Source organism: Nomascus leucogenys, chromosome 16, assembly GCF_006542625.1.
Source record: "Nomascus leucogenys isolate Asia chromosome 16, Asia_NLE_v1, whole genome shotgun sequence".
Lineage (NCBI taxonomy): Eukaryota > Metazoa > Chordata > Mammalia > Primates > Hylobatidae > Nomascus > Nomascus leucogenys.
In genome coordinates this window covers 40,586,982-40,731,160 of record NC_044396.1, presented here as the reverse complement: position 1 = coordinate 40,731,160, position 144,179 = coordinate 40,586,982, and the positions used below count along the sequence as shown (strand labels likewise).

General features: G+C 37.9%; 1 protein-coding gene across 5 annotated transcripts; it reads left to right on the top strand.

Moving 5' to 3' along the window:
- Positions 1-35,401: 35,401 nt before the first annotated feature.
- Positions 35,402-119,944, top strand: PCMTD1 (protein-L-isoaspartate (D-aspartate) O-methyltransferase domain containing 1). 5 transcript variants are annotated; one of them, XM_030795458.1, is made up of 6 exons: positions 35,402-36,315; positions 76,682-77,082; positions 92,232-92,334; positions 104,248-104,419; positions 106,355-106,478; positions 110,550-110,983. In XM_030795458.1, exons 2-6 carry the CDS (start codon positions 76,776-76,778, stop codon positions 110,558-110,560), a joined length of 717 nt encoding a protein of 238 aa, XP_030651318.1. In that variant the 5' UTR covers positions 35,402-36,315; positions 76,682-76,775; the 3' UTR covers positions 110,561-110,983. The 5 variants fall into 5 exon arrangements, with proteins under 5 accessions (XP_030651318.1, XP_003255996.1, XP_012364046.1 ...); XM_003255948.4 differs by lacking the exon at positions 110,550-110,983 and adding an exon at positions 116,819-119,944 and having other exon boundaries at positions 35,404-36,315; XM_012508596.2 differs by lacking the exons at positions 76,682-77,082; positions 110,550-110,983 and adding exons at positions 98,312-98,503; positions 116,819-119,944 and having other exon boundaries at positions 36,210-36,315.
- The last annotated feature ends 24,235 nt before the right edge of the window (positions 119,945-144,179 follow it).

Here is a 144,179-nt window from a genome sequence, read left to right as displayed (position 1 = left end):
TGAAGCTTTTCCATCAGGAGCTTTGGCTGGATTGGCATCACAGTGGTTTGGGTAAATCCCTGTGATGTTACTGAAACAACAAGGACTATCTGCTGTGTGCCAACACTCACACCCTGCTGGGGAGCTGGGTTTATTGGTTAAATTTAATTAAGCATAGGTTTAGATTTCTGTGACCAATCTGTTTATATTCAAGTATAACCAGCCTTCTTGATGTGCTATTTATTTAATGAATAAAGAATTCAGAATTGTAGAGTTATGAAATTTTAAAAATATATTTTTAAGCAGTTTTCCTTTCAGAATACTCAGTCAGAAAATATATCTAATAGATGCCATTAATTTCATTGTAACTAAAATAAATTTCTACAATGCAGTTTCCTTCTATTCAAATATTTGCATGATCTGGAAGCAAGCTAAAATAAATATTCGGTGGGAAGCCAGAGGACAACTGTTTTCTGTTCTTTTGTAGTTCCTTACTTTGCCATATTTGTATTATGCTAAAATTTACAAAAGAAAATTATCTGTTATACGTAGTTATACATTGTGATTCATGAATGACAGTATCATAAAACATTATATATATATTCAAGATATATGTAGGTTTATTATATGAATATATTGTACAATGGTGAGGTTTGGGCTTCTGGTATGCCTGTTGCTCAAATACTGAATATTGTACCCATTAGGTGATATTTTAGCCCTCACCTCCCTATTCTCCCAGTTTTTGGAGCCCCCAGTGTTTGTTATTTTCCTCTGTATGTCTGTGTGTACCCAACAAATATATATTTTAGCAAGGAGATAATTCTTGTTAGTACATGGGCTATCAGCATCTGTTCTTCTTAGTGTAAGTCATTTTATTTTTCACTGTCATTTATAATTTGAAAAATGGCTTAAGAGCATAGACCTAACTGGACAAATTTTGTGATAAATAAGCTTATGGCTTTGATAGGTAGAATGGCATCCTTGCCTCCTGGCTTCAAATTCACACAGCATGCTGCATGGTGTTTGAGAGTTTGCCTGGAGCCTGAGATCTGAATGTGCCGAGACCAGCTCTGTCCAGGAGACCCTAACCCAGCGGCGCTAGAGGAATTAAAGACACACACACAGAAATATAGAGGTATGAAGTGGGAAATCAGGGGTCTCACAGCCTTCAGAGCTGAGAGTCCCAAACAGAGATTCACCCACATATTTATTAACAGCAAACCAGTCATTAGCATTGTTTCTGTAGATATTAAATTAACTAAAAGCATCCCTTAAGGGAAACGAAGGGATGGGCCGAATTAATTGCAGCAGGAACACGCCCTTAAGACACAGATCCCTCATGCTTTTGTTTGTGGCTTAAGAATGCCTTTAAGTGGTTTTCCGCCCTGGGCGGGGCCAGGTGTTCCTTGCCCTCATTCCCGTAAACCCACAACCTTCCAGCTTGGGCGTTAGGGTCATTATGAACATGTTACAGTGCTGCAGAGATTTTATTTATGGCCAGTTTTGGGGCCAGTTTATGGCCGGATTTTGGGGGGCTTGCTCCCAACATGAAAGAAACTTTCCACATTATGAAGAGACAGACACAGAGGCAGAGACACCAGGAGGGGACAGGGTTGGCTGAGGGTTGTCACCTCTCAGCCTTGTCATTTTGGATGTCAGTTGTACTGCCTGGTGTTATATCTTTAAAACAAGCCACAGATTTTTTGTAACACTTGGGAAAGTTATATTGGCTAAAGGAGAAAAAAAATTACAGAATTAACTGAGGTCTACTACAATTTAGTCATCCCTTCAGCCAGGCTCTAGACAAACCACTGGGGTTAACAAAATGCATAGTCAAGTGAGGGTAGCACCTACCCATAGCTCTCCAGGGATCTGTGATCCTGGAGATCTGTGATCTCCAAATTTGCGATCCTGTGGTGCAAGACATCCTAGACTCACCTGCCCTGAGTGGCCCTCATCTCACATCCTAATGCTCTCTCAACCCACTGGCTCTGTGCCCTTCCTCAAACATGCTAAGCACACTTCCTCCCCACCCCCAGGACTATTGCATTGCTGTTTCTGTGGCTAAAAGATTTACCCTCAGATATTCTCCTCACATCGTCCAGGTCTCTGCTCAACTACCAGCTCTTCACTCAGACCTCCTGGCAACAATTCTGTCCTCATCTGGAGACTTCTCATTCTAACACAGGTCATCTGTTGGCCTGCTTCATTTATCTCCATACTACTCACCTTTACTGTATAATTATCAATCTACTTGTTCATGGATGCATTGTTTACCCCTCACTAGAATATAAACTCCATGAGGGCAGGGACTTTGTTTTGTTGATGCTGTGTTCCCATGAATTTATCACAGTGCCTGGAACATAGAGGATAATTGATAAATATTTGTTTGGGGGGAATGAATAAATGAATGAAGATATAATTTCTGTGGGGAGACAGACATGCCATAAAGTATTGCATGGAAGCACAGAGTTCAAGTCTTTCCGGGGAGGAGGTAAGAGGAAAGGCTTCTCAGACAAGTGACGTTTGTGAGGGATCTTGAAGATAAAGAGATTGGTGCTGGGCAGAAAAGGAGGAAAAGGCACCCCATTGCAGGAGGAAACCCCAAGTGCACAAAGACATGAAGTTAAAACACTGTTAGGGTCAAAGAAAGGTAGGAGGTTTGGTGAGCATGGGAACATAAAGTGGGACTGCACTGTAAATGCTTCCTAAGCTATGTGTCAGCAAGTGGAGAAACTATGACTGTCACAGCATCAGGCACCATATCCCTCATAGGAACTCAGGGTCTTGGCACACTCAAGCTGGTTTATTTGAGGAGCATTAACAAGTTATCTGCAAAGGTGGGTCTGAGTTTAAAGATACCAAGAAGGAATAATGTCACCCCCTAGAGAGCCTTTGCCAGCCCTAGGCCTGAAGGAGCAAAGGAAGGAAGATCAGAACCCAGAGAGGGCAACTAGAAGAAACACAGAGCACCCTCGGGACCTGGTGCAGAGCAGGGGCCAGGGGAGGTCCCTGCCACACCTTGCCTTCCCCCAGGCCCATGCCATCTCTTGCTGCTTCCCATTGGCTGAACCTACCTGGAGGCCTAAGATAAGAGGTTTTTGCTGATGCAGTTCCCACCCTTCCTGAACCACAGAGCAGGACAGCAAGAAAATTCTGAGGGACAACAAGAAAATACCCAGCACTGGAGAATTCTCTTTAGTGGGAAGAATGCTTTAGCACCTTGAGATAGATGGTGAGACCCAAAAGTCACGTCCAGGCAGCTGAAAGCATTGCTAAAAGCCTCGCATGCAACAGTGAGAGAAGCTTTGTTTTGCCCCAAAGAAGGAGATGAAGGAAGAATGTGAAGAGAGAGAAGAGAAAAGGGAGGGAGCGAACCACTGTGTCTAGCCTGTACACAGTGTAGCTCCTCCTCAAGAAAGAACCACAGGCATTCAGTGACTCTGTATACCCCGAAGTAGATACATTGTGTGACCATATCACTGATTTATTTTCTTCTGGAAACTGATCAAGAAACTAGGTTTCCAAGGAACCAAAACAACTTGGTGGTACCCAAGGACAGCCTTTGCACAGAAGTGTGGAGGCAGAACAGGCCCTGAAATCCCTATAACTCTTTCAGGGCTATTGGTCTTCCACAGACTGTAAAGTTGCCAGGGTTTGCTCAGTTTTACATAGATCTTACAGTTCCAAAGTATTATGGGTTATTTTTTATTTATTTATTTATTTATTTTTTGAGACGGAGTTTTGCCCTCGTTGCCCAGGCTGGAGTGCAACGGCGTAATCTTGGCTCACTACAACCTCCACCTCCCAGGTTCAAGCAATTCTCCTGCCTCAGCCTCCTCAGTAGCTGGGATTACAGGCATCCATCACCACACCGAGCTAATTTTTTGTCTTTTTAGTAGAGATGGGGTTTCACCATGTTGGCCAGGCTGGTCTCCTCAAACTCCTGACCTCAGGTGATCCACCCACTTGGGCCTCCCAAAGTGCTGGGATTATAGGCGTGAGCCACATGCCCGGCTAGGTTACTATTATTAAGAAATTTGGGATTTGTTCTCCAAGTAATGGTCAAGATATAAAGGCCTTAACGTAGAGGGTTGTCACGGTCATGCGAAAGTTGGGCTGGAGTTGGGAGAGACTGAGAACGGAGTGGTCACTTAAGAGGCTAAGGAAATAGCTCAGGCCGGAAAGACAATGCCCTCACCTATGATGAGGCCGGGGAGTTTACTCTTGAATCTTCTTGATGCACTGTTCCAAATTTAAGTCATAAATATCATCCTTGATAAAATCACTCAGAGCCTGTATGATTTCACCTAGCCTTAGTCCTGATGCTGTTTCATTTAACATCTGCCATTTGTTCAATTGCCGCTAATCACTTCCTGCGTGCATTTTCTGAGTTTCTTTCTCTCTATCTGTTTGTTTGTTTTAAATAGGGTAACAACTTTGCTTTTCTCTCCTGTGCAGTGTGACACTGTAGCTCCTCTACTCCTTACCTTGTTTTTGTAAATTAATCATTTTAACCAGGGAATGATGGTTTCACCTTCCAAGATATAAATCCTTCAAGGTTCTGTTATGTCATGTTGGAAGACAGAAGACACTTTTTTTTTTTTATGGCATTCTTTTTCTTTAAGAGATATTGAAGAAAACAAACGCTGATTTTTCAGTGGTACGCTCCTTTTTATTTTCAACTAAGACTAGCAGGGTGCTGGGCTATAACATAGTAAACTTGAGCATTTTGAAAAGATCAGAGCTTTCATAATACCAAAAACATAACCAGAATTCACTGTAGATAACCCCCACTGTCCCACATGCTTATCTAAAAAGGCGTGACTTAAAAGGAATGTCAAGATTTAAAATGCCATTGTCTTTGGCGTAGACAACTTCCTAGAATTCAACAGTTCTATTTCCTATAATTTTCATCTTGGGGAAAACCATGAATTCTATGAGATGTGATATTTATTTGTGGCTGTGTTTTTTAAAAATTGTCAGACATGAGCCATTTTCCAATACTTATATAAAGACAAAGTTACAAATTAAGCCTTGGATAATATTCACCTGCAAATATTCTCATGTTTATCAACTCAAAAAAAAAAAACCCACACACTTTCATGTACTAAGTACATGCTATGGCTAAAAGAATGCGTATTTTAATAGCAGGATCCATTTTGAATTTTTCCTTGTTTTTGATAAACCTAGTTAAAGCATTGTTGGACTTTTCTTCCATGGTGCATTGCAGGCACACTAAACAAAACCCCTGGGTACAAAATTACACTCATTGCTTAGATGCTGGGCTCACACCTAGACAAATGGTATGCTTTTAAAAATACATGCACCAGAGTTGCTTGAATCTCTCAATTGCTTCTCAGCAGTTTGTAAAACAGTAAAAGAATTAAAGACTCTAATGTGGTTTAATGTCAAGGATTAAATTAGAAATGCTAAATAAAGAAACCTGCTCTTATTCAAAGAACATGCATTTGCATGTAAGATTCCAGCATAACTGTTACTAAGTCTTTTATTTCCTTATCATCTAAAATGACAAAGAATGGAAAAGCTCAGGCAATTTGTCCAATTAAATTATAATATGGAACAGACACGGTGGCTCACGCCTGTAATTCCATTTTGGGAGGCCAAGGTGGGATGATTGCTTGAGGTCAAGAGTTCAAGGCCAGCTTAGGCAACATAGTAAGACCCATCTCTATGCAAAAAAATTTAAAAATTAGCCAAGTGTAGTAGCACATGCCTATAGTCCCAGCTATGCAAGAGGCTGAGGCAAGAGGATTGCCTGAACCCAGGAGGTTGAGACTGTAGTGAGCTATGATCATGCCACTATACTCCAGCCTGGGAGACAGAGTCAGACTCTGTCATAAATAAATAAATAAATAAATAAATAAAATTACAATATATATTCAAAAGTTGTAAGTTTGATTGAAATTTAATAAGGGCGACTTGTGTTTCTCAAAGTGCAATCCTCAGACTGAGATAGAACAGAAGTAGGACATGACTTTTCCTTCATACATTTTTTATTTTTTTCTTTTCTTCACAAAACCCACACCACTACTTCATGGATGGTATACCCACTAACCCTGAGGCTTCTGTCACACAAAGCAAATAGCCATTCTTCTGTGCTCTCATAATGTTCAACCATTCCTTTTACTTAGAGAATTCCAGAAACTGGCCCTAGGAGAGCTAAACATCAAACAAGGCTATGAGTGTCCTTCCTTGGGAAGAAAAACTGAAAAATTGATTACTGCTTCGCTGCCCCCACCAGACCACCAGGTGGTTCATTACTCAAGAGAACCATCACAACCAGGCATGCTGACCTGCATCCCCCACCCTTCACCTGCTTTGCCCAGCCCAGCCTGCATACACTAGTCTTGAAATCAATTCCCATGTTTTGTCTAATTAAAAAAAAAAAAAAAAATCCCTAATGGCGTTTTTTTGGGAGCTAGCCAGAGGATCTTTACACCTCACCATTGCTGTCTCCCCTGCACTTGAGCATAAGCCCCATAATAAAAGTGTTATCTGGAAAATCTGCTTGGCCGTGAGTTAATTTCCATTACACAGGTAGCCAAAGAGCCTGTGGTCTGTAACAAAGCCACCTCTATCAGAATTACCTGAGATGTGTATCAAAAATACCATTTCCTAAATATAGCAAGAAAGCTTTGGCCACTCTTGGATCCCACCGTTTGTGCTCTTGGCTCACTGCCATGTGGCAATGCTTCCTTCACCTCTGCAAAGTTGGCTTTGATAAACTGTCATAAGGAACATCTGGCACTGCTACTCCAGGCTCCAGATAAATGCCAACATGGGAACAGAACAAAAGCATAAGGTGATGATATGGTTTGGATTTGTGTCCACACCCAAATATCATATTGAATTGTAATCCCCAATATTGGGGGAGGGATCTGGTTGGAGATGAATGGATCATAGGGTCAATTTACCCCCCTGTTGTTCTCGTGATAATGAGTTCTCATTAGCTGTGGTTGTTTAAAAGTATGTAGGGCTTCCCCCTTTGCTCTCTCTCTCTCTGTCCTGCTGGCCATGTGAAGATGTGCTTGCTTCCCCTTCACTTTCTGCCATGATTGTAAGCTTCTTGAAGCATCCCCAGCCATGCTTCCTGTACATCCTATGGAACTGTGAGCCAATTAACCCTCTTTTCTTTATAAATTATCCAGTCTCAGGTAGTTCTTTATAGCAATGTGAGAATGGTCTAATACAGATGTTCTTTTTGTTTTTACACCTTGTTCTAGCACTTCTGTATGCTTAAGATTTTGTTATATTTTTGTCACAAAGTGAAGTTCCCCCCTTAGTACCCCTAAATAAGAAAGATGGAGTTGCAATTTAATGCTACTAACAGTTATAAAAGAGAGCAGCAGTTTCCCTTGCCCAGAGCAAAGCAGCCACTACAAAACTTGACCATGGTTTCACCTCACAAACTGATAAATGGCACTCCTTATGTGCCAGGCAGTGACCTGAGTGCTTTACAATCAACGTTGACTTATGAAACCTTCTAGATGAGCCTATGAGGTAGGTACAATTGTTAGCCTCATGATAAATAAGGAAAGAACATTTTTGTAGTCACCTCTCTGTGAGGTTTGAGGCTCAAGTTCTTGGAATTTGGAAACATATCAGCCAGTAACAAAACACTACCAACAAAAAGTTTGCTCCAGTAGAAGATGTGAAGCAACTGGTGCATAAAATACCTTGTTATTTTTAAGTGTTACTCTGGGTGAAAAATAAAAAGACTATCAAAAAACTCTTCTGTTAGGGGTCCCTTGGAGCTCTGAAGTAAATTTAAAACATAATGATTGGAAAGGAGCCTCCTTTCTCACTTGGAAAAGAAGTCCCCAAAACTCTGGGTGCTGTCTGAGACCTTGCAACTACAAATTGCTGGGGGTGGAGCCCAGGACACTAGGGTGGAGGCTGTCACTCCCCACACTACTGGAACTTAGACACTCAGAGCCAGCTTTTGCTCGTCTCTGCAAAGAATACGTAGGAAATAGTTTAATTTTTAATAAAAGAAGAAATGTTTTTCAATGTGGTCATCTGCAGAAACTACAATCCACCTTTATAGTGGTAAAATATAATCATGGTCTTGAGAATTTCCCTAAAAGATTCTGCATGGATTGAAATTTGGGCTTCAAATCAGCAAAGGGAGGACAGGACATAGCTTCTGTGAAAGTTCCTCCAAGGAGGATGCAGCTTCAAACGAGTAACCTGTGATACCTTTTCATTGTGGATGGATAGAAGAGCTTATCTGAAAACAAAACCTAAATTTGTGTGGGACTTTTTTTTAACTCCTTGCAATACCCGGATGGATGGATGGACAGATGGATGGATGGATGGATGGATGGATTCAGACAGGGTCTCCTTCTGTCGCCCAGGCTGGAGTACAGTGGCACAGTCAAGGCTCACTGCAACCTTGACCTCTCAGGCTATGGGGATTTATTGCGAAGCAAGAAGTACGTAATCAAGAAAGGGAAGTAGGGAGTGCAGTTGTACTTGAGAGAGAGTAGCACCCATCGGGATTTGAGGCTTCTACTTCTTTAACCAAGGAATATTCAAACCGATTCCTGGAAAAAGGTGAAGATTCCTTGGAAGTGCGGTACCACCCATTTTTACCCCAAATATAGATGTTCCCAAAACTGTCATGGCACTGGTGGGTAATGGATTTAATGTTTTACTGAGCATATAATGAGGTTCTAGGTAAAACCTAGGTCAAATCCAGCACCATGTTGTATCCAGTTGGTCTCAGTCAGCTTGGTCCACTCCCTGGTTTTCAGGTTTTCTCATCCCCTAGTTCATGCAGCCATTTCAACAGTTTTCTTTGGCTAGCCATGTGAAACTGCTGCCTAGAATTTTCTCCTGTGACCACCCTGTATTATTTCTGTCTCAACCTGAGGAGCTCTTCTGGTGGTCTTCATGTGGCTAAAGCTTGAGATACAACTAGCTGGGTGTAATGGCTCATGCCTATAATCCCAGCACTTTGGGAGCCTGAGGCAGAAGGATCACTTGAGCCCAGAAGTTTGAGACCAGCCTGGGCAACATGGTGAGACACTGTGTCTATAAACAAAATTAAAAAAAAATTTCTTTTAAAAAAAGAATGAATTGTTAGTGCACAGAATAAATCATGGGCTTTGGAATGAGAATTGGGATTAAATCCAAAATTAGGTGACCTTGAGCAACACCTATAAGTTTCTATTCTGTTTCCCCAACTATAAATGGAAATACGATTATTCATTCTTTCATTCTGTAGGGGCTAGTGAAAACTTTCGTTTCACCGTCTGAAGGTTCACTGAAAATCAACCAACAAAGGCAGATTGATAGGAGAAATGGCATACCCATTGATTAGTGTGCAGGGGGCAGGAGAAATCACAGAGTGATTGCTGCATCACGCATGAAGTACAGATGGTTATATACCTTTCTTCTTAGGGGAAAGGACGATGGAAAAGTGTAGGTTATTTTAGGGAGTAGTAAATTATTTTTAGGGGAATTCAATGGGCTTGAAAAACATGCAGTGACCTGGGACAAACTCTGTTTGGGCCCACAGGGCAGACAATGGTTTTTTGCTTCCTGTGATATGAGTTTGAAATAGGCCCAGCTGTCTCATAGAAATGATATATATGGGTTTTTGAATAACACAGAAATGGACCCTCAATCTTAAAATTTAAAACTTATATTTGTCTTAACTGAGTTCCTTCCTCAGGAAACTGACCCTCAGGTAAGGGACTGAAACTCATCAGATCACCGCATCCAGGCAATGAGATGCCAGACCTCATATCCATCATAATTGCTTCCGAGTTTACTCCTCCCTAACTTCTGTTTTCCCCGCCTTCCCCTCTATATAAATGATAGATGCAGGAGGCAGATAAGGGAGGGTACCTGGAGAATCTCCAATCCATCCCACAAGTGTTCCTATCAGATGCTTTTGTGCAGATGGGGAACATGCCCAGGGCCTTGTCTGGACATGCCCACAATGGACTGGGGGCCTGCCTGCACACTGGGAGTATGGGGTGGAGCCACCAGGAATTAGCACCTTATGCAGTAGGGAGGAGCCTGGACTCTTCAGCTTGTGTGTGTGGTGCCCTGGTATTCAATCTGTGAGGTGGGAGCCTGTTGTCAGGACCCCCTTTTTTTTCACTGAGAGCTTTCTTTTAATAAACTCTGCTCTCCTCACCTTTCAATATTTCCACATGCCTAATTTTTCCTGGTCATGTAACAAGAACCAGGATTTTAGGTGAACTAAGGAGCAAAAAATCCTGCATGATAAACATCCCAGTTTTGGTCAGTTGGAGAGAAAGATTTGAGACTGACCTCCCATTCTCCTCCACAGAGCATCCAATAAAGCCTTCTTCCCTGGCAGTACTCATTGAGTCAGTGATTGGCATTCTGTACATGTAGCAGCAAGTCCTAGACAGAATCCCTGGTGTTTCAGTAAAAAGTTCAGTTAATGAAAACTTAGGGAAGAAATCAGAGATAACTGTTTTTTTTCTCTTTGATAGGTCTGGACTTTGGGCAGACAAGGGAACTTCAGAGAACAACTGTAGCCTGTGTTTTGGGAGAGACAGAGGATTGAGATACTAGAAAGAGGGGAGAGTCAGAGAGACCTTGAGGCTCCTTCAGTTCAGCATATCAAACTACCATATCTTGGAGTATCGGTTTCTAAGCCCTAACATTTTGTTCAACAAATACTTATTTAAGACCTACTTTATTAGGGTAAAAAGCTAAGCTACTGAGGACTAAACTCTGATTTTTTTTTATCTTGCCCAAATTCCTATCTAAGGTGTCTAGGGAGTCATGCCCTACAAACCATAGATTCTCATCAGACAGGTTTTATTTAACCCTATATATTGTGACTTATTTTCCAAACCTGATTCTGGCATAACTGTAAATTAAAGAAAGAGGAAAGAAACATGAAAAGTGGCTCCACAGTCAAAGACATGTTTATTTTGGAGAATAAACCTGAGAGGGGCTTCTGGCCGATTTTGTTCAGGAATGCTATCTCTTACAGACTAAGAGAATTTATTGGTTTTAGGGTGAGAGAGCTTATCACAAGCTTGGAATGTTTCCATGTAGGGGAGAAGTTTATGGCGGGGTTGGAATGTCTTTGCTCAGAGGGGAGGTTATCTTGGGGCTGACATGTCTCCGGCAGGAGGGGGGTTATCTCAGGGCTGACATCTCTCCAGCCGGAGGGGAGGTAATCTCGGGGCTGGCATGTCTCTGGTCAGGGACAGGTTTACCTTATGGTTGGAATGTTTCTGGTCAGAAATGTCATTTGTGATTTATGATCATGCTGACTTCAGCCATTAGGTTGATGCCCTTCGGATTTAGGCAGTTTTTGATCAAGATGAACTTTAAAATGGCGGTGCTTGTCCAAGACGGCGATGCTCCTGTTCTGTCAGTAACATTATGAGACAAGGGAGAAAATAAAAATATTTTACCCGCAAAACATGTTTTTTGTCACATTTTGAAATAGCTCTGCAAGCCATCCTTTGTTGGGGAAAATTCGTATCTGTAAGGAATCCCTATTAACACAGCTAGACCTTTTCCTTCCAGGCCCCTCCAATTCTAAATAGATTAACTGAGAGTCTAGCACCTTTAAAGGGTCTGAATAGGAAACATTTGTCATCTATTGTTTCTAAGGGGAGCTGATATGAGACTTCAAAAGAACTTTGGTTTACACAATCTTTTATCTTTGTAAGGTCAGCCGAGAGAAAGGATAAGAGAGAGAGACCCAAGTTCAGGCAAACCTTTATTCAACCTGCCGGCTGCTCCATTACAGACAGAGGAGGCAGCCCTGAGCTTAAAAAATGAGGGGTTTATATGGGGCAGAGAGACCCTGGGGTTGTTTGCTGGTTAATTCTGCCACATACCACCTTGTGATGTTTATGATACATGGGGGTGTAGGTAAAGTTTGCTTATGCTTCCCACAACCTCCCACTGTGTGGTCTGGATGGTTTGTAATTGGGGTTTGCTCATGGCAGCAAGGTCTGATAAGTGGTCTGCTGGCTCCACCACAGTGCCTAGATAAGGGCTTAGAAATGTAAAAAGCCTTAGGGGAAGAGGAGGGGTAGCCCAGAGAAGTTTGGGGGGGCGGGGTTGTTGGCAGTACCAAGAAGCTTTTTCAGGGCGATTTGTCCCTAACAATCTTAACCTGATTGTTTGCCTTCTATGATCCCAGGTCCTTAGACAAAAACTCAATCAACTGTCAACCAGAAATGTTTAAATTTACCTATAGCTTGGAAGCTCTGCCCCCTTCAAGTTGACCTGCCTTTCTGGAACAAACCAATGTATTCCTTAAATGTATTTGATTGATAGATTATGCTTCCCTAAAATTTGTAAAACCAACCTGCAGCCCAAACACCTTGGGCACATGTTCTCAGGACCTCCTGAGGGCTGTGTCATGGGCCATGGTCACTCATATTTGGTTCAGAATAAATATCTTTAAATATTTTACAGAGTTTGACTTTTCGTTGACACTACCATTACAAAGCGCCTCAACAATACAAAGACTCAAACAAAAAACCTACTTCTTTTCACAGTCGCAAGCTGCAAGCCGTCTTTTTGGTGGGGCAGCTCTACTTTAGGAATCGATTCATATTCAGGAACCTCATTCTTTCCCTTAGGGCATTGGTTACATCTGCCTGGCTGAAGCTGGATCATTGGGAGAAAGGGAAGGAGACCCTGGAGAATGCAGACACTGTCATAAGGCATTAAGTCTCCAAGGGCACAAATCACCACTGCTCACATTTCATTCATGAACATTTAGTCATTTGGCCAAACCACTGCGCAGCTTGCTGGGAAACATAGCCTGGTTCTGTACCAGGAAGTAGATAGATTTTGTCCCTTCTAACAGTCTTCACTAAGCCACTCCCTACTGGTCACTGTTGGCTTTCAGGATACAGCACTGAGAGGGAAAAAGGAACAAAGTACCTGCTAGCACAGAACTCACACACTAGTGGAGTGAGACTCACAAACACACATATGGCATCACTGCACATAGCTTTAAGAGCTATGATGAAAACAAAAAGGGACCTGGGATGGAGAGTGACTGGGGCTGGGACAAGAAGGAAAACTTCTCTGAGGAGCTGACGTTTCAGATGAGATAAAGAGAGAATAAAGGATAGTAAAATATAAACTACATAGTATGTAACAGGCTGTATGTCTACCAGAATTCTAAGTATTAAAATTCAGGCGAGCATATACACACACCCTTCTTAGATTATATAAAACCAAAATCAAGTATTTTATCCACCTTTTGTGGAAGAAAGACATTCTTAGAAATCAAATGGAAGCTATTAATAGAAATTGAAATCTGGAGCCATTAGAGGTGCAGAGACTGAAAACTGCTTTAAGTAAGCACTTGAGATTGATGCTATAATTTCCTCCTAAGGGAGCATAGTATATTGCATTCTGCCGTCAAGATATGTGAAACAATTGTACCCAACACTAGGTCAAAGGATGTTTGAGTAACAAAGTCCACCTTGTCCACTGACATAGATTCCTTGCTTGGCCAAAGTTTAGTCAGGCTTCTGAATCTTCTGCTAGGCCCATCTGTGTGCTTTCTTATAAAATCCAGTTTTACCAAAGTGTACTGCTTAGGTAGTTTAACAAGAAGCTCCCATTCTCAATATTGGATCATCCTCAATATCTTGATCAGGTTCCTCATCCCCACCAGCCACCAGGTAATGCCTGATCACCCTGCCTGCCTTCAGCAAGAATCCTGTAGGTCAGTTTAGCCAGAATTCCCCTTTCCCTTAGGCTATCTCTTACTAATTTTCTATTCATTGACCCCAATCCTACTCCTTGGCTATCAACTCCCACTTGCCCATGATGTATTTGGAGTTAAGCCCAATCTCTCTCCCCATTGCATTGCAAGACCTTGTTACAATGGTCCCTATACCTATTGAGATCGTCCTGAATACAGTCTTCCTTAACTGTACTTTAACAAGCGTCATTGAATAACTTTTTCTTTTCTTTTCCTTTTTCTTTTTTTTTAGAGACAGAGTTTCTCTCTGTCACCCAGGCTGGAGTGCAGTGGCACAATCACAGCCCATTGCAGCCTCAAACTCCTGGGCCCAAGTGATCCTCCTGCCTCAGCCTCCTGAGTAACTGGGACCACAGGTGTGAGCCACCATGCCCAGCTAATGTTTTTAAAAATTTTTTGTCGAGACAGGGTTTCTCTGTGTGGCTCAGGCTGGTTTCTAACTCCTGGGTTCAAGCAATCCTCCAGCCTCAGACTCCCACAGTGTTGGGATTACAGGCATGAGCCACCATGCCCAGATAGAATTTTTTTCTTTAACAAGATTCAGCTCCAAGTAAGCAGCAAGCATTTCGTGCAGATACATAGTAGGCAAAAACTGCACAGGGTTGACGGAACTCAAGCAACAAGAAAAGAGGGAAAATATACAATAGATAAAGCTAGCTGGCTAAAGTTTTTATCAGTTTTAAATGAAGACAGAGTGAAAGCTAGTCTAAGAATACCATTTAAGCATATTAATATATGTTAGGCATCATTGTTGCATAAAATTATGCTACTTAAACTGCAAACTATAAGATTCTCATTCCATAGTGAGCTTTATCATTAAATCCTTTTTATTGTCTATATTCGTAAAGTCCCAGGTTGAAGAACACTTATAATTTAATTATAATTATAATTTTATTATAAATAATAAAAACAACATCGACCTTGAGCACTGGCACAGATTGGAAGGTGGGGCAGGAAGAAGAGGTAAAGAGAAAGTGTGGAAGTGAATGTCATCCTCTTATAGAGTAGGGACTCAAGAGACTGCCTGTGCTCAATGGAATAGGAAATTTAGGCTTATGTAGATTTTTTTAAAGACGTAAGATATAGTCAAAGAAATAAAAAATAGGAGAGCAGCAACGAGCGTACTAAGTTAAGAATCTCTGCAACCATCATTGCAAGAGGATGACAATGTCTGAAAATAAGTATTAAACAGCACTTAACATAATTTTGATTAAAGAAATGAACACCTCAACAAAATTAAAAAGGAATGATTAAAAGTGGGTTTCCTGGGGATAGGTGGGCCAAGGGTGAGGAAGGATGGGGTGAAGGAACTGTTGATTTTGTTGTAAGTCCAGCAGCAATATATGATTTATATTAACCAGGACATACATGTTACTTTGTTCTAATTTAAAAATATAAATTTAATACTTTTAATTGTTAATTTCCAGATATCATTACAAATAAATATGTGAATCAGGTAGAACCTCAGGTGAACTGTAAGCACTGTTGTGATGCTTAGAGTGCTTACAACTGGCAAACAATGATGACAATAGTTATCTCTACGCTGCCTGTGCCCATGAGGCCTGCATCAGCATCCCCTAAGGCATATGTCACAAACTACAACTCCTGGGCCCAACACAGAACTGACTCTGATTCTAAGAGAGAATGGTGAGAATTCACATTTTTAACACAAAAAGGCTCAAGTCTTCAAGTTGGAGAGTTAGGAGACTAAAGAGCATTTGAATAATATAGTCTATAAAAGTCTGAGCTCTCAAGGCCACCTCTGTTTGAAATACAATGATACCTCTTAAACCAACAAATGTTTTAAAACATAGGGGATAGAGTTAATGCCTGAATCCATATGCAGTAGAATGAATGTTTGCATCACCCTAAACTTCCTATGTCACAATCCTACTTCCCAGCGTGATGATATTAGGAGGTGGGGGTCTTTGGGAGGTGATTAGGTCATGAGGTGGAGCTCTCATGAATGAGGTTAGTGCCCTTATAAAAGAGACCCCAGAGAGCTCCTTTGTCCCTTCTACCATATGAAGACAAAATGAGAATACAGCTGTCTATGAACTAGGAAGCAGGCCCTCACCAGTTGCCAAATCTACCAGTGCCTTGGTTTCGGACTTTGCAGTCTCCAGAACTGTGAGAAATAAATTTCTATTGATTTTAAGTCATGCAGTGTGTGGTATTCTGTAACAGCTGCCTGAATGGACTAAGACACTGTAGCTATTAGACATCTGACTGGATCCATAGCTACCAGAGCCCGTGGGTTGGCAGTGAAATGGGAAGCATGGACACTCGGGATGACATGGACAGTGACAGGGAGAAGTGACACATCCCTAATCTGCAAGACCCAGAGAAGCTGCAGCAGTTAAGGTCAAGACAGCAGAACAGAGCATGGCCCCAGGGCTGCAGCAGGTAGACACGGGAGGCACCCATCCCTGCACATTTCCAAGGGAAGGAATGCATTTGGAAATGAGGTAGCACCTCCACTTATTAAACTGGTAGGGTCTGAGACTAAGAACTATTTCTCTTACTGCAGTCATTTTTCTTCATACCTTTTGGTTACCCTTACTGGGGTTGCTGGTGCCTGAGAAAGAAAATGATGTTGCAAACAGAAAGCAAAAGATTGTGAGTGTTTGTTTCTCTTTAGACTAAGACCCAGAAACCATTTTTAATTGACGTATTTTTAGCAAGCACTTACTACACATAGTTTGTGGTTCACTTAACATCTCTTGACTATGGGTCTGACATTGTGCTATAAAAGGTGAGTAAGAGAAAGTGTTTGCCCTCAAAGAGTCAATTCAGTTGAGAAGGCAAACAAATATGCAATTATAAAAGTGGTAAAGAGGTTGTATGTTTCTCCCTGGAAGAGTCGATAAAGGTAGAATACCTTGCATTGAAAGCTCAAAGACAGTAACAAATGCAGGAGCAGACTCCACGGCAACAAGCTATTTGATATAACTAGAGGTACAGTGGCAATAAATTACAGTGGGGAAGGAGGCAGTGACTTCAGTGGTTCTTACCTAGGTTCCTCACTAGAGTCAGCCGAGGAACCTTTAAAGAAATAATAAGCGATCAGCAAAAATGGCAGAGTATACAGCTTCAAGCACCCTGTCCTCCACAGAAACAACACACAAATCATGCAGGAACTCTCAGAATTTGCTTTGCCAGAACACAAAAACAACACAAAAAATCAAGCAGAAACTCTCAGAATTAGCTTTGCCAGAAATGTGGGAAACAGAATCAAAGTGAACACTGAATAAAGGAAAAGCCAACTTACATATTGCTGAATTCTCTTTACTATTACTTTGTTAAGAATGTCTGCATATTTATTCAAGAAAGATGTTGGTCTGTAGTTTTCTTTTTTCTGATGTCTTTGGTTTTATTATTAGGGTAACATTTACCTCATAGAATGATTTACAATGTGTTTCTTCCTCTTCTAATTTCTGGAAGAGATTATGTATAATTGGTGTTACATCTTTAAACCAATGTTTGGTTTGTATATCTTCTATTGGTTTTGAAGATCTCTGACTGACACAATGAACAAATTAAACCCAAAGTTAACAGAAGAAAAGAAATAATAAAAATAGCAACAATAAATGAAATTAAAAAACAAAATAACAAAACCAAAAGTTGGTACTTCGAAAAGATCAACATAATTGACAAAGTTTTTGCATCTTCTTGCTTTTTTTTTTTAAAAAAATCAATCTAGTTTAGCTGATATTTTTAAAAAGCAAGAAGACGCAAATACCTAAAATCAGAAATAAAATTGGCGACCTTCCAATGAACTTACAGAAATAAAAAAAAGTATAAGATGATACTATGAACAATTGTAACCCAATAAATTAGATAACCTAGTTGAAATGGACAATTTTCTAGAAATATGCAAATTACTCAAGAAGAAATTGACTCAAGAAGAAATAAAAAATTTTACTAAACCCATAACAAGTAAAGTGATTGAATCAGTAAAGAGAAATCTCCCAACAAAGAAAAGCCAAATAGTAAACAGCTTCACTGTTGAATTCTACCAAATATTTTAAGAGTTAACACCAACCCTTCTCAAAGTCTTCCAAAAAAATAGAAGATAAGCAGACAATTCCTAACTTATTTTCTGAGGCTCATTATTACACTGATATCAAAGCCAGGCAGGGAGACCACACTACATGAAAATAAAACTACCAACAAATACTCCTTATAAATATAAATGTAAAAATCCTCAACAAAAAATTAGCAAACAAAATTCAGCAGCATATTATAATGAGAATATCTTCAGTTTTATAAAGAACATCTACAAAAACACCCTATAAATAACATATACTCATTTATGAAAGGCTGGTAATTCCTCATAAGATCAGAAACAAGGAAGGATATGCCCTCTAACCATGTGTAATCAAAACAGTGCTAGAAGTTTTAGGCAGCACAAAAAGACATGAAAAGGAAATAAAGACATACAGATTGGAAAGAAAGAAATAAACTGTCTCTATTTGCAGATGACGTGATAACTGACATAGAAAACCCTAAGAAACATGCTGACATAGACACAAAAAACTTCTGGAAATACTGAGTTTAGCAAGGTGGCAGGATACAAGATGAACATACAAACATCAATTGCATTTCGATATTCTAGCAATAAACATATGGAAATTGAAATTAAAAATTCAGTACCACTTACAATTTCTTAAGAAAGGTGAAATACTCAGATGTAAATCTAATAACATATGTACAGGACTTATATGGTGAAACCCATAAAACACAGACAAAAGAATCAATGATACTATAAACTGAGAGATATTCTGTGGTCATGAATGGGAAAACACAACATAGTATACCAATTCTCTCCGAATTGAGGTACAAATTTAACACAATTTCCAAGCTAAACCATCATATACCCCGTGACCTGCATGTATACATCCAGATGGCCTGAAGCAACTGAAAATCCACAAAATAAGTGAAAATAGCCTTAACTGATGACATCCCACCATTGTGATTTGTTTCTGCCCCACCCTAAGTGATCAATGTACTTTGTAATCTCCCCCACCCTTAAGTAGGTTCTTTGTAATCTCTCCCACCCTTAAGAAGGTTCTTTGTAATTCTCCCCACCCTTGATAATGTACTTTGTGAGATCCACCCCCTGCCCGCAAAACATTGCTCCTAACTCCACCCCCATCCCCAAACCTATAAGAACTAGTGATAATCCCACCACCCTTTGCTGACTCTCTTTTCGGACTCAGCCCACCTGCACCCAGGTGAAATAGACAGCCTTGTTGCTCACACAAAGCCTGTTTGATGGTCTCTTCACATGGATGTGCGTGACACTATTAAAATCCCAGACTATTATTTCTGTAGATATAGATCATTCTAAAATTTATATATGGAAAGGCAAAATAATTAGAACAGCTAAAACAATTCTGAGAACAACAAAGTAGACAAAATCTCTATTAATTTTCAAAACTTTTAGCTAGATAACAAAGATTGGGTGGCACTGGCGTAGGGATAAATTCATAAATCAATGGAACACAATAAAGACCCCAAAATAACTCCACATATGGACTGCCACTGATTATTGACAAAATAATAGCAAACCAGCTAAAATAGCAACAGCTATGTAATAGAGGAAGAATACTCTTTTCAATGAATGGTCCTGGGGCAATTAGATATTATAGGAAAAAAATGAAATCCAACCTAAACTTCAAATCCTATATAAAACATTAATTTAAAATGAATCATACAGATTTAAATATAAAACTTTAAAACTTTTAGAAGATAATAGAAAACTCCTGGGACTTCAAGTTTTGTGAATTCTTAGACATGACCCCAAAATATCAATTCATAAAAGATAAAAATGATAAACTGAACTGCATCAAAATTAAAAACTTTTACTCTATGAAAACCCCTGTTAAAAGATAAAAAGACAAGTACAGACATGGAAAAAGTATTTGCAAACCACATATTTGACAAAGGATCTAGAAAATATAAAGAACTCTTGTTGGACGTGGTGGCTCATGCCTGCACTTTGGGAGGCTGAGTAGGGAGGACTGCTTGAGCCCAGGAGTTGGAGACCAGCCTGAGCAACATAGTGGGACCTCATCACTACAAAACAACAACAGAAAGTTAGTTGGACATGGGAGTGCATGCCTGTGGTCCCAGCTACTTGGGGAGGTTGAGGTGGGGAATTGCTGGAGCCCGGAAGGTCAAGATGGCAGTGAGCTGTGATTGCACCACTGCACTCCAGACTGGGCTATAGAGTGAGATCCTGTCTCAAAACAAACAAACAAACACTTTCCAAAAATGTAAATTTGGGAAATATTAAATATATCAAAAAAGTTCAATTAGAAAATCAGAGAAAGACCCAAAGTAACATTTCACTGAAGGGGATATACCAATGGCAACTAAGCACATGAAAAGATATTCAACGTCCTTACTTATTAGAATAATTAATGTAAAAAGTAGTGAACTTAAGAGTGGTAAAGCTGTGGAGAAGTTAGATCTCTTAGACATTGCTGGTGAGAATGTCAAATGGTACGGCTATTCTGGAAAGTATTTTTTTGCACATCCTTAAAAAACCTAAACATATGCTTACCATAGGACCCAGCAATTGCACTTCTGTGTATTTATCCCAGTGAAAGAAACACTGTCTGCAGAAAAACCTGTACACAAATATTCACAGCAGCTTTATTTGTTATAGCCCAACATAGAAAAAAACAGCCTAAGTGTACCTCAATAGGTAAATGGTTCGATTAACTCTGGTACATCCATACCAGGTGTATCAGTTCATTTTCACAATGCTGTAAAGATACTACCTGAGACTGGGTAATTTATAAACAAAAGAGTTTTAATTGACACACAGTTTTGCAGGGAAGGGAAGGGAAGGAAGAGGGGGAGGGGAAGGGGAACAGGAAGGGGAAGGGGAAGGGAATCACCTACTATTTGGTCCCTCCTTGGACACATGGGGATCACAATTTGAGATGAGATTTGGGTGGGGACACAGAGCCAGACCATATCATCAGGGAATACTGTTTAACAATAAAAGAGGTATTATTGATATATGCAACAGCTTCAATGAATCTAAATGGCAGTATTCTCAGTGAAAAGAAAAAAGGCAATCTCAAGAGGTCATATGCTGTGATTCTATTTTTAAACCATTCTTACCAGAAAAGAAATATAGAGATGGAAAACAGATTAGTAGTTCCCAAGGGTTAGGGATAGTGGTGGTGAGGAGTGGATATGATTATAAAGGGGTACTAGAAGGGACAGCTTTGTGGTGACAGTTCTATCTTGATTATGATGGCAATTACAGAAATCTACATATGATAAAATTACATAAAATTATATACATATTGCACCAATATCAAGTTGTTGGTTTTGATATTGTTCTATAATTATGTAAGATATAGCTACTGGGAGAAATTGAATGATGGGTACATGGAAATTCTGTACTATCTTTACAACTTCCTGTGAGTATATAATTATTTAAAGATAAAAAGTAAAAGCAGAAAAAAAATTGAAATTGATTCAAATAGGCCAGGCGCGGCGGCTCACGCCTGTAATCCTAGCACTTTGGGAGGCCGAGGTGGGCGGATCACGAGGTCAGGAGATGGAGATCATCCTGGCTAACATGGTGAAACCCTGTCTCTATTAAAAATACAAAAAAATTAGCCGGGCATGGTGGCGGGCACCTGTAGTCCCAGCTACTAGGGAGGCTGAGGCAGGAGAATGGCGTGAACCTGGGAGGCAGAGCTTGCAGTGAGCTGAGATTGCACCACTGCACTCCAGCCTGGTCAACAGAGCAAGACTCCATCTCAAAAAAAGAAATTTATTCAAATAAAAGAATGAGTACGAATTTTGAAGATAACAGAAATACGTTGAAGAAAAAAAAATTTTTAATAACAAGGAAAACAAAAGCAGTTTCTAAAAGAAAAAAACAAAAATCTGTGAGAAAGCAAAATGAAAACATGGCATGATTTTAAGAAAATGGTAGGCTCTAGGAAAGGAATATCAATTTGAATATTTCTTCTAAAATGGTACATTGTTTCTGAAGAAAACAGTATTTACATAGCTCTAGTAATGAGGGAACTGGGCTGGGCACAGTGGTGGCTCACACCTGTAATTCCAACACTTTGGGAGGCCAGGGCAGAAGGACTGCTTGAAGCCAGGAGTTAGAGACAAGCCTGGGCAACACAGTGAGACCCTGTCTCTACAAATAATAATAATAATAATAAATTAGCTAGGTGTGGGGGCTTGTACCTGTAGTTCCAGTTACTCAGGGAGGCAGAGGTAGAGGATGACTTGATCCCAGGAGTTTGAGGGTGCAGTGAGCTATGATCGTGCCACTGCACTCCAGTCTGGGTGACAGAGCAAGATCTCATCTCCACAAAAAAAAAAAAAAAAAAAAAAAAAAAATTAACTTACATAGTAAGATGGCAGAGAGCTATGGTTGCAGAACAGAACATAATCATGATCAACTCTGATACACAAAAGCAAAAACACAGCTTATAGAAGTTGAGAGATGGAAAGACAGAATAGAGGTGGAAGGAGGATCAAAGGAATACATTTCCATTTTTCTTTTTTTTTTTTTTTTTGAGATGGAATTTTGCTCTGTCTCCCAAGCTGGAATGCAGTGGCACGATCTTGGCTCACTTTAACCTCCACCTCCTGGGTTCAAGTGGTTCTCGTGCCTCAGCCTCCCGAGTAGCTGAGACTACAGGAAATCGCCACCATGCTTGGCTAATTTTTATATTTTTAGTAGAGGCGGGTTTCACCATATCGGTCAGGCTGGTCTTGAACTGCTGACCTTGACCTCATGATCAGCCCACCGCGGCCTCCCAAAGTGCTGGGATTACAGGCATGAGCCACCGTGCCCGGTCCATTTCTTCAGTTGCAGAGTAGGGACAGTCTATCTTTGTAAACGGAACATGATATGATTTTGAGTTACAATGGTAAATGCCAAAGTTACAAAGGTAAAAAAGAAAAAAACAAAAAAACAAATGCTGATAAAACCGTATGGGGGCATTAAATCTAAATTCTCATAATAGCCTAAAGTTGATAAAAATTAATGAACCAAGTTGGTAAATTAAGCAATAATGGCATAATCACCTTATTTAAAGAAGTAATAGAGACATAGAAGTATAGGACTAAAAGCAGAAATAATTAAAACTTGTTGATTCTGGGGAGTGAATATAAGGGTGGGGTGGATTCAAACAAGGGGCTATTGTATTTCATTTTAAGTCCCATTCTATATGCTTGAGATACTACAGTGAAAAAAAGATGAATGTTTCCAATTCATTTGTACAGCTCTGTATCAATTTTTGACTGCTGAATATTTAAGCTTTGGAAGTAGGGTAAGCAGACTCCAGTTACCCATCTCTCATAATAAGGAATGTCTGCATGTTGTTGATCCTCCCTGACAGGGGTGAGCCATTGCCTCCTCTGTTTCCCCCAAATGAATAATCAATGATCTCCGATGTAGGCTTAAGTATTTCAAAAATTAAATTAAGTGTATCTAAGCACTGGAAGATCAGGACCTACGATTTTATTTAGCTTTTGTTTTCTTGTTGCATGTAAGGGGCACAAAACTGTACCATGTCAGACAAAAGGATGGTCTTTTATTCTCTGGTTGTAAAACATCTCCAAAATCCTCTAGTATTATTCTTGCAATCTAGACCTTTTTTTTTTTCATAAACAGGCACCACACACTCCACCATTTCATATCCCAGTTTTATTTATTTGGGAACATTTACTCTTGTGGATAACAGAATACCAGTCACAAGATCCTTCTTCTGTATTACAAATTCTGCCACTTTGTTTTAGAACTGGGTATCAGGATTCCTCCTCTGCCCAGGTTTCTGCTGTCCCCCAAAAAGAAAGACATGTAGCTGGGAATGGTGGTGCACATCTGTGGTCCCAGCTACTCAGGAGGCTGAGGCAGGAGGATTGCTTGAGCCCAGGTGTTTAAGGTTGCAGTGGGCTGTGAATGCTTTACTTCACTCCAGCCTGAGCAACAGAGCAAGACCCTGTCTCAAAAAAGAAAAAAGAAAAAAAAAAAGAAAAGAAAAAGAAAGACTTATCTTTCTTTGGACAGGGGAAAAAGATGGTGGGCTCTTCAACCCCAGGTTGAGTACTCCATAAATATAATACTGTCTGTGGCAAGATTTCTTCAGAATTTCCTTGTCACTGTGAATATTAATCTCCTTCTAAGTTCAGCTAGTCTGGTTTTACATGATTAACATGACTCTGCCCATATTAATTATAATTAATCCTGGCTTAGAAGAGGCACTCACCTCTTTAACTTCGGTTTTCATTACAAAAAGCATCTGCTGGGTAGTATGAGATAAATGATGCCACCATTCTAAAACAACTTCTTTGGCTCCCCATACTTTTCTTAATAGTGAGGTAGAAAATATTGAAATCCTTTGATACACCAATAAGATTTTGTTATGTTATTTTGCTTTACCATATACAGATGGAAAGATTTTATACATGTATTTTCAGGCACTCTTAAGTGCATTTGAGGTTAAGGCCTTTGTCTTATATACGTCCTTGACTTCTTCCTAGCACCAAATACTACCCCAACACTCAATAACTATTTGGTATAAGAGTTAGCTAGATTATTTTTTCTTTTGTTGCATCATAGCAGACGGCCAGTGACATCTAGTTAGGCAATAGTTTTCACATCTAGTGGGAAATACTTTTCACTGAGGAGTTTTCATATCATAGGTACGTTACAATTTCAAGCATGCTGAATTTCATACCAGAGTAAAAAAGCTTCATATTTTTTACATACTAATATCTTAGGCAAGTCTTTCATAAGCCAAGAAATGGTTAATTTTTACAAAAGATGCTAATAGACCATGCAAATATTTGTATTAGCTTATGGTTTTTATTGCTAGCTACCGTTTTTAATTTTTTTAATAAAAAAAATTTTTTTTTGGAGACAGGGTCTCACTCTGTTGCCCAGGCTGAAATGCAGTGATGTGAACATAGCTCACTGTAGCCTTGAACCTCTGGGCTCAAGCAATCATCTTGCCTCCACCTCCTGAGTAGCTGAGACTACATGCGTGTGCCATCACATTCAGCTAATTTTAAATTTTTAGTAGAGATCGGGTCTTGCTATGTTGCCTAGGCTAGTCTCAAATTCCTGGCCTCAAGTGATCCTCCTGCCTCAGCCTCCCAATGTGCTGGGATTACAGGTGTGAGCCATCATGCCTGGCTCTGGCTACTGTTTAAGTTCAGGATTATCAAAGAAAAAAATGTGCCAGACAAGTTAAACAGGCAAGGTAGACTTTATTCAAGACAACTGTAATAGGGAGAGAGACTGAACTCAACTCTAGATACCTGGGGATTTATAGCCAGTGGGCAAGGTGAGGTGTTAGCGGATGAAAAATTACTAAGGGGAACTTGATTTATTGTTATGGTGTGAATGTCTGTGTCCTCCCTCCCCACCCAAATTCATTTGTTGAAGCCCTAATTCCCACTGTGGCTATATATGGAGTAAATAAATAATTAAAATTAAAATTAAAATTAAAATGAGGTCATAAGAATATGGCCCTGGTTCACTAGGATTAGTGTCCTTATGAGAAGAGATATACTCTCTCTCCCTGCTGGTGCACAGAAAAGAGGCCATGTGAGAACACAGTGAGGAGGCAACCATCTGAATTCAAAAAGAGAGCTCTCACCAGAAACCATCCATGCCGGCAAACTGTCCTTGGTCTCCAGAACCATGTAAAAACATCTGTTGTTTAAGCCACCCAGTCTATGGTATTTTGCCATAAGGCAGCCTGAGCAGACTAATACAAATACCAAGGGTGTGGGGATTCTTGCAAAACCAGGCCCAGCAGGTCAAACATGAGGCCTAGCCAAGAAGAGGGATGAGAGTAGTGGGACAAAAGTTTGGTCGGGCAGGGTGCAGTGGCTCACACCTATAAACCCAATGCTTTGGGAGACTGAGGCAGGAGGATCACTTAAAGCCAGGAGTTTGAGACCAGCCTGGGCAACAAAGTGAGACCCCCATCTGTATATTTAAAAAAAAAAAAATTAGCCAGGTTCAGTGGAGTATGCCTGTAGTCACAGCTACTCAGGAGACTGAGGTGGGAGGACCTCTTGAATCCACAAGTTTGAGGCTGCAGTGAGCTGACTGTACCACCACACTCCAGCCTGGGTGACAAAGTGAGACCTTGTCCCAAAACACACATACATACGCACACATACACACACACACACACACACACACACACACACACACACACAAATAAAGTTCGGTCAGTCTTTTCTCTTGTTCAAGGAAAGAACAGACATTTTTCTTTCCTCTAAACAGTAAGTCCATTTCTAAGTTGGCTGCCTTTTGTTCATTAAGGAAAAGCTAAACTATTCTCTTGAGACTTGCAGTAAAGACTTTTTGTTAGATGGCAAGAGCATTTAATGAAGGGTATTCCTATGAAAATAAAAGAAAAACAAAAATTAATTGTTGGAGCAGACTATGAACCTAGCGGGTGATTCTATATTTTAGGCATAAAGCACCTGTAGAAGATGGAATAAGGATGACAGTGGCAATCCAACTGCCACTGCAAACCAATTTCTGGTTTGCAGTTTGAACATTTTGGCAATGACGCAGACCTCAGGGAGGTTTTGGTGAGATTGTCACAATCATGGTTATTTCCTGCAGCAGGGTGTGGCAGAGGCGGGAGTTGCAGTGAACTTCCTGAGTGGCCTCCACAGCAGTAGCTCTGGGCATGAAGGATGCCCTAACATGATCTTTTGTGATGATGAGCACTTGGAAATTTATCTTGCAGGATTTCTGCAGATCTAGGGGAAAAGCCTGGCTACAAGACAACCTAGAGTCCCAATAAGGATCTGGATAGGCAGGTTTTAGTTAAGTCAGGAAGGTAGAAGTAAATCAGAAACATTTGGAGAGTTGTAGCCAGATATTAAAGAAAACTAGAAGAATTGAAAATTTGATAAAGACTGACACTATGTGTGAAAGAGCAGAGTCCAGTACCATTTACGAGTAGGCAACAAAACTATGTAGGGTTACAAAGAGGTGAAAAATAGCTCAAAGTCAATGTACAGGACTAGAATCTGGTAACCCACAAGGGGGTGTTATAATTTTCTACTGAAACAAAGAACTTGTCTCTACAGTCAGAAAGTTAATTTTCCCAATAGATCTATAATAGACTATTAATGCATGTACATGAATTAACTTACAGTTTTTGGCCAGGCGCAGTGGCTCACACCTGTAATCCCAGCACTTTGGGAGGCCAAGGTGAGTGGATCACCTGAGGTCAGGAGTTTGAGACCAGCCTGACCAACATGGCGAAACCACATCTCTACTAAAAATACAAAAGTTAGCTGGGCGTGGTGGTGGGGTTCTGAAATTAAAGCTACTCAGAAGGCTGAGGCAGGAGAATTGCTTGAACCCAGGAGGCAGAGGTTGCAGTGAGCCAAGATTGCGCCACTGCACTCCAGCTTGAGACTCTGTCCCAAAAATAAATAAATAAATAAATAACCTTACGGTTTTTTATTCCTGAGTACTATTTAAGTTAGGGGACTATAAAATGCACATATTTGTGAAGTATGCATTTCTGTTTTACAACTTTTATTTTTTATTATTCCTGTTATCTAAAAGGATCTTGAATCATGTTTTGGATTTTGTTTTCTTCTTTGCTACTGCTCCTCTTGCTTACTGACAAAACTTTAAAAACTCTATCTCGACCATAAGAACTGTTTTAAGTTAGTGTCCTCAAAGACTTATCATTACCAAGATTGTGACTAAGGTAGTGGCAAAGGAACTTATCTGCCCATATAAGAATACATTTTTCATTATTAAAATAAATAATCTCGTGGTATGTGGCTTCTTGTTTGAATATGTAACACTGGGACTTTTCATACTCATATTCTGTTCTTCTTGGAAAATGGAAAAGTACCTGTCCCTCTGCAGGTAGTCTGAGCCATATGAATGTGGGCAGAAGTGATGTGTGCCATTTTCAGGCAGGATCACTTATTTGCTGGCATAAGACACTGCAAGAACTCTCTTTCCATCATAACAACAGAAAGCACATGTCAATATGATGGTGTCAGGAGTACTGAGCCAACTCATGGAGGACAGCTGCCCTGGAATACTGTCTGATATAGAAACTTTTGCCATGATAGGCCACTGCAATTTTGTGTCATTTATTAGAGCAGCATAATCTAGCCTATCCAGGCTGATACAGTTAAGTGAGTTCTGTATTAGCAGTGTCCAGGTCTGGATGATAAATTATATATCTCTCTCCATATAATTTATATAGATATACATATATATTATATATATAATATCTCTATATAAGATATACAGATATAATATATATAAATTATAATTTTAATATATAAGTTATATATAGGGATATATAAGTAATTTTTAATGACAAAAATTATAACTACATAATTTATATAGATATAAATATATTATAGATTATAAATTATATCTCTATATATGATATTATATATATACAATTTTTATATATAAATTATATGCAGAGAGAGATACATATATGTAATTTATCATCCAAACCTGGACGCTTCTGAGAGTGACATGGGACATCATTAGTAATTCCATCGGGATAACAGTTATAAACTGGGACTGACTTGAGCAAACCAGGCTGTGTGGTCATCTGAAGTATGTGGCAAGCAAAAGTAGAGGTGTTGAGAACACCTGACCACCAGACAGCAGCTTTCTAAGGATATTTTCTGATGACATGTTGGAATGTCATTAAACAACCACAAGAGATTGTTTAAGTTTTAGATCATAAGGTAATATAGCCTAGTCAAAGAGAATAGCTCAGTTTAGAAAATCTGGTAAGCCAAGTATATTCTAATTATTTAAATTTTTTTCTATAATAAATTAATTTTGACTTTGAGCTCATAGTTTTTGAAACAAACGAGAAATTTTTCTTTGAGTTATACTCTCAGGTCTCCTATCTACAGGATGATTAAAATATTCTAGAATCTCACATATGGTCAAATCATTGAGGAGGCTCTGTGGGTCATAAGCCATTGGTTGTGAGAGGCTTGTTGTCCTAGCTGGGATGGACCCTTCAGTTGTGGAAGTTCTGCAGATTCGATTGTATATGTGGGGCATGAGGAAATGAGACAAAGGTGGAAACCCCAAGTGGAAAACTCCTGCCTCCCTATGTGTAGCATGCATCCATTTCCCCTGAGGTTTTGCCACCTGCTATGATGGTGTTTGGTAAGCAGATTTTGGCTTGTTTTACTGCTCAATGGATCCATATTCCCCTTTTCCATTTATAGTGTGGGGAGGAAATTGGGGTCATTGCTGTACAAGAAAAGTCTGCTTTTTGCCCTGCCAAAAACTTCATTACGTCACCAAGACAAGGAATCGCACAATTGGCGATCTGCTAAAATACATTAGGGGAAAAGAAAAAGGTGTAAAATAAAAATACAGTTGCCCCTCAGTATCCATAGGGCATTGGTTCCAGGGCTTCCCACCCTTGGATACCAAAATTTGGATGCTCAAATCCCTGATATAAAATAGGGTAGTATTTGCACATAACCTATACACATCCTCCCATATATGATAATGTCTAGATTACTAATAATATCTAATACAACGTAAATGTTATACAAAGTCTTCCTTTCCTGTTTACCTTGTCTGGTGCTTTTTTTTTCTTTTTCTTTTTTTTGGGGGGGGCATGGAGTGTCACTCTGTCGCCCAGGCTGGAGTGCAGTGGTGCAATCTTGGCTCACTGCAAGCTCCGCCTCCCAGGTTCACGCCATTCTCCTACCTCAGTCTCTCGAGTAGCTGGGACTACAGGCACCCACAACCATGCCCAGCTAATTTTTTGTATTTTTAGTAGAGACGGGGGTGGGGATTTCACCATGTTAGCCACGATGGTCTTGATCTCCTGACCTCGTGATCTGCCTGCCTTGGCCTCCCAAAGTGCCGGGATTACAGGTGTGAGCCACCATGCCCAGCCATCTGGTGCTTTTTTTCTTTGATATTCTTGAACTTAAACAGTAGCTAAAGCCAGGCACGATGGCTGACACTAGTAATCCTAGCACTTTGGGAGGCTGAGGCAAGAGGATCACTTGAGGCCAGGAGTTCGAGACCAGCCTGGGCAACATTATGAGACTTCCATCTCTACTAAGAATTTAAAAATTGGCTCCACGATGTGGCACATGCATGTAGTTTCAGCTGCTTAGGAGGCAGAGGCAGGAGGATTGCTTAAACCCAGGAGTTCAAGACTGTAGTGAGCTACGATCACATCGCTGCATTCCAGCCTGGGCAACAGAGTGAGACTCTGTCTCCAAAAAATACAACAACAGAAAAACGGTAGCTAGGAACAAAAACTGTAAGCTAATTCATGCACTGGCATTAATGGTCTATTAACATATATTTTGTGAAAATTAACCATTTCTTGGTTTATTAAAGTCTTGCCTAAGATATAAGTATATAAAAAATATGACTGAAGGTTTTGTCTCTGGTAGGAAATTCAGCATGTATTGTTTAGGGAATAATGACCAAACAAAAGTCTACACGTTTAGTACAGATGCAACCATCCATTTCTGGTGGGAATATTTTCCATCTGTGGTTGGTTGACTCTATGGTGTGGAACCCATGGATATGGAAGGCCAACTATATAAACTAATATGTCGGAGATGTATCTCATTTTTCAACCTTTTAATTAGAAACCGAGGGAAGCTAAGAACACAAAAAGTCCTCCTGCCTAAAACAACCTAGCTATAGCTTACTCCTGAGGCCTCAAATTCCCTATAAGTAATAGAACATCATTATTTAATTCCTTTGTAAAAATTGTAGATTGAGTTTTTAAGAACTGTTTAAATAAAAATATTCCCAGAGGGAAATAAAGCTGATTTCATATATTAAGTATCTTGTCATTAACTTTTTTTTTATCACATGGTCTTTTTAACATGGTTCTAGCTGAGTCCTGGGTCCAGCAGGACACATTGCAGATAAGGAGAAGAAAGGTGGGGTCAAAGGACAGCACTGATGGAGAAGGCATGGATGACACCACAGAGGGGGCACCCGCACAGCTGCAGGCCGCTTGAGGGCATTGCTTACTGAGGTTACGGAAAAGAAAGGAGGGAGGATAGCTGCAATACATGCTGCTCATGTTACACACTGATTTATAGCTAGTCCTGGCAGCAGGGGCAGTGGAAGCAGTATGATCCAACCACCTGTGTTTTTGAGACTACAATTATCACTTAGCCATGACCTTCAAGTTGGGTAACACTGAACACTTTTCCAGGGACTTTGGTGTGGATCACTCTCTGTAAATATCTCCTTGAAGGAACATAGAATTGGAATAAATTTTGACGTATTTTTGCTTAAAAAAAAAAAAAGTTCATTATCTAGGCTAGCTTTTGTTTTAGGATTTTTCATTTCAAAGTCTCTGTTCTGCCCTAATAACGAATTTGTTGTCACAGCTCCTATTTTTACTATTATTTTTAGCAAACTATTCTATTTAGTGGAATTAAAAAAAAAAGATCAGTTGGTTCTAGTCAACTCTTCATAATTGCTGTGTTCATTAACCTAGAGCCAAGAAGAATCCACACGTATGAATTATCATTTCAGTGCCTGGACTTACTACTGTGGTTCAGTATCTGACCAAGAAAGATAGGTATACTGACCAAAGCCTTTTTCATCTTCATTTCAGAATTCAAATGTCATACTTAAAAAAACACATACATACATATAATATGTACACACACACATAAACACAGTAACTTCATTTATACTATGAATCACTAAAGCAGACTCTCAAACGGTTTTACCTAACTACAGTAATAGTTATATACAGCATAATTTTTAGTTCTAATATAAGGTACTTGAGTCAGCTACATTTACATAAAAGTGAACACTTAAGTTTTGGCTCCTTGCTGCCTGTTGCATCCAATCTAATGACCACCAAAATCTGGCTGCAGTCTATCTTTCTAGGCTTAGCTCCTATTATCCTTTTTGCATTCTATGTTCTCGCTAAATCCGATTAATCTCTGCTCTTTGAAAACAAATGATCTATGTAAGCGTTATTCTTTTATATTCCATGTCCCTAAAATAACTGTTCTCTTTATCTCCATAATTCAAAAATTCTATTCAAATTTCAAAGCTTGATTCAAATTTGACTACGGCCATGGAACACTACTATGGAGCAACAGTATTTAATTTGTACCCTTACTATTATGTCAAGGGTCACTTTCCTCCTTCTATTATTTGAATGTAAGTTTATTAAGACATGAGCTATATCATATATTATTGCAATATCCTCAGCATCTATCATAGAGTCAGAAAATGTTTATTAAACTTTAATAGATTCTTTAAAAAATATTAAATTTTACATATACATTAAAAAGATGTTTATCCACAGTTTTGGTGCACTTAGTTTACAAGCAGAAGTTTTCCTCTTTCTCCACTCCATGATTCTGTTTTTTAAGAAGCAGAATTTTTAATAAAGGAAAGGTATCTATACATATTAAGCACCATATGAGAGTAATTTTAACTTGTGAGTTAAAGTCACTTTTTGTTTACTGTGGACAATAAATTATAAATGCTTATTTTTCTAAAAGAAATTCATTTTATTGATAACTTACATTTCCTTTTATTGGAAGATTATCCTAGCATTGAAATCCATGTAATTGAGGGATTATATGTGCAATTTAAAATAAAATTATGCTTTCCCAAAGTCATTTAATCCTATTATTTGTCAAGTGAATATTTCAGAAATTACTGACCTTTTTAATACTGAAAATGAAATCTGCCTGTGCAGACTACATCCAATTAGAAACTAACTCCTGGGCTCAAGTAATCCTCCCATCTCAGCTTCTGGAATGGCTGGGACTACAGGCATCCATCACCACACTCAGGTAATTTTTAAATTTTTTGTAGAGATGAGGTCTCACTACGTTGCTCAGGCTGATCTTGAAATCTTGCAACTTCTGAACTCAAATGATTCTCCCACCTCTGCTTCCTATAGGGCTGGGACTATAGTGGTGAGCCACTGTGCCTGGCCAACGACAATTCTCTTTAAGAGAAAATACTTCTGTTTTTGCTTTTTTTTTTTGCAGGGGGAGGGGGATGGTGAGGTGGGGGAGGTGATTAATTTACTGTACTGAAAATGGTACAAGGAAATCAAACTGCAGAAAAAACATTTCCTTATTTAGTCAGATTTTAGTTTTGGGTTTTCCCCAGACATTGGAGGCCAAATTACAGATGAGGAAATCCTTTCAGTCCTCACAGACCAGACTTGGCTCTATAAAACATAATCAAGTCCCATTATACAACCTAGTGTTAGGAAGCAACTAGAGTTTTCAAGGTAGATCTGGGCAACACGCAGACACCTCCATTTCTGAGGCTGAAGGAAACATGCACACCAGTGCTAACTGCCACGCATATGAAAAATGTGAACTCCTAGCATGGTGAGAGTAGCTGTATGCTGAATACCATTTAGTTTAATAAGCATTTGTTTGTTGAATACCTTATGCATTCAAATAACAGAGCACTTCTGATACAACAATGCTTCAGCCTACACAGTATTCTGAAAGGAGTCCCAAATAGCTCAATTTTACTTTGGGTATTTTCTGCTCAATAATAAAAGTGAAGCAACCTCATATGAAGAATTAAGTTATTATAGTAACTGTTATTGCAGTTGCCAGGACCAAACTTACTGCAACAATGTATCAAGAACTCTAGGAATAAATTGTGTGTGGGCTATCTAAATTTATCAAAGTCTAAATAAATCTCTAAATGATTCTAGATGATAATTTAACATTTAAATTACTCATGCAACAAATGCAGAGTATCAATGTTGTAGCAGCCACTTTATCAGGCCCTGCAGAGAAATAGTGAGCATACTGGGTATGTGCCCAACTCTCATGATTACAAATTAGTAGGAAGTCACACCCAAGAAGTGAATTATAGCCAGATGTGGTGGCTCATGCCTGTAATCCCAACACATTGGGAGGCCGAGGTGGGTGGATCACTTGAGATTGGAGTTTGAGGCCAGCCTGGCCAACATGGGGAAACCCCACCTCTACTAAAAATACAAAAATCAGCAGGGCGTGGTGGTGCGCTCCTGTGATCCTACTTACTTGGGAGGCTGAGGCAGGAGAACTGCTTGAACCCAGGAGAACTGCTTGAATTGCAACCTGCTTGGAGGTTGCAGTGAACAGAGATCACGCCACTGCACTCCAGCCTGGGCAAAAGAGCAAAAGACTCTGTTGCCCACCTTCCCCCCCCCTCAAAAAAAAATGAATTATATGTGTAAGATATGGAGGCATAATCAGAAATGATGTGAAGGTGGAGATGGGGTGTGCCTACCACAGGAAAATTACAGAGGTGATAGAGTGCTTTACTTGCTGTTTAACTACTCACCCACAAGACTAGCATTTGGTGTTGTTTAAGAAGGTATTTACTAGTAGTCTTATTTAAAAAATGACCTGTGTTTAACTTTACAGCTGCAGAAGAGAAAAAAGGTCTAGAACCCTGAAAAATTCCCATAGCATTAGGAAGAAAGTAAAGGAAAATATGTTTTTAAAAAATGGAGAGAAAACAGGGGAAAACGCTTAAGAGTTTTTTAATGATTTTAGCTATTTTCCTTAGATTGCCATTTGTACTTTTTTTGTTTGTTTATGGTAAGATAGTTTTCATGTGCCAAAATTTCTGCTTGGACTAACAGAAAATTCATCCTGTAAGACTGTTATATGATCCCACAACGGTTAGGAGTGCCCTGGGTCCAGGCAGAAATCCAAAGATGGAGCTAATACATGTGACCCGCAGCTCTACTCCAGAATGCAGATGAATAGAGATTTTGAACAGTTCGGAGCTTAATGTCCACTGAATATGCACTCATACTTTAAACCTAAACAAAGTGAAGCTTTTGAGTTAAATGGCAGGGCGCCTCAGCAGCAATTTTGCTCTTGTTTTCAAGTTCTTATTTCGTGATTTGAAGCTTTTGACCTTGCTAGCAAGTTCTTTCTGAACGCTTTTGCAGATGGTTGGTTATGGTGGGGAGTAGCAACCCTAGCATAAAGACGTTCTAATTCTAACTTACCTTAGGTAATCTATAAGGGTAGCTTACGCTCACTCTCATACTTGAAAATCAAAACCGAACAGAATTCACACGATGGAAGCAAATCATGCTACAACCTACTATTAGAGACTGGAGGGAAACGCACAAAGATTAATGAACAACAAACACTTCAAAAATTACAGTATTTGGAAAAGACATGCCTTTATATACACTAAAACTAATTGAAAAAAATTAAATGCAGTTTGCTAGGAGTTTTACAAATATTAAAATGTTCACTGCTTAGGATCCTTAGCAGCAGTATTTTCCCGGCTCGCCTACCCCCATGTCTCATTTCCTCTTCTCGACTTTTTTTTTTGAGATGCAGTTTCGCTCTCGTCGCCCAGGCTGGAGTGCAATGGTGCCATCTCAGCACTGCAACCTCCGACTCCCGGGTTCAAGCGATTCTCCTGCCTCAGCCTCCCGAGTTGCTGGGACTACAGGCGCAGGGCACCACACCCGGCTAATTTTTGTATTTTTAGTAGAGACGGGGTTTCACCATGTAGGCCAAGCTGGTCTCTAACTGCTGACCTCAGGTGATCCGCCTGTCTCGGCCTCCCGAAGTGCTGGGATGACAGGCGTGAGCCACTCCACCCGGCCCTCTTCTCGACTTTCTATCCCTCCTCCTCAACACCCCTTCCTTCTTGAAATGGGCTTTGGGGTGGTTAACCAAGCCCAGGGAAATTTGCGTGGCCCAGCATCTTCCGCCCGCTGCAGGAGGAGCACACGCCCCCGCCCCCGGTCAGCAAGACGCGAGAAGGCGGCCAAGCCAGGCGTCCGGGAGCTGAGGCGGGAGAGCGCCTGGCAGGCAGGGCGGGGCCCAGGCAGCGGGAGTGCTTACGACGGGCGCTCGGGGGAACTTCTGGACGCCAAGGGGCCACTATAAAGCGGCAGTCTTGAGCCTTCGCTCTTCACCTAAACCAGTGAGCGCCCTTCGCAAAGCCTCTGTGGAGGTAACCATTGGGGGTTCGCCTCCAAACCCAGGAATGCACCTCAAAAATGCTCCCACACCGTAAGACCTTGTCCTTTAATGCAAATGGCACTGTGCGGCGAGGCCCAGACAATCCGTAACCCTGAGACCACTGAAAGCCGGCACCCCAGCGCCGGTGCGCGAACGTGGAGATGGGGGTGGGGAAGAGAGGTGGAGGCCATGCTCTCGCGTGATCTCCCCTACCGCCGTCGTCGTCTGGCCTGTCAAGGCCTCGCGTTGTTTGGGCTTGGGGGCGGAGCGAGCCCTGAAGGGGGCGGGTCCAGATGGGGGCGTCTCCCGGCCTTGTTGACTTTGGCGTCCGCGGGGAGCTGCCCCCGTGCCCGTGGCTCTCTGCGCATGCCCGGACCCCGGCGGCTCCGGAGTCTGGGAAGCTCTGGCTGCTCCAGTCCCGGGTCCGGGCCCCGCCTCTCCCCTCAGTGGTGGCGTCCGTGTTGTTATTGTGGTGGTGGCGGCGTCTGGCTGCTGCGGACCCCGCCGAGTCCTAGCGCCTGGCCTGCGCGCCGCTGCCCGCGCCACAGGTAACGCCGCCGCCAGTGGGGGCTCGGAGTCGTGGGGTGTGCGGGTCCCGCGTGCTGGGGCCGGGCGGGCGACTGGGATGCTCTTGGAGGCCAGAGAGCCAGGGGGATGGCAGCCGAGAGTCAGGGTCAGGGGGACTTAAGGGCGGGCAGGTCGGGGGCCGGGAAACTGAGGCGCTGCGGGGCAGGTTGGGGGAAGGACGGGCCGGGGGCGGAGGACTCGGGAGGTCGGGGAGTCGAAAGGGGCCCAGCGAAGCCTGGAGGTCGGGAGCCGGGGTTCTTGGGACCGGGGAGGTCGGGGGTCCGAGGGAGGCCGGGGCGCGGCATCCTCGGCCCGTCCTTCGGCTCTGACCTGGGCTTGGGGACCGGAGTCCCGAGGCTGGCGTCTTGAGATGCCCGCGGGCCCCTTAGGGCCGTTTTGGATCCGCCCAGTGACTTCTGTTGTTTTGGTTTTGGAGGAAGAGAATCCAGTCTACGTAGGCTCGGGGAAGCCTCGGGGGCTGGGAGGGGACTGAGAGGTTATAGCAGGCGCCCAGGGCTCTTTTTGTGGTTTTGAGCGTCTACTACCGTTCAGGGGAAGTGCAGTGCCCGCGTTTTGCTTGGGGAATTTCAGACACCGGCGTGGAGAGGACCCACGGGCAGAACCCGAGGGAGTAATTTTGTAAATCCAAGATTTTTTGGAACTTCTATAATTTTGTTTTCGTGTGTCCTCTTTTTAGAATCGAGAAACCAGAGCTATATTTTTAACATTACAAATCAGAAGAATTTGCTACGGAGGAAAGAAGTATGCTTTTAGCAGTGTTTTTCCCCTATTTGTTTATTTATTTTTAATTACAAAAGTACTGCGTGCTCCTTGAGAAAAAAATGAAGCAGCCAAACAATGAGGAAACCTGCCCTCTCTCGCGCCCTTCCCCCCGTATTTCTCTTTCTTACTTCCCAGGGTAGCCAGTCTCCAAGTGTGGTGGGTAGTTATTCAGGATTTTTTTTTCTGTGCATTTAATGAGTGTGCTTTAGAAACAAGTCTGGGATCATATATAGTACAGTATATCTTTTTATTAGCTAACAGTGCATCATGGATATTTCTCCATTTTATTACACACCTCATTTTTAAAAACATTATTACTATGTATTAGAGAATCCAATCTACGTAGGCTCGGGGAAGCGTTTTTATTGTTAAACATGGTCGCCAAGTTTTCAATAATCAGTAGCTTTGAAAAGGGCTACAAGCCAATATTTTGAAACAATGTGGCAAAACTTTCAGAATGTCTGAGGCCAGACATTACTTTCATATTAAGCAGATTGAGTAATATGTTTACGTATTGCTTAATGGTAGTTTCTATGAGGCTAGATGACTCCATAAAACATAAAACAAAGTTGTTGAATTAGTTTACTTTTTGTTTTTTATTATTTTTTTCTAAGTAAATTTTAATTCCATATGGTCAGTTGAACACTTGTAATTCCTTTAACATGAAGTAGCTAATATGTGAAGGAAAGGTAAGGTAGGAAAGGTAGAAAGCTAGTGGCCCTAGCCTTAGACAAGAAAAAAGAAAGCAACAGGGATTAAATATTTTGGTTAAGTAAGCCATAGGGAGTAAACTGGAAGTGGAAGGGTGATACTACACTGCCTACTCTTAAGTAAGACAGAAAGCTAGGAAATTCCCATTGCATACTGTATTTCTGTGTGCAGAAGAGCTGGAGGCTTTGTTGATTTAATCACTAGCTTTTATTTATTAAAAATGTACTGTGTGTTCATCTTGGTGCTAGCTTCCAGGGAAAGAAAAACTGAGGAAGATAATCACGAACAACGTCTGGTTCTAAACATGCATAGCCTGAAATTTTAAGCCAAATTGTGTAGTATTTTATTATTTGGAAACTGTGCTTGAAAGGAATAAAAAATATCCATGACATTTTAGTTATTTTTGGTAATAATATGCTCATATATTTCTCATAACAAATAAGTGACATTCTTCTCATTGTATAGAGTAATAAACAGAGGCTTTGAGAAAAAGAACTGCTCAAGATGCCATTGCTTTTTTTTTTTTTTTTTTTTTTTTTTTTTGGTAATAGTGCGTGTTTATATTCAGGAGTGCTTAATCCAAGAACCTGTGTTTTCTGCTCTTGTTTTACCTCGTATGAATGAAAAATTGTTTCTCTCATGGTTTTTTCTGCTTTCTTTGAAATGTTCCTTACAGAATAACTACATGAATATAATCACATGCATTTAAAATAGTCTAGAGAATATAGTGTGAAACTATAATGGTATTTTTTTAGATGAGGTTTCTGGTGGCATATTACTAAAATTTTAAACTCCTTGATCTTAAGCTGTTAACCAAGAAGATGGGGGTTTGTGTTACTTTAGACACTGCTAGGTGCCATGGTAAATTGGGATATTATTGTAAATTGTAGCTCTCACAGCTGCATATTCCTTACAAACTCGGAAGGATAGTCTCATATCAGTAAACATTTTTATGAACGTAGTTGAACTTTTGTGTAAACTAATGTGCTGGAAAGAATACCAAAAGGGCCCTAAAAAAGTCTAAAAAGATTAAAATTTACTTATATAATATTACTGGTATTTTAAAATACTTGGTAGTCCCTTAAAATGCATAATGAGAGACAATAGGGTGTCATAATATGGTTTATTAATCTTTTTTCATTTTCCACTAGATGTGGCAACTACGTAGTTGGAAGAAATGTGGCGGCTGGGGGCAGTGGCTTACGCCTGTAATCCTAGCACTTTGGGAGGCTGAGGCAGGTGGATTACCTGAGATCAGGAGTTCGAGTCCAGCCTGGCCAACATGGCGAAACCCTGTCTCTACTAAAAATACAAAAACTAGCCGAGCATGGTGGTGGGCACCTGTAATCCCAGCTACTTGGGAGGCTGAGGCAGGAGAGTCGCTTGAACCTGGAAATCAGAGGTTGCAGTGAGCCAAGATTGCTCCACTTCACTCCAGCCTGGGCAAAAGAGTGAGACTCTGTCTCAAAAAAAAAAAAAAAAAAAAAGAAGTGAGACAAATACTAAAATTAATAAAGTATGGTCAGTTGTAATCTGTATTTGAGAAGAAACCAAAAATATAGGAAAAGCTTTGACATTTTACTGGCAATTGTTCAGGATGATAATTGGATTCATACCTAAATGGTGTATCTGCCATTGATTATCTCTCAGTCAACTTAACATTGGATGTTGGATGTGAGTGGGTTTTATAGTTAGGTGACACAGAAATATTTCAGCCCCCTAAAGACGCTTTTAGAATATGGTAAGATTTTTTCAGCTGTTGAAGTGGGGAAGGATTGGGAATCAAACACTATGTGTATGTATACTCTCAGAAATTAATGAGAGATACTGCTTATGGGAAGACATAGCATATTTTCCAATTTAACCTGAAAATCCTTTTTGGAACATATGTGCATGGGTAGCCAGAAATAAATCAGCTTTATGTTTGATGCAAGACATGCATCAGGTATGATTTCTAGAGCTTAAAATATTCTTGGAGTTTAAAAACTAATTTGCATAAAACACTCTTCTGTGTTTTCTACTGAGCACTCTTCAGTAACTTGAAGGCTCTTAAAAACCTTTTATAATAATCATGTTATCAATTGATGAAGTCAGTTCAGTTTATAATCTAAAGTTACAATGAGCATTGAAAGAGCTGTAGAATGTGAAATGCTGTGAAGGTCTGTCTTGGTGACTTTCACAAATTGGCACCTTCAACTCTCCCTTCTTGGGGCCTTTGTTTGTTTTTCTCTCTCACTTCCTGAAGTATAGATAGTTGTTGCCTTTAGGTGTTACCTTAGGTTTAGTTCTTTTCCTTTTTAGAGTTTGTTCTCTTCTTTGGCAATCCTACACAGATCCGTGTTTTCAACTGCTCATTCCCCTCACCCTCTTTGCTCAGGCTTCCAATTCTGTATCATCAGTCTTATTTTCATTCGTAAGCTTCAGATTTGCCAATGTTGTTCTCCCCGATCAACTCAGTAGCTGTCATTTTGTAATCTGGAATCAGTAGATTCAGAATTAAACTTTTTTTGCAAGCCTGATTCTTCCTGGCTTGTTTATATTAATGACCTTTGCATTTTCTAGTCATCTAGACTCAAAATCATAGGTCATCCTTGGTTCTTCTCTCTCTCCTTTTCTTAGAATTTTTTCTTTTTGTCATCTTACTGCATTGTGGTTCCTGATTTCTTCTATCTTTCTTCAATTCTTCCAGCAGCCATATACACAGCAAGAGACATTAATCACTAGGTTTGTCATTCATTGTGAATATTGCTTATTAATTGTCCTAAATGTAGTCCTGATCATGTTCCCTGCCTGATGACAAGCAAACAAAACAAACCCACTTGGGTGTTTATGTCAATCAGTGTGCTGAATCCTTTGTTCTCATGTGGTCGTTATAATTTATATTATCCCCATTCTACAGGTGAAGAAATTGGAACTTCATGATCTTGGAGGAGTTGTTAGTAGGTAGAAGAGCTGGGATTTGAATCCCAACCATGTCTTCTTGCAAGTCTGTGTTCTTGACCACTATGCCTCTGCTGAGTGGCTCCTGATCCACTCTGGAAGAAAGCCCGAGTTCCTCAGTGTTGCCTTTCAAAACTGCATTATTTGACTTCAGTACCCCTTTCAAAACTTACTTCTTGTTTTAGTTTAAAATATTAAGTTATATTCTTTCTGTCCCAGCAGCTGTTCCAAAAAGAATGTAAACTTCAGTTTTACTTTACTTTTTTGGTTTCTCATGCATTTCCATTTCTTGGAAGTTTTTTCTTTCTCCCATCTCTGCCTTTAGGAGTCCTCCATGTAAAAGTCTAGTTTATACAGCATACGCCGTATTTCCCTGGAGCCCCCACCTCCCAGTCTGTGTAGTATAGTAGTAAAATCTCCTGCACATGCATACAGCTGTTTAACCTATGATGATACTTTGTACTCTAGATTTGTTTTGAGTACTCTAACAGTTGTAATTGGATTATATAAGATGCTTGAAGCACAAACTATGTCTTAGGGTTCCTTGTGTCTTCCAATGGGTGCTCAGGAAGTATGGGTAAATAAGTATGAAAATGATCACTGGTAAACTACGCTTTTCATTGGTATTTAAGCAGTATATTTGATTTTAGTTTCTCTCTCTGTGTCACACACACTAGCTTGTTTGTTTTTAATTGTGTGTGTCCATAACAGAACTAAATTTCTTGTTGTAGGGTATCATGATGAATTCTTTGTTTTCTGATTATAAGGTAATTATGTTGTTTATTTAAGACATCAGTTTTGTCTTTCCATGTACACATATCCTTTCTTGGTACTGTATATAAATTTTTTAAAAAATTAATGATTTAGCATTTGAATTATTTTCCATGCTGTTGAGTCAGACAAGTTTTCTAATGAGCTGCAGTATTCTCATAAACTCTCTGATCTTACAGTTTCTTTAAGCTTACATAGATGTGAAAGATGGAGTACAACTCTGTCTATATTTTAGTATTGTTTTCTTCCTTTTGGTGATAGCAGGAAGCTCCAGCTGTACAATCAGCTGAAATGCCCTCACACAGATTATACATAATTCTTACATTGCTGAAGAGTTCATATGAAATTTCAGACTTTCTTAAAATAATCTATCAATGTTAATGGTTATCATGCAGAAGTTACAGTTTTTTCTTATATCTGCCATTGTGCCCTGTATTGTTTATAGTTTAGCTAACTAATAAGAATTAATTCTTGCTTTATAAAGTAAAAATATAATTCTGTTAAGAATTTTGAATGTAGGATACCTTGGTGATGGGAAAAGATGTTTTCTTTTTGGAATGTTAAAATGCATGCTCATAAAGGAATGAGACTGATTCTCAAACTAATCCATTTGTAGTCTACCTGCCCTTAGCTTTATAAAATATTAAAGTAATCATAAATACTTCTTTGAAGATACAAGTTGTGAGCTTAAAATAATTCACTGACTTTAAAAATAGTTAATATATCACATGTTGCAAATTTTAAGTGATATAAAAAATATATAAACTGAAAATGTGTCTTCCTCAGCCTCCCATTTTCCCCCCTGGGAAGTAGTCACTTATCTCTGGAATGATATAATGGAAACTTATTCTTTTATTTGTATGTACAAGGAAATATAAGTAAATTTATTTTTCTTTCCACTTACATAAAGATGAGGTACACTGCTGTTTTTTCACTTGGATTTTCACATGGCAATATATCTCTATGAGGAGATAAAGAACTACTTCATTCTTAAAAAAAAATTTCAGCCTCAGAGTATATTATATATAGCTACAGCTATAGATTGTATTTCAATTATAATTGATTTAACTATATTCCCTACTAATGAGCATTTAGTTTCTAACTATTACAACCATTGTGACAACACTTTGAAGGAAGAAAAGTAAAAAGTAGGTGGTCTTTCCTTGTAGGGGAAAATAAAGTTTGAAAGCTGAAATGGGCTTTTTGGTTCCTTTTCTGACCTGATGATTAGTGTGTAAGTGAATGGAGAAAACTATGGGGTTATGTGAAGACATTTGCTAGAATCCATAGTTGACAATCGAGTTGGAAGAGTTGGGATGGTAGTGGTGATGGGTAGCAGCTGCCATGACCAATGATCCACTCTGGGCAAGGGTCAGCCCTGCATGTGTTAGCAGTTCAGTGTTTAGAAATGGTACGTGGTATCTGGAGTTTGGTGTCTGGATCTATGGCCTATGCTAGTATATTTAACATAGGAAACCTATTCAGGGGATGAATTTAGATCCCTTTGTGTCATCTAGAAGGAAATATTGTGGCCTGCAATATTTTATGTGGTCATTAATCTTTTTATTGAAAAATTATTGTATATTCAGAAATAAGATTTAAATTACTAAATTAAATGAAGTTAAACAAGCAGGCCCCCATCATCCGTGTCTGCTCCTCATGGTTTGCTGGGGTAATGGTTTTTTAACAGTTTGGTATGAATGCTTTCAGACTTATGTATAAGCAGAAACAATATATTCGTGTATATTAAAAATGTCAGTCAGAATTCTGTTGAATAACAAGTACATGGAATGAATGGTAAAAGTCAGAATCTTTAACAGGAGAAGAAGGTGATGGTGGGATACCAGGTAATTATATAGTGAATGTTCTTTGATTCCTTTAGATCCAAGGGGGCTGTAAATACACACTGTTATTGTGTAAACTGTACTACGTATTTAGCCTCTGTAGCTAGTTTATCAGGTTATTTCTACAGATCATTTAAGATTTCTCAAGCTATATATATATGTGTGTGTGTGTGTATATATTTTTTAACTAGTGGCATATAATTTACTGAATAATGATATATTCTCTTTATTTTCCAGGCATTCTATGCTAAATTTGGGATTTGAGTGTTTTTGTTTTCTTTTTTTTTGAGACAGGGTCTTTCTGTGTCGCCCAGCCTGGAGTGCAGTAGTGCAATCTCGGCTCACTGCATCTTCCACCTCCTGACCTCGAGCAATCCAACCTCAACCTCCCCAGTAGCTGGGATTACAGGCATGTGCCACGATGCCTGGCTAATTGTTTTTTTCTTTCATTTTTTGTAGAGGTAGGTGTCTCAGTATGTTGCCCAGGCTTGTCTCAAACTCGTGGGCTGAAGCCATCCTCCTGCCTTGTCCTCCCAAAGTGGATTAGAGGAGTAAGCCACCTTGCCTGGCCTCATGTCATTTATTTTTAGGGTGGTATGTGTATGCTGCCTAGGTTCATATGGTTTAGATTTATTTTTAACAGTGGTTCATTTGCACTGACCCATTTCTGAGCTTCTGTGATTCTCTTTGGTCAATTAATTATACTTTCCTAGATACTGTGAACATAATAAGTAAAAGCTCATGTATTTGATTTTGCTTTTTTCCCTGTATAACAGCAGTAGAAATTTATTGTGGAAAGACTAGAAAATATGGATGAAGAAAAGAAGAAACAGGTTAACAGGGATGTTATCACCTAAGACTTGTATAGTTTTTAATTCTGAGGGACCTCTGTATTAATGAAAACACCACTAGAAATGTCCAGCTTTGTAAGTCTTGCTGCCATATAATCCTATGGCAGATGTATTTGGTGATAGAAGTATAGAAAATGTGAGTGCTTGCATTTTCTCTGACCTGGATGCATCTGTGCTAGGAAGTGGTGCTTTAAGTAACCAAGGTTGTGGTAAGGCCTTGACTTAACGTTATTAGGGGATTTCTACATTTATACAGCCAGGCACATGGGTGTTTAGCTATTGGTTATGGGAGCCACAGGTGTGCTGGTGGGTGGATCAGTCAGTGCTTCTCTGTTGCTGCTACTGCGTAAGTAGTGCAGAGGTTTTGTTCTGATTATGTATCATTATATCTTTGTAGTCCATATTTAAAATACTGGGTCTTAAGTGGAAGGAACTATTTATAAATGTCATAGCTGAAAAAGCAAATGCAAAACAGTCTTTGTTTTAGAGGGATGGTTTATCCCTGTTACTCCTGTAAGTCTTGGTGTTCTAAATTTTCATGTTTTCATTGTAGTCTCTTGGTGGCTAGAGTGGATTTTAAATTTTCTGGTCAGTCTTCATACTCAGCTGGATAAGAACAAATTTTGGAATATGCAAAGGCAGTCACTCTAATTTTAGTTTCAAGGAAAAGCCTAGCAGTGATCTATACTGATTTACCATGCATTGTAAATCCCATTGTGAAAGAATTATTTTAATTACATCTAAACCATTTTAATAGGCTTGACTTTTCCCTGTAAATAGAGTAATTTGAACCTTTATTCTTTTATGAACCAGAGAAATTAGAAATAGATGTAGGCATTTCTACAATGATCTATATAAATATCTGTGAATTATAACCATTCATGCAGTTGATTTGGCTTTAAAGAAAAGGGAGGTAATCACCATGGACTTAAAGTAGTTTAATTACCTCATTATTTATGACAAAAAGGCTTTATGTAAGCTTTTTTTTTCTTTTTTTGTTAAGGACTTGTTCGGTTATCACTGTTTAGTAATCACTGGTTTTATTGTATCTAGGCAGCACAATAAAATTAATTCACTTCACACTAATATATATTTTTGTGTGTACACACACACACACACACACACATATACTTACATATGGCCATCTGTGGTGCACAGCTCAGGAGACACTATTAACATAGAATCTAATATAAATGGCATTCCCTGTACTGCTTCAGGAAAACTGACACTTTCTGTGGGAATAGTGCTTCCTGGCATTGTGTAGTCAGCATGAGACCCTGTTAAATTTGATACTTTTCACATTTTCACATTTTCGTATAACTGCATCTTGTCAAAGAGGTAGGAAAGTATTGTTATTCCCATTTTATAGATGGATGAACTGACTCAGAGTGACTTCAGTTTCCTCAATCTGCTTTATTTTCTATAAAATGATGATATCAGACTCAGCAATCAACAGTGTTGAGGGACACAGGGTTTGGTGTCAGATAGATCTAGAACTCAACCTTAGTTTTGCCTCCTACTAGCTGTAAAAGCTTAAGGAAGTTATTTAATCCCATTCCTTCGTTTCCCATCCCTAAAAATAATGCTGTTACATGAAATTTTATGAAGACTTAAATGAGTTAATATACTTAAAACACCTCAAAGCTTTATGCTGTAAGTGCTCAAGTAATGATAGTTGCATTAATAATCAATAATAAAGGTTATATTATTTTGTGAGTCATATACTACTTTTCAGAGATTATGAGATCAGTTAACACTTGATAGAAAGTGACAGACCTAACCTAGAAGCAATACCCATTTTAAGTAGAGGCCAAACGTGGACTGATAACCTCATGCTCTCTTACCGATATTGTAGGCAGTGAGTGAGGAGTTAACAATAACAACAAAAGGCCTCGGAACAGCAAGGAGAATGTGTCCTATATAGTCAGGGACGGACTGTGGAGTCACGTTAGACCCAACATAGTTGTATGTAAAATAAAGCAGATTTGAATCATCTAGTCACACAAAAAAAGAAACGAGAAGTTACTGCAGTGAGAGAGCAAAGCAGTTCCAGATGGTGGAATGCTTTTACTGTGTGTGTTGGTCTCTGAGGTCCTCCTAACATACCATTATCATAATATTCCTCATAATGACCCTGAGCCACTACGAAATGGTTGAGTTATGCTGGATAATTTGCTAAGACTGTAGAACTAATACACTATATAAAGACTTCCATTACTTTGTTTTTAATCTTTGCAACCTAAAGGAGTATTTTTCAGTTACCAGTAACGTTAATTTGTTTTACTGGGTGCTAGATAAAAATTACTAAATTTGAATATGCACATTATTTCATTTGATTCTTAAAACTAAAGTAGGTCATAGAAAGGTTAATGGCCAATGGTTAAATAAAGGCTATGAGTTCAGACTTTCATATATTTGAATATATTTGATTCTGGGTCTCTTTCTCATTGTTAACCCAAAGCTTATTTTTAAAGGTCAGGGCCTGCTTGTTTGTTTTCATACCCTTTAGTGCCTTCTACAGTGGGAGCATTACGAAAATCAGGTCCTGCTCCTAAATGTCATAATATTTTGTTATCTAGTGTATCTTCCCATTCATTTTTTTGTGATACACAAAAGTCATTTACCTGAAGCGGAATCTATTTTTAAAAGGATGCTCCCTCTTGAGGCCAACCTGGAATCCTCCTGCATTGAATTGACAATTTTGAATCTGCTACTATATCCTGTTGGATGCCAACAGCTAAGGAAAGGTATGGACCATCATATACAGGGTCTTATTCTATTGAACTGAACTTCTGTAAGCACTCAGAATGAATCTATATGGTAGCTTTCTACTATCCTAAAAGTAAGGTCAGGAATTAGGAATGAACTCTAAACAGTTTTAAACTTGAAGTTTATATTTAGGCACAGTTTCTTCTAATAGAGTAAGGTATTAGAAATGTGAAAACTTGGCCGGGCACAGTGGCTTATGCCTGTAATCTCAGCACTTTGGGAGGCCGAGGTGGGCGGATCACGAGGTCAAGAGATTGAGACCATCCTGGCCAACATAGTGAAACTCCGTCTCTACTAAAAATACAAAAAAATTAGCTGAGTGTGGTGGCACGCGCCTGTAATCCCAGCTACTTGAGAGGCTGAGGCAGGAGAATCACTTGAACCCGGGAGGCAGAGGTTGCAGTGAGCTGAGATTGTGCCACTGCACTCCAGCCTGGTGACAGAGCAAGACTCTGTCTCAAAAAAAAAAAAAAAATTATGAAAAGTTTTTGTGAAACTGTTCTCAAATGTTGGGACTGAGCGTACTCTTTTTTTTTTTTTTTTAATTTATTTTAAACAAGAGGAAAATGATTGCATGGCTTGATGATTACCATACCAAATGATTGATAGTTTTATTTGTTTGCAGTTTCTAGTTGCTACTTAAAATTGAGTTTCAGGGTGTTCAGTTAGTTTATACATAGTTATTGCTTTAGTTAGAGGATTTTAGACTATCTTAAGAATATAATCTTGCATTATTTACCTGTAAGAGAAAATAAATTCCAAGTCTCTCAAGGAATAATAAGCATATTTCTGCTGCTGATCCTTTCTGCCATATTGTTTCTTCACCTGTATGCTGGATGAGAAATGGGAGAAGAAGGGATGGATTTGGGCTGCCGGTATACGTTTTAAGATGGATTGTATCTGATTCCCTGTGGAACAGCATTACCCTAAAGAGTAGGAGTCAAAGTTTGGGTAGTGTGATAGGCAAATAGTAGCCCCACAAAGAGGTCCATGTTCTAATCCCTGGAACCTGCGAATATGTGACCTTATATGGCAAAGGGGAATTAAGGTTGCAGATGAATTAAAGTTGGTAATCAGTTTAAGATAGGAAGATTGTCCTGGATTATCCCGATGAGCCCAGTGTAATCATAAGGGTCCTTAAAAATGGAAGGTGGAGGCAGAGCGAGAGAACCAGAGAGGCAGCAGAAAAGGAATCAGCGTCATGTTTCTTGCTTTGAAGATGGAAGAAAGAAAGGGCCATGAGGCAAGAGAGAAAAAAAAAAAAAAAAAGGCAGATGGACACTAGACACTGATGCAAGGGAACAGATTTCTCACAAAGAACCTTCAGAAAGGAACAGTCTCCCCAACACCTTGATCTTAACCCAGTGAGACTTGTATCATGAAACCTGTGTCAGACTTCTGACCTCCAGAACTATCAGATAATAAACTTGTGTGGTTTTAAGCCATTAGGTTTATGCTAATTTGCTATGACAGTGATAGAAAACTAATACAGGTAAATGCACTGTGGCCATTTGATTCCTTATAGAAATGATTTCTAAACAGCCTCTCCCCAACAAAAGATTAAGATGACATTTATAAAACTGATAACACTAGTGCAGCTGTGTGTAAGTGGGGGTGGCATTGAGTCCTGCCAGGTGAGGTGAGATTTCTTCGATTTTCGTAGAATCTTGGGGGCACCTCTGGATTTTTGGAGCTTCTTTCTTTCTTTATTGATAAAAGTTGTATACTGGGCAGATGAATCAACATGGCATATAGGATGCCATTGAAATTGGGATAACGACAGGTATGATCATCTTGAAGTTCATTGCAGTAATCTAGCAAAAATTGATAGGGATATTGACAAAAGGGCTTTTCACTAATGGGAATGGGAGTAATTGAAGAGTAGCTGGTCTGAAAGGTGAGGGGCTGTAGTTTTAGATATTCTAAATTTGAAATGATAGAACTTCCCTCCCCAGTGAAATTAATCTAGAAACTTACTGAATGCACTGGAAAATTTCTGCTATAGAGGATGATGATTTTGAATAAGTTGAACAGGGGAAAGGAATAATAGCGGTTCTGAAGTCTCTTTGGCAGTATGTTGGAGGAAGGGACGAAATTAACAGCTATTTAAATTGCAGAAAAGGAGACAGAAGTTGAGGTCCTTGTGAATTTGCTGCAAGGATTCTTACCAGTTTGGAGGAAAGAGCCTTGTGCTTTAAGAAACTGTACATAGTCTTTGTTCTTAGTAGGCAAGAATATCCCTGTGCATTCACTGTAAGTACACATTTAAAAATGCATTTCCACCCTAGGCTCACTAGTTGTTAAAGGAGAAATTATAGTAATGTCATTGGATAACACAAATTACAAAAAATTGCTATCTTTGAAAGTGTTTTTGTTTTTCCAAAACACGTATAACCTTCTAACCCAGCACAAACAACGTATGCCCCGTAGAGACATAAGGCTGTCTATCCGACGGTTATCACTCTTATGTGGTGTTCAATATATTGCATTTTAATACAGTGGCAAAGTATGTGATTTATTTAGTGTCATTTACTGTTGCTTTATTGTAAAATTGTTGTTCTGCAAATAGCTCCTTTGTGAATTTGTATTTTTAGCCTGCCTACCCATGCCTACGTGAAATTTAAGGAGTTTTTCAGTGGTTTTAGTTTGTCATTTCCCATGTGTGTTAATAATCACGTAAGTTTATAGGTGAGAAGTAAAGGCACCAGAGAGAACATGTGCTTCAGTTAACAAGCTCTTTTCAAGCCGACTGCAGTAGATGAAGCCACTAGGGCATCCTCCCGTCTAAAAGTTTGTATGATATATTGTCCTAGGCAGGAACTTGAAGATGGCAGAATTGGTAACTGCCACCCTCAGTACTCTTAGTCAGGGCTGGCGTCTAACTTCCCCTCTCTGATCAGCAAGACAGCTCTCTCAACACAGAAAATGTGGTGACAAGTGTTTAAAATTTTGCCAAGAAGCAAAGATATCCTCCCTGCCCCCCAATACTTAGAAGTTAAAATAAAAAGGATGAGAGCATGTTTGTGGGATATAGTAATTTAAGTTAAATTGAGAAGGTTGTGGATGCTTTGGCCAAGTATCAGTATCTGTTGTATTTTAGTTACTTTTATTGCTTAACTGCTGTCTTTATTTCAGTGGCTTGTGTGTAGTCTTTCTGGTTTTCAGGATTGTATAAATCTGGGTCCAGTCAGGAAAGAGAAATCATGCAGTAATTTGAGCAGAGAATGTTTAGTGTAAAGGATTATTTACTGTAACAGAGCCAGTAGGAAGTACAGAGAGTGCTACAGAATAATAGAAATAGATGTAAGGAACAGCCACTACTTATAGAACTACAATTGAGCACCCAAAGAAGAGGCCCATCCCAGGCTGAGATCAGGTCTTGTTGGAGAGGGTACATCAATGGCTTATTGGATGGCAGAGAAGTTGATGGAATTTGCCAGAAATCTATCCTCTAGGATACCATAAAAGATGTTCATAGAGAGGTATTTTGCTAGAGGCTGTGTTCTACAAACTGTCCAAAAGAGAGTGCTGGGGAAAGCTGTCTGTTGTCATGCACTGCGGCATCCTAGTGCTGGGGAAGCCTGCCAAGCAGTGCACCAGGCCTGGAAGCAAAGTCCTTTCCCCTTGCAGTGTTTTCTCCAATGCTGTCTGCTGAACATTACCTGTCAGTTGGGATTGAGACAGTGGGTATTAAAAAGAATATTTCTTTGTGCCTAATCCCTGGTGGGATCAGGGCAGTATATTACTACACTAGGATTTTCTTGAAGAACATACTTGTTACTTTATTCCCTTTTGCCATTCGGAAACTTTTCTTCTGGGTAAAATGATGGTACACTCCTTTTGACTTAGAGGCCAATTCCTGCTTTTGTGTTTGGTTGTTCCCAGTCAGCTGATAGTGGCTATTTCCTGCTTGCTTCCTGTATTCTCTCATACTGAAATATAAAAATGGAGCCATAGTCCTGGACCAAATATTTAGGCACTGCTTGTTTTTACTACACTGACTCAGATCAGTGGCTCTGTCTATAGCTTTAAGAGGTACACCTGGTTTATTTTAACAATATAAGGCTTTAACACTGTCTCTACCTCAACTGATAGGTGATGTTCAGCAGACAGCAACAGACCCAAAGAAGGCATTTTATCTCAGAAAATGTCACATTTTATAGCTTTTATTTTAGGATGTATTGAAAAGAAACTCAAGACACGGAGCCACAAATTCTGTCAATATGCCCTTGAACGAGTAGTTTTGTCTGATGAATGACAGAGTGAACTAGATAATTTTATGATTTTCTTTATAATTATTTCTCTTGACCTGCTTTTCACAAATATCAAAGTGCCTATTTTGTTTGGGTGTATTTGCGCAAGAATATTTATGAACTATGTCTTTGTTTTTGTGAAAGCAAATGGTTTTAAAGTTCTGGAATGAGGTTTTTAAATGTCAACAATATAATACGAATGATTTTTACTTGGCCTCATTTTGTTGCTTTTGTCACAGTAATTCAACTGCAGAGAATTCAGATGCCAAAAAAAAGCTCTTGTAACCTTATGCTAGCTAGGTCTGTACATCAAGGGAATGATTTAGAAAGTACACATACCTAGGTTGTTTTCAGTTTGACTTTCTGAACACGTTTTAAAAATATCTTGGGCATTTGCCAACCTTTGTGTACCTCCTTATACTTAATAATATTTATAAAACTGTTTGAAATATTTGCTCTTTTGTGAGATTTACTGTGGTTTAATATTGCATTAATAATTAAGAAGAAAATCTGTTGAATTTCTTTCCTCTCCCTGTGTTTTTGTGTGTGTCCCTCTCTTAGTATCTATCTATGCATATATATACATTTTACTCTTAATAACAATCTCCCCACTTGCTAGCCTTAGGACACTGAAGTATCAACTCTTTCACCTTTAATGGGAACTGTGGCATCTGTACTACAGTCTTTGCTACTTAATTTAATTCAGGCCATGGAAGATTACAAGTTTAAATACTTTATAATCTGATGATAATACTTTTGGTTTCATAGGTTTTATTCCATCTAGCTATTATATTCCTTGTTGATTTGCTCTCATTTTGAACTCTGAAGCATTTACCTTACCTTTTTTGTCTGTTCTTTTTTTTTTTGAGATGGAGTCTCGCTCTGTTGCCCAGGCTGGAGTCCAGTGGCGCGATCTCAGCTCACTGCAAGCTCTGCCTCCTGGGTTCACGCCATTCTCCCGCCTCAGCTTCCTGAGTAGCTGGGACTACAGGTGCCCGCCACCACACCTGGCTAATTTTTTTTTTTTTTTTTTTGTATTTTTAGTAAAGACGGGGTTTCACCGTGTTAGCCAATATGGTCTCTATCTCCTGACCTCGTGATCCGCCTGCCTTGGCCTCCCAAAGTGCTGGGATTATAGGTGTGAGCCACTGCGCCCGGCCATTTTTTATTTATTTATTTTAAGTATGATATTCATAACTAAATTGTAAGCTTTTAAAAACTTGCATTTTCTCTCCAATGAAATATAATACCCCAAACAGGCTATGTTAATGTCCAGTGGAGTGTATAATTTGTCAAGTACATAGATATATGTCTTCTGTTCTTTTTATGATCTTAAGTAACTGAGAAACTACACTCAGTTACTCATTAGCAGGGGTCTTGAATAATATCTTTGTTATAAGGCATTCAACTAAGTGTCAGAAGTAAACAAGTGACTAACATAATAGACCCTTACTTTGAAGAGGCCACAGTCAAGTGGGTGGGAAACAGGATAATCACTTTGTGGAGAGATGATACAGAGATACATAGGCTCAGGGTGTTTGAGAGCTTTTGAAACAAGGTACAGTTGTGAATTGAATGTTCATGTCCCCCTAAAAGTCATGTGTTGAAACCCTGACCGCCCCCTACCCCATGCCCAATGCAGCTGTACTTGAATATGGGGCTTCCGAGGAAGTAATTAAGATCATAACGGTGAGGCCCTGATCCAATAGCATCATTTTAAAAAGTGACACCAGAGAGCTCCCTCATGCTTTTTTGTGTGTACAAAGAAGAGGTCATGTGAGAACACAGCAAGATGGTGACCATCTGCAAGCCAGGAAGAGAGGCCTAGAGGCCTTACCAGAAAGTGATTCTGCTGGCGCTTTGATCTTGTACTTCTAGCTTGGGAAAATAAATTTGGGTTGTTTAAGCCACCCAGTCTATGGTACTTTGTTATGACAGCCTGAAAAGACTAAGGCTTATAAGTGTTTTGGGGTTGGACTTAGAGATTTCTGAGAGGAAGGGGACTCATTAGTGGCATCTTAGTGAACAGGGAGGACTTTCTAGGTAGAGACTTAATGCATATGCAAAAACATGGATGCTTGAAGAAGTGTATTGTGGTTAAGGGAACTTCAGCAAAGGCTGTGGGAGGAGAGATGGCTGGAGGTGCCCCTGAAATAGTATTCAGGGCTCAGATTAGATAATGCACTTTTGAAATAGAAAAAAATGGAGCCCAGATATGAGCGAAGTTCTGTGACTTTTGACTTACACCAAGGTTTTAAGCCCAGCTCTAGATTTTTTTCTTTGTAAAATGGGTATAATAAAACCTACCTTGAAGGTTTTCTTTGAAGAATAATTAAAAGACAATTCTAAAACAGTTGGTTGAATGCCAGGCAACTACCAAGTGTAGTAATTATTAATTAAGGTGGACAAAATCAGATCTGTTGGGCTCCAAATGAAGGTTGAACTTACTACACTCTGCCTGTCTGTAGATGTAAATATAGATGCTATCGTATTTGTAATGTTCTTGTCAAATGGGATGGGATTAGGATGACAGTCTGGCAAATTGAGGCGTTTTGTCTTATGACCTGTTTTTCTGTGGAGGACGAAGAAGGACCCTTGTGGAGCCTGGTCTTGAGGGGTTGTTGGCTGTAGTAGTGGTAATGAATTTGCTGTGCGGATGGGAGCCAGAGGTGAATACACGCAGAGATATTGCTGGGCATTGTTGAAAATCCAGTTAAGCTTGAAGAACATAAATTTTTAGTGGCACCAATACAGGCACTGGATTTCTTTAAGTAACACTTCACAGTATAGAACAGTCCTTGGAGAAGAGAGATTATTGGCTTGTTCCACGATCAGAAGTTTGCAAGATGAGTGAAGCAGAAAGTTAGAATGAAGGATTGAGAGTAATGATGACTCTAGTAAGTGAAGCAGTGTTCTTGGGGTTGGTTTGGGAAGAAGGTGAGAGTAGGTGTTAGCCGGTTGTAGCCCATGGGCCAAACTTGGACTACTGTCTTTTTTTGTGTGGTCTGCAAACTAGGAATGGTGTTTACTTTCAAATGGTTGGAAGAATATTTTATGACATGAAAATGATATGACATTCCAATTGTAGTGTCCAGAAATAAAATTGTATTGGAACAAAGCCATACTCTTTCACTTTTAAGTTGTCTGTAGCTACTTTTGCCCTACAACAGTGGTGTTCAGTAGTTGGGACAGAAACTATTGCCTGCAAATCCTAAAATGTTTATTATCTGGCCTTTTCAGAAAAAGTTTGCTGATCCTTGGGGTAGTGTACTAGTGACATTGACTGTAGTGGCAGACAGCAAGCAAAGTAGACATAAAATCAGGTCAGAGAAAAAAGTAAAGATTCAGGTTGGACAATTGGGTGATGTAAGTCCTCAGTTAAAGGTGTCATAGTTGTTCCTTTGGAGATTGAAAAGGTTGTTCATGTACATTGAGGATGCCCCTGATTATCGTATGAGTTGGGGAGTAGAGAAGACTACAGTAGAGATGCTAGAGTTCCCAGTAAAGGTGGAAGAGTTGATATTTCCTAAGGATAGGAAGTGGGGGATTATTATTAATATATAAGAAAACAGAAATAAAAGTACAAAACATGTTTTCCTACACTTTTTTCAGTAAGTTTGTTTTAAAAACATCATTATGAATCTTATAGGCCTAAAGTTGTCTTTCTAATTTTACATTTTAATTGCCACTGAGGTTGGGCATAATTTCATATTTACTAGTGGTTTAGTAATTCTTCTGGCAAATACCTGTTGTCTCCTCTGCCCCCCTCCCCCCCTTTTTTTTTTATTAAAAGGAGACAGGATCTTGCTGTGTTGCCCAGGCTGGAGTGCAGTGGTGTTATTGTAGCTCACTGTAACCTCAAACTCCTGGTCCCAAGGGATCCTCCTGCCTCAACCTCCTGAGTAGCTGGGACTTCAGGTACATGCCACCACTTTGCCTGGCAATTTTTTTTTTTTTAAACATCTTTTTTTTTTTTGTTAGAGATGATGGTCTCCCTGTGTTGCCTAGATTGGTCTCTAACTCCTGGCCTCAAGCAATCCTCCAGCCTTGGCATTCCAAGGTTCTGGGATTATAGGCATGAGCCACTGCACCTGGCCTTCGCCCTTTTATTAAAAAAATTAAAAATGTTTCTTTGTAAATAATTCTTATAAATTTGGATATCAACCCTTTGCCACATGTTGCAATGTTTTCCCCCAGTTTGTTTTTTGTATTTTGATGTTTTACTGTGTGCTTTGCCAGATAGAATACATCATTTTTATCGTTTTTACGTTTTGCCTGTGGCTTTTTAATTTAGAATGTCTTCTCTACCTGAAATGAGATACATAGTTGTCTCTCTTTTTTATTGGTTATTTTATTTTGCTTTGGTTGCTCAGAGGCAGGTGTGTGACTGAACTTTAATTGAGTAGAATCTGTTGACTTGTAAATTGTAAGCACTCAGTTTTCATATAGTTTCATTTTCCTATTAATCTTTGTTTTCCTCGACCTGATTTATATATGAATTCCTGTACCCCACCTCAGATTCTTAAATGATGGTTTGATGGGACAATCATGAACACGAATATGCTGACTTTAGTTTTAATTTACCATTTTCTTTAAAGCTTTGTTGATTTGTTATAGTTTGTTCCTATGATTTGGTTTTGGCTCTTATAAGTTTCCTGTTACATTTCCAACTTTATTTTAGTCATGCCACTGTTTTCCAACTTAAACTGAGAATAACAATATGACATTAATTCCTAAGATGATTTTTCTTTTTTTTTTTTCCCCCTCAAGTGACAGATCTAGGAGTGAGCTTTAGGAAATATATACTGTGAAGGAATTATCTTTGCTGATTGCTCAGTTCTTGCTTTTTTTCTTTTTTCTTTTTTCTTTTGAGACACAGGGTCTTGCTCTGTCTCGCAGGCCAGACTACAGTGGCATGACCACGGCTCGCTGCAGCCTCGACCTCCCAGGCTCAAGCGATCTTCCCACCTCAGAGTTCAAGTCATTGGGATCACAGGTGCACATTACCACACCTGGCTAATATTTTAAATGTTTTATAGAAATAGGGTCTCACTATTTTGCCAGGGCTGGTCTCAAACTCCTGGGCTCAAGCAGTCCTCACACCTTGGCCTCCCAAAGTGCTGGGATTGTAGGCATGAGCCTTACTCATAGTTTTGAAAGTCAAATTGTCTTTCATCCGTTTCCTGTCTGCACAAAATAGCCTTCTTTTCATTAATCTGCATATTCCCCTTAGGCTTTATTTATTTGTTTTTGAGACAGGGTTTCACTCTGTCACCCAGGCTGGAGTTTAGTGGTGTGATCACAGCTTGCTGCAGCCTTCACCTCTTGGGCTCAAGGGATCATCCTACTTCCATTTCTTGAGTAGCTGGGACTATAGTTAACGAGCCACCATGCCTGGCTAATTTTTAAAATTTTTTGTAGAGATGAGGGTCTCACTATGTTGCCCAGGCTGTTCTCAAACTCCTGGGCTCAAACAGTCCTCCTGCCACAGCCTCCCAAAGTGCTGGGATTACAGGCATGAAGATCTTGCCTGCATTTTAACTCATAATTCATGTATTTATATAACTTCATTTTGAAATAGTTTCAAACTTACAGAAAAATTGTGAGAAATAGCACAAGAAACTTCTTCCTGTACACCAGGGATGTCCAATCTTTTGGCTTCCCCGGGCCACATTGGAAAAAGATTGTCATGGGCCACACATACAGTACACTAATGCTATGGATAGCCGATGAGCTAAAAAAAAAAAAAAAACAAAAAACCAAAAAAACACCAAAAACTCAAAAAAAGTCTCATAATATTTTAAGAAAGTTTACGAATTTGTGTTTGGCTGCATTCAAAGCCATCCTGGGCTGCATGTGACCCATGGGCTGTGGGTTGGACAATCTTGCTATACACCCTTTGCTTAGATTCACAATGGCTTACATTTATGTATCTTTTTATTTTGATAGAATTTCAAGCTTGTAGAAGAACTGGCACAACAGTACAAGGAACTCCATTATACCCTCTGCTTAGATTCATTAGTTGCTTGCACTTTGATGCATTTGCTTTATTACACACACACAGACACACACTGTTTTCTGCACCGTTTGGAGTAGTTTGGAGTAGAATTTTTTTTTTTTTTAACTTTAGTACATATTTTCCAAGAACAAGGATGTTTTCTTAGAGAAGCACAGTATAGTTATTAAAATCAGGAACTTTAATAATGATAAAATGCCATTTATATATAACCTGTATTTGTATTCTGCCACTTGTTTTCAATAATGTGTCCTGTAGGTTCTTTTTCCCCCTTAGTTTATGATCTAGTCCAGGAATAATATCACTGATGTGATGAGTATCCATCTCAGGGCATGTATCAGTAGGTGCATTGGTTTGGCCTGTAAAAAGTAAAGGTTCCTTTTCAAAGACTTTCTTCCCCATCTAATTAGGAATAAATAGTAACTTCTCTTAAAAGCAAAATTAATTCAAAGACCTATACTAACATTCTGAAATATCTGCTAGCTGTAATAAAAAAATTAATGTACTTTATGTTCTTAGCTCCCACAGTGTAGCCTAAATATTTGTCCTGGCATGCTTATACTGAGTCCAAGCAAACATTAAGTCATAGCCTGTTCCTCTTCTTTATTTAAAACTGTTTTTACCTTTCTCAGCATTCTGCAGGTTACTTCCTCCTTCCTTTGTTCTCCTCTACCTTTGCCTCTTTTAAAAAGTTCTAAGTTACTATCCAATCAGGACAAATACAAAATGTAAGGTCCTGTTCCAGCCAGTGAAAACCGGACAGAGCAGTAAAGTGACCACATCAGGTTATAAATGACCCTGTCTCCTTTGTTTGGTGTACTCTCATGGCAAAACTGCTGGCGAGTATACCCTCGCCACAAAAAGTAAAAAAATGACCTTGCTAAAAAAATTAAATTTATATTCAAATACTATTTCTTTATGGCACCAAGAAGCAAGTATTTCAAACAGGCCCAGTGTTGGTGAAGTTAGTTTTGACTACTTCAGATGGCGTTCATTGGGTGTCTTCATTGTGAAGTTACTGTTTTGTCCCTTTATTAACTGGTAATTTGTGGAGAGATACTTTGAGATTATGCAGATAATCCTGTTCCTCACCAAATTTTCACACACTGGTTTTAGCATCCATTGGTGTTTTTCTAACACCATTATTTCTTCTACATTTATTAGCTGCCATTCTACTGTGAGAGCTTTTCCTTCTCCCCCAACTTATTTGTTCATTCATCATTTAGGTATGGACTCTTTGATTCTCATTTTATTTTATGACTATTATCATCAATCTCTATTATTTAGATTCCCAAAATGTATTCAGTTTGGCCAACAGAAGACTCTTCAAGCTGGCTTCTTTATCTTTGACATCTCATTTTTTGAAGACTTCCATATTTTGTCTTAAGAAGGTGTTTCAGACTCATATTTTCCCTGCCTGAATTTAAGAGTCAGTCATTTTACCAAGGAACCCTAGTTTGTTTTCTTTGCCTAGGAGAACAGTATTTAGAAACCCAGCTCTGGGTGCTAGATTTTCTTATGGTTACTGGTGTATTTCTTACATCTGCCTGTGTATTCTAGGCCTTCATAAGCAAGGAAAAATATGTATATGTGTGTATTTCTGCAGTTTTCTATTTTGTGTGTGTGTGTGTGTTTATGTATATTTTAAAACTCAAACTGTTGACTTCTCACTGACTCCTCCATTTCCATCCAACATCATAGGATGTAGTCTAGGCTATACCCAATCTTTCTATGCTTTGTTTTCCCTCAGAAACACCATGAAGCTGCTGAGATCTTGTTGAAAATTGGCACCTAAAATCAAAAGTATTTTATGTGTATTTAGTAACTGTACAAAAATCTCCCGGTTTTATCAACTCGACTAATGTTTCTTGAAATGGGAATATGTTTGTTTATGGAAGGATTAATTAGTTTCTGTATTAAGTAATAGAAGCAACACCTATTGAGCATGTGGTAGGCATCAGGGACTATTGTAGACAGTTTATATGTGTTGCATCAGTAATGATATAATACTGATAACACATACAGACACACACACACACACACACACACACACACACACACACGTTTTTGAGATGGCCTTGCTCTGTTACCCATGTTGGAGTGCAGTGGTGCAATCATAGCTTACTGCAGCCTTGAACTCCTGGGCACAAGTGATCCTTCTGTCTCGGCCTTCCAAGTAGCTGGGACTACAGGTATGTGCCACTATGCCTGGCTGATTTTTAAATTTTTTTTTGTAAAGATGAGGTCTCTCCATGTTGCCCACATTGGTCTCAAACTCCAATTGTCCTCCCTCCTTGGCCTCCCAGAGCGCTGAGATTATAGGCATGAGCCACTGGTCCAAACACCCACACTATATGATCCGTTACTTACGTGTAATTTTTATTTATGTTGAAAAGAGCACTTTCTGTTAGACTATGACTCATAATGAACATACAACTTGATATGAAATTATGATTTGATATACTGATATTCATTCTACAAATGATCTAAGGAGTAGCAAGTGAGTTAAGTAAAATTAAATTATATTCCTACTGATACAAATCCTGTTGAATTGTGACCAGTAGAATTTTACGTTTCTTGAGTGTTATGACTTACCACCATAACCTGTGTGGATTTAGTCTAGATAATACTTACTAAATTGAATTATATAATATGTGTTTGGAGGTTGAAAATAATTCATGAAGTTTTTCTGTGAAGAGAGTGAATCCTTTAAGAATAAAAATAATAGGAAAACCTGACTTTGTTTTCTATAGTGGTTCACTTTTTGGTATTGTTTTCCTTGAAATGTTCTGCAAGCTGTCATAAGTTTCTGTCATATCAGTTACTGTAAGTAACTGGAATATTGAAATAAATTCTTTTTAAAAGAAGCATTATGTTTACTTAGTTTTAAGAAATACAAGCAAATGAATACATTAGATCTTTTTGGCCTTGTATTCCTATGTTCTAATATTTGAAGTAGGTTTTCTCTTCTGAGAATATATAACTTGCGTCGTCTTGAACAAGGCAACTGCTGAGGCTCAATTTCTTAATGAAATGGAGTGATCTCTTCTGCAGTTCTTACCTCATAAGAGAGCTCTTTAAGTTGAGTTTAGCTTCTGGAGTATGGTCCCTGAATCGTCATACTTATTATAGTTCCTGAGGCATAAACAAGTGATCAGTTTTTGTTTATTGAATGAGGAAATCATCACATGAAATATTTTTTTATAAAACACTTAAAAATTTAAATATCCAAATGCTAGGTAATGCTGTTGAGTAATTTTTTATTGAAAGCATTTTAAAGAGCGTTTGAGAGCCCTTGTTGAATTTAAAATATGAAGTGTATTTTGAAATACATTGTTAATAAAGGTAATTTTACTTACACTGTTTGGCTGCTATTTACAGTTTGAAGACCAATTAATATGAAATAATTCTTTACGATTTTAAAGGTCTTTAGTTTTATGAATTTATTATAACTGAGTTGAAAGTAATTTTTAAACAGTTTATTGAAAATACAGTAACCATTTAAGAGACTGGTTTTCTGGAGCAAAGACTATCTCTGGGACCTGAAACCATTCTTTGAAATTCTTTCCCTGGTGTGCCTGTGTCTGTCTTAACTTGCTGGTTCCATGTTGAAGAAGTTGTTAAACGCAGCCCCAGGGGCGGGGGGTGGGTGGGGGGGGGGGGGGGGGGGGTGGGTGGGGTGGCGGGGGAAGTTCTGAACTGTAGCTTAAAAAGCTTTCACAAACATTTTGGTTACTCAGTTTGGATGGTGTTCTTTAAGTGAGTTTTATAGACTCGTGGAATCATTCATGACAGATTAATAATTTAAGGTTCAAGTCTGGCATTGCTATAAAGAAATACCTGAGCATTTGGCAGGCCAAGGTGGGCGGATCAGGAGGTGAGGAGATCAAGACCATCTTGGCCAACATGGTGAAACCCCATCTCTACTAAAATACAAAAAATTAGCCGGGCGTGGTGGTGCATGCATGCTACTTGGAAGGCTACTTGGGAGGCTGAGGCAGGTGAATCGCTTGAATCCGGGAGGCGGAACTTGCAGTGAGCTGAGATTGTGCCACTGCACTCCACCCTGGTGACAGAGCAAGAGTCTGTCTCAAGAAAAAAAAAAAAAAAAAAAGAAATACCTGAGCCTGGGTAATTTTTAAAGAAAATAGGCTTGTTTGGCTCATGGTTCTGCAGGCTTTACAGGAAGTGGGGTACTGACATCTCTTTGGCTTCTGGCGAGGCCTCAGGAAGCTTTTACTCATGCTGGAAGGTGAAGTGGGAACAAGCAGGTTACATGGCCAAAGCAGGAGCCAGAGAGTAGGGGGAGGTGCCGTATACTTTTAAAATACCGGATCTCAAGAGAACTCACTCATTAATATGAGGACAGCACCAAGACAGGAGAGATCCGCTCCCACGATCCAATCACTGCCTACAATTGGGGATTACAGTTCAACATGGGATTTGGGATGTGACAATATTAAAACTATATCAATGACCCTCCCAGCACTTTAGAGCCTATACCATTACTATGATTTGATGATGACAGTACATTTTCAAGAATTGATTAAACTTTCTCTGTCTCATTCAGAAAAGTAGGGATAGAATAATTTGCTCCAATAAATGAAATTAAACTACAGTTATCATTTTTTTTAATTAATTTATTTTTTTATTATACTTTAGGTTTTAGGGTACATGTGCACAATGTGCAGGTTTGTTACATATGTATCCATGTGCCATGTTGATTTCCTGCACCCATTAACTCGTCATTTAGCATTAGGTATATCTCCTAATGCTGTCCCTCCCCCCTCCCCCAACCCCACAACAGTCCCCAGAGTGTGATGTTCCCCTTCCTGTGTCCATGAGTTCTCATTGTTCAATTCCCACCTATGAGTGAGAACATGTGGTGTTTGGTTTTTTGTCCTTGCGATAGTTTACTGAGAATGATGATTTCCAGTTTCATCCATGTCCCTACAAAGGACACGAACTCATCATTTTTTATGGCCGCATAGTATTCCATGGTGTATATGTGCCACATTTTCTTAATCCAGTCTATCGTTGTTGGACATTTGGGTTGGTTCCAACTCTTTGCTATTGTGAATAGTGCCGCAATAAACTTATATGTGCATGTGTCTTTATAGCAGCATGATTTATAGTCCTTTGGGTATATACCCAGTAATGGGATGGCTGGGTCAAATGGTATTTCTAGTTCTAGATCCCTGAGGAATCGCCACACTGACTTCCACAATGGTTGAACTAGTTTACAGTCCCACCAACAGTGTAAAAGTGTTCCTATTTCTCCACATCCTCTCCGGCACCTGTTGTTTCCTGATTTTTTAATGATGGCCATTCTAACTGGTGTGAGATGGTATCTCACTGTGGTTTTGATTTGCATTTCTCTGATGGCCAGTGATGATGAGCATTTCTTCATGTGTTTTTTGGCTGCATAAATGTCTTCTTTTGAGAAGTGTCTGTTCATGTCCTTTGCCCACTTTTTGATGGGGTTGTTTGTTTTTTTCTTGTAAATTTGTTTGAGTTCATTGTAGATTCTGGATATTAGCCCTTTGTCAGATGAGTAGGTTGCAAAAATTTTCTCCCATTCTGTAGGTTGCCTGTTCACTCTGATGGTAGTTTCTTTTGCTGTGCAGAAGCTCGTTAGTTTAATTAGATCCCATTTGTCAGTTTTGGCTTTTGTTGCCATTGCTTTTGGTGTTTTAGACATGAAGTCCTTGGCCACGCCTATGTCCTGAATGGTATTGCCTAGGTTTTCTTGTAGGATTTTAACGGTTTTAGGTCTAACATTTAAATCTTTAATCCATCTTGAATTAATTTTTGTATAAGGTGTAAGGAAGGGATCCAGTTTCAGCTTTCTACATATGGCTAGCCAGTTTTCCCAGCACCATTTATTAAATAGGGACTCCTTTCCCCCTTTCTTGTTTTTGTCAGGTTTGTCAAAGATCAGATAGTTGTAGATATGCGTCATCATTTCTGAGGACTCTGTTCTGTTCCATTGATCTATGTCTCTGTTGTGGTACCAGTACCATGCTGTTTTGGTTACTGTAGCCTTGTAGTATAGTTTGAAGTCAGGTAGCGTGATGCCTCCAGCTTTGTTCTTTTGGCTTAGGATTGACTTGGCGATGCGGGCTCTTTTTTGGTTCCATATGAACTTTAAAGTAGTTTTTTCCAATTCTGTGAAGAAAGTCATTGGTAGCTTGATGGGGATAGCATTGAATCTATAAATTACCTTGGGCAGTATGGCCATTTTCACGATATTGATTCTTCCTACCCATGAGCATGGAATGTTCTTCCATTTGTTTGTATCCTCTTTTATTTCATTGAGCAGTTGTTTGTAGTTCTCCTTGAAGAGGTCCTTCACATCCCTTGTAAGTTGGGTTCCTAGGTATTTTATTCTCTTTGAAGCAATTGTGAATGGGAGTTCGAAGTTGAATCTCTGAATAGACCAATAACAGGTTCTGAAATTGTGGCAATAATCAATAGCTTACCAACCAAAAAGAGTCCTGGACCTGATGGATTCACAGCCGAATTCTACCAGAGGTACAAGGAGGAACTGGTACCACTCCTTCTGAAACTATTCCAATCGATAGAAAAAGAGGGAATCCCCCCTAACACATTTTGTGAAGCCAGCATCATCCTGATACCAAAGCCTGGCAAAAAAGAGAATTTCAGACCAATATCCTTGATGAACATTGATGCAAAAATCCTCAATAAAATACTGGCAAACCGAATCCAGCAGCACATCAAAAAGCTTATCCACCATAATCAAGTGGGCTTCATCCCTGGGATGCAAGGCTGGTTCAACATACGCAAATCAATAAATGTAATCCAGCATATAAACAGAACCAAAGACAAAAACCACATGATTATCTCAATAGATGCAGAAAAGGCCTTTGACAAAATTCAACAACACTCCATGCTAAAAACTCTCAATAAATTAGGTATTGATGGGACGTATCTCAAAATAATAAGAGCTATCTATGACAGACCCACAGCCAATATCATACTGAATGGGCAAAAACTGGAAGCATTCCCTCTGAAAACTGGCACAAGACAGGGATGCCCTCTCTCACCGCTCCTATTCAACATAGTGCTGGAAGTTCTGGCCAGAGCAATCAGGCAGGAGAAGGAAATAAAGGGTATTCAATTAGGAAAAGAGGAAGTCAAATTGTCCCTGTTTGCAGATGACATGATTGTATATCTAGAAAACCCCATTGTCTCAGCCCAAAATCTCCTTAAGCTGATTAGCAACTTCAGCAAAGTCTCAGGATACAAAATCAATGTACAAAAATCACAAGCATTCTTGTACACCAATCACAGACAAACAGTTATCATTTTTTAAGCGTGCATTTCTCAGGGGTCTCAGACTTTTTTTGTTGTGGTTTCTTACAATATTTTTAGTAGTGCATAAGATTTATGAATAAGATTGAAATATCCCTTTATTGTATGGGAAATCCAGAACAAGTAATTTACTCTTTCTCAGTCTGTTTTTATTTTTATGGTGCAGGTAATACTTTGCATCCTGCCTCTATTCCTATGGTACTTAAGAAATTGTATGAATTGATGTTAAAGTGCTTTGAAAACTTATGGATAATACTTTAGCTATTTTGTTTTATATAGCTTTTACTTGTGTTCATCTGTAGATAAAATTAGCATTTTGGACTTTGGAAAGGCGCCATTTTATAAGTCCAAAAACTTTGTAGTTAACTTATATATGTCTTTGTAAATAAGTAAATATGCTTAGATTTTTTGAAAGTTCTTAAAGGAGTCATTGAGGTAATTTGAATTAATGACTTTATTTTGCAGGTGAAAAAACCAAAGCCAGAAAAGATAATGACTTAAAATCATATAGTGTGACAAGGCCAGTTTTGCATTCCACAGTACATTAATATATGGAAAGAGTATATTTGATATGAGCTCATGTTTTGGTTTATTTTATGGTATATTCATGGAAGGGAACAGATACAGATCATCTGAAGTGATGAATAGTCCCCAGTTCTGCATTTTTGCTTTGGAATATTCTTATATTCGAATATTGTTCTTTATAAATTCATAGCTTTTCAATAAGCCCTGCTGTGAAATCCTGACCCAGGAGGAGCTGAAAATGTGTGTTTTTTCTTTTTTTCAGTCATGCTTCCATGTTGATCTTAGTACATCCGAAGAACTGTTGCCAGTTAATGAACATATTTTTGTTTATAGACTTTTCCTGAGTTAGAGGAGGTGAACAACTTGTTTCAAAGGTTTTTCTAGGCTGCAGCTCCCATAAGGATATATATTTAAAAAAGTGTTAAGGATGGTTAGTGTAGCACTTCTGTTTCTTGAAAAATCCAGATAATACTAAGAAGTAATCCTTAAATCTGAGGCCATTATTCCCTGAGGATTAATTTTGTTAGCTGAAAGATATGTGGATCGCAAATGTAGAGGGTGTTGGTAATAGGCAGTTGTGTTTAAGGAGGTAATGTGCAGTAATAATAGGTTTGAAAAGGTCTTGTGTTGCGTAAAAGGGAGAGGAGGAAAGGCTTTGGGGATCCATAAAGTCCTATAACTTTCAAAATAATAAAATTTCAGCTAGATGAGCCTCATATCTTGTCCTTTAAAGTTTTATATATTACTTTATCACTTCAAATATTATACGCTAAAACTGTCATAGAACTACCATCTACTGTTTCTTTATCTTGGAGTTCACACTGTTTCCAAGCCAAGTGGAATATGAAAATTAAAAGGATGTGGAGGAAGTTGGAAGCTACATCTGTGAATATAGGCATCTTAAAACTCACCATGTATCAAAATATGTAATGTGGATGTTTCCAAGAGAGCTTCCTTTTAAGAAATCATTTGTAGTATTGAATTGGAGGGGTAGGGGAAGAAAGATAGTCAAGAGAATATAGAAGAAAACATACGCTTCATGTACTTTGACTTTGCTGTAGCCGTTGGGAACACTGAAATTTGAAAGGACTTTCCAAAGTAGAACACTGTAACTTTCACGTGTTTTACACTTAGTCAACAGTTGTTTCTTAGATGTTCGCTAAGACCATGTAACTGTGATAAATATATTAAATATAAGATGTTATTTTTCTCTTCAGTGAGTTTACACTCTGGACAGAAAAGATAGGTAGAACCAAAGAAAACTTTACAAGACAATTTTTGCTAAATTATGTAACAAATGCTCTATTAGAGGAAAAAGTATTAGCCAGGGCAAAACTTAGCTAGTGAGATGGAATTAAACCAAAGAGTTTTGGTATCTGACTGCTGTCTTAGCCCAGGTAAGCTCATCCTTCCTTCTGAGACTCCCTGTTAACACGGAAGGGCAGCTACTCTTAATTTAAGCCCTTCAGCACAGTTGATGGCCCAGAGCATGGCAGAAGATAACTGTGTTGTCTTTTCTTCGCTTTAACTTCTCTGTTTGCAGTCAACTTATGTGTGAATGTAAGTATTCTTCCACAGACTTCTGTATGTACTGTCCTTGGCTGTTTTTCTTTTACACATCTCTCACTTCAGGATTTCCATTTCCATTCTTTAGTTCCTCTTTAAGGAGGTCAGTAGGCGATAGCTTTGCTAGATTTGTGAAGCAGTGTTTTTTTGTTTTCCCTTTCCAGTCTTCTGTGCTTAAAAATGAAAGTTTAGAATGTGCCCTTTCTGTCACAGAAATGAAAGTTGGTATTATTGGACCAGCTATATGTTAGGAACTTTATATTCAGTGTACTATTTAATCATCACAAATTTATGATGTAATTATTTTCATTTTATAGATAAGGAAACTGGAGATCACATTAAGTAATTTGCCCGAGGCTGCACGACCAATAAATGACATCAGATGCTCACCCCGGCCCGCCCCCAGCTGCTTCATTCTTCCTTTGAAGCTGAGAGTACTAAAAGGAAAAAGAAAAAAAATGGGAGATTGTAAGAGACAGCTGAGTTGAACATCTTTTCAGCTAAAAGTTAATGAAAAGTTTAGTTTTGAATTATGTGTCAGGAGCCTCTGAGCAAATTGTTCTGTTTCAGAGGGGTTCATAGCTTCACAGACTGGATTTGAGTTGTGTTTCAGTTAATTCAAGGGCTGTGAGCTTCTCATATGATCTTGTGACTCTTCATAGAAGTATGGTAAAGAACTAGAGCACAGTGCTAGGTATGTAGTAGGCACATAGGAAATTGCTGCTATGTGTTATCACTACTTAAACAAAATTTAAGATTTGTATTCATCATTGAATATAAAGTGGATGTTCTTTGCAGTTTTTGGCAAGTGAGTAGTGAACCTTAGTTTAGCCATTTATTTTCTTGAATAATTCTTTATTTATATTTCATCATATCTCTTTATCAGCCCCATCACTGAGAAAAATTTTTTCCCTGTGTAGTTGCCTCTGCACTTAAAGCAGGCTTGGTCCATGAATCCCATGACAAGAGCTTTGAGGACATGAGGAGCATTCTTTGTTCATGGCCACAATTAGTGTGTTTTCTTTTGGATCAGTGGTGAGTAAGCTTCCCTCTAGAGCTGGGTGAGCTTAGTCCTCAGTTTTGCAGAGAAAGGAGCAGCAAGGAGCAGTTGACTGCTTCCCTCTGGGTAGCAGGAAAGGAAAGTGAGTCAGCATTCATTTTGTTCTCCTCCTACCTTGCAACATCTGTCTGCCATTGGTCTGCTTCCTACCTCCTTTAACTTGTCAGTGCTTAATCCTCCATAAGGCATCCTTAAACTGCTTAAGAGACACCATAATATTGTATGGGGCCTTTGATAGTTCTTTCCTAAATAGATTTAAGTCACAATTCTAAATTTTGGAATAATAGCAAGAAACATTTGGAACACTTTGCAAATAGTTTCGGGTGTGCATATGTGAATGTACCCTTTATTTTCTGTGCAGCCCTTACCCAACACACAGCAGAGAGAAAAATACCAAGGAGTGAAATTGTGTTTTATGAGTAAACATGATGACTTCCTTCTCAAACAGACGTAACTGTGTAACTGCTTAAGTTGTTCAGCCTTTTATTCTGTTCTTACACTTGATCTTTTTCCATATTTACCTTTTTTGTCTTTCTCTCAAATTCCTTATTTTGCTTTTATTGTTTAGTGCAGGACTTGAACACTCCTAAAATTGTTTCTTCTTTGTGGAAAAGAAAATGGCAGGAGTGAGGCAGTAAAAATTGTGACCGAAGTAACAGAAATGCCAAGGCATGGACAGCAGCCATTACTAGATAACTAAAACTTGATTATATTGAATTACAGATTTGACCAATGCTGAAATAGCATGGAAATTAGAGCTTTGAGGGACCTTAGGAGCTGCAGAATATAGCCTCTTTATTTCACAGGTGAGGAAACGACATTTTGGGGATTTGGCTGGATCAATACAGCAAAGTTATCTGTGGAACCATGGCTACACTTTGGTCTCTTGACTTGTATTTGACTTTTCCATAATTGAAATGAGATTATCTTAGAAGTAACAAATGGCAAACACTGATGACCTAATGCTACACTGGGTTTTTATTAGTGTTTATTTTACTTTCATAAAAAAATTGTACATTTCAAGTTAGGATTATTATTGAATTATCACAGTATTCACTACAGACTTTGATTTATGAGCTTCTCAAGTGTACATCAATTATCAATTCTAATATTGATTATATTGATTATTCATAGTCTAACATTGGGGGAATTGGTTACATCCTGCTGTATCCATGTGGTAGAATATCATACTTCTGGATTTGGAAAGAATGTCTCATGGTATTAGGAAATGCTTAAGTTTTATTAAGTGAAAGTCCTGAACAATATATACAGTATAATACCAGTCATATTTTTAAAAAAACAAAGTATATGGTTGCTTAAAAGTTAATAATGACAGTGGTTCTTTGAATGCTAGCATTATGAAAATTTTAATTTTACTTTATTTTCATGTTTTCTGCGAAGGCACATTATCATCAAATCAGTGAGTATAATAAAAATGTAATTTATAATTCAGTTTCCACATTCAGCAATAATGTATGTGGTAAGAAGAGCTATATCTGTGAAACTCTTTGGTGTGGTTTAAGTTATTATTTATGTAATAATCTTCTCTTTCTGTATCTTTATTTTTCTGCCCTAGACTGTCTTATTAAATGTATTTTTATTCCTTAGGAAATTCTCCATATGGCTTTATTATACTTCATCTGTGATCTCTCTATAACCCCTTTAATTTTACCTTTACTTGCCAATTTTGTTCAAATAATACATGTAACGCAATTTGTAAAGATACCGCAAGCCTTGGTGCCAAAGCATAGCAGTCCCTGGCTTCACCTGCTTTCACCCCCAGGTTCACATTCCAGAAGGAACTTAACACATATAGCCGTTTTGTAGGGTATTTAACGTACATGTTGCTAACTAAGATGCTGCTTTTCCTTTTTATTCATTACTTTTGGACAGATTTACTTTCTGTCATCATAGATGAGGTTTTAGTTCCCATGCCCCTCTTTTCCTCTTCTCTCTCACTCAGTGTGGTTAAACGAGTATTAAAACTAAATAAGGAATTATGTTTATAATATTTTGACTGTGTAAACAGTGTGTCATTTTCCCACACCCCCCACACCAAGTAATACAATTCTCTTTATTTTATAGTTGTGGTTTTTCCTTAAAATCCTATTTAATCTTTAGCAAAGAATAATTGTATGTTTATGGGGTGCAATATATGTTTACAGTGTGGAATGATTAAATCAGGCCAGTTAAAAAATTTGCCTCACAAAGCTATCATTTTTTATGATGAAAACATCTACAGTTTACAGTTTCAGCAATTTTGAGATAACAGTGCATTATGATTTATTATAGTCACCATTCTGTAAAGATTACTAAAGCGTATTTCTCCTGTCTGGCAGAAACTTTGTGCCCTTTGATCAGCATTTCTCCTTTCCCCCATCTACCCTCCTGCCCCAGCCTCTGGTAATGATCATTCTATGCTCTACTTTTATAAGTTCAACCATTTTAGGTTCCACATGAGTGAGATCCTGTAGTGTTTGTCTTTCCATGCCTGTCTTATGTCTTAGTATGTCTTATGACTTAGTATGTCTTCCAGGTTCATACATGTTATTGCAAATGACAGAATTACCCTTCTTTTAAAGGCTGAATAGTAATCCATTTATATATATATAAATGGATTTTAAATATATAATGTAAATCTGTATTCACCTTTTTCTTTTCTCTCAAATTCCTACACACACACACACACACACACACACACACCATTTTCTTTACCCATTCCTCTGATGATGGACACCTAGCCTTCTTACATATCTTGGCTATTGTGAATAATGCTGCAGTGAACATGGGCATGCAGATAGACCTTTGACATACTAATTTCAATCTTTTTGGATATAGACTCAGAAGCGGGATTACTGACTGGATCATAAGATAATTCTGATTTTAGTTTTCTGAGGAGCCATACTGTTTTTCATAAAGCTGTATTAATTTTCATTTCCATCAACAGTTCACAAGGGTTCTCTTTTCTCTACAACCTTGCCAATACTTGTTATCTTTTGTTTTTTTAATAATAGCCATTCTGACAGGTGTAAAGTGATAACTCATTGTGGGTTTTAATTTGCATTTCTGTGATGACCATTTTTTTCATATGTGTTGGCTGTTTATATGTCTTCTTTTGATAATTGTTTATTAGGTCTTTTGTTTGTTTTTTGATTGGCATATTTGTTTTCTTGCTATTCAGTTGAGTTCATTTTATATTTTGGATCTTAATCCCTTATCAGACGTATGGTTTGCAATCCCTTATCAGATGTATTGGTTGCAGTCCTTTATCGGATGTATGGATGTATGGTTTGCAGTTTTTTTTTTTTTTTTTTTTTTTTTTTACAATATGTGTTATCACTTCACTTTACTGCTTGTAAACAATTAGTAAAGCTTTACTCTACAGAAGCTTTCTAGTTTGATACAGTCCCATTTGTTTATTTTTGCTTTTGTTGCCTGTGCTTTTGGGATCATATCCAAGAAATCTTTGCCCAGACTAATGTAATGTAGCATTTCCCCTATGTTTTCTTCTAGTAGTTACACAGTTTCAGGTCTTATATTTAAATCTTTAATCTGTTTTGAGTTGATTTTTGTATATGGTGTGAGATAAGGATTCAATTTCATTCTTCTGCTTGTGGATATCCAGTTTTCCCAGCAGCACTTATTGAAGAGACTGTGCTTTCTTAATTGTGTGTTCTTGGTATCCTTGTTGAAAATTAATTGACCACAAATATGTGAAGTTTATTTCTGGTCTCTCCATCTACTTTGATTGGTCATTTTGTCTGTTTTTATGTCAGTACCGTGCTGCTTTGATTACTATAGCTTTGTAATAGATTTTGAAGTCAGATAATTTAAGGCCTCTAGTTTTCTTCTTTTTGCCTGTATGATTCCTTACAAATTTTAGGATTGTTTCCTTTTTTGTGAAAAATGTCATTGGAATTTTAATACAGATTATGTTGAATCTGTAAACCACTGTTGGTAGTAGAGACATTTTAACTATTATTTCTGTGAGTCCATGAATATAGAATACCTTTCCATTTATTTGTGTTGTCTACAATTTTTTTCAATATTTAATAGTGTTTAGTATACAAATCTTTCACCTCCTGGGTTAAAGTTTACTTTTAGGTATTTTTTTTTTATGTTGTTGTGAATGGGATTGATTTCTTAATTATTTTTTCAGATCATTTGTTGTTAGTGTAAAGAAATGCTACTGACTTTTGTGTCTTGATTTTGTACCCTACAACTTTACTGATTTGTTTAGCAGTTCTAATAGTTTTTTGGTGGGTCTTTACAATTTTCCGTATATAAGATTATGTTATCAGTTAACAGAGGTATTTTCAATTCTTGCTTTCCTACTTAGATGCCCTTTATTTTTTTTTCTTGTCTAATTGTTCCAGCTAGAATTTTGTTCTGTGTTGAATAGAAGTAGTAAGAATAGAAATCCTTATTCCTGATCGTGGAAAACCTTTCAACTTTTCATCATTGAGTATGTTTGTTGTGGGATTTTCATACATAGCCTTTATTATGTTGAGGTATCTTCCCTCTGTGTCCAATTTATTGAGAGTTTTTATTATGAAAGGATATTGAATTTTTGTTAACTGCTTTTTCTGCATCTATTGAAATGATCATAGGGTTTTTGTCCTCATTCTGTTAATATGGTACATCCATTACATTATTGATTTGTGTATATTCAACAATCCTTGTATTTCAGGGATCAGTCTCACTTGGTGGTGAGTGATCCTTTTAATGTTCTGTTGAATTTGGTTTGCTAGTATTTTGTTAAGGATTTTTGCAGATATGTCATCAGGCATATTAGCCGTTATTTTCTTTTCTTGTAGTGTCCTTGTCTAGCTTTGGTGTCAGAGCAATACTGGCCTCGTAAGTGGAGTTTGTAGGTATTCTCTTCACTTTGATTTTTTGGAAAGATTTGAGAAGGAATTGGTATTAGTTCTTTAAATGTTTGGCCTAATTCCACCTTGAGGCATCTGGTGCTGAGCTTTTCTTTGATGGGAGATTTCTTAATTATTGATTCAGTCTTCTTGTTTGTTATTGGTCTGTTCAGATTTTCTGTTCCTTCTTGATTCAACTTGGGTAGGTTGTACATTTCCAGGAATTTATTCTAGGTTATCCAATTTGTTGGTGGATAATTGTTCATAGTCTCTTATCTTCTGAGTTGTGATATCTCCTCTTTCATTTCTGACTTTATTGTTAGAGCCTTCTTTTTTTCTTAGTTTGCTAAAGGTTTTTTTATTTTGTTTATCTTTTTAAAGAACCAACTCTTAGTTTCACTGATCTTTCCTGTTTTCTTTCTGTTCTCTATTTTATCTACTTCTGTTCTGAATCTTGTCTCATTCTTTCTGCTAATTGGGGTTTAACTGGTTCTTTTTTCTCTAGTTTCTTGAATTTATTTGAAATCTTTACTTTCTTTTGATACAGGCATTTATTGCTGTAAACTTCCCTTTTAGAACTGCTTTTGATGCGTCTCATAAGTTATGGTATGTTATGTTTCCATTTTCATTTGTCTCAAGATATCTTTTTTTTTCTTTTTAAATTTCTTTGACCAATTGGTTTTTCAGGAGCATATTGTTTATTTCTGTGTGTTTGTGAATGTCCCAAAAGTCCTCCTGTTACTGGTTTCTGGTTTCATTCCATTACGAGTAGAAAAGATATTTGGTATAATTTCAGTCTTAAATTCATAGACACTTATTTTGTAGACAAACATGTAATATATCCTGGGGAATACTCATTTCAGTTGCTGTTGGATAGAATGTTTTATATGTCTTTTAGGTCCATTTGGTCTAAAGCGTTGTTCAAGTCCACTGTTTCTGTCTGGATGATATGTCCGTTGTTGAACGTGGAGTTTGAAGTCCTCTGCCATTATTGTATTTCAGTCGATCTCATCCTTCAGATCTATTAATATTTGCTTTATATATTTAGGTGCTCCAATATTGACTGTATATATATTTAAAATTGTTCTCTTCTCTTGAACAGAACATGAAATAATGTCCTTCTTTGCTTGTCTCTTTTTACAGTTTTTGACCTAAAGTCTATTTTGTCTGATGGAAGTACAGTCATCCCTGCTCTCTTTTGGTTATCATTTTTCATAACTTTATTCTCAGTCTGTGTGTGTCCTAAGGCTAAAGTGAGTCTTTTATAGGCAGCATATTGTTGGATCTTGCTTTTCTAATCCATTCAGTCATTGTTTTTAAAAATCTATGCAGTCATTTGATTGGATAATTTTTTTTTTTTTTTTTTTTTTTTTTGAGAGGGTATCTCACTGTCGCCCAGACTGGAGTGCAGTGGTGCAAACTCAGCTCACTGCAATCTCTGCCTCCCAAGTTCAAGCAATTCTCCTGGCTCAGCTTCCCAAGTAGCTGGGACTACAGCTGTGTGCCACCACACCCAGCTAAATTTTTTTTTGTATTTTTAGTGGAGACAGGGTTTCACCATGTTGGCCAAGCTGATCTTGAACTCCTGACCTCAAGTGATCTGCCCGCCTCGACCTCGCAAAGTGCTGGGATTACAGGTGTGAGCCACCGCATCTGGCTAAGTTTTGTATTTTTAATAGAGGCAGGATTTCGCCATGCTGGCCAGGCTGGTCTTGAACTCCTGGCCTCAGGTGATCCACCCACCCACCTTGACTTCCCAAAGTGCTGGCATTACAGGCGTGAGCCACCGCGCCTGGCCTGGCTTATAGTAATTTTTAGTGAGCTGCAAATACACTGAGTACAGTGTCTGTCAGTAAATGGTGGTAGTTCTTATTTATTTCATTATTCTTCTTGCCTTTTTCTCACCAAAAATGTGAGCTGTGTAGTAAAGACCATATTTGATTGATTGTTTTGCTATGATAATTGTTTTGCTATGATAATTTTGAATTGAATGGAATTCAGAAGGACCTAAGGAGGGTCAGATCCTTCTTCTTAAGCCCTAGAGCCCACTCAAAGGGAATAATTTTTTAGTAAATTTTGGCATTTATGGTACAGCAATTTGCCAAATATCTTTGTAGTCAGAATTATGCTTATGAAATCCTTAGGCAAATGCCACACTGGGTACTGACAGAGACTGTCTCCTAGTGTAATATAACCATTTTTTCTTTCACCTTAGGAAGAGATTCACTCTGAGTGCTAGATGAAAAAGTTGATTTGTGCTTAAAGGCCATGTTATTAAAAAAAAAAAAAAAGTATTGAAATGCTACAATTGGACTCAGCAAGTTGAGATGCCACAGCTAAGACCTGTTGAAGGAATAGTGAATTGACATCTCCTATTGCGCCACATTCTACAAAATATATTCATTGAGGAGAAGGGTGCTGTAAGCCTTTGTACTTATATGTATTTTTGAGGACTGAAGGTGCTAGAGCCAGGCAACTTTTTGTAAGTGAGTTTGAATGAATTAAATGTGAATTCACAGTATTTCCTCTACTCCAAAAGTTCTTAAGGCAATTGTAGGAAAGGACAAAGTGGACACAGACAAAGACAATATGATAGGCTCTGTTAGGGGAGCTGCCCCAGTGGTGCCAGGGGCCTGAGGACCTTGGGGATACTTGAGACCCTAATTGGTATACTTCTGTATGGTCAAGAGTTGGAGTACAGCCTTGCCAGAGTTAACTGTCATAACTCTTGTTACTGGCCATGGGTATTTCATTTCATACTTTCTCCTCTACTGATTTATTAATTCAGAAATTGATATATTAACTTACTAGCTATAGTTGAATAAAGCTTAAATTGTATATTCAGTATTACGTTTTGAAATTTTTTTAGTTTTCTCAAATTGCACTTACATTTCCATTCAGATGCTGAGTTAAATCTGTTAAAGAAGTTCAGTGTGTGTGTGTGTGTGTGTGTGTGTGTGTATGTGTGTATGTGTATAAAACATGTTCTAGTGCTTGGACTATTGAAGTTATTAATAAAATTTGTGGTTTCTGTCACAACAAGGTTTACTAAACAAAACAGTCAGCACACAAGCGCATTAATAAACATGAGTGGGGTTTATTTTGCATTTTATGTTCAGTGTTTCGAGTAGTATGTTATTCTGTGTGTTAACATTTTAAATTTATGTAGTGCATTTTTGAATTGTGGTTTTTAAGTTCAGGAATTTAAAATCAACTAATTTTTAAAATTTATACTGTACTGTACTGTACTGTACTATAAAGAAGCCAGTGTGGCTCAGTGATTAAGAGCATGGAGGTCGGGCACAGTGGTTCACGCCTGTTATCCCAGCACTTTGTGAGGCCAAGGCAGACGGATCTCTTGAGCTCAGGAGTTTGAGACTAGTTTGGGCAACATGGTGAAACCCTGTCTCTACCAAAAAAATACAAAAATTAGCTGAGCGTGGTGGCATGCACCTGTAATCCTAGCTACTTGGGAGGCTGAGGTGGGAGGATTACTTGAGCCCGGGAGGGGATGATCCAAGATCATGCCACTGTACTCCAGCCTGGGTGACAGAGTGAGACCCTATCTTAAAAAAAACAAAACAAAACATGGTTTCTGACTCTAAAGACCTAAGACCAATCTTGACAGTGTCACTTTGCAGAGCAGCACTGTCCAGTATGGTAGCCACTCGCTGCAAGTAGCTATTAAACACTTAAAATACAGGTAGGTTGACTAATGGAATTTTAAATTGTATTTAAGTTTTATCAATTTAGATCTTAGGTAGCCATGTGTGACTAGTGGCAACCGTAATGGGCTTCACGGTACTAGGTGACTTACTTCACTTCCTTGTGTTCCAGTTTTCCCATCTGTACAGATGAAATCATATAAGTTACTTTTTGTGGTTACTATATGAATTAAATAAAATAATATAGTTAAGAAGGAGTTCAACACTATGCTGGAGCAGAATATTTCCATGAGAAATGGTAGTTAATTATAATGACATACATTTAATAAACAAGTTATTTTGCTTTTGAGCATTAATTTAAACCTGTTTATTTTTGTTCTTCCCTTCCAGGATTAATTTATTTTGGAAATCAAGTGCAATATTGGAAGCCATTTCTACTAATTTTATTTCATTTTTAAATTTATGATTTGATTTGAATACTATCATGGGAGGAGCTGTGAGTGCTGGGGAAGATAATGATGACTTAATTGATAATTTAAAAGAAGCTCAGTATATTCGTACTGAAAGAGTGGAGCAAGCCTTCAGAGCGATTGATCGTGGAGATTACTATTTGGAAGGCTACAGAGACAATGCTTACAAAGACTTAGCCTGGAAGCATGGAAACATCCACTTGTCAGCACCTTGCATTTATTCTGAAGTTATGGAAGCATTGAAACTTCAACCAGGATTGTCTTTTCTTAACCTGGGAAGTGGAACCGGATATTTAAGTACAATGGTGGGCTTAATTTTAGGTAATTTTATTTTTGTAAAATTCTATTTTAAAAAATAAGCCATTTTGTATTATGGTTTATGATTTATAGGAGTTGTAACTTTGTGTACAGTATGTTTGAATGTGTATACTCAGTGTAGGTATCTTCCTTACTTAGATGTGAAAACACAAAGTAGTAGTAATCTTTTTTCATTCCCAGTCCTTACCTCAACTTACAGTAGCTCTGGGAACTAACTGTTCTCTGTTAGTCATTGTCTGTACTTAAAGTCAAGCGCTGGTAGGCAGGAAACTCAGGAGTAGTATTTAATCTATTTCAGGTAGAGTGTTCTGTCTTCTGGCATATAAAGTTTGATGGTTATTTAAGAGCATTGTGCCAGGTTTTTGTTAGAGAGACAGGAGAATGTGGGATATATAAGATGTGTCACTGTTAGGGTAAAGCAAGGGGTTGGAGAAAAATAGAGAAGAAAGAAGTATATGTTCATTAAGCTTTCAGCATACTTAATGAATGTTTGCTCTGCCAAGCATTGTTCCTGGCATGTGCATATGCCAATGATCAAAAGGGACTAAGATTTCTGCCCTCAAAGAGCTTACTGGGTGTTAAATGCTAGGTATTGTTTAAAGCAGTGTGTGTGTATTAACTCATTCAGTGTTCCTAATACTCCTTTGAAGTACAGACTATTATTAATCCTTTTATATGGGCAAGTAAACGAAGGCACAGGGAGGTTAAATAACTTGCCTGAAAGTCACATATCTAGGAAGTGACAACTGGATAATACGGAATATAGGTGGAAGACACATGGGTGGAGGAAAATCTGCGGTAAGACATTATGTTGGATGGAGGATGACCAACCGTGAAGTTTACCAAGCCATTTAGTTCAGCTGCCATATTCACCGGCCGCTACTGTGTGGCATACGTTAAAATAGAGCATTATTTAGGGGGGTGGGGTGTGAGAAGACATAAGAAAATCAACAGCCTTCATCTAGTCTGATAGGTACTATAGTTGAGGTATATCCCTAAGTTAATAAGGATGAGAATGTGGTGTAAAATTCATTCTAAAGTGATGGGGAATCATTGAAGAATTTTAAATAGAGAATGACATATCCTCTAGTAGGGTGACTCTACGTTCCAGTGTGCTGGGACAGTTCTACTTTATCTCTGTTATCCTAGTGTCAGTATTAATAATGTCCTTTCATTCCTCGAAGTGTCTCAGTTTGGACAATAAATTATGTGGTCACATTATGACTTTTAAGGTATAGTCAGGTCTGAAATTTCCTCCCTACACACTAGCTAGTTCCTTACTCTATTAGTCATGGGACCTCCCATCTGTTTCGTTTAAAAGAGTGGGGATGGAAGCCTTTCATTCCGCAACTGGGTTAGTTCCTAATGTATAAGAACTTGTTCAAAAGTGATAGGAAATTATTAATTTTCATCGATAAAGATAAATTTAGAAGCTTACATTTAAATTTGACGCTCCTCCCTGTCCTGAGACAGGAATTTCTTAACAGGTTGGAACTTCCAGATATCTGTCACTTCTATCACCAGTTTCATTGAAAAAGGAATCTCTAGGGTTTGAGACAGTCTGCAAAATCCAGAGGTGAGAGTAGGGAGAGCTGCTTCTTTTAAAAAAAAAAAAAAAAAAGGGAATTGCTGTCCTTGAACATTTCTTAACCAGCTCTGGCAACTCTGGGCTGGAGTCCAAGCCTTATACCATGTTTGGCCAGCCTGAAAGTGCGTGTTTATTCTGTCTTCCCCTTCTCTAGTATGTGCCAACTGGCTCATGCTGAGGAAGGTCAGTCTAGCCAAACTTGGGATGGTGGAGGTATGCATCATAATTTGCAATCTTGCCAGCAGTGAGGTTGCCTTCTTAGACTCATTGCCTTAGTCCCAGGCTCCAAGAGATTAGAACTCTGTGGCCAGATGGCACTGTAGGCAGATGTCAAACTTACTGTATCATGAATGTCTTTTAATCATGACATGGGCAATGTGGGGAAAGAGACCATTGTGTAAATGGTCTACAATGCACTAGATAGTTTCCTCCTGTTACAAAGCTCTAGGGAGTCATGGATCTTTAGTTACATATATGGCAATGGCTCCTGGATACTATTCCAGTATTTATCTTTGTGTGATCCTGCTAAGTTAAGACCAAGATATAGTTGTTCTCGTTTTGATTAGGAATACTCCTTTGGTGAGAAAGATACAGAAGGAGAAGCAGAAACAACAGTCTGTAAAACTATGATTACAGCTAATAAGTCTTAAATTCACCAGCCTTCTGAGGAAGCTTTATCTTTTTTTACCCTGCTCTCTGTTTTTAGTTTGTTTTAGTTTGTGTTTTGTGTGTGTTTTATGTCATGGAGGGGAAGGTATACATCCATAAAAATCACTTAGAACTGGATCCAGAGGAGGATGCTCACATGCTCCCTGTGATTATTGAGTATGGTGAATCAAATTTGGCTCCACTGTTTCACAGCCACCTTATTAACAGAAGTTCTTTCTTTATTAAAAACAAAAAACTATAACACTATGGCTCATCCATTTTTCTTTTCCGCTCACAAGATAGGGATAACAGGTGCTCCCCATAGACAGTGGGTCCTATGGGTACTACATATTTAGTAGTAAACTCTGGAGGAGTCCCGGCCAAAGCAGGGAGAGCGGGGTATCTGTGATTTGGTAACATAGTTAAGGAAGATACCCCTTGGGGAATTTCCACTTTACTCCAGAAACACAAATCCAGAAACACAAATTCAGTGAGAGTGGGGCATCTGTGATTTGGTAACACAGTTAAAGAAGATACTCCTTGGGGAATTTCCACTTCACTCCAGAATCACAAATCCAGAAACACAAATTTAGTGGGAGTAAGTTAGGTTTTTCTTTTATTATTATTATTAATTTATTCATTTATTTTTAGGTAGAGTCTCACTCTCTTGCCCAGGCTGGAGTGTCGTGACACGGTCTTGGCTCACTGCAGCTTTGATCTACTGGGCTCAAGTGATTCTCCCGCCTCAGCCTCCTGAGTAGCTGGTAGTACCAACACCCATGGTTAATTTTTGTATTGGGTTTTCTTCAGAAAATTTCTTAGGATTAAAGCACACTTCAGGGAATTATTCATAAATTTACTTTTATCGAAGACAGTGGAGAATAGATCACTCCAACTCCTGAGATGTCTCATTGAGACACGTTTTTGAATTTCAAATTGAAGATAATTCTTCATGTCCTGTTTGCTTCTCCTTAAATATTTTCCTTGAACTAAGGGTTTTCGTAAAGATTTAGTGCTTAGTTGATTCTCCTCTCAGTACTGTCGTTTCATTCTCAGGGAATTCCATTGAAAAACAGGATGCAAATAAAGCAGCCTCCCACGTCCTGTGTTTTACCTCTGCTTTCCATAACTGAATTGAGTATCAGAACCACGAAGGCAAGTTTCTGATAAACTCTTTGTGATTCAGGTAGGGATTCTGAATCCTTATCCTTTTTACTTAGGGATTCATTTTCATTTTCTTGTATAACCCATAATATAAAAATTCTAGGTATCTTATAAAACATATACAGATTCATCCCACCTAATGACTTCCTCTTTGTCTCTTGCCTAGTTCCCTAGTTAATAGGAGTGACTCTGGGGAGACTGCCAGTGCCATCCAGCACTGTGGATGCCACTATCTTGCTGCTACAACATTCATTCCTAAAGATGAAACAGTTGATAATCAGGAAACTTACTGCAGTTGCCATATTGTTCAGAAGCATTAGTTAAGCTATCTGCTGCCGTCATGTTTGACTTCTACACTCTTTCTCTCTTTGTCATGGGACGTTAAATGGTCCTTATTCAGCTAACCTATATTGCCTTTGACCTCAGTGCTCGTGGTTTCTCTCTTTTGCCTGCGTGCTTATGCATGTTCTCTCTTGCTCACTCTGCCTCTAATGAGGTGTGATTGACATACCATCAAGTTTACTCATTTAAGAGTACAATTCAATGATTTTCAATCCAGTTTGAGGATACTTCCAACGTGCTAAAAAGATTATTCCCCATGCCTAGTTGCATCCACTCCCAGTACTCAGCTAGTCCCTGACAACCAGTTACCTACTTTCTGTCTCTATAGGTTTGTCCTTTCTGGAAATTTCATATAAATGAAATCATACAATATATGGTTTTCTGAATCCAGCTTCTTTCACTTAGCATTAATTTTCAGGGTTCATCCATGCTGTAGCATGTCTGAGTACTTTATTCCTTTTTATGGCTGAATGCTGTTTCATCATATAGGTATACACTACATTTTGTTTATCCATTCACCAGTTAATGGACATTTGAGTTACTAGTTTTTGACCATTATGCATAATGCCATTATGAGCATTTAGGTACAAATCTTTGTGTGGATATACATTTTCATTCTTAGGTAGATTCTTAAAGAGTAGAATTGCTGACCTGTATGGTAAATTTATGTTTTTAAGAGACCAACAAAGTGTTTACCAGAGTGGCTGCACCATTTTCCATTCCCACCAACATTATATGAGGTTCTAGTTTATTCACATCCTCACTAATACTTGTTACTTTGTTTTTTAAAAAGCCGTATTAGTGGATATAAAGTAGTATTTCATTGTGGTTTTAATTTGCTCTTCCCTAATGACTAATGATATGGAACAGCTGTTCATGTGCTTATGGGCCATTTGTATATTTTTTTGGTGACATGACTAGTCAAATTTTTTCGTGTTTTTTAATTGAGTTGTTGATTATTGAGTTGTTAGTATTCTTTATATATTTTGGATATAAGTCTTTGTCACAAATATAATTTTCAGATGTTTTCTCATGCTCTTTTAAGTGCCTCTTAAAGAATGTTCTTTAGTAGCTTACTTTAGGCCAAAAGATTAGGGAGATCCAGGGTGGTCAGTTCCCCCGTCCCTCACCTCTCATTCTTCTTGGTAAGATAAAACACATTCTGGGCCAGGTGCGGTGGCTTAGTCTGTAATCCGAGCACTTTGGGAGGCCGAGGCAGGTGGATTACAAGGTCAGGAGATTGAGACCATCCTGGCTAACACGGTGAAACCCCATCTCTACTAATAATACACACACACAAAAAAATTAGCCAGGCATTGTGGCGGGCGCCTGTAGTGGCAGCTGCTCGGGAGGCTGTGGCAGGAGAATGGTGTGAACCCGGGAGGCGGAGCTTGCAGTGAGCCGTGCCACTGTACTCCAGCCTGGGCAACAGGGCGAGACTCCATCTCAAAAACAAACAAAAAACACATTCTGCAGGTATCAAGGTTTCTGTATAAGATATACTCTGTTTTATGCATCAAACCAAACCTCAGTTTCTTCTCTATACTCTGTTACACTTTTTTTTTTAAAGGAATTTTTTTTTTTTTTTTTTTTTTTGAGACATAGTCTCACCCTGTTGCCCAGGCTGGAGTGCAGTGACACGATCTCAGCTCACTGCAGCCTGTGCCTCCCAGGTTCAGTTGATTCTCCTGCCTCAGCCTCCTGAGTAGCTAGAACTAAATGTGTGCGTCACCACGCTTGGCTAATTTTTTTTTTTTTTTGTATTAAAGACGGGGTTTTGCCATGTTGGCCAGGCTGGTTTTGAATTCCTGACCTCAAGTGTTCTGCCCACTTTGGCCTCCCAGAGTGCTGGGATTACAGGTGTGAGCCACCATGCCTCGCTCTGTTTTTTTTTTTTTTTTTCTTTTTAGGAATTATAAAGTATATTTTTTTTGTTTTTTTTTTTGAGATGGAGTTTCACTCTTGTTGCCCAGGCTGGAGTGCGATGGCGTGATCTCGGCTCACCGCAACCTCTGCCTCCCACGTTCAAGCTATTCTGCCTCAGCCTCCCTAGTAGCTGGGATTACAGACATGTGTCACCACGACTGGCTAATTTGTATTTTTAGTAGAGACAGGGTTTCTCCATGTTGGTCAGGCTGGTCTCGAACTCCCGACTTCGGGTGATCCACTCTCCTCAGCCTCTCAAAGTGCTTGGATTATAGGCGTGAGCCACCGGGCCTGGCCTTTTTTTTTTTTTTTTTTTTTTGAGACAAGTCTTGCTCTGTCAGAGCCCAGGCTGGAGTGCAGTGGTGCCATCTCCACTCACTGCAACCTCTGCCTCCCAAGTTCAAGCAATTCTCCTACCTCATCCTCCTAAGTAGCTGGGATTGCAGGCATGTGCCACCATGCCCAGCTAATTTTTGTATTTTTAGTAGAGATGGGGTTTCACCATGTTGGGCAAGATGGTCTCGATCTCCTTACCTTGTGATCTGCCCGCCTTGGGCTCCCAAAGTGCTGGGATTACAGGCGTGAGCCACTGCGCCTGGCCCATCTGTTCTTGATATGTGATTTATTTGGGGCTCTGCGAGCAAATCTGTTTTGAAAACAACCTTTTATTTTAGGCTAATCACATTCTCTGAAATTCATGAAACTCTTAACTATTTGAACTATTACTTCTTAGTCCTAGTTAGGCTTCTGGGCATCTTTTTTCTGCCCTTGTGCTCTATATGGAGTTGCCACCACTGTTCTGTTTCTTAGATTTTTTTTTTTTTTTCCCCTCTCACTTACACTGGTTGTGGAGTAGAAGTCATTACTGACAACCACCTCTTTCATTGATGCTAACTCTTAAAATCAACATCCAGGTGATTTTGTGTTTATGGATAATATTACTGCTGATTACAGGGTAATAGTAAATAATAAAAATAATAAATATTAGGAAGCAATACAGGTTTTACAGAGTTTTCATAGTAATTTCTTCTGGTTATATTTTTTCATACTATTCTTAGAAGTTAGGAAGAAATTTCTCCAGTGATGTGAAGTGGCTTAGGTGGTTCTCTGAGCATTTTGAGTTTTATCTTTGTGATTAACTGTTTCCCAACCAAGATTGTCTATGTAGCAAATACAGCCAATCCTTACTATTTGCAAATTTTGTCTCGAGAATTCACCTACTTACTAATACTTACTTGAACCGCCCAAATCAAAACTCACACTGCTTTTATGATCACTAGCGAGCTTGCAGAGAGGAACAAAAAATTTGAGTCTTCTGCTTTGCATCTTCCTAGCTAAGGTGGGATAAAGTGAAGTTCTCTCTGCCTTGTCTCTGGTCATACAGAGATGACCAAAGGCATGTCACAAGCTCCCAGTCTGCACTGGGGTCTGTTGATGGCTTGAATCCCAATTCTGGCAACAGTTCGTGGGGTGGCCTCAGGCAAGTCACTAACACTTAAGTTTATTTTTTCTTTTGTAAAATAAATAATATAGTCTTTACAGGATGAGTTCTCAGGATTTAATGTTATAATCTATTTGATATATTTATGTACATATCTTCCTAAGGAGCAGTAGTTCATCTTTGGCTAATTCATTGTTTGCTGTATTTTTTTTAGAACATAACTAGTATACAGTAAGTAATGAGAATTGACTGCGTGTTACTTTGAGAAAAGTACTAAACCTTTCTGTATTTGTTTCCTTAAGTGTAAAATTTGTGAATCTCTATCTCCCTATGTAAGAGCTGGCACCTATGGAATTGTCTTTGTTTCTCTGTGACAAAGTCTTCCCTAGGCTGAGTTGGATGTTGGACCGAATGCGTCAGGTTAGAGCCAGAGGTTAACTGGAGTTGGCAGGGCTGCTTGGTCTGCTGCAGTTCTTGGTCTCGTCTGGAACCCGCCGTCACGATCTCTCTGGGTTTGGCTCTTGCAGGGTCAGTCCGTCTACCCTCCTACACCCTTGCCAAAAATTGTTTCCTTGGATTTCACATCTCTATGTGTTATGTTTATAAATAGTTTGACCTTTTTTGGGAATGAACAACTTTGGCTTTATCCTGTAGTGAAGGGTGAATCTTTCTTCTTTCTTCAAGTAACATCCACATGCAAAGGATTCATAGATTTCTGCCTCCAAGGTCTGGCACCTGAGCTCTGGACACTCTTGATCTTCCAAGCTGCACTCCCAAGCTGGGTTCTTAAACATGTGGTGCCTGCATCCTGTTTCTTCTCCAGTGTACAAAAGATTCCAGAAGTGAGGCCTGTCCCCAACTATTTTTTTCCTGCCCTCTTCCACACGTGACAAAAAGTTTAACAAATTCTCTTCTTTCTCCTCTGTTTCCTTTCTTAGTGAAGAGCACTTTTTTCTTCTAAATTACATAATGCAGAAACCTGAGTACCAGTCTCTCCTCTTTAATTTTATTTTGTGGAGTAGGTAACATAATCACAGGGCTGAAAATTCAAAAGTATCAAAAGGCACACTTTGAAATATTTTCCTTCTCTTCCTCTCCTATATTTTACCTAGTTGCCTCCCCACTTTGACGATAACTTTATAGAGCTCTGAGGACACTGCGATTTTTGCACGTACATAATGCTTTATAGGGATGATAGTTGGCTTGGAGTCAGAAGCAGATTTATTTAGAAACAGAAGGAAGATATTTGTTGAATTTTGACAGATTTCTATCAAGCAACTAAAATTAATAAGAAATTAATTTTGAATGGAATGTACTTAATAACATTTACTTCTGTGGCATGCATCATTCCCTGCCATCAGATAATATAGATTTAACATATTTTTTTGGTCAGGCACTATTTTAAAATCAAGACATGAAAAATATTTTTATGCTTTGTGGATATCATTTGTTTCAGTCTTCGTTGTGAACCTTTTAAATTTGAGACCGTAGCTACATTTGTGTACTTTGTCATTCTTTAAAGAAGTATTATGTTAGACCCTGTGCCAGCTGCTGAGGATACAGAAGTGTTCAAGACACATCTCCTACCCTTGAAATTGTGCATGATGCTTCTGAACTAGCAAAGAAAGTGTGGTGTTAATCTTATTGGCTGTTCTTCATTTAGTCTAGTAAATATTTATTGAGTATTTATGTGAATCTATCACCATGTTGGTCCCAGGTATCTTCATGTACTTCACAAATAGATGTGCAGTGGAATGAAAGAGCTGATGAAAATGTCTTCCAGGGAAAATGATTGCATTAAGAAAAATTTGAGGCTGGGCGCGGTGTCTCATGCCTGTAATCCCAGCTCTTTGGGAGGCCAAGGCGGGCGGATCACCTGAGGTCAGGACTTCGAGACCAGCCTGACCAACATGGAGAAACCCCGTGCCTACTAAAAATACGAGACTAGCCGGGTGTGGTGGCTCATGCCTGTAAGCTACTTGGGAGGCTGAGGCAGGAGAATCACTTGAACCCGGGAGGCGGAGGTTGTGGTGAGCCAAGGTCGTGCCATTGCACTCCAGCCTGGGCAATAAGAGCAAAACTCCCATCTCAAAAAAAAAAAAAAAACAGAATTTGAGTCAAAATCTGAAGCTGTTTAAATTAGCTTTTTAAACTATTCTGTAATATACCTTAACAGATTTTTTTCTCAGCTTATTGAATTTGCTTTGTTAGAAATTTAATCTCTATTTTAATATTCCATTGCACACAATGAGGTATAGTCATAGGTTGTTCTTGACCTGTTAGTCTTGAATATTAGCACATTGTATAGAAATATGTAAATGAACTAATTGTGACATCTGTTCTTGATATTTCGACATTTTAGAGATATGGTTTACTTAGGGCCTTGGTTCCGTTCTTTGTAACTGTGAAACCAACAAACCAACACTTTGAGATCTTATGTAAACATATTTCTAAGATTCATCTGTGATAAAATAGAGTAGCATATACATAGCCATAGACTGAGAGGAGCCTGAGGGACTAGAACTTGTTTCTGGTAAATTCCAGGACTTGTTTCATGATGCCTTCTTCAGAACTGGAGAGCAAAGAACAAGGTCTAATCTTATTAGCTTCAGAGTGGTTCAGCTAACATGGCAAGACTCAGGACAAATTTGATAGTGTTTGATGTTTTCCCCAATGTGATATAGTTGGATGGGAGAAATAAGAAATTAAATAATTAAATATATCTTAATAAGTGTTTGGAATATGTTAGAACAGCTTCTCTTAATCGTCTGGGCAATGATTACTTCGCCTTTCGCTGATTGCTTTCTTCCTTTTTCCTTTATTCACCTTTGGTCTGTTTTATTTTTGTGCATTATACCACAGGATATTTGGGAAAAGAAAGAGTGAAACCTATTCCTGTCGACTTTTTACCCGTTACTCTCCCTGAATACTTACAAAGTTGTTTATAAATCTTTATAAAGATACCTTATTTTATCTAACTAAAATTAGTAATAAAATATCATTGTAATTTATTGAAAGATCCTTTTATATTTATATTTTAATTCTCATTGACTTTATATTAGTTTCATAGAAACCTAATGACTGATCCACCTACTCCCCCTTGTGGTGAATATTTAGTTTTAGCCAAAATACTCTTATTGGTAGCTATTAACTCTTGATGTTACTTTACTATAATGAGAACAAAGATTTGGATAGTCCGAAACAGATTTTAAAAAATAATTCAGATGGGGCTTTATCATAATTAGGAGGAGTGGCTAGTACTGCTCAGCCCCAGTTGCACGTTAGGATTATCTGCAGACCCTGGGTCACACCCTGAGAGATTCCATTTTATGTGTTTGTGGTAGGACCCAGGCATTTACAGTTTAAATCAAATTTAGTTTAATCTGCTTTTAAAAATTAAAAATTCCCAGGTTATTCTAGTAGGCAGTCAAGGTTGAGAACCCCTTATGTAGGTTATAATTATGCTTCTATAACTATTTCTGTATATGGGGAGAGAGCACATCATAATTTTTAACAACAGTTTTATCTGTCTTACATTATAGTGTGCAAAGTACTTTTACACAATTTAGTGCTTTTTCCCAGGGACGACTATTATACAGTGGGAACTGGTCTTATAGTGACTGGTCTTAGATTATACAACAGTTACGAGGAACTGGGATTGGAAACCAAGACATCTGACCTTTAATCTACTACCTTTCTCACCACACCAGTATTTTGACCTCAGAGTCCTCAATTGAAATGATGGATCTTGAATTATTTCATCTTCAGAACTTTATGTATTGTGAAGTACTTGTTGCCTGTGGCTATGTTCTGTAAGTTAGCTTTACACAAAATACTAAAGGCACAGTGAACTTCATTCAAATGCAGTGTGGAACTCGCAGGTTTCCTTGGTCTGCCTCAGTCTTCTACTCATCAGCACCACACTGTCAAAATGTTGGACATTACAAGGGGTGAACATAGACATAAATAAAAAAATATTGGTATTGCATAGACACTTGATGCCTAAACCTAATAATTATTTACTTTTATGTGCAAGCTTGGGTTCTTGACTAATTGGTAAATGATAAATGAACTAGATTAGATCCAATTATTAGAAAAGCACTCTTAAGAGTGCAATGAATGTGATTTGAAAACTTGAAAGCAGCCTAGATTTTATTATATTTGTTGTTGTTATCAATGGGGGTTTGTCAACCTTAAAAATTATTTCTTATGTAAAGATACCTAGGAATTTCTAATAACTGTATTTGTTTTAATAAACTTTGACTTCGCTGTATGTTTCTATGTTCTCTTTAATATTTAGCTATTAAAGGTCAACATTTTCTTTTTTAAAAAATATATGTTACAAAAATTATGCCCTTGTTTCATAGAAAAATCTTTACATTGGTGAATACAAAATAATATTGGAATTCAGAGTCAAATTCATGCCTCAGTTGGCCTGTTAATATCATCATCTTTTGGATACCATTTCACTTTTTTCCATTGACAACTTGTACCTTTCTATTAGCTATATATTACTTGTTTGTTTATTTGAACATTTATGTTCTTTTTTTAAATCTTTCAGTAGCCCATTGTTTTTTGATTGAAAAAGTTATACATGCAAATGGTTAAAACAAATTTTATACAAGAGCATATAATGATAAAAATGTTTCCTTACCACCCTAGATCTCTTAGTCCCCTTTCTCAGAAGCAGCTATGTATGCTTTTTCAATTTTCTGTTTTATTTTCCTGTTGTTCTATTTAATGCAGATACCAAATGTGAGTTGTAATAATCAGCATTGCATTACATTTTTATACACTTAATGCATTCAAGGTGTATATCACATTCTAAATAAATGAGATATTGGTGACATTGCTATTTAAATTCTGCCTTTTATTAATGCATTTTTCTTTTTAATTTACTTTGAACATGTTAGTTACCATTCACATTGTTAAGTAGTGATCATTAAAGATGTGCCTCCATGTCATTGAAAATTAAACAGTTTCATCTATAACAAATCATAAATGGTGTTTACAATTCAATATTAATGCATAGCATATTTTACATGTGTATGTTGTTTGTCAAATCCTTTACATATTAATGAATTGTCTTTATCTTTCATTATTAAATATCTTGTGTCAAGGTAGTATGAAAAACAAGTTATGTGAAAAAAAATTAAATTTTCTTTAAGCTTATTTGCAAAAGTTGACACTTTGCTTTTAGATAATAAGCAGAAAGCAGGAAAAATAAAACGAAAAAGAGACCAGTGGCGTCTTTAACTGAGAGCCTAGAACTTTGAAATTCAGGTTCTTTCTGTTAATAATGCAGTTTGAACTATGGATTAGAAGCCTTGATTACAGATTCTTAACACCTTTGTTATTATATTTATACATTCTGTCTTATAGGAAACATGGAGTGCCAGCAGTATTGACCTTTTTAATTGATCTCGTATCTATGCAGCCCTGGTTTTTCTTTTTTCATTACAATGTAACTAGTTTTTATTTTGTCTCTCTTTTTTTTTTTTTTTTTCGTTTTAAAGACACGGTCTCACTCTGTTGCCCAGCCCAGATTGCAGTGGCAGGAACATAGAGTCTTATAGGAAACATAAAAGTGCCAGCAATATTAACCTTTTTAATTGAACTCCTATCTATGCAGCCCTGGCTTTTCTTTTTTTATAAACATGTAACTAGATTTTTTTCTTTCTCTTTTTTCTTTCTTTCTTCTTTTTTTAAAACAAACAAAACCACGGTCTCTCTCTCTTGCCCAGCCCAGAGTGCAATGGCAGGAACACGACTAACTCACTGCAGCTTCTACCTCCTGGTCTCAAGCAATCCTCCTGCCTCAGCCTCTCTAGTAGCTGGGATTACAGGCATGTACCACTAAGCCCGGCTACTTTTTTGTTTAGTTTATTGTAGAGACGAAGCCTTGCCATGTTGCCTAGGCTGGTCTCGAAGTCCTAGGCTCAAGCAATCCTCCCACCTCGGCCTCCCAAAGTGCTGGGATTATAGGTATGAGTCACCATGCCTGGCCCTAGGTTCTTAATGGGTAATGAGAATGTAAACATCTCATGTTTTATAGTCAATGGATCACCCTAAAAGGAAGAAAGGGAAATTAGGTTTATGTCATAGGATAGTATTTTTCTTACTATGTACATAATGTTAAGTAAGTGTAGTTTTATTTTTTTTTCTTTGTTTGAGACAGAGTCTTGCTCTGTCACCCATGCTGGAGTGCAATGGCAAGATCTTGGCTCAATGCAACCTCCGTCTTCCGAGTTGAAGCAATTCTCATGCCTCAGCCTCCCAAGAAACTAGGATTACAGGTGTGCACCACCACACCTGGCTAATTTTTGTATTTTTAGTAGAGACAGGGTTTTGCTATGTTGGCCAGGATGGTCTCGAACTCCTGGGCTCAAGCCATCTGCCCGCCTTGGCCTCCCAAAGTGCTGGGATTACTGGCATGAGCCACCACATCCTGCCTGTGTTTGAACTATTTTAAATGAGGAAAACCATTTGGTTTTTTAAAACATTTTATGTGTTGACACCTATGGAAATTCAAATTCTCAGAATATTCACATTTAATATATTGAAAAGTGACTTCACTGTGTGCTTGTCTAATTTTAATTTTTTGGCTGCTTTATTATTTTGAATATAAAAGATTTTAGTTTTACTCAGTTTATCTGGAGTAATAGGAATTACAAGAAGTCATAAATGATTTTGGGCAGATGTTCCAGTTTTCATTTGAAGGCTAAGAGTTCATAAGGAAGGAAACAAGCAAAAAGTTTGACGTTGCTTTAATCAGGACAATTTATAAAATGTAAAAACATTGCAAAGGAAGTTAATTCTGTTGTGGTTTGATGAATCAAGCACCTTTTTATTTAATTTTCCTATTGGAACACATTTTTTCAAGTAAAAGCAATGTTTTTATAAAAGTATAGTAGGGGAAGGCATTATCCTTATCTGATTTTGGTTTGAAGATTATATCTGAACATTTTGGTTAAATTTTTATAGTTTGGATATTTCCTAGACGGCAAACCATATTTTACATGTACTGTTTGAACATTCAAACATGACAATTTATGATTGTGATTTTTTGGTTAAAAGTACCTAATGGTCAGTAGAAACAATCCAAATATGCACTGTCGTTTTAGACATTTGGTAGAGGGCACATCCAGTTAAGTATTTCCTAAAGATACTGAAAATAATACACCTTCAAGGACCAATGTCAAAGTAAAACAAAAATGTTGAGTGGAAAACCTGGTTGGCCCAATTTCAGAAGTTGAGAAGGGACTAACTGTGTGTTCTCATGTGGGTCACGGGGCAAGTTAGTATGTACAGTAGCCTTAGGAGACACTGCGTCCTTGTATTTTCAGCGTGAGTCGGTAGTAGGGTGAGGGAAAAGTGCCAGCCCAATAACATCTCTGGGGGCTGGGAAAACTCTCCTCTATTCATTCCCCTTTTCCTGGGAGGTAGTCCATCCATGGGCATATGTAAAGAGAAATCCTAAGTGAGAAGTGTAAAAGATGCTGGAGCATGAGAGTCAAGTCCAGCATGCTGCCCGACGGCCACATTCTGCTAGGCACTGGGAGCTCCAAAAGGCATGGAATGGGGTGGGAATTTAGCCTCTACTGGCTGGGGGTAGCGATTCCCTGAGACATTTATGTAATATCTGTGTCAGCCCATGGTTTTAGGTATTTTGAATTACCAATTGTTTTAGCAAATGATAAAATAATAGCGAGTAACTTAAACTTCACTTAGAAATACTATTCTTTTGGCAGTTTTGTCCTGCCAGATAAGCTACTCTCTTGGGAGAACTCTGTAGGTTTCAACCTTATGCCTGGTAGTAGTTTTTGATTGAAAACTCAGGCAGCTTTTTTTTTTTTTCCCTTTTTTTACATTAAAGCAATGTACGTGGATTTCCATTCAACTTTTAAGTCTGTGGCTAGGAAGTATTTACGTATTTCAAGCCATCTTTAAATACTCCTGTGATGTATAAATGAGCAGAACTTAAAAGAGCTCTGTAAGGGTGTATTATTAATATTTTTTATAAAAATGCTGCTACGATTGCAGGTCCTTTTGGAATAAATCATGGGATTGAGCTTCATTCAGATGTGGTGGAATATGCCAAGGAAAAACTGGAGAGCTTCATCAAAAATAGTGATAGCTTTGATAAGTAAGTATTCATATCTATAGTTTTGGTTTGAAATCACTTAATAAATAGATACATGCAACATGTCTATTCTTGAACACTATTGATCCTGACTGGCTCAATTGAATGCAGCAAAAATCAGTGCACCATAAAATGAGAAAAAGTTAAGATTATTCTGTGCTATAACTTTTACTATATATAATTCTATAGTAAATTGTAAACAATCTAGTGATTTTTTGCTACTACCACTTTATTAGTAATGTTGAATTCATTAAACATTCAGGTATCTTTTCTGGAGATACAGTGTAATAATGCTGTGATTGCAATATTTGTCTGGAACTGGTTTTTTACCTTTTCGATAGTAATTTAGTAGTTCTTTCCTCTTCAGTTGTAACGTAAGAGGTGGTACCTGTCAGTATACAAAGGACTTTAACATATTCAGCTACTTTGTAATATATCCAGAAGAAATGATCATAGAAATACATCGATATATCTTGTGATAGGATTGTTTATAAGAAATTGGTTTATAAAACCATTGTTTTGAACCCACAATATAACTCCTCTTAGAAGAAACATTGCACAGGTTTTGGTCCTTGGGCTGGCAGGAAAAGTCCATTTGTTGTGTAATCCTAAAATTCTGCATTGCTATAGAGCAAGAGCACTTATGCTGAAATCCATGAGCTCTTTGAAATTGTGTAAAATTTGGAGAGCTTTTACATCTCTCATTTCACTGTGTATCTGATTTTCAAAGAGAAAAAGTGTTAAAAAGGATAGAAAACACAAGCCTAGAATAGTCACTTTAAAGAACAAAGTTTTAGGCAAAAACACTGAGAATTTCAACTTGGCTTGTTGGGAGTGGGCCCTCATTTATCTCCAGCCCTTGGCTATGACCATCAACAACTTGAGTGGGGGGCTACATCAGAACTGAGGGCTTTTCTCTAGAAAGATCTAGATTGAAGGACAGTACCAGAGAGAAGAAGCCAAAAAACCTTGTGAATATCTTCAGAGGAATGTTTATTTTCCCCCTCCTGCCTTTGCCCTTCCTCCCCTTCCTCTTGTACTTTTGTTTCATTCCCCTTTGCAATCCCAGTTTGTATTTATCATCTGGCAAGTGGCATTTGATTGGTTGAAGAACAGAAACCTGATGTAATGGAGCAAAATCCTCAGTTCTTACAGTGAAGGCAAGATCTTGTGTCTACCTAGGTGTGATTGTAACCGTGTTAAAGATTGCAGGCAGGCATGGGGCAGTTGCGAAATGCTCAGGTTTTTTTACTGTAGTTCAATGAATTTAAGCAAGCCACTTTAATTTTCTGCATTAATTTACTGAGCACCATCCTGTATCTTATTTATGCTTGTCTTTATAAACGACACGTAATGCACATTTTGATTCGTTTTTCAAGGCTTACTGTGTTGGTTCATATCCTAGTTCCAAGAAAAGCACGTTTGGCAGAAATAAAAGTTTTTAGTCCAAATTATTTGATAAGAAATTTGGATTCAATTTTAGCATCCTTTTGTGTCTTTATCGTTTCTCTCTGTCTTAAGGATTATGGTGGCATGGTAAATGCTTAGGATGTAGTCATGAATGTATTTTTATACAGTTATTAGAACTATAGAATTTTGTTCATTTTATTTAATTGCTAGTATTTGTTTTGATCTTGAAACAATGTACACAGAAGGGCTTTTTGAGTACATTTGAATTTAGAAAATATAAAAGTATTAGTAAAAGCAAATTTTTAAGGTCTATTTTAAGCTCTGTTGTATGTTAGTTATTAATAGATTTCACCTGTTAATACATGAAGACACAGATAATTCCATTTTGGGTCATTAATTGAGCAGAACAGACTCAAGGAAGACTCTTGAATCAGTGAAGCAACTCTGTGCAAATGTCTGTGGAGCTCAAGCTTATTGCTGGCAAGAGGGTATAGTCCTGGGAAACAGTAAAATATGTTGTGATTTGAAGCGTTTCTATGTTGATGTAATTTAAATAATCACAACACAGATAAGTTTGAAGACCACTTGTATAAGTATCTCAATTTTTAAAAATTCTCTAAAATTGTTACTTTTTTTTTGTAACTGTAAAATACTCAAATTTCCCTGGCTTGTATTTCTTTAGTTTTATTTTCGTTACTGTGTTACACAGGTTTGTTATTCATAAATTGATGAATCATAAAATACAGTGATATGACTGGTATAAATGTTTCTCTAACTTTTAATGGTCTTGTTTTAGTTACTATATGTAGTTGTTTCTAAAGTGTTTGTTACAGCTTATTTTTGAAACAGATTCTTACAATCATGAACTAGTCTTGAAGAAGACAGTTCTGAAAATTTTATTATCCTAATCTTTTCAGTGTACTAAAACATTACTGTTATGTATTTCAGATTATAAAGTAGCTTATATACAAGGAGTAGTAGGTACTAGGGAAATGTTTCATTTTGCATAATGTAATGAGTGGCTGGATTCAATGGTTTTTTTTTTGTTCCTTTTATTTTATACAGTTTGGTTTCAGTGACAAATTATAAAAATGATATTGTTCTTACGTGTGTTTTCATTATTTTCAATTTGTCTTGATGTTTGTGGATAATATTTAAACTAATTTAAAGTTGAAAATATTTTACAAACTTGCTGTGCAAAGTGGTTTTAAAAATCTCATTTCTAAGCAGTTTTATTTAATTATGTATGGTTCATCAAAATATATGTTTTAGTTAACAAAATATAAGATAACTGAGGAAAATTAATTGCCATTTATATATTCCTTAGTACCAGATTACCCTTGATTATGTGTAATGGAGAGAGAATAAATAGCTGAAACCTAATATTCTTCCAGTTTTTTTTATCCTGTCGGTTTGGATCATTTTTTAATCAGTCCCCTTTTCAAAAGTATTATCATGTCATGATTTGAATTGCATTTTTAAGGTTTTCTTATATACATGTATTTAAGATCATAGTAAACTTCCAAATACAGTAGAGGGGGTAAAATCCATATGCTAATCAGCATTAGAATATATAATGTTAGATGACCTTTTTAAGAATACAAATAGGCTCACACTATAATCCTAGCACTTTGGGAGGCCAAAGCAGGCGGATTGCTTGAGCCCGGGAGTTTGAGACCAGTCTGGGCAAAGATGGCAAAACCCTGTCTCTACAAAAAAAAAAAAAATTTACAAAAATTAGCTGGGTATGGTTGCACATACCTGTATTCCTAACTACTTGGGAGGCTGAGGTGGGAGGATCGCTTGAGCATGGGATGCAGAGGTTGCAGTAAGCCAAGATTGCACTCCAGCCTGGGCGACAGAGTGAGGCCCTGTCTCCAAATAAAATACAAACATGTTTTTATGTTGTATAAAGCTTGATTCCTGTGTCTTGAAAGTAGTATTCTTTCTTTAAAAAAAGTATTGTAAGTACTTTTAAACTTTGTATGTCTTAGTCTTATATCATCAAATGAAATAATGTGGAGAGTACATAGCGCTGATTTACTGTACTGGAGATGGGAGGGAAGGGGGAAGTTTCATGTCTGATGTATTCCTTTGATACATATGGTATTTTAAAATTCACTGAAATTCTCTTATAAAAATGATGTGATTTCAAGGGTCCTCTGAAACATTGGCAAGTTTTTCCCACAAATCCCAGTTATTAAATCTTTTAGGCTTGCTAAGCTAGATGGTCTCTGTTGCCACCACCTGACTCTGCCTTTGCAGTATAAAACTGGATGCAAATGCCATGAAGATGAATGGGCTTGACGGTGTTCCAGTAACACTTTATTTACAAAGACACTCTGTTTACGAGCTGTAGTCTGGACTTGGCCTGCTGTCCGTAGTTTGCTGACTCCTATTGTACTTTTATACATGCTCTCCTAAACATCCTGTTTTTAGCTAGACAAGTAAAGGCCTTTAGATATCTGGCTTTTGAGAGGAAAGGAGGATATTGGGAAAGTCAAATCATGGGTCAGTATTTGCTCATGTACAGTTAAAAAATATCTCCAGCTTTATTAGAAGAGTATGTTAAAGGAGCCTGAATTATAAACTTTTTACCATGTAAATACTTTGAAAATGAATTACCAGTATAGCATTTATTTATAGCCACACATATGTAATGCATATACATGTATGTATTTGATTTGGCTCCCTAGAATGCATGCTTTGGAGAGGGCCATTTTCTCGTAAAGCATTAATTAGGCCAATAGATCCTATATTCCTCCCCTTTTAGGTGACTTGTAGCTGTGACTTTGAAAGTATGACTGTGTCAGTAGCCAAATGAGTATAATGTAGTTTGAATTATTGGAGATTTTCATTCCATATGAATGGAAGACCATTGTCTCTGTATAGTTTGCCATATAAATGAGTCATGATATGAGTAATGAAAACAATAATGAGATGATAAAAAATAATAGCACCTAATATGCGTTGTCTGTTCATTTTAACCATTCTAAATGTTTTATCCACAGTTCTAGAGACAATATTAATTGGTGTTCACATTTCCCAGATGAGAAAACTGAGGGTTAGAAAAAGAGGCTATAACCGGAGCCTGGGAGTCTTTACTTAGTTCTGTTTGGCTCTTATGATGTAAACGTTGATTTATTCTAATATTTCTTTCCAGCAAGGTACTGCCATCAATGAATTACAGCCTAGCAACTTGGATAGGAAAGTTTCCTGGATAGGAAAGTTGAAAGAGTACTTTTATTTTCATCATTTACTTTTTTCACATTAGAATTAAGGAATGCTGTTAATGCATTTAATTCACTATAGCATTTATATTAAAGAGCATAGCTTGTTCATTAATGAGACTTGCCTATGGCATGAATTTTTATTGGGGTCAGGGATGGGTGGGGGAGGCAATTCATTATTCAAATTTAGTTGAGGTATAAGTTTTATATGTAGAGTTAGAGTAGACTTTTGTACTTTAGAAGATTTAGTTGATATGGTCATATCTACTATCCTAATTTTATTTTAAATTATATGTTCATTTTTCATATATGATTTGCATTTGAAAATTAGATGCTTCTGTATTCTGTCATCTTTTATTCACTTCATCTCTATGAGAATTACACTTATTTAAAGGAGTTTTCCTATATATAATTCATTATATATTCAATATTCCAAAATATTTCTCAAATATGTGAACATTTTGATATTTTAATATATGTTTAGAAGTAGTTTTATAATTGTTAGAGATTGTAAATATACTTTAAAGTTATGACAGATATGTAAATACATTTTAAAATTATGACAGACATTCAGATGTTGAGACAGAGAAATCCTTGAAAATAGTCATCAGGACTATTGGTTGTATGTTTTAACCTGTTAGAAATGGCATGGGGAAAAATTTCATGGCTTCAAACACATTTTTAGGAGAAGACATTGTTGAAATACAATTTCAGCAATAAAAGCCTCACCTTTATATGACTTACCTGTCACATTTCCTGTAAAATGTTTGGAGATTGTTTTTGTAACTATGAATTTCTCTGCTTTCTTTAATGAACAGTAACTGTATTTACTTGCAACACATTGCTTGGAATAATGCTTGAACTATTCTGAGATGAGTTTGATTCATTTGAAACGGAAAACACTTGAAAATGTAAAGTTTTGTTTTTCGAAAAGTTGTAATTAAATAGCTTAATTATTGATTGTAAGAGTCTTTGAATGGTATCAGTGTATCTGGAGATCAAGAGTTTAACATTTCCCTTGGTTTTCTTCACAATGGAAAAGTCTGAAGTTTTATTTTGTATTAATAAAGCAGTCATGGCTCTTAAAACTCAAAATGTGTATTTTGACAAAGTATTTCAAGAAAAAGAAGTTTTTTGATTTATTTGGCAGGTTGTTTTGGATGAGGTGTGAGAACAAGGTAGGATTCTTTTCCACGTCCTTGAAATTTCTTTATTCCACTGGAATAATTGTCTAAAATTTCAGTAACAGCATCCTGTGGCACATGATAAACTAGGTGTGCAAATTGTCAGCCCCACTTCAACAGTGTATTGAAGGGGAATGTTGTTTTTTCTACTCTCAGTCAGCTCCTAGACCTAGACTATCCGTCTAAGAGGGAAGCTACAGGGCAAGGCTAGGTCACCCTGATCTCCTAGCAGCTTATCAAAAGAATTATATGGGCAAGTTGGCAAGGTCCCTGCTGTGAACGAAATCATCTGTCCATCTCAAGATGAAGATATTCCAGCGTGCACCTATAAAGAAAACCACTGCTAAGGTAAGTGATTAGAATCCTGGTGTTATTTTGGGCAAGTGTTCATGTTCTAAACCAAGATATCTGTGTGCTCTATATTTTTTCATAAATGATTTTCAGGGTACATTTGATTAAGAGTATGTCAATTACTTTTCCTTATCTGCATAAGAGAATCTGAGAATATTCATTGGATTTTCAGGTTTAAATCAATAAATGATTATAAGCTTAGAATGAATGATTTTGTGGTTATTATACACATTTCAGGACTGTTGATTTTTTTTTCTTCTGTATGCATATAACATATTTTTGGTAGTGTAATTTAGGAGTGTGGGTCATCTCTATCTTGGAAATTTTGTTTTGAACATTTTTTTCAAAGAATAAAAATGATTGCTACTTTTTCTTTTACTTACAAACAAAATTTTAATGAACTCCTAAATCAAGTATAACAATTAGGGAAGGAACACACCAACCACTCTTTTACAAGTAATTATAAACACATAGTAAGTATCATTTTAGTAGACTTTTTGCCATTTTTTTCCTTCTCAGATTTCATTTATTGTGTCATTGATGTAAAAAGGTAGAATTCAGATTTTCTCTTTCACCGTTTTTAACCTAATGTGTGTAATTTTATAAATAGTGTAGTAGTATTTTGTAATAAACTGAGAACTTTCATTGAGTTTATTGTTCAGTCTTAGAGATTATACAGCAATTGTATTTGTAGTTTAAAATATGTCCTTTACCTCTATAGGTTTATGGAAACTTAGGTAAGACACAGCTTTCAGAAGATAGTCAAAGCCTAAGGAGGAAAAATGTTTATTTTCTTCTCTACTTTGGAAGAATCAATAGGAGTTGTAATTTACTCCGTTAGATAACATGGTAGCCACCATCTGTGTCTTGAATCAATCATCTAGTTATTCACATATATAAATATATATATGAATATCAGTAAACATTTACCTGAATTCTTTTTTTTCTTTGAGACAGGGTCTTGCTGTGCCATGGTCATAGCTCACCGTAGTTTCCAGCTTGTGGGCTCAAGCGATCCTCCCACCTTGGCCTTTGGAGTAGCTGGGACTATAGGCGCGTGCTACCATGCCTAACTGATTTAAAAAAAAAAAAAATTGTAGAGACAGGGTCTTGCCACATTGCCCAGACTGGTCTGGAACTCCTGGGCTCAAGTGGTATTCCTGCCTTGGCCTCTGAAAATGCTGGGATTACAGGAGTGAAGAACCACACCTGGCCTACCTGAAAAATTGTAATCATAGACTTTTGGAAAAAATATTAACTGAAATTTTGGCCGCTCTATAACCTGATTGGTATGAATTTGTTTACATGAAATGCTGTATAAAAATAAGTTATGGGTCGGGTGTGGTGGCTCACCCCTGTAATTCTAGCACTTTGGGAGGCCCAGGCAGGTAGATTGCCGGAGTTCAGGAGTTCAGAACCAGCCTGGGCAACATCTCTACTAGTACAGCCCCATCTCTACTAAAATACAAAAAATTAGCTGATTATGGTGGTCCACCTCTGTAGTCCCAGCTACTCGGGAGGCTGAGGCACAAGAATTGCTTGAACCCGACAGGTGGAGGTTGCAGTGAGCTAAGATCGCACCACTGCACTCCAGCCTGGGCAACAAAGCAAGACCCCCTCTCAAAATAAAAGTAAATAAATAGATAAATAAGTCGTGATATTAGTATCAGAATAGAAAACGTCTAAGATTCTTAACAGTGTGCCCAGTCAGAAAAGCCTAAGTTCATATTATAAGTACTTTATTGGAAAGTTATCCATAATCACTTTACAGATTGAAAAAAAGTAAGAATATGCAGTTTGAGAGCTTTTTTCTTTAACTGATTGTGAAGTTCCATGTATTATGGCTTGAAAAGGTTAAGCCGTACTTAAATAATAGTCCCTAGATAGGACACTAAAATTGGTAGTGTTACAGTTTTCTTTGTAGTGTGTTTGGCAGATGAGTTCTCTAATATGTTCTAGATTTTTTAGTGGCAACATTTAAAGATATCCTTTTTTGTCCAATTTTATTTATATCTTTCAATTTTTATTTTTAAATTTAGTAATAGTATATCCTTTTTTGAATATTGTCTTAAATTCAAGGAAACTTTCAAATTTGAGTATTCTGGTAAAGGAAATCAATTTAAACATGTTAAATGAAAGTATGAAGACCCCATTTGTGTTTCCTAGAAGTAGAGTTGCAATTACTAGAAATTTATTAATGTAGAGATTTGATTTTTCTCTGCAGTTATCCTTTGTATTAATAATTTCCCTTAGAAGTAGATATACTTGTTCTGCTTTACATTAGAGGGAAAAACATTCATGTTGTTTACTAGAATAATAAGGATGGTTGATTTGAGATCTTCAGAAAGGCCACCCTGGCCCAAGAAAAACCTGTCTTTTAGTTATAGGAGAGTTGATTATTCATTAGCGGTAAGAGTTTGTTTTGTTTTTCCTTTTTTGGCCTGTTAGGAAAAAAACTGTATTCTGTAACATGAAGCTCCAGTTATCATAGTAACCTTTTTAACAAAACATAAACCATTATATTACTACAGAGAAGTACCATAGGTGGCCGGTGGCAGTGGCTCACGCCTGTAATCCCAGCATTTTGGGAGGCTGGAGTGGGAGGATCACTTGAGGCCAGGAGTGTGAGAGCAGCCTGGGCAACATAGCAACACTCTGTGTCTATATTTTAAAACTTAAAACAATTAGAAGAAGTACCATAAGCATATGCTTTTTCTGTAACTTTATTTCTAGAAAAGCTTCTCTTCTACTCCTGAGATTTTTGTGATTAGCATATTTAATTTGTCAAATTTGGGTTCATATTCAACGTTGGTAGGTAGAAAAGTTAAAACATTTATGTTTCTTTTTTAAATTTAGTTCATTTATTTAATAAATGTATTTTGAGGACTAATAGGTGATGGAGATACAATTAAATTCAGAAGAAATATTCAAAGACAGCAGGAAAATAAATTTTAAAAATGTTTCAAAGGGAAGATTGTGTTAAGAAAGTATTAGAAGCAACTCTTTATTAAGTAAAAGGATAGTTATTTAGTATTTTCATTTTAGGTGACTATTAAGTATGTATATTTTAATATACAAATATAAAGAATTAGATATTTTACATTGTTCTAAAAAGTCTCTGAAAACCCATGTGCATTACAGATTATCTAAACTTGAACTAGCCACATTTTAAGGGTTTACTCGCCACAGTGGTTGGTGGCTTTCATTTTGATAGTGCAGCTCTAGATTGTCCTGTCTCATCTTTCAGATCCCAGCTTGCCATTTCTCAGGGAGCCCTTCTCTGATCCCCATGCCTGTCAGTTTCCCTTTAGAGCATTTATCACAGTTGTAATTTATATTTCAATTAATGGAATTGTTCAATGTTTGTCTCTTCCATTCGACATAGACACGAGTGTCTCCCATTGTATTCTCAGTCATTGCACGAAGCTAGTGCTCAATAAATAGTATTTGACTGAAGGAAGTGTGCAATTAGTGGTATAAGGTAACTTGCCCAGTGTCACACATTTAATTTTAGAATCACACACTAAATTATTTCTAATTTATTTTGCTGTGATGAACATGTATATAATACCACGAATTAATGAAAAGGGGTTTTAATTGTAAGTTGTCATTACCTGTAATGGTGATTTCCTTGGCAATAGTTCTGTAAGCTACCACATATTTTTAACTAGTAGGAAGCTTTTAAAACTGTAAGCATATTTTTTAGTTGATTTAACATATTTGATAAAGTGGTTTAATAATTCAAAAATTTTTAATTATTTAAATTCCCTAGTCACATTCATCCTGAAAATTATGAGGTTGAAATAAATTATGATAAAATTAAAGCATTTAAAATGAATTTCTATAAGATTTTTAGATAGACCTTACTGAAATAGTCCAACTTATTTTTAAAGAATGCTTACTGTGAATTTGATAAGGTGATTAAACCATGTGATATACTGTATCTAATTACTTAAAAGCCAAAAATTATATTTTGCCTGTATTTTAAACAATCCGAGATTATGGCATAGTTTTGAGTATAAAAGAGAAGTTAAATATGATTCTCTAACCTAGGTAAATTCACATTTTGTGTGTGCTGTGCAAGCAGAAAAGATGAGATACTATTAAAGAATTGAGTAAGATTTCATTGCAAAGCTGGTATTTCAACTATGTCTTGAAGGGATATCAGGCATTTATTAAGGGTAGAAGGAGAGGGGGAGGATATTTTAAGTTAAGGGAACAGCACAAACACAGATGCAGGATTTCAAAACACTGTGATGGTTCCTGTAAGGAATTAGAAGCAAGTAATTCAATCTACCTGCAGAGTAGTATGTTGAGGCTGGGGCAGAGACAGGAAAGGAGTCTAGTAGAACGACTTGATGGTAGACTCATAAAGATTCCCCCACGTAGCACTCCTAGGAGCTTGAACTTATCCTACGCAGTAGAGAGCAAAGGGATGGAAGAGAGCCCTGAAAAATGTGATCAGTGAGGTGACAGTTAAAGAAATAATGGGGCATGGACTGCCTTAGCGTGGGGGCATGAAGACAATAGTACAGGGACACCCTTGACCCTTCCCACCCCACCTTTTATCCCCTTCCACCAAAAAGACAAAAAATGAAAGACAGGGCATATATTCTGGTAAATTTTCTTCTTTGGGAAATAGATGTTTATAATGTGTCTGTGTTTTAGTGACTCTGAATGGAAACTTATTGTGTAGTAAGTCTATTAATTACTAAAGGACAGGATATATTTTACAGAGTAAAAATGATTGTGATTCAAATCAGTGTTATTTTTCACTGCATGCCAAACCTTTTAATATAAATTATTTCATCCTCAAATAATAGTGTGCTTTTGCTCTATGATCATATTAACTTTATTCAACTTAAAAGTAAAAGGGTACGAATTAATTTTAAAAAGATTGCCTGTTTTATTAGTGCATTGGGGTTTTAATTACGTTTATATTAGAGCCTGTTTTCAGTTTTGTTTATCAAAATTTAAGAAATAAAGTAGAAGTCCAAATAGGATAGTTTGTAAAAGCATAACTCTGTGTACCATGAACCAACACTGTTATCAGGAACAAGCAGCCCGGATAAAATACCTTTGAAATCATATCTCTTGTTGCTTAGGGAGATCATCGGGGCCAAAGCAGCAACATGAAAAAAATAGTATTAATTCTGGTCTTTGTCCCATTCAGTAATGTTCCTCAGCCAAAATTTATTAGAAACTCTTCCTAACCTTACTGGTTGCAGGGGTATGTGGTCAGGACAGTCGTATCTTTTTCTGATAAAGCTCTCCCACTTTTACCTTCAGCAAAAATGTCAAACTGAGATGAATTCTATACAAACCCTTCTCATTTCTGCTGGCCCCTCACCTTTTTTGGAAAGGACAATGCAAAGTGAAGCATTTTCTCATTTATTGATCCTTATGATTCTCATTGTTATATTATTTTGGGGGTGTCACAATATTGAGGTTGTGATGGGCTTTTCATTATATTTATTTCTGAAGACCTAAGTGAGGTTTCAGTGTGGCCAAAAATGTTAATGTTTTGAAAACACATGTCCGTCCTATGTCATTGATAATAAAACAATATATTTGATGAGTGCTAAACTTAATAAATATTATATTTAAATAAAGTTTACAATCATTTTATCCTTATAATTAATTTTGGTGACTTCATTATTTCAAAGGACTGGATTATGGTAAATTTTTTAGATCTAATGTTTTGCTTAAATGAATTAAAATATGTTTGTTTTTCAATGCAGATTTGAGTTCTGTGAACCTGCATTTGTTGTTGGTAATTGCCTCCAGATAGCATCTGACAGTCATCAGTATGATCGAATTTATTGTGGAGCTGGAGTCCAGAAAGACCATGAAAACTACATGAAAATATTACTAAAAGTTGGAGGCATATTAGTCATGCCTATAGAGGATCAGGTAACTTCCACTCCTTTTCTTTAGTGGCCTAGGAAGCAAGCACATTTGTTTAAGGTTAAGAAATTTTATTCAGTGAAAGGTATATTGTAACTTTTAAAGAAAAAATTACTTTTCACCAGGTCTATCTTATTTGTTAAGAAAAAACTTGAAACATCTTAATTATTTAAACAAAGGAGATAGAGAAAAGATCTCTACTATGACTAGAGGTAACTTGGGCTTTCAACTCAGCTCAGCTACTCCCTGTGCCTGGTGTTCAGCAAGCTGCTTCCTCCTTTGTTTTGCTTACCCAAAAGCTGAATGTGATGTAGTTGCTCAGTTTCCCATATTCTTCAGTTCTTTGAACATATTGAAAGGAAATCCTAGCCAGGCATGGTGGTGCACGCCTGTAATCTCAGTGCTTTGGGAGGCTGAGGCAGGCAGATAGCTTGAGCCCAGGAGTTCAAGACCAGTCTGGGCAACATGGTGAAACCCCATCTCTACAAACAGATACAAAAATTATCCAGGCGTGGTGATGGACCTGTAGTCTCAGCTACTCAGAAGGCTGAGGTGGGAGGATCACTTGAGCCCGGGAGGTTGAGGCTGCAGTGTGCCATGATCGTGCCTCTGTATCCAGCCTGGGTGACAAAGTGAGACCCTGTCTCAGAAAAGAAAAGAAATCCTGTTTGTGGTTTGATTTTGAACTACTTAACTTCGTTAATAAAACAAGTGAACTAAAAAAACTTCATTAGTACTGAATAGACTCATTTGAAAATATTCTGCAGCTATTTATGAACATTTTTAAATTTATTTTTTTAGCCTTGGTTTGGAATTATTAGGTATAATGTATAAAATACTAATTTACTCAGAAAATGGGTATACCTTTCAAAAGCAAATTACTTTAAAAAGTTAATAAAAACACATTTAAAAAATATCTCTAATATTCACATTAACTGAAATCTGAAATGTTTAAAATAACCTTGTAGTTGTGTAGTAGAGGTGGAGTATCTAAGATGACTGGGACCTAGCATGATAGTTGTGGAGTTTATACATCTTGGGGGTCCCTTAACATCACCATGTGTCGTTGGCAGCTCAGTGGATCTCACTATCACCATGTACTGTGCTGTGTAGCAAGTCATTTGTCAGATATTAAAAAGGCAGAGTATGTAAATATTCATTTTTAAAAGTTCATGGAAAAATGTTATTAGAATGCTTCCAGGGCTTAAACTCCCAGTTAAACAATTTGTTTTTTGTTTTGTTTTCCTTTAACGATACATTTTCAAATACGTAAAATGTGACTTCCTCATCAATATTTTGTTAAACATTTACTCTATACTATTTTACAAACATCAAATGTAATAACGAGCTTCTTTTTGTGATAGAAGTTGAATATACTAATTAAACTTGAACAAGATGTGTATTGAGCTAATATTTTTTTCCTGTGACCAGTGATGGGCGTTTGCTGAAATGATAAAACTCCTAGTCTCTTTGTAATTACATTTATTTGTGAAATATCAAGTTGGGGGTCGAATTAGAATCTGTATTCCATTAATATCATGGAAGAGCATGAAGTCAACATGTAGTCAAAATATGGTCTTATTAATATAATGCCTTAACCAAATTACTGAACCTGTCTCAGACATGTATTTTGAAAGGCAATGGCATGTATAGATGGTAGTGCTTCTCCTAGACACTGTCAGACCACAGATCTAACATTGCAGACTCACTTGGCCATATTTGAGTATCCCATTTGCATTAAAATATCTGTATTAACAGCAAATATTTTCATTCCTTTTATATCTTATAGTAAATATTTAAATGGAATTAATTTGGTCACATTTAAATATAAGTGATTGTGTAGCTCTAACTGGCAGTTAAAACAAAGTTTTGACTGTAAGGTGACCACATTGTTGGGATTAAGCTGTTCACTTTCTTTCTTTCTTTTTTTTCTCTAAATAGTTAACACAAATTATGCGGACTGGACAGAACACTTGGGAAAGTAAAAATATCCTTGCTGTTTCATTTGCTCCACTTGTGCAACCAAGTAAGAATGATAATGGCAAACCAGATTCTGTAGGACTCCGTAAGTAGCTCTTCATATTTTCTGATTGAATTATGACTTACGGTGTTTGGCTTTTATGCTTGGGATTTAAGACTATGTAATTATGAAGAATTAAATACTTATGCAGTAAGATATTTGGTGGATTTATTCAACTTTTTTTTTTTTTTTTTTTTGGAGACAGAGTCTTGTTCTGTTGCCCAGGCTCGAGTGCAGTGGTGCCATGTCGGCTCACAGCAACGTCTGCCTCCTGGGTTCAAGCGATTCTTGTGCCTCAGACACCCAAGTAGGTGGGATTATAGGTGTGCACCACCACACCTGGCTAATTTTTGTATTTTTAGAAGAGACGCTGTTTCACCATGTTGGCCAGGCTGGTCTCAAACACCTGATCCACCCATCTCAGCCTCCCAAAGTGCTGGGATTATAGGCGTGAGCCACCCACGCTGGGCCTCAATTTTTTTTTTTTTTCTTTTGGTAAAATAAAGCCCTCACCTTACACCAGACACTGTTAGCTACCTTCATGGAAACATAAGAAGAAGGGGCAGGTCAAACCAAAACCAAAGTTATTAATTATAGTTTGTGATGTGGTGGCAAGTTACTAGTTGTGGGAAGGGCATCTACTATAGGTATGGTGGTAAGGAAGAACTTTCTGCCAAGGCAACATCTAAATTATGACCAGAATGATATAAAAGAACTTGCCACATCAAGATTTAGTGGCAGCATTTTTTCATACAGAGAGACAAATACAAAAGGCTTTAGGCTGAAGAGAACTTTGGTCGTTCCCAGATCAGGCATAAGGTCCAGAGTGGTGGAAGCTCATTGGCTGGCTGGCTGTGGAGGGTGGATTATCATAGGGAAAAAAGGCAGGCAGGCCAGTCAGGTGGCTTTTCTTACACCCACAGGAGAGTGGGTGTTGGTGTGGATAGTGTTGTCTAAAGGCAGAAGAATAGCTGACTCGGGAGTGTGGGTGGAGGGAAAAGAGGAATTTGTTTTCCCTTGAGGCTAGCTGAGTGCTGGCATTATTTACTGTTGCTAGGAAGACTGGAAGTGGCATAATTTGGAAATAGGTATAGAAAGATCTGACATTTTCCTTTCACCGTGTTTGAGTTGTCTGTTAACCATACAGACAAATGTCAGGTGGCACAAACCTGCTTCATGAGCAAGTTATAAATGGAGACCCCTCAACGTGAACATGGCATTTTAGGCTAGGGTTAGATAGAAATGGATGAGATCACTTAGCGGAGAGTGGAGATAAAGAGGAGATATTGGAGTTGGACCTGAGGTCCACCAATTTAGCGATAAAATGGAGGAAAATGGATTAGCAAAGGAGGGGCCAATAAAGGTGGTGGGGGCAAACTAAGGTCAGGTCCCCAGGGTGTTGAAAACCAAGAAAGAAAAGTTTCAAGGAGGGAGTGATCAACCTAATGGGGCAAATGAGAGCTTGAAATGGAGAGGAGAGGGTGGTATTAATTGGTCTGGCTTAGATCATAGTTTTTTTAACCATGAGGTAAAATTATTTACCAAAAAGGAACCTCTTGACTTAGTTTGCCTTTTAAATGAATTTATTGCATAGGAATTTGGGTTTATAGAAAGATACAATTTTATTTTCAGTGTTCATGCTACTCTCTTTTGAGCTGCATGACTTTGGGACTTTTGGGGTGTTTGTGAAAATTATATGGAGTAATACTTGTTTTGTTTTTACGATGGAGTCTCACTCTGTCACCCAGGCCGTAATGCAGTGGCACGATCTCGGCTCACTGCAATCTCCACCTCCTGGGCTCAAGCAATTATCCTGCCTCGGCCTCCTGAGTAGCTGGGATTACAGGCTCCCACCACCATGCTCGCCTAGTTTTTTGTATTTAGTAGAGACCGGGTTTCACAACCCTTGCATTAGACAGACCCAACCACCCACCCAGTTTCAGGCAGTGGCGCCAGCCTGCCACCATGGGAGTCTGCCTGTAAATACATGGTGAATAGAGCCTAGTCAATGTGTGTGACTCCCAGACGAAAGTAGGTACATCCCAGAGGAAAAGAGAAAGGAATGACAGCCAAACATGGCCAGCTGCTTTTTACACACCTGAAATATACAAGCCTAGCCATTCCTCCACCCTTGGGAAGAATGTGTGCAATGATGCAGAGAGGCTCACATGGCTCTGTGGTGAGTGTTGCTTGCTGAGAGTGTTAGTGGCATAAATGTTTCTTCAGCTTGACCTTGGGAGAGTGCTTTGCAAACATTTTTCTCTAATGGGAGCCACCATCAAAGGACATATGTTGACCACTCTTCACAGATTTGTGAGAGTCATAGATTCTGATTCTGTGCTCTTATTGTGATCTCATTTAGAAAGAAATTAAGCAGTCAGTTCTAAAAAATGTTCAACCTTTCATAATTCAGAAAATGTTAGCAATCAGTTTTTTCAAATATACTTGTTAGTAATGTATACTTTCGCTACTTACAAAAAGGATTTTAATCCATATATAACAATCCATATAAAACAAGAAAATTAAAGCTAAAATAAGAATGATAAAAAACAAAGGATTCATAAGGGAGACTGGAAACATGAAGTTACTGTGTTGAAATGTTTATTTAAACTTCCTGTCTAGTCAAAAACGGGTATCACTGGGTATGCTCTGGGACACAGAAAAGTACAGGACATCCATTTCTTTCTAGCACCAGAATCAGTGATTATCACTTGGCTGTGTATGCATTATATGATTATTTCCATGAAGTCTACTTCTTAGTAGACTACAGATGCTCCTTAGTAGACTACAGATTATTGTAAATCATAAATATTGTAAGTGGAAAATGGATTTAATGCTGGCAACACAGCAGATGGTCCCCAACTTATGATGGTTCAACCTTACTTGGTTGCAAAAGTGATGCTTGTTTAGTAGAAACCACAACCCCATCATGAGACATAAGGAGCTCCTCAGCTTAAGGTGGGGTTACATCCTGATAAACACATTGTAAAGTGGAAAAATCCTACATTGAACCATTGTAAGTCAGGGACTATCTGTGTACTCCATCTATTTATGCTATATTAGTACTATTTATTATAGTAGACTGTACTATAGTTACTGGTCCCTACTTAAACTCCTTGCAACAATAGTAACAAAACTGTTTTCTCCTTCCTAGTTTTCAAACACTAGAATTATAGTTTATGATAATTTTGTTTAAATTATCCTAACTCGATCGGAAGTAATAAAAGGAAGTAATGAAAAAAATTTTCTGACACAGCTTGGCTTTGACCGTGACCCAACATAAGTATCATACCTAGGAATGCTTATAGAATCCCTTGTTGATTTCTGTGCAGCAGCTGTTTAACTATTTTACTTTGTAACTGACATTGTTAAAATCTCAGAATTCTATCAGTAGTCATTCCATTTTTTATCTGATAGTTTTCTTAGTTTATTTTAGAAGCATTTTGGTTATAAATATGGTTTTATAATAACATAATTCATTAATGACATAGATAATATGCTATGAATGCACAATTTCCATTTTCCCTCATTTTAAGAATTTCAACACAAATCTAAGTAGCTGGTAAGACTGCCATTGGTTGGATTGAATGACATTTGTAACTGTGAATGTAAAATAGGAATAAATTCAATAGAATAGGGTAAAATGGAGAGGAGCCTAAATTTAAAAAAAAATCCATTTCACCTCTGAAATATTTACAGACTAAATGATACATCTATAAATATTTCATCAAAATAATCTGGGGGTGGTGATGGGAAGAGTGATAATTGTTGAAGCTGAGTGCCCAGATATATGGGAGTTATTAAACCATTGACTCTTTTCTGTGTATACAGTCGTCCCTCCTTATCCTTGGGGGTATGTTCCATTACCCTCCAGGGGATGCCTGGGCCTGCAAATAGTACAAAATCCTATATATATTATGTTTTTTTATCTGATAACTGAGGCAGCTGCTAAGTTACTAACAGGTGGGTGGTATGTATGGTGCGGAAATGGTAGACAGAGGGGTGATTCACATCCCAGGCAGGACAGCATGCAATTATACTACACTACTCAGAACAGCTCACAATTTAAAACATATGAATTGCTTATTTCTCAAATTTTCCATTTAATATTTTCAGACCTTGGTTGACCATAGAAAGCGGAAACCGTGGAAAGTGAAACTGTGCATAAAGGGAGACTACTGTACTTGAAATTCTACAATAAGGAGAAAAGTCATCAGTAACCAACAGTAACTTATAAAAATAAGTCAGGAATTATGTGAATTTCTAAAAAATAAAAGCTTCATACAGTAATATTCAGAGCATGAAAAAAGTTTTGAAAATTGATATTTGCCAAAATTTAATAGGATGTGTGGAGAATAAGTTTTTGTGGGTGTGTAGAAGTAAGTCAAAATAGCTTTCTGTTGAGAGGACATTATTCCTTAATTGCAGGAAATTAAAATATGAAAGAATGCGACTACAAAAAAACCCAAAAATTATATATACATAAATTCTTTGCCAAATGTATCTTGTAGTAATCAAATTGCTCATATTAAACAACTTACTAAAGTGGAGTCATAATTTTTCATCTTGATTGACCACTAATTTTATTACATTTAAAAATCCTATTTCTTTCTGTGGTTTTTTTGTTTGGGGTTGAGGAGAAGACATTCTAAAAAGAAAGATGCATTGTTTAAAGTTCAGGGGCAGAAGAGACTTCATAAATTGTAGGACTATATCACATTGAGCTATATGAAGTTGCTGTTTTTGAAGGTCATAAAAGACCCCCAAATCATTAGTTTTGTATGGTTCAACCTAAATAAAATGCCCTTTTCAACCTTTGTTAACAAAAATGATTTCTGACTCCTAGGCTCCTATACAATCTACATACAGCCTACGTTTTGGGAAACAAATGGAGCCTAAATGTGTGTGTTGGAGATAACCTGAACTGTAATTTTGGAGTAAAAGTTTATTTTATTTTTTATTATATTTTAAGTTCTGGGGTACATGTGCAGAATGTGCAGTTTTGTTACATAGGTATACATGTGCCATGGTGGTTTGCTGTACCCATCAACCCATGACCTACATTAGGTATTTCTCCTAATGCTATCCCTCCCGTCCTCTAGCCCCCCATCCCTTGACAGGCCCTGGTGTGGTTATGTTCCCCTACCTGTGTCCATTTGTTCTCGTTCAACTCCCAGTTATGAGTGAGAACATGCAGTGTTTGGTTTTTGGTTCTTGTGATAGTTTGCTGAGAATGATGGTTTCCAGCTTCATCCATGTTCCTGCAAAGGACATGAACTCATCCTTTTTTATGGCTGCATAGTATTCCATGGTATATATGTGCCACATTTTCTTTTATCCAGCCTATCATTGATGGACATTTTGGTTGGTTCCAAGTCTTTGCTCTTGTGAATAGTGCCACAATAAACATACATGTGCATGTGTCTTTATAGTAGAATGATTTATAATCCTTTGGGTATATACCCAGTAATGGGATTGCTGGGTCAAATGGTATTTCTAGTTCTAGATCCTTGAGGAATCGCCACACTGTCCTCCACAATGGTTGAACTAATTTACACTCCCACCAACAGTGTAAAAGCGTTCCTATTTCTCGACATCCTCTCCAGCATCTGTTGTTTCCTGACTTTTTAATGATTGCATTCTAACTGGCATGAAATGGTATTTCATTGTGGTTTTGATTTGCATTTCTTTAATGACCAGTGATGATGAGCATTTTTGTATGCTTGTTGGTTGCATAAATGTCTTCTTATGAGAAGTGTCTGTTCATATCCTTTGCCCACTTTTTGATGGGGTTTTTTTCTTGTAAATTTCTTTGTAGATTCTGCATGTTAGCCCTTTGTCAGATGGATGGATTGCAAATTTTTTCTCCCATTCTGTAGGTTGTCTGTTCACTCTGATGATAGTTTCTTTTGCTGTGCAGAAGCTCTTTAGTTTAATTAGATACGATTTGTCAATTTTGGCTTTTGTTGTCATTGCTTTTGGTGTTTCAGACATGGAGTCTTTGCCCATGCCTGTGTCCTGAATGGTATTGCCTAGGTTTTCTTCTAGGATTTTTATGGTTTTATGTCTTAGATTTAAGTCTTTAATCCATCTTGAGTTGATTTTTGTGTAAGGTATAAGGAAGGGGTGCAGTTTCAGTTTTCTGCATATGGCTAGCCAGTTTTCCCAACACCATTTATTAAATAGGGAATCTTTTCCCCATTGCTTGTTTTTGTCAGGTTTGTCAAAGATCAGATGGTTGTAGATGTGTAGTGTTATTTCTGAGGCCTCTGTTCTCTTCCATTGGTCTGTATATCTGTTTTGGTACCATACCATGCTGCTTTGGTTACTGTAGTCTTGTGGTATAGTTTGAAGTCAGGTAGTGTGATGCCTCCAGCTTTGTTCTTTTTGTTTAAGATTGTCTTGGCTATGCAGGCTCTTTTTGGGTTCCATATGAAGTTTAAAGTAGTTTTTTCCAGTTCTGTGAAGAAAGTCAATGGTAGCTTGATGGGAATAGCATTGAATCTATAAATTACTTTGGACAGTATGGCCATTTTCATGATATTGATTCTTCCTATCCATGAGCATGGAATGTTTTTCCATTTGTTTGTGTCCTCTCTTATTTCCTTGAGCAGTGGTTTGTAAGTTCTCCTTGAAGAGGTCCTTCACATCCCTTGTAAGTTGTATTCCTAGGTATTTTATTCTCTTATTAGCAATTGTGAATGGGAGTTCACTCATGATTTGGCTCTCTGTTTGTCTGTTATTGATGTGTAGGAATGCTTGTGATTTTTGCACACTGATTTTGTATCTGAGACTTTGCTAAAGTTGCTAATCAGCTTAAGAAGATTTTGGGCTGAGACGATGGGGTTTTCTAAATATACAATCATGTCATCTGCAAACAGAGACAATTTGACTTCCTCTCTTCCTATTTGAATACGCTTTATTTCTTTCTCTTGACTGATTGCCTTGGCCAGAACTTCCAATACTATGTTGAATAGGAGTGGTGAGAGAGTACATCCTTGTCTTGTGCTGGTTTTCAAAGGGCATGCTTCCAGTTTTTGCCCATTCAGTATGCTATTGGCTGTGGGTTTGTCATAAATAGCTCTTATTATTTTGAGATACGTTGCATCGATACCTAGTTTATTGAGAGTTTTTAGCATGAAGGGGTGTGGAATTTTGTTGAAGGGCTTTTCTGCCTCTATTGAGATAGTCATATGGTTTTTGTCATTGGTTCTGTTTATGTGATGGATTATGTTTATTGATTTGCATATATTGAACCATCCTTGCATCCCAGGGAGGAAGCAGACTTGATTGTGCTGGATAAGCTTTTAGATGTGCTGCTGGATTCAGTTTGCCAGTATTTTATTGAGGATTTTTGCATTGATGTTCATCAGGGATATTGGCCTGAAATTTTCTTTTTTTGTTGTGTCTCTGCCAGGTTTTGGTATCAGGATGATGCTGGCCTCATAAAATGAGTTAGGGAGGATACCCTCTTTTGCTATTTAAATTTAAAATAAGTTTTCCTAGCAGTCAGGATTAGTATTGTCTCATCTGTTAAATCCTAATCTCATAACTGGAGGCATTGGAAATGAGACTGTTAAGGAATAGACAATATGGAGGATGTTTAAATAATTAGGAATGAGACTTATATAAAAGGTTTTGTGTCATTCAAAGGAACTTTTTTTTTAAAATTGTTTGAGGCAGGGTCTCACTCTGTTGCCCAGTCTGGAGTGCAGTGGCATGACCATGGCTCACTGCAGCTTCGACCTACCCAGGCTCAGATGATCCTCCCATCTCAGCCTACTGACTAGCTGGGACTACAGGCGTGTACCACCATGCCCGGCTAATTTTTCTCTTTTTTTGTAGAGATGGGATTTCACCATGTTGCCCAGACTGATCTCAAGATCATGGGCTCAAGTGATTCACCTGCTTCAGCCTCTCAAAGTGCTGGGATTACAGGCTTGAGCCATTGTGCCTGGCCCAAAAGAACTTTTAAATGAAGCTCACATGAATGCTACTTCAGGAGTTCTGAGTGTTAGCAGCTACCAAAGTCAAGTCTGAATCTTTTTCCGTGGTGGGTCCAGTTGGTCTTGATAAATTTCAGGTATTCCTCAGATGATTTAGGATTGAAAGATACATCACTGGAATAGCACACAGCGTTGGCAAAGGAAGAACATAATTACGGTGTTGGCAGAGAATACCAGTAACAGAAAAATTCAAGAGCCAAGATCAGCTGAAAAGACTGATACAGTTTCTATTTCCTAGCTCCTTTATAATTTCTAAAACTTTAGGGTAAATTTATCCTTCACTCTGTCCCTTTACAGAGCTCTCTCAGGCTTTGTTCTGGGTGCTTTCCTCTACTCTTAGTCTTTGCATGTCACGGTGGGCTGATGACGTGAGATTAGCATCTCCAGCCCCGACCTTGCCCCTGAGCTCCAGAGTCATGATCTTATGGTGGCTTATGGTGGGAAAGGCAGCATACACTCTGCAGTCAAAACCTGCATTCAGTACGTAATCTCTTAGCATTCAGTTATTACTTGTAAAACATTGAAAATGGTGATGAGTATAACATTGTAGTTGTTATTATTATCTCTGAAATCTCCACTTTGGATAAGTGATAGACAATTCACATCTAACACAAACTAAGTACATTTCTAAATTTTTTTCTCAACCTGTTCGCCCCTGTATCTTTGTCATGTTAGTCACTGATACCAGCATCTGCCCAGTTGCTCAGGCCAAAACCTTAGATGTTTTCCTTGATTATTTTTTTTCCCTCCCTCATCCCCTACAGCCAATCCTTTTCCATCCTATCTTCAAAATATATTATACCTGAAATTTGTCCATCTCTCCCATCTACACTGCCACCCTCCGTCAGAGTGTGTTCATATTTCTAGTGGATTACCAAAGTATTCCAGCTGATCTCGTGCTCCCAACTTTATCTGCACTAGTCTTCCTTCGGCTCCTTGAACATGCTAAGCTCGTTTACCTTTTAGGTTCCCCCTGCCCCCAAGATGTTTACATGGCTGTTATATCATCTAGATCTTAGCTAGGACAGGATCTTCTCAGGGAGACCTTTATGACCACCCAATAGAAAGCAACCAGGGCCAGGCGTGGTGGCTCACGCCTGTAATCCCAGCACTTTGGGAGGCCAAGGTGGGCGGATCACAAGGTCAGGAGATTGAGACCATCCTGGCTAACACGGTGAAATCCCATCTCTACTAAAAATACAAAAAATTAGCCTGGTGTGGTGGCACATGCCTGTAGTCCCAGCTACTTGGGAGGCTGAGGCAGGAGAATCGCTTGAACCTGGGAGGCGAAGGTTGCAGTAGCTGAGATCACGCCACTGCACTCCAGCCTGATGACAGAGCGAAACTCCGTCTCAAAAAAAAAAGAAAGAAACCAGAACCCCACTTTCTATCATATCATTGGCGTTTTGCTTTTTTTCTTGTATTCCTTATTTTTCTTCTTTATAATTGATTTTTGTTTACCAACTCCTCCCTGATTATGCAAATTGCATAAGTGCAGGGAGTGTAGACTTGGTAGTCTGAATCATCCAGTGTGTCTGCATGGGTTCTTTAACAGTGCCTGGCAGATATAGGTTAATACTTACTTGATGAATGAATGTTAAATAACTTAGTGAACAATTTTGGAAGATGGGCAGAGCAGATGGTTTTTGTACATTTTTACATGTAGAGGGCCGGGCATGATGGCTTACCCCTGTAACCCCAATATTTGGGGAGGCTGAGATGAGAGGATCACATGAGCTCAGGAGTTAAAGAGACCTGCCTAGGCAACATAGTGAGATCCTGTCTCTACAAATAATTTAAAAATTATCCAGGTGTGCTGGCGTGCGCTTATGTCCCGGCTACTTGGGAGGCTGAGGCAGGAGGATCACCTGAGCTTGGGTGGTTGAGGCTCCAGTAAGCCGTGATTGTGCCACCACACTTCAGCGTGGGCTATAGTGAGAACTTGTTTCAAAACAAAAACTTTATAGGGGATGGGATCTCACATCTGTTGTTATGAATAAATAGTACTTTTCATGTGATTTATACATCAAAAAGTATAAAAGATACGCAGGATAGTCTCTCTCCTGGTCTTGTCTCCTTATTACTTCACGGTCATGTACCCTGTTTCTAAATTCTTATGCTTCCAGAGAACTTTTACGCATAATAAATGCCAACACACACACACACATGCCCCTGTACATTTTAACTTCTGTGCTGTCCATCAGTCCTTGGCATATAATGACTACTCCAAAACCTTTGTTAGATGAAAGGTAGAGTTTTCGTATTTTCTGTATTTTCTAAAATATGCTAAGAAACACATTTTGTTCTATGAAAAAAATGAACAGTAGATAATGTTTTATTTTTAATATTTTCTTTCTTGTGCTTTGTGTTTGTCTTTAGCTCCCTGTGCTGTCAGGAATCTACAGGACTTGGCTCGTATTTACATTCGACGCACACTTAGAAATTTCATAAATGATGAGATGCAGGCCAAGGGGATTCCTCAAAGGGCTCCACCCAAAAGGAAAAGAAAGAGAGTTAAACAGAGAATTAACACTTACGTATTTGTGGGTAATCAGCTTATTCCTCAGCCTCTAGACAGTGAGGAGGATGAAAAAATGGAAGAAGATAACAAAGAAGAGGAAGAAAAAGATCACAGTGAAGCGATGAAGCCAGAGGAGCCACCTCAAAATTTACTGAGAGAAAAAATCATGAAGCTGCCCCTCCCTGAATCTTTAAAAGCTTACTTGACATATTTTAGAGACAAATAACTTAGATCAAGAAGAAAGAATGCCTACTGATAATTCCTTTAGTCTTGAAAATGTAGCATTTGTTAGGAGTTAAAAGAGAATTATTTCTTTCACCAGAGCAAATTATAGTGGAAAAAAAATCACTTGTTTCTGTCAGTAACACAAATGATGTATTCAGTGAATAAAAGAACCCCTTTTATAAAATCTATTTTTCTTTAAATCTTGGAAAAATGTTGTTTTAGCTCAGAGTGATTTCAAAGTGGAATGCAACAGTAGTCAAGACTTGTGTACTATAAGTCCTTTTCTGATTCCTTACAGATTTGTAGTGATGAGGGTTAGATTTAATTTTATATATGGTTTAAATAATTGTTAAGCTTATATAACCTGATCTGAATTGCAGTTGTTTGCATTTCCTCTATGAAAACTTCATTTATCTAATAAGGAAATCAAATGCTTTGTAGACTATTTACCTTACTTTTGTTGCAATCACTGTTGTTGGGTTGCTGTATATATATCCCGGGCAATATATGAGTGCAATAACAATACAAGATACTGAATAATTTAGCTTTAAAAAATCCCACAAATTTTATGAAATTTTACAGCCCTGCTACTTTTGCTTTTGAATCTCTTGCCAAAAGACATGGGTAAAATATCTGCCTCTCTCATAGAGATTTTAAGAGCACAGCAAGTGAATTATTAAAATAGAAAGTATATACTTAATACAACTCTTTATATGGACCCTTTACATTTTCAGTATTTAAAAAAAATGAGGTTATCTTAACTCTCTAGAATTTTAAAAGTATATTTAGAATTGTTTTTTCTGTAGTTCAATGTATAAAGTATTTGGTTTTTTAAAAAAAGCAAAACCATTGTTATGTGTGACTCTTGACAGGACACAGAACGAGTGAATGAGCATGAGTGAGGCCACTTTCTTGGATGGCTGTAAGTAGCAGGGCCAGGGTAGACCTGGTCAGCGGATGCACTTTAGCAGATGGAACTTCTAGTTTATCTGAATATTTATCTTTGACAAGGTAGGGCTCAGCCTACATTTGCTTTTGATCTTTCTAGTATAAGAAATATTCACAGAAATTGTATGTAGATATCCTTTGTTTTGAAAATCCTGTTCAGAATCATAGTGTAATCTTTGGGACCTATGCCATGTTCATTTCACTCCTTCCCATATTTTTTGTGTTTCTTTTGGTAAAACTATAATGGTTTTCATTTTTTACTTAATATCACACAATTACACTGTCCATATTTGAGCTTTATTTTAGCTTATCAGTGATAAAAAACAGGTAGTAACTGCCATTGTTTGTTTGTTTTCCTAATAAGGCCTGAAAACAGCCATTCCTTGTTAAGAAAGTGTACAATGTAACATATTTGCTAGAGTTACGTGGATTATATATTTCTTAAAGGGAAAAATATGAGAGTATCATGGACTACCACCAGCATTATTATTACAGTAGTTACTCAGATTTGGTTAAGGAAGCCCAATCAATGTATAGTGAAAGGATTATTATCTCTCTGCTAAGATTCAGATATTGTTTCAGAAATCTCAGCTCCAGTAATTCCACAACATCTAAAAACAAGTGTTTGTGGTCATGTGTAAGCATGAAATTGTTCCAAGTAAGTGAGGATATTTTAGTTATGTGAAAGACAGTTTCATGGAAGGTATTTGTTTTATACCAGTGGCTGGGATGGTGGAGTTGGGGTTATTTCTACAGTTTTTCTTAGATGATTACTAAACTGTTAAGAAATGCCCCATATCATTTGTATCTAGGAAAGAAAAAAATCAGTTTCATACTGTTGTCATCTGTCAGAAATGTTCATTTTATTTTGAATTAAATGTGGCTTTTCAAGTTACCTTGAATTCCTGGTGACCACGTTTTTATCTGGAAAACCTGGGGAAAGTTATCTGTCCCATCTCCCCTGCCTTTTTTTTTTTTGGTTGGAGCTGCTGTTTAGATGATACTTTTACTATGCAGGAGAGAGTTTTTGTTAAGGATATATTTGAAGATTGGCTTTTCCATATTGTCTTTCATTCTTTGACCGTGGCAAAGTGTACAGTAGATTTTCATGATCATTGCATATTTCTTGTCATTGAAATGTATCTTTTATGTTTTTAAATGCATTCATTTTACACTTGTGACTTTATCATTGACTTTAAGAGGTAGAAATAAAAAATGAAAATTAAAGCTAAAGCCTTTTTATCTATTAATGCAGATATATTAGAATAAGAATATTTTGGGTTTGTGTTTATTTTTTAATGAATTTATGTTTACTTGAGTATGGAAAATTATGCTTTATAGGTGGAAAAGTAGCAAATAAAGATTAAGTAAAAGTAAGTGAAAATGATGGGGAATATAGTATTGGAATTTTATAGCCAGATAAAACAATAAGTATCATCTAATTTGGGTGTTTATTTTGCAGATGAGAAAACAGACCTAGAACTGTGGCATGTTTTGCCTGAAACATACAGTGAGTTAGAGACAGGGCCTAAGATAGCTTCTAGCATCAGATCAATCCCAAGAATCCATCAGCAACCTCAGACCTACCCAAGAAGATAATTTAAATCTATACTGCTTATTGGTCAATATATTTGGTTCTAGTATTAATAAAGAAAAATGTTATTAAAATAGCATACATGGTGGTAAAATAAAATACAAAAAGTGTATGTTGATTTATAGCTGTTTGAGATGATAAAAGTGAAGCAAAGCCTGTTAAATCATTGGAAGACTTGGAAAATTATTTTAAATAAACAATTACATATAATTAAGCATTCTTCTCCCATGGCCTGACTTTTATGTTTGTCTTCTTCTTTTTAAATTTAGGCAATCTCAGTACACCTATGGATATGCTCAATTATGGCATACAGTTGTCTTTATTTGGACATCTCACTGTCTTTTGACTGTTGCCACCTCTGAAGAGTATGGAAGTTTTTTAAAATTTATTTTTATAACATATTCAGTAAGTAGGGAAATTTATAAAATATTCATGAAGTATAAGAAATAATTTAGTGTACATGTAGGTACGTGTGTGTACCCATTAGGTTCAACTAATAGCTTTACAGTCTCCTGTGTGCCCCTTCCCAACCACATCTTAATCCTTCCCTTCTCAGGAGGAGGGATTTTGTGTTTATCATAATCTGCCTTTTTGTTCTCAATCACATGCCTGCATCTCTAAACAACGTATTTGGCTTCATACATGCTAGGATCCTACTGTACGCATTCAGCAGCTCTCTTTTTTACATTACCTTTCTGAGATTGCCCCATATCGTATGTTGTTCTGTTACACTCACACTTCACAGTTTGTTCTACTCTTGGTGGACATTTTTTGTTCCCTCAGATAGTTCAGTTGTGAACATTCTTTTATATGTCTTGTGACTACATGTGTGAGAGTCTGCTTAGGGTGTACATCTAGGAGTAGAATTACTGGGCCATAGGAAATCATTTCTATTCACTTTTACCTAGATGGTGCAAATTTGCTTCCCAAAATAGTTTAACAGTATGTTTCTTCTAGCAATGTTTAAATGTCCCAGTTATTCCACATCTTCACCTACACATGACAGACTTTTGCCTGTTTAGTAGTGTGACATATCTTCTTAGGGGACTTTGTTACTTATGAAGGTTATTTATTAAGGGGGTTTTATCTTCAAGTGTTTCTTGGTTTTAGGATTCCTTTCTGCAAAGTGCTGTTCAAGTCTTTTGTAAATTTTTTTATTGGGTAGTTTCTTTTAAAAAATTGTTTTGTGGGATTTCCTTTTGCAGTCTAGATATTATTCCACTGTCAATTATATGTGTATTCCACTGTCAGTTATATGTGTTGCAAGTATCTTTTCTCAGTTTATGGTTTCTTACTCTGTTTATGGTGTTTTTGATGAATTGACATTTTCAATTTTAATTGTCAGATTCATCTTCCTTCACCCTCAGTCGCAAGGTCATGGAAATATTAACCTATATTTTCTTACAGAAGGTCTGTGATTTTGCCTTTCACTTAAATCTGCACAATAGCTGAAATTGATGTTTGTGTATGGTGAGAAATAATAGTCCAGTTTCTTTTTTTTACTTTATTAATCAACTGTTTGAGGACCATGTTTTGAAGTTTCTTTTTTCTCCTCTGATCTGCAGTGTTAACTTTATCGTAAGTTTTCATATATTTTCGCCATGTGTCTAGGCTTTCTTTTTTGTTTTATTAGTCAGTTTATATAACCCATTGCCAACACTACACAGTTTTATTTACTGGAGATTTACAATCATTTTTGATCTAGGAAGATAAATCCCTTCACTTTATATGCTAGGAGTTTCTTGAACCTGTGGACTGTAGACTTTAATATAAATTTCAGAATTGGCTTCTCAGATTACCTACACACACACACACACACACACTCCTCTTTGGCAGTTCCTTGAGAATCACTTTGAATTTATAGATCAGTTTATGCAAGAATTAACATGTTTATGATATGGAGTCCTCCAGTCCATGAATATGGCACTTCTTTTTTTTTCGTTAGGCCTTATTAAGTATGGTTTGGCTCTAAGATCTAATATCTTTTGTCAGATTTAGTTGCAGATATTTTATATTTTTCAATGATGTTGTAGTTTATTAAAATTGTATTTTATTCCTTTTATTGGTTTTTGTACATTGATTAAATCCAATACTATCTCTTTTGATTGTTTCAGGTTTTCTGTATAGGAAACCATATATTTGAATAAATTTTAGACAGTTTTTTTTTTCCTCTGGGTTTTTTTATTTTACCAGATTTGCCAGTTGTGGCCTCCAGTGTAACGGAATAGTGATAAGCAAGAGCAGCCTTATTTCTTTATTTTAGTTTTTTAATTTTTCCATAGGTTATTGGGGAACAGGTGGTATTTGGTTACATGAGTAAGTTCTTTAGTGGTGCTTTGTGAGATTTTGGTGCACCCATCACCAGAGCAGTATACACTGCACCCTATTTGTAGTCTTTTATCCCTCACCCCCCTCCCGTCCTTCCCCCTACATCCCCAAAGTCCATTGTATCATTCTTATGCCTTTACATCCTCATAGCTTAGTTCCCACATATCAGTGAGAACATAGATGTTATCACGGTATTTGATTTTCCATTTCTGAGTTACTTCCCTTAGAATAATAATCTCCAATCTCATCCAGGTCGCTGCTAATGCCATTAATTCGTTCCTTTTTATGGCTGAGTAGTATTCCATCATATATATATATATATATATATATATATATATATATATATATAAACTGTGGTATATATATATATATATACACACACATACATACATACCACAGTTTCTTTATCCATTTGTTGATTGATGGGCATTTAGATTGGTTCCATGATTTCACAATTGTGAATTGTGCTGCTATAAACATGCATGTGCAAGTATCTTTTTTGCATAATGACTACTTTTCCTCTGGGTAAATACCCAGTAGTGAGATTGCTGGATCAAATGGTAGTTCTACTTTTAGTTCTTTAGGGAATCCCACACTCTTTTCCATAGTGGCTGTACTAGTTTACATTCCCACCAGCAGTGTAGAAGCATTCCCTGATCACTGCATCCACAGCAACATCTACTGTTTTTTTATTATGGCCATTCTTGCAGGAGTAAGGTGGTATCGCATTGTAGTTATGATTTACATTTCCCTCATCATAGTGATGTTGAGGTTTTTTTTCACGTTTTCATGTTTGTTGGCCATTTGTACAACTTTTTTTTGAGACGGAGTCTCGCTCTGTCGCCCAGGCTGGCGTGCAGTGGTGCGATCTCGGCTCACTGCAAACTCTGCCTCCTGGGTTCACGCCATTCTCCTGCATCAGCCTCCCAAGTAGCTGGGACTACAGGTGCCTGCCACCGCGCCTGGCTAATTTTTTTGATTAGATTTATACATCTTTTGAGATTGTCTATTCATGTCCTTAGCCCAGTTTTTGATGGGATTTTTTTTTCTTACTGATTTAAGTTTGTTGGAGATTCTGGATATTAGTCATTCGTTACACATACAGATTGTGAAGATTTCCTCCCACTCTGTGGGTTGTCTGTTTACTCTGCTGACTGTTCCTTTTGCCATGCGAAAGCTCTTTAGTTTAATTAAGTCCTGGCTATTTATCTTTGTTTTTATTGCATTTGCTTTGGGTTCTTGGTCGTGAAATCCTTGCCTATGCCAATGTCTAGAAGGGTTTTTCTGATGTTATCTTCTAGAATTTTTATAGTTTCAGGTCTTATATTTAAGTCCTTAATCCATCTTGAGTTGATTTTTGTCTAAGATGAGAGATGAGGATCCAGTTTCATTCTCCTGCGTGTGGCTAGCTGATTATCCCAGCACCATTTGCTGAAAAGGGTGTCCTTTCCCCACTTTGTTTTTGTTTGCTTTGTCAAAGATCAGTTGTCTGTAAGTATTTGGGTTTATTTTTCTGAGTTCTCTATTCTATTCTGTGGGTTTATGTGCCTGTTTTTATACCAGTACCATGCTGTTTTGGTGACTGCGGCCTTATAGTATAGTTTGAAATCAGGTAGTGTGACATCTCCAGATTTGTTCTTTTTGCTTAATTAGTCTTGCTTTGGCTATGTGGGCTCTTTTTTGGTTCCATATGAATTTTAGAATTGTTTTTTCTAATTCTGTGAAGAATGATGGTGGAGCCTTGTTTCTTATTTTACTGCCTTTGTATAGTCATTTTTAAGTAAATAGCATGGTGTGTTTACAAAGAATGTTCTGCAGATTTTCATTGTAGTGTTCTATTAATGCTAATGGAATGAGTTAAAATTGTGTTCAAATTCAGTATACCCTAAGTAAATTTGTGTGTGTGCCCACATCATCTATGAACTGTGGAGAGAGACCTGGCAAAAGCTCTCATTTTGATGGTAGAATGTCAGTTTTTTTCTTGTAATTCTTTTGATTTTTGCTTTATTTCGGTGCGATAATATGTGGATTATGTCCATTTGGTGATTTGAACCTTTAACATCATGTAGGAGCACTCTTTAGTAATATTCTTTGCTTCAAAGTCTATTTTGTCTGATACTCATTCAGCAGTTTTCTTTTGGTAAGTAGTCACCTAGTATATCTTTCTATTTTTATTGTCAACCTTTTTTGTATCCTTATGTTTTAGGTGTGTTTCTTATAAACAACATATAGCTGAGTTTCTTAAAAGTTACTCTGGCAGTCTTTGAATTTTACTTGAAGCATTGCATTCTTTTCATTTTCATTGTTACTGTAGAGTGATATTTTGTGCTATATACCTATCAAGTTTTTTTTTCTCCATTTTTTAGGATTGATGATTCTTTTGTTTTTTGTCCATTATTAGTTTGAAAGTTATATGTTTATTTTTTCTGCTCTCAGTGATTACTCTCGACATTTTAATTCACTCACCTAACTTACAAACTTCTAAAGTTAGTTACTTCCTACTTGATACAAGCCACTTTAGAATACTTCGATAAACTCTGGAGTCATTACCTCAAAATCATATGCTAGTCTATTGTGTTTGAACTATATAATTTTAAGCCCCTTTGGTACACCATAACTATTATTTATCTAACCAATGCTTAGTTTTACTCCCACTTCCACTTGTTTTTTGCTCATTATTCCTTCTTCATTTTGGACCATCTCAATTTCCTTTTGCCTAAAGTACATCTTTTCAAATTATTTTAATGAAAGACTGTAGCTAACTCTTATTTTTTTCTGTCTGAAGGTGTTTTATTTTGACTTTGTTCTTGAAAAAAATGTCCATTTGTTATAGAATTTTAAATCAACACTTTAAAACACAAGAATTTTGATTTCTTTGCATTCTGGCTTTCGTTGTAGCTATTAAGTCAACTGACAGCCATTCCTTTGAAGGTCATCTGTCTTTTATTTCTATGTGCTTTAAAGATTTCATCTTGACATTGTTAATATTATTGTCTTGGCACTGTTAATTTTCTGTAGTTTGATATAATGTGCCTGGGTATGAATTTCTTTTCATTTATTCTGCCTATTCTTGTAGCTGTGGGGGTTCATCTGTTTCATCAGTTCTAGAAATTCTTGGCTGTGTTTTTTCTTACAAATGTTGTCTCAACTTTATGTTTCTCAGCATTGAAATCTAGATTTCCTTAGATAATATCTTCCTATCACGAATCTTCTCTTTAGTTGCTTTAAATCTGCTGTTAAACCCTTACATCGAGTTTTAATATTTGTTGTATTTTAATTCATAGTTCTGTGTTTTCAAGTCTGCCTGGTTGTTTTTATAGTCTTCTACTCTTTATTAATATGTTCAACTCTTAAACATACTGCCTAATTCTGTTCTGTGTTGGATTCCAGTATGTGAACGCTTAAAGTGGGCTCATGCTCGTAAGGGTTGATGGCTAGCTTTCATAACACTGTTTCTGTTTCTTTTAGATTTTGTGGGTTTTGACCGAGCCTGTATTGTAAACTGTGGGAATTATTAGAGGCCCCAGGTTGTTTTTGCCAAGGAGCAGTGCCAACTTACGACCTTTTTAAATGCTCCACTTAAAGTTTTTTGTACCATACAAGTAGAGTGGCCCGAAAATCCATGTGAAGGCTACTTTGGAGATAGCACGCCTCCAGGAAGATTTGTTTGCTGCCTCCCATAGCAAGCTTTGAAATAGGTCATTTTACTTGTGTCTTCTGGGTTGTATAGGTGGGTGGGTGGAAGTGGAGGCAGGGGGCAGGTTTATTTCTAGTTCATCCTTAAGATATGGCTGCAGCTTTGTACAGGAGATTTTTGAAATAAGACTCTCTTGTAAGAAAGGACTTTTCTTTTTCCTGTATCCCTGCTACTCCAATTCCTGCAGTTCTTTTCACAGGGTTGAACAGACAGTCTCAAGCTGCACCGGCCTTCATTGTTTACCCACCTTGCTGGCTTCTTATGTTCACTTCATTTTTTGGTCTCTTGTATATGTCTTACTGATTTCCTCAGTAATAGCACATTGATGCATTTATACAATTTTAAAAGTATTTTAATAAATTAGCGCATTTAGTCGTTTTCAGCTGGAAAGTTGTCCTAAATCACTGTCCAAAAGGACTTGCGATCATGAGCAAGGGCCATGCCTTGCAGTTCTTAGTCGTGTACTGACAGTTGGTAATCAGTAGATTTTTTTTTTTTTCATTCAACATAAGTTTAGGTTTCTAAAGTGGAAAGTTTTTTGTATTTTTTTTTTCCTGTAAAAAAAATGCTTTATGGGCCGGGTGCGGTGGCTCACCCCTGTAATCCCAGCATTTTGGGACGCCAAAGCAGGTAGATCACAAGGTCGGAGATCGAGACCATCCTGGTCAACATGGTGAAACCCCGTCTCTACTAAAATACAAAAAATTAACCAGGTGCGGTGGCAGGCGCCTGTAATCCCAGCTACTCAGGAGGCTGAGGCAGGAGAATCGCTTGAACCTAGGAGGCAGAGGTTTCAGTGAGCCAAGATCACGCCATTGCACTCTAGCCTGGCAACAGAGTGAGACTCCATCTCAGAAAAAAAAAAAAGCTTTATGAATGCAAGATTTTTTTTTATAATTCGAACTGAAAACAAGGCACAAAAGCTTGCAGAATTTCTTCCCTTCTACCTAATTATACACCCTTAGCTCAATGACTTTTAGAACCGCATGTCTTGCCTTTATCTCCCTCCTGAACTTACATATTTCTGAGCCCCTACCCTTTTTAAGTCTACTTTATGAATGCAAGATATTTTTATATTTTTATATTTTATATATTTTATATTATTTATATTTTTTGAATTTTATATTTTGAACTGCACACAAGGCACAAACCTGCAGGTCTTGTCTATGTCCTCCAAATCACAGGCACTGCCAAGAGCATAGTGGTTGTTGGGGGGGATTTAAAGGAATAAATTTCCTTTTTTGGCTTTATTGGTATACTCGGACAATAAAAGTCATGTGAAAAATGTCAAATGTAAAGTTTAAAATAAATCATTCTTGTTCATGGAGATTAGTTTTTTAGATCTTTTTACATTTTAATCTCCCCAAAATCACATATTTAGATATGAACATTTTGCCAAAAGAGGGCAGTATTTGCCTACAGTAGAATGTAAAGGGACTGAAAAATTTCTGCAGAGAGAAGGATGAACTTATTTTCCTCCTAAGATTGGTCTACTAGTCTGATCATCTGGGATTGACCATGCAAGTTTTAATTTGTTTTCTATTACTTTTATGTATTTAAAACATTTTTGTTTGAAAATGTTAGTCTTTAAAGATAAAGCCAAAAATCTGTTTAAAAATACCTGCTTACAGAATGACCAAAAAGTAGATGTTTTCATCTTTATTAAGTTTTCACACACATCCCCAACGAGGTGCTGCTCACTTCAGGGAAAGATGGCCAGTTCAAACTGCTGATGAAAAGTCTGCAGCCAGCAGGGCCACTGCTGCCAGCGTGTCCTGAGGGAGCTTGCACCTGTTTGACTTTACATATACATAGGTTTGTCCATCAGTTGTCTCCTCTTCAAGGAGGTATGTAAGTTCATGGTTTTAAGCATATAAATTTAAACGTTAAATATTAAAGGAAGAAATCAGAAGTAGCCCGTTTGATCTTACATGAGTGAAATGTGTTGGGTTTCAGAAGCAGAATACATAGAAGGAAATGAAACCATTTTTTTTAAAGAGCATAGTTTGGAATAAGGAAAGAATATGTGCACCTAGATGAACGAATTAGAACTCTGTCTGCCCTTTAGGGTTTGGTAATGTTACCAGATAAAAAAGAAGAAAAGCTGTTCTGCATTGTTTCAATACATTCTTAATTAACTTGGGCTTCAAAAGGACAGCTGGAGGCTAAGAGGCCGGGTTTTTTCATCAAATGTGCAGTGGAAGCAATTTTGGAAAAGTTTGTTTGCATTATGCTGCCTAAAACACGGTGTTCTAGAAAGAGGCTTTTGCATTGAAAAGCTTCTCGTCCTTGCCTCTGGGAGTCTAGTGCCTCCTAGAGCTGCTTGTGCCTTCAGCCCTGTAATGTGATACCCCTCCTCCTGGATTGGTCAGAGGGGTGTCCTTTCCCTGGGAGCTGCTTTCCACCACGGCTCCCAAACTTGGCTCAGTCCAGCAGCCACCATCACCACCACTGCGGTTGCTGCTGCAGCTGCAGCTGCTGCTCTGCCTCTGGCTGCTTCTTCGCGTGGCCAGCAGCGAATGGAGCGATGGAGTCCAGACTGTTCTGCTGGACAACTCTCTTTGTCCTTGCCGGGTGGTGCCTGCCAGGGTTGCCCTGCCCCAGCCGGTGCCTTTGCTTTAAGAGCACCGTCCGCTGCATGCACTTGATGCTGGACCACATTCCTCAGGTACCACAGCAGACCACAGTTCTGTAAGTTCCCATAAATTCCCCGGAAACCCTTTTCCCCAATGCTTCATTGCTTCTCTGCTAGGACCTGTGTCCTTTTAATTTACGATTCCTAATGCTCTCCCTGCTTGTATACTTAGAAGAGGCTTTTCACTTTTCAAACAATTTCGTGGTTCTGCTCTGTTAGAGTAGAAAATGTGAGCAATGATGAGTTGACATAAATATATTTGTTTTGGATTCAGTTCTCTTCCAGTATCTTCCAGAACTTACCATTGAGAATTCTCATCTTCATTCTTCCTTCAATAATTTTCCTGCATACGTTCTCGATTTATTCCTATTCATCCTCTACTCCCAAATCTTTGGGCCTCTTAAATGGTCAGCACGTGTCTGCCCCATTTGGAAGGAACTAATTTAACTTTAGAGTGTGGTTTCAATTGATTATGTGCTGACAAATCGTTAGGCTTTGTACTGTGTGTACCTCCTCAGAAGGTGAAGTCCTGAGCCCTCAGCACTTGAAGCACTGTCTGTCTCCAGAACAGACCCTCAAATGGTCCAGTAGAGTTCTTGAATGCTTAAAAGCCTCGTGGAGCAGCCGCTTAGACTAATCGGCATGTAGGAGGCATTACGGGATAGTAGGGCAAACCAGAATTTGGGAGTCAAACAGGTCTGAATTCAAATCCTATCTTCTCATCTTTAATATTCAGATAATAAACCCAAGCATTTAAATTTATTTAGATTAAATTAAGTCATAATTAGATAATTAGAAGGGCAAATCACCACAAAAGAAGAAAAGGATCTGTTTCTAGGGTCTGTTTTTAAAGAAAAAAAAGACAACAAATTCAAAAATTTAAGAAAAAATAAAAGAAGAAAAGAAAAAATGCTGAAAGATGCAGACTAAAGAGGTTTCCTGCTCTATAATAAATATTTTGTGGGTTGTGTCGTGTTCATGGAAGACAAAACTGCTTGCAGTGTTTCAAGTCCATTCTTGGGCAGAGGGAAATAGCTTAAAATTCCTGGAATTTTGAGATATAAATGTTTAAGAGGATCATTGCCACACATTTGTCAGTCATAATCATGAAATGAGGACTTGGTAATAAAAAGTCCAATTTGATGGTATTTACATAGAAAATGACATTATCCATAGATTTTCATTTCTATAAAGCATTTCATTAATTTTATATGCATGCAAATATCAAAATAAGTCTTACTGTAATAACTAAAAAGATTCTTGAACTTGGGAGCACTGCTTATTGCTATGTGGACAGCACAGTTCTGCAAGTGCCTTCGACTCAGAACCAACCATTTGTCCTTTTGTAATGACAGTTTTTTGGTAGATAGCAGCAAAGCCTTGGAGAAGGGGCTGCTTGTCTAATCAAGTGTCTTGGAGCTACGTGAGGTACAACTCGACCAAATTTTGTTTCCTAGGTGTTTCAAAGAAGAGATTAGCACCCATTAGACACACACCTCTAAGTGTAATGAGCAGAACTGAAATGATGTTGTCAGTGTTGTCATGCAGAGCCTTCCTCTATGTTTAAAAATAAAGCTTAATTGTGGATTCTCAGGCCCTTGGCCAGATCCCTGTCTGGGAGTCTGGTGCCACCACTTGCAAAATGTGTTGCCTTGGACAAATTCTCAACTTCTTGGTGTCACAGTTTCCTAATCTGTAAAAATGGAGATGCTAACAGTGTTTGATATGGTTTTGATCTGTGTCCCCACACAAATCTCATGTTCAGTTGTAACTCCCAATGGCAGAGGTGGGGCACAGTGGGAGGTGATTGGATAGTGGGGGCGGATTCTCATGGTTTAACACTACCTCCCTTGGTGTTGTCATGGCGAGAGTGAGGTATCACAAGATCTGGTTGTTTAAAAGTATGTAGCTCTTCTTGCCTCCCTCTTCCTCTTGCTCCAGCCATGTGAAGTTCTCGCACCCCCTTTGCCTTCTGCCATGATTGTAAGTTTCCTGAGGCCTCCCCAGAAGCCAAGCAAAAGTTGCTGTACTTCCTGTACAGCCTGCAGAACCATGAACCAATTAAACCTCTTTCCTTTGTAAATTACCCAGTTTCAGGTATTTCTTTATCACAGTGTGTGAAAACAGACTGATGCACAGTTCACCCTATTGGTTATTTTGAAGATTTAATGAATTAATGCATTTTAAGTACCTAGAAAATTGTTTATCTCTAGTAAACACTATGGAAGTTTTCACTATTAGTATCATGTTTGTAATTCAGGACAGGAATTACAAACTTAAATATCTCTGGGAACCTGCTGGTAAATAATTTGAGGGAAGTGGGGTAGATGAAAGACAGACTCCTGTGTGATGAATAGCAACTAGCCTGAAGCTTGGAGTGTGTGGGGATGGTAATGAAGGCAGAGGCAGCTCTTGCTAATGGGCAGCCAGCTACTTATCTAATTGATGGCCTTTGGGGATTTGGGCCATAGTTTCAAGAAAATATGGAAGCCAAAAGTGACATTCCCTAGCTTTTCAGTATTAGCAGCTAATTACATTTGTAGGAACGGAAAGGCAAAAATACACAAGCCCAACCATGCATATTTGTAGGTTGCTTTTTGCCTAGGACCTTCAGTTTGTGACTTCTACTAGATCAATGATATAAAAGCTGAGAAGTATATGTAAAGCCTGTAAAAATTGCTCCTCTACTCCTCTGGGGCTAAAAATCCTTGATGTAGGATTGCATTTTATGTCAGCAATATCATGAAAGATGACAATAACAATTATGAAAAAAAGCCAATTAATTTTTGAAAACTAAGGCAAATGGAAGCTGAATGAATTTCTCCCCAGCAGCAGAACCAATAGCTTTTGTTAAACCACTCTTATGTATGTTTATTGTCATTGTAACATGGAAATGATGTAAATAATATATTTAGCTCTGCAAATGGTCAACATGCTTCATAAATGCTAATTAGTAGTAGTGTTAAAATTTCCTTTATTTTTTCCATTTTTACATGTTTTAAAATTTAACGTGAATGCAGAAAATATTTTCCTAAATCATAGATAAGAAAATTGTGTTATTTTAAAGATTGGTTACAGTTGATCAGGGTTTTAAGTTTAGAAAAATGCAAAACTATCCCTCCAAATTTTAATTTCATTCCGCCTATAAAGATATCATTGTGTTTCTAAACTAATATCATTTACCAAAAAGCCTGCTGCCATTGAGAAAGTCTCACTCTTCGTGCTGTGGATTTTAGTAAAACAAATCTTTCAGAATTAGAATTTGCAAACAAAAAAATGTCCAGTAATGAACACAGCATCTTTAGCGAGCCTGTTCAGTAATCAGAAGCCGTGTATGGTGAGTGTGATTTGACTCCATCCTATCCCAGGGTCATTAGGTTGTACTTTCCTAATTTCCTTAGGTACTGGTTAAGAAATAGACTCAGTGACTGCAAATTGAACATGCTCTAAAAACCATCTTGATTATATTAGAAAAAGTTTTAAGCTTAGGGCTGTTTTAATGATTGAGGATTTTCCTAAAAGTCATAAATACAAAAGTATTTACAATGTGAAATTCTAAACATTTAAAGACATTTTCTTTATGTGGAAAGCTTTCTTTGCTGTCCAAATAATACAAAACTCGAGGAACAAGATGGGGGTGGGGAATTGGAAAATGTCTTAAGCTCAGTCATGAAAAAGTGTGTCCAGCTGATAAAAAATTTCACCTTGTTCAAGAAGAAAATAGAATTCCTTCAACTCTTCCAATTTCCATTCTTTCTTTCTCTCTCTCTCTCTCTCTCTCTATATATATATATATATATAAAATATAAATGATATATATATATTTTTTGGAATGTATATATATTCTCTCTCTCTATATATAAATGATATGTTATGGAATAATAGGGAGTAGCTGCAATCTGAGGCAGCAAACATAATTTTATAATTTAAATTATATATAAAGTTTTATGTTATATATAAAATTTTATAATTTATATTATATATATATGTATATATAAAATACAACTTAATAGGGCTTACTTTTACCTTTGTTACAAAATTTTTTGTAGCTTGTTTGTAACCGACATAACTTACTGGCTTTGAATGACCACTTGGCAGTAATGAACAGGCCTGAACTCCTTGGACCTTCCCCCACCTGGCATTATTGAGGGGAAGCACAGTGGGACCCAGATGAAGTGTGTCAACATTCAAACTTCCCCCAGTGGTTGACTTGTTGGGGAGAAAAATGAAACTGAAAGTGGGCTGTCACTGACTTCCTGACTCTGGCCAGTGTGGTCCTGTGGAGAGGGGCTGGAAGAGGCTGTTCTGGAATGAAGGGCAGGTGAGTGTGGATGGAGCCCAAGCAGGAGAATGGACATAGGGACAATGTGGAGGGGACAGCTTGAGGAGGTAGAGGAGTAAAGGCCAGCACCACTGGCTGGGGTGTAATGTACCCTGGAGACTTGGGAGTCATCCTTCAAGAAACAAATGGACAGACAAATTGCTTTAGAAGGTCAGTGGAGCCAGGATATCCTACAACAGCCTGTACTTAGATGGTATATGCTGATTAAAGTATTAGAACAGTGTTCCCTACACTAAGTGTTGCCTTTCAACCCTACTGTAGATTCTATAAATGAAGTGAAGGGATGTGTTATGGAATAATAGCTTCGTGGGGGGTAGCCCCAACCTGAGGCGGTAAAGCTGTGGTCCCTGTGCTAGTTGGAGAGCTACTGCACATGGGAAAATTTGAATGACAGTACGAGTCTGGTGTTAGAAGGACCAATTCTGCTTCTGTATTTATGGAGTAAAAAGGGATGGTGAATGTCCTCGTTTGTTAACTAGATGGGCAACAAAGACAGTGAAATAAGTGAAAAAGAGGAGAAAAAAATTTAATCATTGAGAATGTGAAAGCAAAATAAATCCTGGGGCCCCAAAAATCACTAAGCTAAAGGGAGAGGTCAAGCTAGGAACTGCTTAGGGCCAACCTGCCTCCCATTCTACTCAAAGTCACCCCTCTGCTCACTGAGAAATATCTGTATCCGACTGCCTCCTTTGGAGAGGCTCATCAGAAACTCACAAGAATGCAACCATTTGTTTCTTATCTACTTATGACCTAGAAGCCCCCTCCCCACTTCAAGCTGTCCTCCTTTGCTTCAAGTTGTCCCACCTTTCCAGACCAAATCAATATTCATCTTACATAAACTGACTGATGTCTCATGTCTCCCTAAAATGTATAAAATCGAACTGTGCTCTATCATGTCGTGAGGACCTCCTGAGGCTATGTCATGGGAGTGTGTCCTCAACCTTGGCAAAACAAACTTTCTAAATTAACTGAGACCTGTCTTTGATAGTTGAGGTTCATACATTGTTGAATTTTGTTGTGTTTTACTTGGGCATTCTGGTAGAAGGGGTAGGGGCTCAGAAATATATAAGCTTAGGAGGGAGATAGAGGCAAAACATGCAGTTCTGAAAGTCATTGGGCTAACGGTGTACATTAATTAGGTTGAACAGAAGAAATGAGATTTCCCAGAGGGAAGAATGGGAAAAGGCCACATAGGCTAGAATTCTGGAACGCTCCACAGTCAAGTAAACACGAAGAAGAACAAAAGCCAGGACGGTCACCAGTGGTTGTGTAGGCTGTGTACTGCACAACTCCGAAGTGTTCTGGGAAATGTGCTGTGCAGCTGTGCAACACAGTGGTTCTGGGGGAAAAGGAGGGAAGAGACAGAGGAATACATCTACCAAAGACTCAGGAGGAGCCCAGAAGAGAGTATTGTTTGTTCTTCAAGGGCGAGGAGGGGGGCCACATCTGTCAGAGCTCGAGATGGCAGAGTGCAAATTCCACCTCTAAGAATTTGGAAGTGAGGGACAGGGTCAAGTGAATTTTGTTGTTTATGTTGGTCTGTTTGTTTTTATGAAGGACAGGGAGTGTTTTTTTGTGTGGTAGGCAAAGGGAATGAGAGTAGTGTGGGAAGAGGAAGGATGTGAGAGCTGAAAAATGGATAGGTTTTCTATTGGACCTCACGTTTCCAAAGAGAGATACTTGCTGAGATATTGATATAAGCAAGTAACTGAGAGCTTCCTGTCTAGATCAACAGGCAGGACACAGACCTCCTTATATGGGAGGCAGGGAACCCAGCAGGACAGATGGGAGGCCTCCAACCCACAGTGAGCCAAGGCCTCTGGAAGCCTCACTGCTGCAGCACATGTTCTAACCCAGGTGCAGAATAGGTCTGACAGTGATGCTTCTGGCCCCAAAGGGAGAGAGAAACATTAGAACAATGTTGAGGATACCTGGTTGTTCAGCTACTACATTATTTTGTAAATGTATTCCTTTGCTTAGATATCTTTCACAAATAATGTTTATAAAGTTTTGTTTTATTCAATGAAATGTTTACTCAAGGTGATGTAGGTTTAAGTTATGTAAATGTTTATCAAAAACAAATAGGTACCAATATAACTTAAACATCCTGATATGTTCTTTGTTAGCCTGTATATTCCATTCTGCCATGAAGTTCAATAAGCTACTTCACAGGATGCATGAAGGGGTATATCACACAGCCCTTGTTCTTGCTGTTATATAAAATTGGCCATGTCTGAACAAAATTCAAATCACAGACCCTTTTCAAATGCAATATAAAAGCATTCATGTGTTCTGCCTTTTGTTTCAGGCAACAGAGTAGCCACAACAAATGACACAGCACAGTTTTATTGTCAAACTCTAGACCAGGGATGTCCAATCTTTTGGCATTCCTGGGCCACACTGGAAGAAGGATTGTCTTGGGCCACACATAAAATACACTAACACTAACAATAGCTAATGACCTAAAAAAAAAATTCACAAAAAATCTCATAATGTTTTAAGAAAGTTTACGAATTTGCTTTGGGCCACATTCAAGGCCATCCTGGACCACATGTGACCTGCAGGTTGTGGGTTGGACAAGCCTGCTCTAGACAATGAAGTGGAGAAACTCAGAATTATGTTTAAAATCCATGTTATTTTGCTGCTCCTTCTGATTAATTTACATAACTTTGTTGGTCTTCTGCAGTGATTCTTCATCGGAGTAGTAAAAACACCAAGAAACAGTAACTGTGCAATTATGACTGTTTTATGCATGCATTTTAAAATTAAAAAAAAAAACCTTGAACATGACTCCAGCTAAAAAGACTTAAAAAAATTCCTGTCTACTAACTTCTTTAAAAAAAAAATCAGAACTAAAAGCCCCCATTTAACCACAAATGCTACAGAGTGTTAATGGTTACATATGCTATGAGAGACATGCATGATATTTTGTGCAAATGATTTCCAAGAGTAACAACACAGATCTTAAGATTCATCTACTCATGTCGCCTGGAGTGTGAGCCCCAGGAATAAGTAAAAGAGGCACCTGCCTACATGCATGGTTTGAAACAAACCTAGAGGTCCCCCAAAGGTAGATTTCCCAACAGCTTACCAGTTCAGCTAATATCCCAGTGAAAGATATACATTTTATCTAACTAAATAGAATGACCTCAGCTTATTAAATTAGTGCCTACCAGTCCAGCCCCAATACAATTAGCACATAAGTGGATTGTGTTTATGAAGGTGCAGCAGAAAGTCTAGAGAGGCAGGAACCCAAATGGGCTTTGTGCACACTGTTCTTTATCGGGGGAACCAGCCCCCAGTATTTCAGCATAGGTCCTTTCTATTTTCCCTAAGTGTCAGCCAGTCTGAGAAATAAAGAGAAAGAGTACAAAGAGAGGAATTTTACAGCTGGGTCTCTGGGGGTGACGTCACATATCGGTAGGTCCGTGATGTCTGCCTGAGCTGCAAAACCAGCAGGTTTTTATTAAGGACTTTAAAAGGGAAGGGGGTGAACGAACATGGAGTTGGTCACAAAGATCACATGCTTTAAAGGGCAAAGCAAAGATCACAAGGCAAAGGGCAAAATTAGAATTACTGATGAGGTTCTGTGTTCAGCTGTACACATATTGTCTTGATAAACATCTTAAACAACAGAAAACAGGGTTCCAGAGTAGAGAACTGGTCTGACCTCAAATTTACAAGGGCGGGATCTTTTCCCCACCCTAATAAGCCTGAGGGTACTGCAGGAGACCAGGGCGTATTTCAGTCCTTATCTCAACCGCATAGGACAGACACTCTCAGAGTGGCTGTTTATAGACCTCCCCCCAGGAATGCAATTCTTTTCCTAGGGTCTTAATATTTAATATTCCTTGCTAGGAGAAGAATTTAGCGATATCTCTCCTACTTGCACGTCCATTTATATGCTCTCTAAAAAAAAGAAAAATATGGCTCTATTCTGCCCAACCCCGCAGGCAGTCAGACCTTTGGTTGTCTTCCCTTGTTCCCTAAAATCACTGTTACTCTGTTTGTTTCCAAGGTGCACTGATTTCATATTGTTCAAACACCCATGTTTTACAATCAGATTTCATATTGTCAAACACATGTTCTACAATCAATTTGTACAATAGTGGTCCTGAGGTGACATACATCCTCAGCTTACGAAGATAACAGGATTAAGAAAGTAAGACAGGCGTAAGAAATTATAAGAGTATTATTTTTGGGAACTGATAAATGCCCATGAAATCTTCACAATTTATGTTCAGAGATTGCAGTAAAGACAGGCATAAGAAATTATAAAAGTATTAATTTTGAGAACTGGTATGTGTCCATATTAAAATGAAATCTTCACAATTTATGTTCCTCTGCCGCAGTTCCAGCTGGTCCCTCCGTTCAGGGTCCCTGACTTCCCACAACAGTTCTTCCTGCCAGGAATGCATCCATGGCCGTTTTCTCCACACTGAGTCTGCTCCTGCTTGTTCTGCAGAAGTGGCTCAGAGCTCACCTCGGGGAGGCCTTTCTTCTCCCTGTTACTCCCAGGCTGCATGACACACCTTTCCTGTCTTATCTGAATCAGGGAATATACTACGTGGAATTAGCATTATTAACTTGTCTTTCTGAGAGACTGAGTTCCTTCAGGGCAGAGAACAGTGAAGACAGACAATATAAAATATATTAACATAAAATATTTTGCATACTGACATATTTTATGTTGGGATATTAACATAAAATATGTTGCATGCAGGAATGAGCCAATTGGCCCAGTGAAACTTGAGGGGTGCTGAAAATATTGCCCATTTGAAAGTTTGACATGGGGCAGACCCTCCATTCTAAGAGTGCTGTGGACCACTCTGTGTTTAACAGGGAGTTGCCTGGACTGAAACGATTTTAGTTGTAAGCCTCACCTACTACCTCACCTGTGTTGATGACTACTTTTACAGAAAAGGCCTGTGGTATGTGCCTGTTCAAAGAGGAAAATAGATTCCAAAGACAAAAATTTCTAGGGAAAATGAGGTAAGGGAGAAAAGAGAATTAGAGGCTAAATATTCTGACAGGCAGATATGAGAAATATTTGAGTGCTGATGTGATGGTTAATCCTGTAATGCTGTGAGGGTTGGGCATGGGTAGGGAGAAACTTACAAAGATCTCCATCTCTCTAGTTGGCACCCTTGTTTTAAACCAGATGTAGGTGCACAGTAAAATGGTTTGTTCTTCATACCTAGATCAGAATGCCTCCTTACTGGGAGCTGTTCCCTCCCTGGCTCACCTTGCCCTGTTAGAGAGAGGCTGATTTTGCCACGGTCTATATTTTGGCCAACTCTGAAGACAAGTATAGTTGAAAAGTTGAGAATTTATTTTTAAAATGTTCCAAGTCAGCTAAAAGCAGCCACCAAGTAGGGAGTATAACTCTGTTTGCATGGGAATCCTAGACAGCTCTCATGGCACCAGCCCAAGACAACAATCAGTTATTATATTTTTAAGCTTCCCAATGTTTGTTATAGTAATAATTATTTTAGTTACTTGTACCTCACATTTTCTCAGGAAGAATATCTTTTTTTAAAATTTAATTTAATTTTAAGTTCCAGGATACATGTGCAGGACTTGCAGGTTTGTTGCATAAGTAAATGTGTGCTATGGTGACTCGCCACACCTATCAACCCATCACCTAGGTATTAAACTCCACATGCATTAGCTGTTTATCCTGATGCTGTCCCTCCCTGCCCCGCCCCCACAGGCTCCAGTGTGTGTTGTTCTCCTCCTTGTGTCCATGTGTTCTCATTGTCCAGTTCCCACTTACAAGTGAGAACAAGTGGTGTATGGTTTTCTGTTCCTGTATTAGTTTGCTAAGAATAATGGCTTCCAGCTCCATCCATGTCCCTGCAAAGGAAATTATCTTGTTCCTTTTTATGGCTGCATAGTATTCCATGGTGTATATGTCTCACATTTTCTTTATCCAGTCTATCATTGATGGGGATTTGGGTTGATTCTATGTCTTAGCTATTGTGAAGATACGTGTGCATGTATCATTATAATAGAATGATTTATATTCCTTTGGGCATATACCCAGTAATGGGATTGCTGGGTCAAATGGTATTTCTGATTCTAGGTGATTTATATTCCTTTGGGTATATACCCAGTAATGGGATTGCTGGGTCAAATGGTATTTCTGGTTCTAGGTCTTTGAGGAATCGCCACACTGTCTTCCACAATGGTTGAACTAATTTACATTCCCACCAACAGTGTAAAAGGTTCCTATTCCTCCACAGCCTTGCCAGCATCTGTTATTTCTTGACTTTTTAATAACCACCACTCTGATTTGCATCAAATGGTATCTTATTGTGGTTTTGATTTGCATTTCTCTAATGATCAGTGATGTTATGCCTTTTTTCGTATGTTTGTTGGCTGCCTAAATGTCTTCTTTTGAGAAGTGTCTGTTTGTGTCCTTTGCCCACGTTTTAATGGGGTTGTTTTTTTTTTCTTGTAAATTTGTTTAAGTTCCTTGCAGATTTTGGATATTAGGCTTTGTCAGATGAATAGATTGCAAAAATTTTTTCCCATTCTGTATGTTGTCTGTTCACTCTGATGATAGTTTCTTTTGCTTTGCAAAAGCTCTATAGTTTAATTAGATTCCATTAGTCAATTCTTGGTTTTGTTGCATTGCTTTTGATGTTTTCATCATGAAATCTTTGCCTGTGCCTATGTCCTGAATGGTATTGCCTAGGTTTCCTTCTAGGGTTTTTATGGTTCTGGGTTTTACATTTAAGTCTTTAATCCTTCTTGAGTTAATTTTTGTATAAGGTATAATTTTTGTATAATGAGTCCAGTTTCAATTTTCTGCATATGGCTAGCCAGTTTACCCAGCACCTTTTATTAAATAGAGAATCCTTCCCCCATTGCTTGTTTTTGTCAGGTTTGTTGAAGATCAGCTGATTGTAGATGTGTGGTCTTATTTCTGAGATCTCTATTCTGTTCCATTGGTCTATGTGTCTGTTTTTGTATCAGTACCATGCTGTTTTGGTTACTGTAGCCATGTTGTATTGTTTGATGTCAGGTAGCATGATGCCTCCAGGTTTGTTCTTTTTGCTTCGGATTGTCTTGGCTATACAGGCTCTTTTTTGGTTCCACATGAATTTTAAAGTAGTTTTTTTTCTAACTCTGTGAAGAATGTCAGTGGCAGTTTAATGGGAATAGCATTGAATCTACAAATTACTTTGGGCAGTATGGCCATTTTCATGATATTAATTCTTCCTATCCATGAACATGGAATGTTTTTCCATTTGTTTGTGTCCTCTCATTTCCTAGAGCAGTGGCTTACAGTTCTCTTTGAAGAGGCCATTCACAAACCTTGTAAGTTGTATTCCTAGGTATTTTATTCTCTTCGTAGCAATTGTGAATGGGAGTTTATTCATGATTTGGCTCTCTGCTTGTCTGTTGGTTTATAGGAATGCTTGTGATTTTTGCACATTGACTTTGTATCCTGAGACTTTGCCAAAGTGGCTTATCAGCTTAATAAGCTTTCAGGCTTAAACAATGGAGTTTTCTAGATATCGGATCATGTCATCAGCAAACAGAGACATTTTGACTTCCTCTTTTCCAATTTGAATACCCTTTAATTCTTTTTCTTGCCTGATTTCCCTGGCCAGAAAGTCCAATACCATGTTGAATAGGAGTGGTGAGAGAGGACATCCTTGTCTTGTGCCAGTTTTCAAGGGGAATGCTTCCAGCTTTTGCCCATTCAGTGTGATATTGGCAGTGGATTTGTCATAAATGGCTCTTATTATTTTGAGGTATGTTCTATCAATACCAAGTTTATTGAGAGTTTTTAACATGAATCAGTGTTGAATTTTATCCAAGGCCTTTTCTGTGTCTATTGAGATAATCATGTGGTTTTTATCTTTAGTTCTGCTTATGTGATGAATTACATTTACTAATTTGCATATGTTGACCAGCCTTGCATCCTGGGGATGACGCCAACTTGATCACGGTGGATAAACTTTTTAATGTGCTGCTGGATTTGGTTTGCCAGTATTTTATTGAGGATTTTTGCATTGATATTCATCAAGGATATTGGCCTGAAGTTTTCTTTTTTTGTTGTATCTGTGCCAGGTTTTGGTATCAGGATGATTCTGGCTTCATAAAATGAGTTAGGTAGAAGTCCTTCCTTTTCAATTGTTTGGAATAGTTTCAGAAGAAATGGTACCAGCTCCTCTTTGTACCTCTGGTAGAATTCAGCTGTAAATCCATCTGGTCCTGGGCTTTTTTTGGTTGGTAAGCTATGTATTTCTGCCTCAATTTCAGAACTTGCTATTGGTCTATTCGGGGATTCGACTTCTTCCTGGTTTAGTCTTGAGAGGGTGTATGTGTCTAGTAATTTAACCATTTTTTCTAGATTTTCTAGTTTATTTGCATAGAGGTGTTTATAGTATTCTCTGATGGTTGGTTGTATCTCTGTGGGGTCAGTGGTGATAACCCCTTTGTCATTTTTTATTGTGTCTATTTGATTTTTCTCTCTTTTCTTCTTTATTAGTCTAGCTGGTAGTCTATTTTATTAATTTTTTTTTCAAAACACCAGCTCGTGTATTCATTGATTTTTTTTGAAGGTTTTTTTTGTTGTTGTTGTGTGTGTCTCTATCTCCTTCAATTCCACTCTGATCTTGGCTATTTTTTGTTTCCTGCTAGCTTTGGAGTTTGTTTTCTCTTAGTTCTCTGGTTCTTTTAATTATGATGTTAAGGTATCAATTTGAGATCTTTCTAGCTGTGGGGGTTCATTCAGGCTGGTGGGAAAAATATTAAAGATAGTTATAGTAATAGCCACAAACCTTCTTGGAAGGCCGAGAAGTTTGCATAGCTTGAGTAAGGATTATAGCTGAAGGCAACCTGATCCTCACCTTAAGTAAATAGCTTAAAGTGAGTACAAAGGAATGTGGGGAGCTTACCTAACGAGCTTATTTACTCATGTGGTCTTAAGACCAACCTTTGATCATTCGAGGGTGCATGATGTCTCTCTCTGGGGTCGGGGTGACCAGGTTAATTACCCACAGGTGTGTTTACTCATGACCTTTGTCAATTAATCTTTACTGAATAAATGTAAGTCTCACTGGCAAGTCGGGGCCATGGTTGCAAATAGTGGCCCAGACACTCAGCTGAACTGGCAAAGCAGAATATCTGTGTGTCAGTGTACTTTATTCATCCATCATTGGGTCAGGGTCTGTGGGACAGACCCCCGCATCTAGCTTTTTGGGCATTTAGTGCGATGAATTTGCCTCTTAACACTGCTTTAGCTGTGTCCCAGAGATTGTGGTACATTGTCTCTGTGTTCCCATTGGCTTCAAAGAACTTCTTGATTTCTGCTTTAATTTCATTATTTACCCAGGAGTCATTCAGGAGCAGGCCGTTCAATTTACATGTAGTTGTGTGGTTTTGAATGAGTTTCTTTATCTTGAGTTCTAATTTGATTGCACTGTATTCTGAGATACTGTTTGCTATGATTTCAGTTATTTTGCATTTGCTGTGGAGTGTTTTACTTCCAATTATGTGATTGATTTTAGAGTAAGTGCCACGTGGCACCAAGAAGAATGTATATTCTGTTGTTTTCTGGATGGAGAGTTCTGTAGATATGTATCATGTCCACTTGATCCAGAGCTGAGTTCAAGTCCTGAATATCCTAGTTAATTTTCTGTCTTGATGATCTGTCTAATATTGACAGTGTGGTGTTAAAGTCTCCCACTATTATTTTTTGGGAGTCTAAGTCCCTTTGTAGGTCTCTAAGAGCTTGTTTTATGAATCTGGGTGCTCCTGTATTTTGTGCATATACATTTAGGATAGTTATCTCTTCTTGTTGAATTGATCCCTTTACCATTATGTAATGCCCTTCTTTGTCTTTTTTGATCTTGGTTAGTGTAAAGTCTGTTTTGTCAGAAACTAGGATGCTTTTTCCTACTTTCCATTTTCTTAGTAAATTTTCCTCCATCCCTTTATTTGAAGCCTATCTGTGTCTGCACGAGATGAGTCTCCTGAATACAGTACACTGATGGGTCTTAATTCAGCTTGCCATTCTGTGTCTTTTAATTGGGACATTTAGTCCATTTACATTTAAGATTAATATTGTTATGTGTGAATTTGATCCTGTCATCGTGATGTTGGCGGGTTATTTTGCAGACTTGTTGATGTAGTTGCTTCAGTGTCATTGGTCTTTGTACTTCAGTGTGTTTTTGCAGTGGCTGGTAACAGTTTTTCTTTTCCATATTTAGTGCTTCCTTCAGGAGCTCTTGCAAGGCAGGCCTGGTGGTGATGAATTCCCTCAGAATTTGCTTGTCTGAAAAGGATTTTATTTCTCCTTTGCTTATGAAGCTTAGTTTGGCAGATATGAAATTCTGGGTTGGAAATTCTTTTAAGAATGTTTAATATTGGTCACTAATCTCTTCTGGCTTGTAGGGTTTCTGCTGAGAGGTCTGCAGTTAGTTTGATGGGCTTCCCTTCATAGGGGACCTGGCCTTTCTCTCCAGGTGCCTTTAACATTTTTTTCTTCATTTCGACCTAGGAGAATCTGATGACTGTGTGTCTTGGTGTTGATCTTCTCATGGAGGATCTTACTGGGGTTCTCTGGATTTCCTGAATTTGAATGTGTCCTGTCTTGTTAGGTTTGGTAAGTTCTCCTGAATGATATCCTGAAGTATGTTTTCCAACTTGGTTCTATTCTCCCCATCTCTTTCAAGTACCCCAATTTGTCATAGGTTCCGTCTTTTCACATAATCCCACAGTTCTCAGAGGTCTTGTTCATTCCTTTTCTTTTCTCTCTAATCTTGTCTGCCTATCTTGCTTCAGCAAGATAGTCTTCAAGCTCTGAAATTCTTTCTTCTGCTTGGTCTATTCGGTTAATGATACTTGTGGTTGCATTGTGAAGTTCTCATGTTGTGTTTTTCAGCTCCATCAGGTCATTTATGCTCCTCTCTAAACTGGTTATTCTGGTTAACATCTCCTGTAACTTTTTTTTCCATCTTTTTTTCTTTTTTTGACAGAGTCTTGCTTTGTTGCCCAGGGGAGTGCAGTGGCATGATCTTGGCTCATTGCAACCTCTACCTCCCAGATTCAAGTGATTCTCATGCCTTAGCCTCCTGAGTAGCTGGGATTACAGACATGTGTCACCATGCCCAGCTAATTTTTGTAGTTTTAGTACAGACGGTGTTTCACTAAGTTTGCCAGGCTGGTCTTGAACTCCTGACCTCTAGTGATCTGACCACCTTGGCCTCCCAAAGTGCTGGGATTACAGGCATGAGTCCTTATGCCCAGTTCCTATAATGTTTTATCATGGTTCTTAGCTGCTTTGCATTGGGTTTGAACATGTTCCTTTAGCTCAGCAAAGTTGATTATTACCCACCTTCTGAAGCCTACTTCTGTTAATTCATGCATCTCAGCCTCTGCTCAGTTCTGTGCTCTTGCTGGAGAGGTGTTGTGATCATTTGGAGGAGAAG

Bases quoted from the DNA above. Each gene is read 5' to 3' on its own strand.
- PCMTD1 (XM_003255948.4), top strand. From the start codon at position 76,776: ATGGGAGGAGCTGTGAGTGCTGGGGAAGATAATGATGACTTAATTGAT. The intron at 77,083-92,231 runs GTAATTTTATTT...CTACGATTGCAG, and splicing joins AATGGTGGGCTTAATTTTAG to GTCCTTTTGGAATAAATCAT. The intron at 106,479-116,818 runs GTAAGTAGCTCT...GTTTGTCTTTAG, and splicing joins ACCAGATTCTGTAGGACTCC to CTCCCTGTGCTGTCAGGAAT.